Source organism: Zeugodacus cucurbitae, chromosome 2 (assembly GCF_028554725.1).
Source record: "Zeugodacus cucurbitae isolate PBARC_wt_2022May chromosome 2, idZeuCucr1.2, whole genome shotgun sequence".
NCBI lineage: Eukaryota > Metazoa > Arthropoda > Insecta > Diptera > Tephritidae > Zeugodacus > Zeugodacus cucurbitae.
In genome coordinates this window covers 52,592,134-52,736,312 of record NC_071667.1, presented here as the reverse complement: position 1 = coordinate 52,736,312, position 144,179 = coordinate 52,592,134, and the positions used below count along the sequence as shown (strand labels likewise).

The window sequence follows — 144,179 nt, the reverse complement described above, 5'->3', positions numbered from 1 at the left end:
AAGTACAAAAGTAGACCGATGGGGACAGTAAACGACGACATATTGTCCCACTTTTTTGACATTTTTCTTCAGTAAGGTTTGTTATTTCATCGTGGAAAGATATACGAACCAACAACGAGTAGACATTTTTAATTAAATTTACTACCAAAATTCGTAGTCATTGGCCTCAACTTTAAGAGCGCTACGTCCAATTTATGGTCGGCTCATTTCTGGATGAATGGCTAATATGCGTTATAATTCACCATTGTATCAAGAAAAAACTACGGTTTGATGCGATTTATGGGCCGGCGGCGTCATTGGGCCGTACTTCTTACGTGATGATCAAGACCGGCACGTTACTGTGAATGGGAATCGCTACCACTCAATAATAACCGAATATTATTGGCCCGAATTGGATGATAAGGACTTGGACAATATGTGGTTCTAACAGGAAGGTGTCACAAGCCACATAGCGAATGTCACAATCGATTTATTAAAACCAAGTTTGGTGAACGTGCCATTAATCACGAAATGTCCCAGTCAATTGGCCGCCACGATCGTGCGATTTGACGCCTTTAGACAATTTCCAGTGGGGCTACATCAAGTCTATGCCAACAAGCCAGCTATGATTGATGTACTTCGTCCGAATATCGGACATGAAATTGCAGTAGTATCGGCCTATTTATGCTTGAAAACCGTCGAAAATTGGGTTCAGCGTCTGGACTTCTGCAAGCGTGCCCGTGGTGGCCATGCAAAAGAACTCGAGTTCCATACATTACATAATGGCATCGAATGTACTTTCCCAGGAATAAAGAATTTCTATGATATCCCAAACCGTTTTTGCGTCAAAAAGTTAAAGCTACTGAAGAATATATTTTTACGCTATCTTAGAAATTTTAAGATTCACCCGAAAACCTCTCAGGGATTGAATATAGGTCAAACATTAATTTATCTTACATATATTGGGCCAGCTGTCCAGTAGTAGATATTATTTTCTTTGGTTTAACTTTTAATAGATAAAGAATTTCCAGAATTTTTCGTATTTTCGTATAGAACTATAATGTGTACTTTGTGATCAAAGCAGAATGCCATCGATTTTCATCGCCTCTCTCTTATGAAGAGTTTCAAAAGAATATTCTCGAATAATAAGATAACTTAAAGGGACTAAGAAATGAAATTAATGCTCGAAAATTCTACTAAAAGATCCGGCGACTAACAGAAGGTTTCAAGACCGGTGCACACTTCTGTAGGTCCCCCAGAGGTGATCTAGTGGTTGAAGCCCAGAGTACACTGAGTTTGTGGAAGGAACACTTCTCTGACCTGCTGAATTGCAGTGAAATTACACCAGGAGATAGCGAACCCGATTCCCCAATCGACGACGATGGAACAGATGTTCCATTGCCCGACCGTGAAGAAATTAGAATAGCAATTACCCGCTTGAAGAACAACAAAGCGGCGGTGACCTATGAATTGCCGGCCGAGCTATTATACGGCCACGAAGAACTGAAAATGTGCATGCATCAGCTTCTTTGCAGAATGTGGTTGGAAAAAGCATGCTCGTGTACTCTGACCAATCCACAAAAAGGGAGACCCCACAATCTGCGCCAACTACCGTGGGATAAGCATCGCATATAAGGTCCTATCAGCGTACTGTGTGAAAGACTAAAGCCCACCATCAACAAACTGATTGGACCTCAGTGTGGCTTGAGACCTGGAAAATCAACAACTAAACAGAAAAGAGGATCGAAAAAACCCATCTCTTTGTCGATGTTAAAGCTGCTGGTCATGTTGTTCGAATAGACGAGAATGATCCAGCTCTGAAAGTGTTCGATGCAGTACCCGCTGGTGGAAGCCGAGGAAGAGGAAGGCCTCCACTCCGTTGGAAGGACCAGGTGAAGAATGACCTGGCTTCACTTGGCATTAACTGCCAAAAGAAGAAACGAATGGCGCGCTGTTGTGGACTCGGCTATAACCGCGTAAGCGCTGTCTACGCTAGTCAAGAAGAAGAAGAAGAAGAATTCTTAAATACATACTTAGCGACATCTTACTTTATATAATATACCTTTAAGTCTTACTTCCTTGTATATTTTTGAGCTTTTATATTTATATTGAGTTATGAATCTAAAGCGGTTCAAACCAGTGCTCATTACCATTATTTACATTATTATCATTGCTCTTTATATTGCTTGCGATAATTATAATTGTACCTCCATATCCACGATATTTAAAAATGTTACCCCAAATTTCATCTTTATTGAAAGCACTGTTCAATATCCAAAACAAAACGGAATTTGCAAAACACTCAAATGTAAATAGCAGTCGATGTAAATGCAAAATCTCTGTTAAATACAATGGTTTACTGTTAAACAGCTTAACATTGAGTGGAATTTTAGCAGAGTTAACATTACCTGTTAGCGCTGCTAATAAACCACACTGTTATTTAACAAGGACAACAGGAAGAATGTAAATGGATATGTTACGCTCACAAAGCCTAGGCTAACTAACTGTTAAATTTGTATTTTTGTGTATACATACATACATACATACATACATGTGCAGGAATGTCCTTCACATAGGTGTATCAGTATGATTTACATGTACCCAATTGAAATGAACATTCACAAAACCTAAGGGGACTTGTAAACACACTTGAATAATTTTGTAAATATTAAAAATAAATTGTATACGAAATGAAAAAATGAAAATCGATAGTTGGAAATATGTTTAGGCTTTAGTACATACTTGTTCAATTAAATTGTATTTTTTTATAAACTTGAATTTATGTATATTTTTGTTGTGATATTTAGCGTCCTTGTTGTACAATTGATTTCTAACCTTGCATAGTGAATCACCACCGCTTACCCCACCTGGAACAGCGTCACAATTTTTCATGGCGCGATAATTACGTCTGTCAGCACATATCAATAAATTGAATCGAACATTTCCATTGAACACTTCCATACTATGTGTGGCACCAGCATCAGTTTCAACGAAATGCTGACTGACTAAGTTTGTCATCTGCTTTGTGCATTGTGGGCGTTATGTCCTCATATTTCAGTGGCATTCTTGTTGCACGCTGGCGGTTTTGGAATTTTTATTAACACTTACCAGTCCTTCTCGAAATGGTGGCTCACGATGATCGATGGCGAATGTTTTTTGTTGATTAAAAGTTGTTGCAACACAGACACACACACACATGCACGCGCAGCAACAGCGAAGGTGATGGTGTTGTATTGCTTGTATAAGTAGATAAGGATTGTGTGAAATACATACTTATACGAGTATTTCAATACTCCCACACAGCACACTGGCTGCAGTGTGATGTGGTGGTACACAATTGGAAATATTTTTTAGAAATTCAACACTTTTGCCAGTTTCGCTGGCAATAAAATGTGCTTAACTGGTTTACGGTGAATCCTCAAAAGTGAAATATGAATAATATTATAACGGTGAAATTAAAAATATTTGGTGAAAAGCTATATATTGCGTTGTACATTTATTTACTACAATAAAATGAAAGCGTAGAAGTAAGGTATGATTAAGTTCGGATATAACTGAAAATTTTTCACTCTCGAAATTTGTAAGGATCAAAGGCCTAGAAATATTTTTGGGTAATTTAAAAACGCGTTATTCGACGAAATATTTGATATCATATTAATTCTATTAGCAATGGGCACAGTGAATTTCATTATTACATTTCCCCCCAAATCCGTATTTCTTTCAAAATAAATCTAATTGTCTTAGTGCAGTTCCTCCGAATATTGCAAACGCCATTATTAATTATATTATATACATACATACATAAGTTATCAAAAAAGTAAAAATGTGGGCATTCAACAATTTCTTTTCGATCAACCTATATGACAGATGATATTAGGGGTTAAAGTTAGATCGTTTCTTTATATTTGATGTTTTTCATAAAGTCTATTTTCAAAATTTTCAAAATTGAAGGGCAAATATTTCTATATTGTAAGCTATCTTCGAATGACGGATAATATACTTTTTTGCACCAATACCCAGAGGAGTTATCTGCTGAAATATCTTAAATTTTGATTGACATATACCGTAAAAAGCCCACTGGAAGTTTGAAAATATTTTTGTAGGTATACGAGTATGGAGGAGGAGTGGAAATATTAAGCGATATTATTCATTTTTCGTGCTAGGTCACATACTAGCATTAAACCACTTTTAGGTGGCCTGACATACCTCCAATGCAGTATTTGTGCAAAGTTTTACTCAGATATATTAATTATTTTTGGATTGGATAACAGGAAAAGTTATGTACCAAATTTAGTTGAAATCGAAATTTCGACCACTCCCCTGGTACATTTCGTATACACTTTCTTCTATATAATCTTAACTGTTAAATTTAGTGCTTCTAACGGTTTTCGTTGGCGATTTAAAGGGTTACATGGGTTTTGTCAGGTTAAAAAGGCCTATTTTAAATATTTTTATTCTATGTAAAAAATTATTTATTTAATTTAAACTTTTTTCTACATATTTAAAGAATAATTTATGAAAGCAAAAAAAGAAAAATTAAAACGCCTCCATTGTGAGGTCATTTCCGGTGACCCCTTGGAAAAAAGATGGGTCCGCGTTGTCAGCATAACTCCTCACAGGATCATCTAAAATGAAAAACCACGACGGGAAGAAATTTTGAATTTTGAAATTTTGGCATACATATTTGCAAAAAAATAAAAATTTCGGTTAAATTCGCTTGACATTTTTTTTAGTTAAAATTGAAAAAAAATCCTTCGTCCAAACGCGAGTAAATTGTATCTCGAACACATGTGGAAAAATTCTTCAACATCGGTTGAGTAGTTTTCGAGAACATTTGACAACCGACTTTGAAAACACGGAAACACACGAAAACATTCATAAAATATTTTATAATATATTTTTTTATTTTATTTTTTTTTTAATGTTATTATCACTAGTTCATTGTATTTTCACTGTTTTACTAATAAAACTTCATTATTTCACTTGTTAAAACAAAAAAATTCAGTAATTAATGGGGTGCCTAATACTTTTGGCCCATTCTGTATGTAACCCCTTAAAGCACTTCTCTAGTGTTTTTTACCGTATAATGAGGTTCTAAAGGGAAATATCTCCAGTAAGAATAGCTAGTATTACCTTAGTAGTTAACAAAAACAAATTAGAGATTGGATTCACGTCCAATTTCTCAATTGTGATTCTCGGTACTAAAGTTTACTTGAATAGCTTTATTTGTAGCCTACTTATAACACTTTATAGCTTTCCCGGTAACGTTATTTTGTGATAATCATCCGATTTTGCACATCTGCAGTACAAAGCTTCTCATGGTACCAAGGAATACACATGCGTTCCAAGTTGCATTAGGATATCTCAAGTTTTACTCAATTTATCGCTTGCACGAACGAACGAACCGACAGACAGACGGATTTCCACTCTTCTCGTAATACTGATTAATATACTCTGTGCAACATCTTCTAAAAATTATGTAAAAAATTCACCTCAGAGCGGGCCATTATTGCAAACTGAGTATAAACTTATGATCAATTAAGATGATGGTAACAGCCCTGAGGCTAATCAGCCTCTTCAATACCTGTTCAATGTCTTTTGCATTTCCAATTATACAACTATTTTCGCAAACATTTTCTTATTCTATACTTAGTCTCAAATCCTATGTATTATATAATCGTTCAAATAACTCATTGTTACATACCCTCATACATCATCTTACCTACCTTGAAGGGTAATTTTTTTTTCTATATTATGTTAATTGGCTACCAAGTTTAATTACAAACATTTTTTTGGTTCACTTATAAAAAGCACTACCCATTTAATTAACCACCATTTAAAGCTTTTTCAGTATTAAAATAAAGTTACCCAGAAATACTACTATTTATACACCAGAAAATATGTAAATACTCATGAGAACTGCTTGGATTTAAAGGTCAACTTTCACTGATTTCACCAACGTTCTCTTATGTATGTGTGCACTTCGTTGATTCTAGCAGTACCTATACAAATATAAGTATTCAAATGAGTTTGCTATACGAGTCACTTTGGGTCACTTGAATGTGCCCCGCAGCTGCCACACCTCGCCATAAATTAGCACAAACACACAAATACATATTTAAGGCTGGTATGGACGAAGGGTTTATAAATTAACTCGCATATAACTCTCAGCTTTTAAAATAGTTTGCGGTCAACTTGTTACTATAACTACTAGGTAAATAGTTAAATTTTAATAGACTTGCGAGAAACTAAGTAAATTCCCTACTAATTTGTGTTGTTATGAATATATTAATAAAATATAAACTTTTACTATTAACTACAACAACACTAATAGTTACGGTAGATAACCTTGAAATTTTCACATTTAAATTATGAGAAGGGTTGCCTTGCTGCGAGGTGCTGCGCTGAGGTATTTAGTGGAAGTTAGTGATTATAGCTGCGTGAATATGGAAAAAGTTTAAATAATGGATATTTTATTTTAATAGTTTTATTTCAAAAATAGTGCTTACTTATATGGAATTGTGTGCATTGCGGCAAAGGTCGCTGTCAGGCTCAGAGGCGACATGAAGGGTTCCAAACAGGGGCACTCTGAAATTCTCCGTCAGTTCGATTGCATTCCTGATTACTTGGACCACTGCACCGTGGAACCGTCCCCTAGCGTTTTCTTCTTTGCGCACGTACCTACGAGGGCTATGTCGATGGAGGAGAGGAGCAGTTAGTTTTTTCACGTATAGATCAAAGCTATGGGGTAGTTTTCTAACGGAAGCTCTCAATCAACACCAGTTTTAGGCTACCAGACTTCTGTGTCTTTCAAGTAGACTCAGGCTCAGTATAGTGGCCTCCTTTAGAGAGGTGTGTATGCACTCCGACAGCAAAGCGTCAATACTAGCATTGAAATCGATAACAGTACGATCTAGGCTAGTTAAGGAGTGCCTTAGATCTTTATCCAGCAATTTTGCTATCCGAATCGTGTGGGTACCTGGCCACCGCGGAATCGTTGCTAACTGTAAAGCGGACAAGCTTACAAGAGAGGGTACCGTAGCAACATTGATGTCGGAATGGGAGCGGGTTGGCAGCCCATAGTCCACTTGCGCAAGAGCGCTTGAAATGCAGATATCGCATGAGCTCCCCAAGCGCTGATCAACAATCAGCACCTGTGTAGTTGCGAGGTCCCGCTATGAAGTGTGAAAGGTCCTTGGACATTGTTGAGGTGGAATCATCTAAGCATTTCCTACCCCAGTGTCCACCTTTTGCCAGACTGAGGTTAAAACACCTTGGAAGGATCACCTTCGCCGAACCTAGCGAATTGGCTAGAATTGACATTAACCGACTAAAGAAGTTCGCAACAGATTCCAAGCGTTTTACGCTCTAAACTGCCTAAGTGAGATCTTCCTGAATATGAATATATTTGCCTACTAACTTAACCCAACCTATATGGGATTATCGAAAATAGTTAATCAACGGTTCACAACTTAAAAAAATATAGGAAGTGGAATTTTGAATTCATTCTAGTAGAAATTTTAAATTATTCGAAATATCACTAAATACTTTTTCAACCCTTTCGGGACGGAGTTTTATTTGGAAAATGGGAATAGCCACAACCAAAATTTATGCTTATATCTATATATTGGGCTAAAAAATTATGTTCTGCATTCTCAAAATTCCCAAAATCGTCGTTTTATCCTGGGATATATAATCCCAATAAAGTCCCAATCATATTTTTATCCGGCTGTAAAATAAACATACAAAAAAACGAACAAAAATGATTTAATACAATGTAATTAATCACTTATTTATGAAAGGGTCCAAAACATTTGAAGCAGAGCGCGTTGTTACAGCCTGAGCATATCATTTCGAGTTTTGATTCCAAGTGATGTGCAACGACAACGCTTTTCTTGCTCGACTGGCAAGTGATCTCCAATATTAAGGCAATCAGTTCTTGAGCGTTTGTGTGGTCTACCTCCCTGTCGACGAGGCATACTCATAAACTTTCTGGTTCGTTCATTTTACGATATATAAATTAAGCAGCAGTGCATTTATAAATACTGTATGTGTAGTATATCATCGCCTGTCTAAAAGTCATCGAAACTTTCTAAGGCCCCAGTTATCGAACAAGAGGATATGAAAGTTTGTGGCTAATTTGTAACCAAAAAATATAAGCAAATCACTCAGATATTCTAAAGAAATTCAGAGAAGATATTTTCCTTATAACATTGTGTCTCTGGCCCAAATTGGATCAATACTTCCTCTATCTACCATATACCTCATATACGGATTTTCAAATTTACGGTGGAGTTATACCGTTTACATAAATCGGTTAATATGTGAGATATTTTAGCAAAATTAAGTGAACATACCATCTTGGATAGGATAGCTGCCTGGCAAAAATAGTTGAAATCCATCCAGGAATTACCGCAGCACCCCGTTACTAACTACAGTTGATCTCCTTTTTGCACGGTTAACTGGGACAGTAAATTACTCGTGTAAAAAAAAAACCGTGCAAAAAATCAAATTTTTATATAAAACTCACTATTGGGACCAATTTAAGAAAAAAATCGTGCAAAAAATAGAAAACGTGTAAAAAAGATCTAATTTTACATGAAATTCTATCTATTCGTACAGTGAGTATTTTCACTGTTGTTGTTGTTATAGACTTTTCTGGTATTATATGTATGTACATATTACTGTTCGAAGGAACAAACAACAACTATTCGGGGAATGGTAAAAAAATATTACATTTCAAAGTTCCGTTATTAATCGCTTTGTCTTCTTTTTTCTTACTTCTTCATACATTAAATTCTATTAAGAGCAATGGATTTGTGACGTATTGACGTATGGAATTTTGTTTTATTGAAAAAAAGTATACATATATAGTAGTAAAAAAAATAAAACCGTGTAAAAATAGTAACTGGGATGTGTTCAAAAACACCTTGTAAAAAAAACCGTGCAAAAAAACCGTGTAAAAAGGAGATTCACTGTAATGGGCTTTATGCCCAATATGTGGCTAAAATTGTGTATTATCTTAATTAACTTAATAAAGTGCAAGAGTATAACATGTTTGGTAACATCCGACTTAACTCTTCCTACCTTATTTTTTTTAATATATCTTCGACAATTTGTAGAAAGCTACGGAGTATAACGATTTTCATATCTACACAAAAAGCTTTAGAAGAATGACAATCAAATTTTTTGTCACATAAATATACATACACATAAATATAATATACATACATAACTTGTTGATCACGAGCAGCACAATTTACAGTGTACGTAAATATTAAAACAATTACCTTAAAAGTTTTAGAATTAAAAATAATAATAATTTTTGCAATGGTATTCTATTGGAAAATTTCAAACTATTTAAATTGAATATGTTAAATTAGTTAATAACATCGTTAGACCAATGTTTGTCTCTTCAAAATCACCAAGATCGCATTTGGAAGTTTCCAGTCAATATCTTAAAAAAAATATTATAGGGGTGGCAAGTACATTTCAACTATAGTACTACTTATTTATTGGCACTTAAAAGGATTTTTTTTGTATTTAAAATTTTAGGTTATATTCTTCTTTTTCTTGACTGGCGTAGACACCGCTTACGCGGTTATAGCCGAGTCCACACCAGCGCGCTACGCATCTCTCCTTTTGGCAGTTTGACGCCAATTGGTAATACCAAGTTAAGACAGGTCCTTCTCTACCTGGTCCTTCCATCGGAGTGGAGGTCTCCCTCTTCCTCGGCTTCCACCAGCGGGTACTGCATCGAAAACTTTCAGAGCTGGGGCACTTTCGTTCATTCGAACAACATGACCCAGCCAGCGTAGCCGCTGTCTTTTTATTCGCTGGACTACTCATCATTCCGCCGTTGCCAATGTTTAAGGGACCATAAATCTTCCGCCAAAACTTTCTCTCGAAAACTCCTAGTGCCGTCTCATCGGATGTTGACATCGTCCACGCTTCTGCACCATAAAGTAGGACGGGAATGATGAGGGACTTGTAGAGTTTGGTTTTTGTTCGTCGAGAGAGGACTTTACTTTTCAATTGCCTACTTAGTCCATAGTAGCACCTGTTGGCAAGAGTGATTCTGCGTTGGATTTCCAGGCTGGCATTGTTATTGCTGTTAATGCTGGTGCCCAGGTATACGAAATTATCTTCAACTTCAAAGTTATGACTGTCAACAGTGACGTGGGAGCCAAGACGCGAATGCGATGACTGTTTGTTTGATGATAGGAGAGGTTTTTAGAAACATGACTAATAATGAAATAGAACGAATCACTTGGGTCTATTAAGACTTCAACTACTGAAATTGTTAGTATCATAAAAGAGCTTAATCCAAAAAAATCGTCAGGCCACGATAATATTACTCCAAAAATGCTAATTGAGTTACCAAATATTGCTTCAACAGTGCTCTCCTTGCTCTTTAATGCAATTTTTAGTTTCGGATACTATCCTATTTCATGGAAAAAGTCGCAGATAATCATGATAGATAAACCGGGAAAAGACCTGACACAGCCGTCTTCATACAGACCAATCAGTCTTCTACCCTGTCTTTCTAAAATATTTGAAAAAGTGTTACTATCAAAGATGTCTCCTTTCCTTCATGAAAATAGGGTAATACCAACGCACCAATTCGGTTTTCGTGCACAACATGGCACTGTAGAGCAAGTAAATAGAATAACTAACGAAATTAGGAAGGCATTCGAACATAGAGAGTACTGTTCTGCTATATTTCTAGATGTGGCTCAGGCGTTTGATAAAGTGTGGCATGAAGGACTTTTGTATAAGATTAAAAAAATTTTACCTTTCCAATTGCATAAAACCTTGGAGTCCTATTTAAAAAATAGAAAATTTGCTGTAAAAGTAGGTGATTTTATATCTAATGAACGTTCAATAAGGGCTGGAGTACCACAGGGCAGTGTTTTAGGCCCAACTCTATACATCAAGGCCCATTATAGCATCAAGAATATTGGCGAACCACTTAAGTTCTGTCGAAGAATGGCTAGCAAACTGGCGTATAAATGTGAATGAACAAAAGTGCAAGCACGTTACATTTTCTCTAAGACCAAAAATGTGTCCGGCAGTAAAAATGAACAATATTTTGGTGCCCCAAGCGAATGAAGTTACCTATCTTGGTATTCACCTAGATAGAAGGCTTACGTGGAGAAAACATATATCTAGTAAAATAACGTGCATGAAGATAAGAGCTGCAAATTTAAATTGGCTTTTAAATAAAAACTCTAAACTTAGCTTAGACAACAAAGTGCTTTTATACAATGCGGTTATAAAGCCGATTTGGATGTATGGCATTCAACTGTGGGGTACGACCTGTGCAACTAATATTGATATAATACAAAGGTTCCAATCGAAAATGCTTAGATCAATCACGTGCTCACCATGGTACATGCGCAATGAAAATATCCATTAAGATCTTGGTATCCCTATGGTAAAGAAAGAAGTAGAGGACAGCAGATTGAAATATATATCTAAACTCCGAGATCACCCAAACCCATTGGCTAATGCTTTAGTACATTCCTGCGATCAAACACGCCTAAAAAGAAGGGATATGCCTGCGTACTAAAGAGCAACGTTTCACCAATACAGCTCAATCACTTGGTTGAGCTTGTCTAGCTTTTAAATAGATTTAAGATTTTATAACTTGTTGTTAGGCTTAAAAACAAGCAGATTCAATAAATAAGGAAATATTGAAAAAAAAGGAGATATTTCGTCTTGTCCTCGTTCACCACCAGACCCATTCGCTCCGTTCCTTATCCAGGCGGGAAAAAGCAGAACTAACGGCGCGGGTGTTGTTTGATAGCGGGTGTTTGCAATGATGTCAATATAATCGGCATACGCCAGTAGCTTCACACTTTTATAGAAGATTGTACCTTCTCTCTATTAATTTTTTTATATTTGGTGGCAATCTTTCCCACTCATTATTTTAATATTAATTATTATTTTATTATTAATTTGAAATTTTAAAAGGATGGTAATCTCTTAAAAACCACCTATTTATCAGTTTGTACAAATTTTCAAGTTATTTTTTTTTACAAGTGGGTTAGAACTAAATAACTTAGGTACAATTTAACACCTCAACCTGTAAACATACCACAACCCCATAACTGGAACTTTGCATTCATGTTAGATGTACTATCAACACCATATATACATATGTATTCTGCTGACAAAATTTTTGCTGGAAATGATGATGATTTATGAGCGCCATGTGGGAGCAAAGAAATTGAATTTCACTTTCACAATTTACAAACTCACATATTTTTTCATCTACCATTGGACATTTCAATGTTTTTACTTGCCATATTACCACACAAACGTTTATGTGTAGGTATGTGTAGCCCAGCATTTTATATGGAAGCATGCAACGATATATATGAAGTGTAAATCCTAATACGAAATCCCATACGTGCACAAACAGAGTTATGCGGATCAAGTTCAACGCCGGCTAATATGTATTTGTGTCAATGAAATGCATGCAAATGTTGCAAGTTAGCTGTGCGGATGAAACCATTTGGGAAGTGTTTTTTCTGCTGTGGCCGTAACTTATTGAAATTTCAATCAAATTTCAGTGTTTGTTCGGCTGCAATTTGTTTTTGGGTTCCACATTCAACTTTTTTATTATTTTTTCCATATTTATTTAGCATACACACAGGCGCTTCACAGGCATTTCTGTGCATTTGCAGTGACAACGTGAGTTATGTGACCGTAAGAGTGTACAACAGAGCTGAGCTGATATTCTAGTAGGCGTGTCTGCGTGTGTATGTATGTATAAATATACTCTTCTCGCCTTGTTGTATGCAAATAAATTTGTGATTTTCGCAACAAAAAGTGGGAAATATAATAAATTTTGCATTTGTGAAAGCACAGTAAATTGCTTTAGCCGAACAAAATGTTTTTGAAACAGAAAAACAAAACAAAAAATATAGAAAAAATGTGCATAAAGGAATCCTAAGGTACTCGTAAATATGTATGTAAATACAAAGCTTTCTGATTTCCATACGAATGGCATTATTCCTTTAGCCTTGCTTCGGTTTTTGTGAATTTTTCTTTTTTATTATTTTATTTCATTTTTTTTTTGTTCTTTCCATATACATAAATCTCTCTTTCTACCACATTTACTACAATATTTTTCTAGGTATTTGTTGTTATCTGCGTGTTAATGCATTCACGTTTTTATCGACAGCTCTAAATATTTAGTCGCACTGGTTTTCTTCTAATCCGATACACACACGAATGGCTTTGACTTCATCTGCAGTACAAAGTAGTTTCCGCTGTCTGGCAAAAAAATTCTGATATGTAAATATGTAATCATACTACATAAGCATATAATTCAACAAATAAGGTAGTGATAAATTCGGACGCATCCTAATTTTATGCACTCTTATAACTATAGACAGTGGTAGGATGGATGGAAATCCTTATACTGATATGGGCGTTAAAGATATGTGTGGTCCGTTTTCGAAAAATTTTCACCAAATCTACAGTATGTCCGAGTTAACATGTTCCATTAGTTTTCTTAGAAACATGCAAATTTATTCAATATCAAGCCAATATTCAATTTACTAATTTGTTTAAATATATTTTTAATAAAAAGAAACCGTTGATTTCCCACTCAACTGTTAGCAGAGCAAGGTTTCGATCCTCGGACCTCTGGGTTATGGGCCCAGCACGCTTCCACTGCGCCACTCTGCTGCTTATCAACTTACACACAAAAACCAACCATGTTACGTTGAGAAAGGGATGCATACACGTATTGCATGTGTGTGGGTGTGCTGGTTACAAAAATCATCTCTTCAAATAGAAACCTCTTATATGTATATTAGTCCTTCAAAGGATATGCATTTGTTTGCTTTTAATTCTAATTGTTGTGATTGAAAAATTAGCCAGTAGATGGCGCTGTTGTTGAAATGCATTTCTAAAAATCTTATTTGAAAAATATTTTGAAACTTGGATGCATAAGAGTTGCTATAAATTTACTCCACAGATGTCGCTTAGTTCGCAATATTTCTAAGTCTGCATTGTGAATTAGCATGTTAAGTGGAAGTTGTGATTTAGAAAATACTTTATGGAGTTGCGAAAAAATAAGATAAATGAAGTGAAATCGGTTGTCATTATATTTTATTGAAATCGGTCGTTTTGGTATTATGTCCAATGTCATTGTGGTTGAACACTGTATTAGAACCAAACATGCAGCAGATGATCCTGATCATTCGCTTTAGATAAAATTGCTTTGGTGATTTGCTCAATATCTGGCACCAATCCAAAGTATTCTCACTTACTTTTATTGAAATATTTTATGCTAATGCAGATATGAGCGATAATCTCAACTATTTTATTGGGTCTATTAGGCGAAAGTCAAGCAGAATAGACGAAGTTATTATATTAAAGTTAAGAGATCTACACAAAGGTATACAACGATTTCACTCTTAATTTAATATATTTTTTCCAAACTCTCTTCTGCCGTAAAGCGATTGCTTCCATTGTTAAATAGGGTTGTAGCCTAAAATCTGAAACTAAACCTAACGTAACATTCCAAGTTCTCAAACAGTCTTATTGTGAGGTATAACGAAATAAAATTCTGTCTATACCAAACAACCGTTACATGTACCGAGTTACAGTTCCTCACAAAATAAAAGCGCGGGTATAAAAATAATAAATGAAAACAAGTAAGGAAAGGCTAAGGTCGGGTGCAACCGAACATTTTATACTCTCGCAATTTATTGATATACTTTTATTAAGATATCACACAATTTGACCTATATATTCGGCTTAAAGTCCAATAGAATAACGAAAATCATCATATAGTATCTGAGGGCTGAGGTAATTCCTGTACCGATTTCACGCATTTCCACCACCAAGGTACACTATATCCAAGACTATACGCTCACTTAATTTTATATTACCTATAATTAGCTATATGACAGCTAGTGGAAGTTATGACCTGATTTTAACCATTTATGATATAGAGACTGACTATAAGAAGTAAAAGATTTCTTCTGAATTAAATGAAGATATCTGAGAGATTTACCGATATTTTCGGTGAAAAATTACCATAAGGCACTGAGTTCTTCATATTCGATATGAAGTCATTGAAAAGTTATAGTCCGATTTCGACAATTTTTTCACAAGTGATGATATACAGTATTTATCATATCATATACAGTATTTGTGTAAAGTTTAATTCGCTATCTTCATTGGTTCCTTATGTACATATATATTATAAAGTGAAGGAATCAGATGGAATTCAAAATTGAGTTACATGGGAAGTTGTCGTGGTTGTGAATCGATTTAATCCATTTTCCACACATGTCATCGAATTGGTCATTCGAATTGGTCATTCGAATCGGTCGAGTAGTTCCTAAGATATGGTTTTTGGGTGATGCCACTCCCATTTTCCATTTTGTAAAAAAATCTGAATGTAGCTTCTTTCTGCTAATTCTTCTGTAAAATTTAGTGTTTCTGACTTTTTTCGTTAGTGAGTTAACGCCGTTTTAGTCATTTTCAACATAACCATTGTATGGGAGGTGGGCGTGGTTACTATCCGATGTCTTTCATTTTTGGACTGTAAAAGAAACGACTGCAGAAAGTTTGGTTTATATAGCTTTATTAGTTTGCGAGTTATATACAAAAAATCTATTTGGGGGCGGGGTCACGCCCACTTTTCAAAAAAAATTACATCCAAATGTGCCCCTCCCTAATGCGATCCTATGTTCCAAACTTTATTTTCATAACTTTATTCATGGCTTAGTTATGACACTGTATAGGTTTTCATTTTTCGCCATTTTGTGGGCGTGGCAGTGGACCGATTTTGCCCATTTTCGAAAGCAACCTCCTCAGGGTGCCAAGGAATATGTGCTCCAAAGTTCATTAAGATATCTTAATTTTTACTCAAGTTATCGCTTGCACGGACGGACGGATGGACAGACATCCGGATTTCAACTCCACTCGTCATCATGATCATTTATATATATACCCCATATCTAACTCTTTTATTTCTTGGTGACACAAACAACCGTTATGTGAACAAAACTCTAATACTCTGTGCAACATGTTGCGAGAGTATAATAAAAAAGTTTTTGCAATATTTATTGCAACATTTGCATGTCAACTAAAGGACTCAAAGCACTACACACACATACAAAGTGATTCTCGACATACCACGGTTGCACCTACAAATAAAGGATATCTCAAAATGTTGTGCGCTTTTCTATTCAAGTCTCAATACAATTATTGTGTTTGTGCCAAAAGCTTTCCATGGCACAACGCCTCGAGTTTTTCATACACGTATACTTACAATGGATATGTTTAGATATATGGTTACATACATATATGTTTATATATCTATATCTTTATCTTTACACGCCGCCTAAGGCACCGCTCGTATTATTTACCCATATCACTCGCTATTTTTGTTGGCAAATATTTTCCTTTTCGTAATTTGTTTGCGATTCGCACGTAGAACGCATGAATATTTCGTGCCCATCTCGTTTTGTAATTTTTCCGCTTCCCTTTTCGTTAAACCTTTTATGGCTAGCAATAGCATTGAGCGATTTGGAGGTGTGAATATCAACACAATAACGTTTGAAGTAAACAAGAGTAACAATTGCTTTCACTAGTTCTGTCCATGTGCAGCCAAAAGTACGGGAAGGAATTTATGAATGGAGCTAGTGTAGTGGATTAATGCAGTGATTGCGGTGTGGTTTTGACTAGAAATTGCTCCCGCGGCGTAGTTGCACAAACAAATAAAATATTAAGTGGTGCAAATATTGAAGGATTTAATGTATTTACTCGTTCATTTTCACAATTAGTTTAGAAGTGGAGCAATTGGTCCTACAATGGGATTTTTTTACGAAAGCGATTGTATGACATTTTTTAGTTGATATGGTGTAGTAGTGAGAGGGCCGCAAAACCGGTCGCTCGTCGGCAAGTAAGTGGTGAACGCTAAAGTTTATTTAACGCATTAAAAGAGATTAATACAAATCCTTAATTAGTCGAAAGTGTTTTAAATCTTGTCCATTAACATCAAGGCAGATACCTCTTTTATACGTTTCTAGCCCTCGTATTGAAATAACCCAACGTTTCGCTGTTCTGTCCTTTCATTTAATAATACATATGTATAATTACACTCTAGGCGTCAGTTATTTTATCTCTTTTTTCTCCATACATTTCGATATCACCTATTTCATTCGCTCTGTTTTGGTCGGTTTAAGGGAAGGGAAAAGTAAATATTTATTTATTTATTAACAAATATTTCGACAGTATAAATATACATTTTAATCAACAAATATTGTGTAGAACATGAGTAAAGACGATCTGAACACCCATCGAAAACATCGCATTTCCTCCACGATTCCGGCTGATTGGACGGAAACACAACAAAGTTGCGGCGTTTTGATCGGTAAGCTTAAATGCATAGAATAGACCCCCTTGACCCCCTTAAAAGAAGGCTTTCCATGTTAAAAAATCTCACTTTTTTATAGATTTCAAATGGAAATAGCCTCTAGTCGACCGCAGCACTAATTACACTGGTCACAAAATGTAACTATTTGTGTGCCTTTCAATTGAATACTTTATTTTTACATTGCTTTGAGGTTACTGAATAGGAAAACAAGAATATGTTTGTTGAATTAGCTCTTATTTTGGAAATATACCTAAAATACAAAATTTGGCTTTTAGTAACACGTTAAAGTACAAAACATTTTATAAAAAAAAACTATAATAATTATTTACTATTATTTTTTGCTTTTTACTTATATAAAATTGGAAATATTACAATTAAAAAAATAACGTATTTGATTAAGATTTTCTCTTCTTTTTCGTTTGTCTTTTGTAATCATTGTTAGGGGTATCTCTTTTCAAATTCCAGCAGTAGTCCGCTAACATTGACGCATCCCATCGGCCCTGGTATCTCTTTTTCCATTGTCGAGATATCTTGGTGGAATCGTTCAACATGTTCGTCACTTACATCACCGCAGTTAGAAGGGAAAAAATCAAGATGAGAGTGAAGAAAATGAATTTTTAGGGACATATTGCAACCCAACTGTTGATACTTTTGAAGGAGATTGTTCACAAGTTCAACATCATTTTCATTTCTCTTATTGCCCAAAAAACCATGAACGACAGCTCTAAAAGATTCCCATGCTTCTTTTTCAAAGCCCTGTAAAACTGAATCAAAGTTTTGGTCCTTTAGAATCTCTCTGTAAACTGTAGATTTTTCACTAAAAATGACAAAAAAACGTTAATAATTTCACGTTTTAACTGTTGAACAAAACGCAGTCAACGTTAAACACACACACATCTATTATATTTATAAGGCATAAATGCACAATAAAAGCTGATTCATGAAGCGATGTCATGAATCAATTGGGCATATACTCCTTGTCCGTTAATAGATCGGATATTCCAGATAAAATCCCTTAGTACAAAGATGATGCACACTTTAGACTTCAGTGTGCTCTTAAGCCGAAGATGTCGGAATAGTTCCTTTAAAACTTCTTCTTTTGAAATGTGACCCAAACCTCTACAAGGATTTGATAGCGGTTCTTTTCCAAGAGCTCATCGACTTCATTACAAAGCAGTCCATTTTCCTCGATGGATTCATAATGTTTGTATTTGAATAATTATGCGTCTGTAAAACATACGCCGACGGCAGTAATAAAACTAAATATTTATAATCAAATTGATTCCTGGCCATTAAATACAATTTACTTAGCCACATTCCAGTATTTTTCTATAACTCAAGTTTCAAGTTTCCATCACTTAACACTTTCACATCGTTTAATCCACATATGTTATACGATATGCATACATATACTTTGTATATGTGTGTATATATATATGAATCTATATGTATGCGAGCTCATATTTGCATTTGTATTTTCCCAAGCCTCTAACGGTTTTTGCCCTTGTAGCTTTTATCTCGTTATTGTGAGTACTAAACTCACACAAGCTTCCCTGCCGTGCTTTTATAACTGAAATTGAATACCTCATCGTCTGTGTGTGTGTGTGTGCTGCTGTTCTATAAGTCAAGAGTGTGGAGTAAATTCCTAATGAAGAAAAACTAGTTTAACACTTTAGACGGCTATTAAGGTGGCAACACTGCTCGTTGCGGTATCGTTTACACGCGCATACCTCTTCATATACACAAACTTACAGTTATTTAATTTAACTGTGCTCTATGCACTTACAACATTTAGGTTCATAACTTTGTAGCTGGAGACACATATGTGTGAGTGTGTGTGTAAGCGAATGAAATTGCATTTATATGTGTACGTGTGTGCAAAATGGCGTAAAAGTGGCAGAAATTGTAACGACAGAAGTGCACGAGGAAATGGAGAAATGGAAAATCGAGAAACTCTGAGCATTTTTACTAATCTGCACATGAAGTGTATATCAATAACCAGAAAACGTGCCAAGCATAAAGCGACCAAGGAGCCACAGCAACACATACATTTGTATGTAGTGGTGCGACAAATGCAGGTTGCGGTGAAAAACAAGTAGAACTGTGCAAGTAACTGGATTAAACTAAGACGGCGAGTACGTAAATTATATAAAACAGTTATTGCAGATGTAATATGCTTTGGTTCATGTGTGCTGCTGTGTGGTATACTGTACACTTTAGATTTCTTTTTGTTTCGAAAAGGACAGGAAAGCTTGAGTTTAAACTTTGGAAAAATAAGACAAGAAAATAACGCCGAGGAGTTTCATTTTCTAAATAAGATCAAATCTGTAAGAGAAAAAATCAGGCCTGAGAGTTGCAATTTAATCAGACAGGGAACTGGTTACGACAGAAACTTCGATTTGTTTACATAATTTAAACATTCATTAAACAGATCGCTTCTTAAAAATATATGATCTTTGTTTATCATCCAATTGTCCAATTAATTTTAAATATTCCTAGAATATACTCTTGTGCGAATTTATTGTTAAAGTTCCGACGATGTTGAGTGTTAAATTATGACTAACTTTATTCAATAAGGATAAACATGTCTTTACAATGAGAATAGAAATGAAAGATAATACAAAAAGTAGTATACAGGGTTGCGTGAGGTACAAAGTTGTAATCTGAAGTACTTATTAATCTAATACTATTTATTACGAACTACTTCGCCTCCACGACACCTCCTCTCGAAGTAGAGAGTTTATTATTTGTGATTGCGTTCGATAAGGCCCAAATTCGATGAACAGATATTATGCTTCATATGTGTAAGACCCTTGGTAAATATGTCCGCTGGCATTTCCTGTGTTGACATATATTCTAATATAATCGCCTTATCTCGAACGCAGTCCCGAATGAAGTGATGTCGTATGTCGATGTGTTTCGTTCGAGGATGGAAATTTGAAGATACCGCTAACTTTTGTGCGCTTTGGTTATCGTTAAATAGTCTGACGCAGGTACAATTGATTCCCACCTCTTTCAAAGCACTCTTCAAATATAGAGCTTCTTTAGCTGCCTCAGTTATAGCGATGTATTCTGATTCAGTACTGGAAAGTGAAACTGTACGTTGTTTTCTTGCTTCCCAACTTATAGACGAACCAGCAAATACATATGCGTAGCCTGAATACGACCGTCTGTCTGATGGGTTGGCGCCCCAATCAGCATCGACTACACCATACAAATCTGCCCCTGTCTTTTTGTACAGCAAACCATGTTGTAATGTGCCCTTGATGTATCGTAATATTCTCTTCGCTGATTTCCAGTGCTCTTCAGTGTAGTTACTATTGAATTGGCTCTTGAAATTCACTGCATACGCTATGTCCGGCCTCGTAGACACCGCCAAGTACATCAAGGCACCGATTAAACTTTGATATGGGTATTTCCCCATAATCGCCTCATCTTTTGTCGTAGGCATTGTGAGTTTGCAATTCGCTTCTATTGGCGTCTTCGAAGGATTGCACTGTGACATACCGAATCGCTCCAATATTGATTCAGCATATGCCTTTTGCGATAAAAATATTTCGCCTTTTTCCAGATTTTGAGTAAAATCTATTCCCAAACAACGATTGACGTGACCGATATCCTTCATATCGAAACGTTGTGAGAGCGTTTTCTTCGTTGTTCTTAACCAATTTTTGTTGTTCGACGCCAACAATAAATCGTCTACGTAAATAATGGCCAACATAATGTTACCACCTTCTCGATGCACGTAGAAACATGGATCAAATTTTGTCGATTTTAATCCAATTTCGTTGAGAGTTAATGATAATTTCTGATACCACATTAACCCTGATTGACGCAGTCCGTATAATGCCTTCTTTACTAGACATACCGGGTTTGCTCGTTGTAATGCTGTTCTCCACTCTTTCGCAGTTTGCTGTATTTCGTTTCTATATTTCGTCAAACCTTTTAAACCAACTGGTTGACCTCGTTGAATTTTCTTCAACACGCTAATAAGTAAATCTGGAATATCCATGTAGATACTTTCGTTTAGATCCCCATTCAGGTACGCGGTAATCACATCCATCTGATGTATCTGGAGATCCAGCTCTGTACTCAGCGCCGTAAAGAGTCGTACTGAAGTTGACCGTGCAACTGGAGAGGACACTTCATGAAAGTCTTCCCCTGGGCGTTGAGCGTACCCCTTTGCAACTAGTCTAACTTTCTTTAGATTATTATCTTTCGTACGGAACACGAACTTGTTACCAATTACTTTGCTGCCCGTTGGCTTTTCTATTATTTGCCAAGTTCTGTTCCTCATGTGTGCCAAAAGTTCGTCTTCAAGCGCCTTTACCCCTGTAGATGCGCCCTCGGATTTTAATGCTTCCGTTAGAGTTTGCGGATCCTCAGTTACAAGGTTTGTTTCATTGCACTCATAAAACTCGTCTGGATTAGTGGCATCCTCCTCTGAATCGACGTCAGCTATTAACTGGTGATACACTTTTCGTGGTCGCCCTCGCTTTCCCGTACGCACATATCTTGGTCTTCCTCTACGATGTGGAGCACCTTCCGCGTTTGCTTCACAATTAGTTTCATCTATCGACTCTTCGTTATTATATTCAACCGCGCTGTCTTTATTGTTATTTTCAAAAATCACGTCTATTTTTCTTTCTGTTACAGAATCCTTTTCATTTTCGTACTCAAATTCTTCAAAAGTTTCGTTAAAACCCGATTTATCGATAAATTTTACATCGCGACTTATAATGATGCACCTTTTGGTCTCTGAATATAATCGATATGCTTTTGACTCACATGAGTAGCCAACAAATATACATGGCTCCGCGCGCGATTCAAATTTTCCTTTTGCAGCATTTTTCTTAAGGACGTATGCTTTCGTACCAAATATCTTCATATACGACACTGTCGGATTTCGTGTGGTCCATACCCGGTATGGAACTTTACCCGTTGTTCTCGTTACACAACGATTTCGAATATAACACGCCGTATTTACCGCTTCGGCCCAAAACGATGGAGGTGCACCCGCATGTTTCATCATGCACCTGGCCATCTCAACGAGAGTTCTATTTTTGCGTTCCGCCATACCGTTTTGTTGCGGAGTATACGGTGCCGTAAGACGACGTTTGATTCCGCACTCATTTAAAAATTTATTAAATTCATTATTACAATATTCACGCCCGTTGTCCGATTGCAACGCTTTAATTTTCTTTCCCGTGAATGTTTCAACTTTTGCTTTATATTCTTTAAAAACGTCAAGTACATTCGATTTTTGCTTTATGAAAAAGATTTCACACCACCTTGACTTTTCGTCAATGAATGTCACGAAATATTTCGCACCGCCATGGGACGCACTCCTCATTGGCCCACACACGTCGCTGTGTACAATCTCTAACAGATCGTCAACTCTATTTTCGTTTGATTTAGGAAAAGTCGCGCGTACTTGCTTTTCACTAGCACAGATTTCACATTCGGATAGTTTCTCAGTTTGCTTAAACTTTAACCCGTATACCGAACCGTTTGCCATAGATTTCAAATCGCGTTCGTTAACGTGACCCATTCTGTAATGCCACAAATCAATACTGTTTTTTGTATTTACCAAATTCGCGAAATTTTTCGATGTTTTTAAATAATACAAATTGCCAATTCTTTCGGCTTCCAATATAATTCTATTGTCACTGTTCATAATCACGGCTTCGTTCTTTTTGAACTTCACTGAACAGCCCTTGTCGGTAATTTTAGCAACCGATAACAAATTCGTACGTAAGTCAGCTACATGTAAAACGTTGTCTAAGTTCAATTCAATTTGTTTTCCGCGAACGTTAGCCGTAGTGCACACTTTACCAACACCACTTATCTTTGTTGAACAATTGTTTGCTAAGCTTAGTTCGTCATTCACTTTCTTGACATTTTCAAAAAAGTTTTGATTTGCAGTCATATGAGATGTACAACCACTGTCTAAACACCATCTCATATTTCCTATAGGGGCGGCAAATGCTTTTTCCATTGTGCTTAATGTCACTTTTGCCGTTTCGTTTGTTTCTTCATTAACACGCGTGTTTTGTTTTTGTTGTTTGTTGTTGCAATTCCTCGCGAAATGTCCCGGTTTACCGCACCGATAGCAATTTTTTGTTTGCTTTGAATTTCGATTAACGTACGATTTGCTTTGTCCTTTCTTTATGTAAAGCACATTATTATCTTCTACTTTGTCATCTTTTGATTTTCGCGATTCATGCTCTTCGAGAATTTTCACACGAAGAACCTCCGGCTTCGGCAGTTCGTCTCGCGTTTCGACTGCACATCTAAATGTCTCGTATGACGCCGGTAAACTGTACAACAACAAAATTGCTAGTAGCTCATCGCCAATAGCGACGCCTATTTCTTTTAGCTTTGCTACAGCATCGAAGAATCCGTTAAGATGTTCTCGAACTTTTTCGTCTTCTGACATACGCGACAACGCTACACGTTTAAGTAACGTTGCTTTTCTAGCTGGCCCCTTTGATTGGAATGTCGATTCCAACCTAGTCCAAATTTCACGTGCACTTTTGCACTCCGAAATCAACCCAAGTTCTGATGGCGTTATCGCCAACGTAATGTCCGCTGATGCCTTTTGATCAGCATTTTTCCATTCAGGGAGTTTCGCTTCATCTGTGGGACGCACCTTCGTGCCGTCTGCATATTCCCACAAGTCATTTTTTATCAAAATTGCCCGCATTTGTAATTTCCACGAGTCAAAATTTTCCGCGTTTAGTGGCTCGATTCTTACTACACCAGCCATTATGCTTAATCATTAATTTAACTTTTCTCACTATAAAATAATCGTTATCTTATTTTATAAGATCGTTCGCAATCACGTGGGACCTGGGCCCATAACCTAAAGTTCCGACGATGTTGAGTGTTAAATTATGACTAACTTTATTCAATAAGGATAAACATGTCTTTACAATGAGAATAGAAATGAAAGATAATACAAAAAGTAGTATACAGGGTTGCGTGAGGTACAAAGTTGTAATCTGAAGTACTTATTAATCTAATACTATTTATTACGAACTACTTCGCCTCCACAACAATTGTTATTTAAATATCTGAATTCTGCCTAGAACTCGCAGCCCCGCAATTTTAACAAATGAAGAATATACTAAAACGCTTGAATTGGATTTTATCTAAATATTCAGATTGGAATGTGATATGTTTCCTATGTCAGTGATCTGAAGTTGAATAGTTTGCTTTAACATTATCTGGTTATACCATTCATTTAGTCGTTTTTCTTGGTCCAGACCAGTGATTTGAAATCTCTGCCTCTACCTCTGCACCAACTCTTCTTTGTTGTATGAACACTATAGCAAGTTGAGAGACTTTTCAGCCACTCCTGAATATCATGGGATTATAGATAAATATAATGATATTATATTTATCTTCTTCTTCTTAACTGGCATAGACAGCGCTTACACGGTTATAGCCGAGCTTACAACAGTGCGCAACTCGTTCTTCCTTCTCGCTGTTTAACGCCAATTGGAAATCCTAAGTGAAATCAGGTCGTTCTCTGCATGATCTTCCTTTGCTTCTACCGGCTCTGCTACTGTTTCGAACACTTTCAAAGCTGGAGGTTTTTCCTCCATTCGGACAACATGATCTGTCAAGCGTAACCGCTATCTTTTTATTCACTGATCTATGTCTTCGAAGAGCTCATACCGCTCATCGCCGTTGCCAATGATGGTTGACTTGTGGAGTTTCGTTTTGACTCATCGGCAGAGGACTTTACTTTTCAATTGCCTACTCAGTCCAAAGTTGCACTTGCTAGCTAGAGTTATTCTGCGCTGGATGTTCAGGCTGGCATCGTTATTGGTGCTAATGCTGGTTTCCAGATGGAACTTTAAAGTTATGACTGTCAAGAGTGACGTGGGAGCCAAGTCGTGAATGCACTGACTGTTTGTTTGATGACAGGAGATATGTATTTATTTCGTCTTGTCCTTATTAATTTGCCTATTAAAAAATACAGTATTCGAATCATCTTTGGACCATTGCTCTAAAGACTATTATGAAAATTGGGTTAGAATCTTGATGCTTAGTAACAATAGTTCTTGAATATGAGCGTCCGTGGAATAATTTTCAATATTGATCTCATATAATAGTATAAGACCTTTACTTTAACATATTCCTTCGTCGCCTATTTACTTGTTTCGTTTATTTAATGGTATAGTTTATATTATATTTAATGATGTTTTCTTTTACGGTGTTGCCTTAGCTTTCTTCACCATTAGAGCATGTGTTAGATCAAGTAAAGTTAATAGCCGAAAAAATTTGGTATCAATGTCGTGTTAATATCTTAAACACTTCTGAACTTTGAATTTCTGAACTCTAAAAGCCTGCTTGAATAATTATAAGTAAAATAGTTCGATAGCTAATTATTTGTAGATGAGTTAATATTTAAAAAGAAAGACAGAACGTCTTGTATTACGGATATTTTGTGAGATTAAAACCAGATATTTATACGTGGTGTGTTGAAAAAACAAAATTTCCTTGTTCGTACATTCTTCACCAAAACCAATACTGTAACGATGCCCAGCCTCCATATTCGCCAAACATGACTCCGTGTGACTTTTTCTTTAGAGAACCTTACAAGCATATAAAACATTAAAGGCGCATCGCTAAAAGAGCTAAATGCTATCCTAAAAATTGAGTTTGAGAAGTACTTGGAAGATTGAAAGAAGCGCTGTCATAAGTTCATAATATCGAACATAGACTATTTTAGAGGCTGAATAATTTTTCCGTTATTTTTTGAACACACTTTGTATGAGTCAAATTTAGGTTGTTTACATTAACAATAACTGCTACTCGAACTTTAGTGCACTTATCACTATCTCCTTTACTACCTTAATATTAAACTTTCATGTAAGCTATACATATGTTACACGTTGACAATCTCATAATCATAAAGTCTTTTTAAGAAAATTGTATGGTATTTTTTACAAATACATAACTTCGATTTAACTTTATAGATCGTTTCGTGATTAATGAAGCCTTATGCCTCTCGTAGAACATCATGTCACCATAAATTACAGATATTACACACATCATTACATAGTAAATTTACACAGGTAAACACGAAGTGCATACTTATTTGCTTATGCAAATGGCTCGAAGAAACTGCAGATTTTTACTTGTAACGGCATACTTACACACACACACACACTTACGTGCCAACCGCAATTCAAGCACGCTTACATTGTACTTTGGAAGAATGGAATCAAGTAAAGCGTTGGAACGATGACATTTTTTATGCACCGAATGCAACGAAATTCCCCAATGTGACATTTACCTTGCACCCACACACACATAAGTATATATTTAAGTACATATGTATGTAGCTGCACCTAGGCGCACAATATTCAAAACCCACACACAATTGTGTAATTTATCAGGCACTAGCGCGCAATCATCAGGCAAAAATTGCAACAGCAACAACAACAAAATGAAAAGAAAACACCAAAGAAACGCTGACAATGCACATTAAATGAAAAAAGATAAATGAGAAGAATAATAAGAGGAATAAAGAGAAATATAAAATTTCGTAAAGTACGCTACCCCGCAACTCCCCCACATATCCCTCTGCTTGCAATCACTATGAAACTTGGCTGCATTTTTTTACTGCCGTGCACCGGTGACTCCTTGCGGCACTCTCCCATATACTCGTAACATTTTGTGCAATACAGATGATGCAGGCAATTTCGCGCAGATCGGAAGTAAAATTGTCTTAACCTACAATTGTTGTTGTTGTTGGTTTCGTTGTTGTTGTTGCAGTTGGGGCACAGAGCAATGGTAAAATCAAAAAGAAGAAATAAAGTATTCAACTACAACAACATTCGCTGAGCGATGACATTGCAGTATCTCTGGAGGAAATTTTTCATTACGCTGTGCTGTACGTGCTGCCGGAAGGCAACGAAAGAAAATCCATTTAAACGTGATGAAAGTGTGCGGGCGAGCAGACTTCGCGGCGAGTTTGCGGAGTAGCTGTTCTCAGGTGGCAAAGCACAAAAGTACATGCCGCGATTACACATATTTGTAGACATATTAGGGTGGAGCTTAAATTATAAAAATATGTATATATTTAAATGTAGTTAGAAGAAAGAAGTGTCTTGCTATACAATTATTCTATTCAAATTAGTTTATTCAAAATTGTGAATTGCGTATATAATATTAATATATTTTCAGGCATAGCCAGTCAGTCTTTTTAACAGACGGCAACACTCCTCAGAAACATTTTCAACATTTTGCTTTCTCAAACCTCTTTTTTTCGGATTGCAGAGCCTCAAAGGTTTAGATACGCCTTTAAGTCAGATTTATTTTATACCACCCAAAATGTAGAGTTTCATGATTTGGTTAGAGAAGATATTTGCTTATTTGAGCCTACTTTGCATCGCAAATATAACAATAAATATTTGGTTGGCAAATATCTCCATTCCGCTTTTTTGCTCTTTATTCAATGTTTAATAAAAAGGGTTACAGTGATCGATTTAGTTCAAATATACGCCGTTTCGTTCGATAATCCGTTACCATCTAGACGGTAACTTCATAATACCCCCTTCGTAAAAGCTCTCCTCCTTATTTGCGAAGAACTCGAACAGCCTCTTTTCACAAACCTCTTTTAAGTTCAACTTTACACCACCAAAGGCGTATGCCATGGACAGGAACAGGTGGAAATTACTTGGCGCTATGTTCGGGCTATATGGTGGATGCGATAAAACCTCCCATCCGAGCTCCCGTAGCTCTGACGAGTCATCAACGAAGTGTGTGGTCTGGCGTTGTCCTAGTGGAATACTACACCCTCCCTGTTGGCCAATTCTGGACGCTTCTGGTCGATCGCCTGCTTTAAGCGGTCCAGTTGTTCGCAGTAGATGGTATAACTAAGCGTCTGGGCATATGGGAGTAGCTCATAGTGGATGATTCCCTTACAACCCCACCAAACACACAGCAAAACTTTCCTGGCCGTCAATCCCGGCTTGACCACTGTTTGGGACGATTCACCGCCATTCGCCCACGACCGTTTTCGCTTGATATTGTTGTATGTGGTCTATTTTTATCGCCAGTCACCATCCGTTTCAAAAATGGGTCGAGTTCGTTCCGTTTCAGCAGCATATCGCAGCCGTTGATTCGGTCCAGAAGATTTTTTTGTGTCAAATCATGCGGCACCCAAACATCAAGCTTTTTTGGGTATCCAGCCTTCTACAAATGGTTTAAAATGGTTTGGTGACTAACCTGGGCGATGTCACAAGATACTGGTCTAACTCGATGTTTTCCATGATTTGATCGGTATTCGTCGTCACAGGTCTTCCGCCGGGTCGTTTATCAATTGTGTCTGAATCGTTGAAACCATTCCTCCGCAGTTCGAAGTGATAGAGTACCATAACGTCGTTTTGTAGATTATGTCAAGACTTTTCAAAGATGTATATGTATAATATAATAAAATTTATTGAAATCAGTATCAGTATATTATCAAAATGTTTCGGCGAGCTCAAGATTCCCAGTTGCGACCTCAAATAGGATTAAATTTTTCCGCAAATAACAACAAAATAATCTTGCCACATAAATTCAGGGAAACTGGTTAATATTTACTGCGATGTTATTTGTAGATTATTGTATGTATTCTTAGATTCTGAGTATCTTAGGTTAATACTTGATACTTCGAACATGGCTTGCTGTATAAAGCTGACTTCGTAATCTTTTTAATATAAGTATTTTCGAACGATACTTGAAAACATATGACACATTTCCTGGACGGAATATACCGTATCACAACAATTTTCATAATTTTAATTTCTTCTCTCGTTGTGTTTGAAAAATATGTTATACTTCTGCCTTACAGGCATCATCTCTTCAGTGGATAGAGATGATTTTTTATTCCCGGATCGTGGAATATGTGAAGAAAGTTCCTCTAGAAGGAAAGTCATTTCGTTCCACACTATATCACTATCCTCTTTTTTTATAATTTTACGTTGGAACTTAGGGCGCACCCTAATGTATGGGTACATGCAATTTGTAAGCATCTTTCGTCGAAGAAGAAATATTATGCGGATATGGAGAAAGTATTTTTCCTCGCTACTTTCTTCTTGATAACTTTTGATAAGCAAAAACTAAAACGTAAAATAATAATAGAAAATTAGTAGAAGCAACTTTTATTGTGCGCAACTTTGAACTGAGCTTTTCTTACACCTTATCTGCAAATGTAGAAATGTTTCCAAAACAAATATACAAAGAAATGGCGGTAAAAAGGAACAATCAGACCGAGACTTAAATTCGCGGAAATGCAATAAATTGCAAATTGCAGTTAAAATAATTGAATTTTTTTGTTGCGTACTCTTTTGCTTTCGGCACTAAATATTTATAACAGTAATTTTACCACTTATCATTTTATGTACAACAACAGTGGTGTAGATATACCTAAAGTGTAATCACCGTTAGGATAATTGAATTTATTTATTTAGTTGTCACTGTTGTTATGAACATCTTTACGACTGATGAGTATATCCATGAGGAAATAACTTAATAACATCCGAAGGATGGACTAACGATTATTATTCAGTTATCAGTTAAAAAGAAATACGATGAAATAGGTAGAGAAGAATATGAGAAAGCTTAGGACAATTACAAATGAAATGTTGCTTAGAGTCTTGGCACCTGGATGGCTGAACAGAATAAAGAGAATATAGAGAGAATAAAAACTCAACAACTGATTCAAACTGATTTCCAAATACTTGGAGAGAGGAACGAGTCGAGCAAATAACTCAGAAAAACATATGACTTCGCTATAAAAAATGTAAAAAAAAGTGTTCAAATACCGCTTTAAGACAAGGATAGCGAGCAGAAAAGTGTCGAATCGAAAACGAGTATGCATAGCTAAGTTGGCCAAATAATCAAAATCACCGAACTTGGTTAATGCTTCAAACTCCGCACGGTTGGTGATTCGATTCAATATCAGAAGAGAAATCGTGCAGGGAAAGCAAAGTCATCGACAAAACCAGAGGGTTACCGAAAAGGTAAGGCCACCGTTTTCTGTATGGGTCTGATTCGAATCTGAACTCCAGATAAAATGCTGAATTGGGCGAATAAAAAAGTTTTCCGCCTCACACCTCCTTCATTTCCATGGTTAATTTGGTCTATAAATTTGACCCGTTTCAGCTTATTTTTGTTCAATTACGAGAAAGTCGCACACAGAGTCGAATAACGAGGCCACGGTGCCTTACGTTACATATCTCCATAAAAAATATATTTCAGACGGATTGAAGACATTGGACTATGGTAAAATGTCTCTTAACTATAAATGGATCATCTCCTATTAAATTTAAGATTTTGAATTAAAATTACGCTCTATAAATATTTCAACATTCCCATCCTATTATACGGCACAGAAATATGGACGATGACAAACCGAGAATAGAAGGTACTTGCACCATTCGAGAATACTGATCTCCATACGCGTTAGCGCAGAATACCGAAGAAGATGGACCATGAACTGTATGAGATCTACGATGATATGGATATATGCAGTTAAGCCCATGAAATTTCAACGAATGCGCTGGTTGAGCCTTGTCGTACGTATGGAAGACGAAGCTCCAGTATAACGACTCTTCACTTGGAGACCCATGAGAGGACAATGGAAGTAAGAGCGCCACGCATCCAATAGAAGGACTATGTGCATAGGGATCTGTCTGCACTTGGTGTGTATAACTGGCGAACTTTTCTGTTCTCGACCCAGACCGACTCACAGTTGTAGTACCAAAGAAAAAGAAGATGTGAAGGATTTTAACCCAACTTTTAAAATAAACTTGCTAAAAACCTCAAATCCATCACAAATACACCATTAACTAAATGAGGTCAACTCAAAAAAAAAATGCACACTCTCATAGATATACCAAACTTCGTTTTAGGAATTCAATTTCACCGAATTTCAATTTATTTTTCAATAGTTTTAGCCTTTATCGAACTCCATGGATTTCACTTCATTTAATTCCTAAACGCGTGGTTGCAACACTGCAGCAAAGAACCGCTAATAAAAGCGGATTTGCGGTCAAAGTCGAGTGGATTGCACGCTGCCAACTCATCATGCATTTACTTATGGTATGTGCACATGTAGCTGCAGTCCATTTAATCACTCAACCGCTTCCGCTAAACGTTTGCACACTCTCGGCCGCATTTCGCGCAAATTTTCACTTTACAAACAAAAACGCTTTGCGTTCGCTTATCCCCACATAAAATGATATTTGCTGAAATCAAAATACAAATTGCATTTACCCCACCGCTCCCCTCCCTGCATTCAATGACGATTAGCGGGCAGTCGGCAGTTGGCAGTTGGAAGTGCTGGGCCAACAGCGAAATACAAACAAAGCATGAATTTACAATAACTACGGCGTCGAGGGGTTGGGGCGCGTAATAAACTTTTCGAGAGCGTTCTCACAATGGGCAATCGAACGCGCGCTTCGCACGTGACTTGCATGCAAAGGCTCAGCTTACCGCCGACCAATGCAACGCGACGCTTTTGCAATCATCATCAATATCGGCGCTGGGTTTTCCGTTTTCCCTCCTGCAAGGCCAACAGCTTAAGGCAGGGCAGGCAGTCGCAATACAAACAAGGGACAATCATCGAAATTCGTATTAAATTGAAAATTTCACTCGTGCGTTGTGTAATTAGAAAGCGATCGAATATTGAATGCCGTTATAGATACGTATGTGTTGTGCGGTAAAGGAATTAAGTCAAGAAAATATTTTAAATGGCTTTGTGCGCAGTTTACTCTCTTATGAAGTGAGTGATATGCTTCATAGTATACAGGGCGTATACGCAACCTTCCACAGAAGCGCTCTTCAGTTATTTGTTCAAAGCGATTGGTTTCTGTGTCAATCGTAAATGACAGCGCGATGCATTACTACTTTGAAACATATATATATTATCACAAACATAAAAAAATAAATAAGCGATTGGGTACGGTTCTCATTGGTATCGGATCACTTGCAGATCGTTTATTGCACACAATTATGGTCTGAAGCCGTCGATCACACTTTGTCGTGAACGGAAAACATATATTGAATATCTTCTGCTGATATTTTATTTTAACTGAAGTTGTTAAAGAAAATTTTATTATATCTTCTTCTTGACTGGCGTAGACACCGCTTACGCAGTTATAGCCGAGTCACAACAGCGCGCCACGCATTTCTTCTTTTGGCAATTTGGCAACAATTGGTAATACCAAGTTCCTTCCATCGGATTGGAGGCCTCCCCCTTCCTCGGCTTCCACCAGCGGGTACTGCATCGTACACTTTCAGATCTGGGGCACTTTCGTCTATTCGAACAACATGACCTCTTTCCACGGGTCTTTTCCGGGATTTGGCGCATGGTGAATATCTGGTCAGATGTAGAATTTCCAGGTTTAAAGCCACACTGATAAGATCCAATCAGTTTGTTGACGGTGGGCTTCAGTCTTTCACACAGTACGCTCGATAGAACCTTATAAGCGATGTTAAGGAGGCTTATCCCACGGTAGTTGGCGCATATTGTGTGGTCTCCGTTTTTGTGGATTGGACACTGAGATTCCAATCGTCGAGCATGCTTTCTTCCGACCATATTTCGCAAAGAAGCATGCATTAGCTTCCTATCAGCTCTTCGCCGCCGTATTTGAATAGCTGGGCCGGCCCCCGTCGCCTTGTTCTTCTTCAAGCGGAGCAGTGTTCCCTCCACAAACACAGTATACTCTGGTCTTCAACAACTAGATCATCTCTGGGGGTCCTACAGGAGTGTGCTCCGGTCTTGAAACCTTTAGTTAGTCGTTGGATCTTTTCGTTAAATTTTCGAGCATTACCCCTGTCGGCCAGCTTATCAAGCTCTTCATACTCACGCTTTTCGGCTTCTTTCTTTTTTGTCTGCAAATGTGTCTCGCTTCCCTCTGCAGTTCTCGGTATCTTTCCCATCCCACTCGTGTTGCGGTCGATCGTAACATTGCGAGGTCGGCTGTCTGTTTTCTCAGCAAGACGACAATCCTCATCATACCAGCTGTTTTTTTACTTTTCCGAAAGCCAATGGTTACGGTTGCGTCTGTACGTAAGAAGTTTAATATGCCGTCCCACACTTCCCTTATCCGTCCAACAGTTCCCTTATTATATTATATAATTCTAACAAAATACCTCGTTATAACTTCCACATTTTTATTTAATATCTCTGAAACAAAAAACTCTAAAGAATCATAAGTGTTATATTATTGGGTAAAGCTAAGTTTTCATACAATCCCAAAATTTAAAACACTAATTATAATCACTTTCAATATTTCAAATTACCAGCGAAGTTTTGAAATGTAAAACGAGATTAACTTATTTGAGTTTATTTCTTACAGCTCAGAACTCCTCTATAAAATACATAAATATTATACAAAGTATGTTGAGATCAGTGTATTAAACTGATTGGTTCTTATCAGTATGGCTTTAGGCTTGACACATTTTTACAATACATACGTCATTTCTTGGAAAATACCCTCGATATCAAAGGCGCTTTTGAGGACAGAAGCTACCTATTCGACGCTATACCTACATATGGTATCCTTGCTAAACTTATACGGTTATGTAGAATGTCGTTGAGCACAACTAACAGCTCCGACAAAATCGGGAAGTACTTCACCGAGCCGTACGAAACCCCACGAGGTTTATTCCTTCTCGTGCATCTTCCTCAATATAATACTGGAAAAAGACAATCGCGCCGCTAATCTGAACCGCAGTGTTCGATGACAAAACGAGATGAGAAAGTACTTAGAGCATTTGAAAGAGCTGTTCTCCGCATTAACGGAGTAAGGTAAGGTAGGAATACCGAAGAAGATGGAACCATGAACTGTATGAGCTCTACGGCGACATGGATGTCGTAAGCGCATACAAATCCAACGAATACGGTGATGGACCATGTAGTTCGAGCATATCTTCTTTGATTCGAGACCCTTAGGTGGACAACGGAAGCAAGACCGCTCACGCATCCAATAGAAGGTCTTATCTGCAATGAACTTCTTAAATTAGATCACAGATTTCAGAAGATAATGTTCAAACAAAAAATTTCTGAATTTATTGATGATGACTTCGGTTTCTATTTTCAAGTCTTTAAGGTCGCACACTGCAATCAGAGCCTTTAATACCTACGAAACTGACTAGGTTTTCGTAGTAAGGTTATGTTTTTGAAATGTCTAATAATCTTTAAAAATGTACTTTAATGAATAACTTGGCACAACTATAAAACTTAATCATATTTATACTTATTACAGCAACACATTCGAAAATCTTCAAAAATAATCAGTATATTTCAGTATATATATGTATATACACGAAGCATGTTCATCAAAAAGTATAAAAAATTATATGTATACTATACATATATGACATTTTCGAGTTGTATATTCATTTGGTGGTATGCAGCAATAGTTTTTCCTACCCCATCCGTGTCACCACAATCCACATGCATCAATGTCTACCACAAGCAGAGAATTCCAAAACTAAAGCGAATTTATTTTGCTTCCATACCTATAGACACAGGTGGTATGCTGGTGCTCGTATTCACGAAATTCCAATATGAGCTTTTCTACTTTGCCATGGTCGAATGACACAAATTTGACAGCATAAAAAATCGAAAGCAGTTTGATCTTCAACCACTTGTTCATTTCGAGCTGTGCTGGAATCCCACGTGACCATGCAGCCCGGAGCAGCATGAGCTTTTGAGCCGCTGTGGTTGTCCATACGCATCATTTTTTACGGTTTCATTTTAAGCTGCTTTGCCAGGTTTGCTCTTCTTTTCATTCAATTCCACTTTTGTGTTTGATAAAATCCGCTTTGTTTGGAGTGCCGCACAGTGCGCCTTTAACTGGCGACCTCTAAATGGCTACACAGCTGAGTTGCTCGTAAACAAAATGAAAGCGTTTAGTTGGATTTACAGTTTTTCTGTTGTTGTAGTAGTGAGACATTTGGAAAGTGATTGATAAATCGGAAGATGAATGTTGGTACTATATTATGTATATGTATGTATGGCTTAGTTGTGCTTTTAGACTCTTTTTGCGTAAAATACCGATAAATCATAATAACCCAAAAGGTTTTGGTGTAATCTTGAAGTACCTGCAGCCTTTTGAAATCACCTAGGTTGAGCTCATGTTAATTCAAATAGAACTTTATTGATTACTTAGACTTAGACTCTTTTAAGATAAGTCTATTCGTTTAGAATGTGAAAATGAAGAAGCAGATCCGAAAGTCCTTCTCTCTCCCTTATAAATCAAAAACATAGGAGTAGTGATTGTTCTTTCTTCTACAGCCAATTCAATCATTTATTCACGAAATGATATGAAGAGAACGGTAAAAACCGATTCCACAGATTATATATAAGCTTTGAACAATGGGCTTCTGAGACCCATGAGTATATTTTTGCGACAAGATAGTACGATATTCGGTTCTCGTATTATAGGGTCGACTATATCATTGTCAGTGAATGAGGATAAGACAAAATATCACCAGTCATCAACAGTCAGGGCATTCGCGCCAAACTCTACAAGTCCCTCATCAATCCCTTCTTGCTTTATGGTTCAGAAGCGTGGACGATGTTGACATCCGTTGAGACGGCACTAGGAGTTTTCGAGAGAACCGGCATTTGTCATCTCGTGACATCGCCCAGGAGATGAGAGTTAGTCACGAAACCATCTGTAGAAGACTGGATACAAAAAAGTCTGATGTTTGGTTGCCGCATGAAATGACGCAAAAAAACCTTCTGGACCGAATCAACGTCTGCGATATGCTGCTGAAACGGAACGAATTCGACCCATTTTTAAAGCGAATGGTGCATGGCGACAAATGAAAAATGGAAGGGTGTATTTTCAACCAATATAACGCCAGATCACACACTTCATTGATGTCTCGTCAGAAGCTACGGGACAGCTACCTGTACGCCCTTGGTGGTGTAAAGTTGAACTCAAAAGAGTTTTGTGAAAAGTGGCTGTCCGAGTTCTTCGCAAATAAGGAGGAGGGCTTCTAGCAACGGGATATTATGAAGTTGCCGTCCGAAACGGCGCATTTGAACTAAATCCGATCACTGTGACACTTTTCTTTAAGCATTGAATAAAGAGCATAAAAGTGAAATTGGATATTTGCCAACCTAATATAATAGCCTTTTTTGATAGATCATGTGTGAGTCGTGTCAAGCTGCCATGTTATTTTTGTTCAGTATTGTTTGGCATTTCATCATCGAAAGACTCACATCTGAAAACGTTTACAAATTGTTCTGCTCGCTTCACTCTATGGGCTCTTGAAAACTTCCCAGAGCCAAACTCTGTTCAGCGATGAGATCCATTTCTGATTCAATGGGTATGTAAACAAGCAAAATTGCCGCATTTGGGACGAAGAGCAACCTGAAGAGAATCAAGAGCTGTCATTTCATTCAGGAAAAATAACGGTTTGATGTGGATTGTGGGCCGGTGGAATCAATAATAATAGACTGATAATAAATAATAGGTTTCGGCGCCATTTGGTTTCAACCAGACGGCGCCACTTCCCACACATCGCATCAGTCAATGGATTTAGTGATAGAACACTTCGGTGAGCAGATAATTTCACGTTTTGCACCGGTCGATTGACCACCAAGATATGTGAAGCCTATGCGGACAATACCGCTTCGCTTCAAGCCTTGATCCAGAACTAACCATCGATGTGATGGATGTACCGTACAAAAGAATGCTATGCGGTAGTGACGTTTGACGTATATAACACGTAACACGAACACAAAAGAACGCCGTGCTATTTGCTACGAGTTGTCTCTAAATACTTGTCGAACAGATTGTTACTATAAGACACTGACGAGGGACCCAAAGAGTACAGGGTGACGGGTGGCGTACCGCAGGGCTCGTTTTTAGGTCCATTGTTGTGGAACGTACTTTATGACGGAGTGTTGCGACTTCCACTACCAACGGGAGTCCAAATTATAGGATACGCGGACGATATTGCAGTAACCGTCGTAGGAAAGGAGCTGAGTAAAAAACGAAGACTATGGTAAGACGCTGCTTTAAAGATAAAAAACTGGCTCACGGCAATAAGTTCCAATTAGCAGGACAGAAAACTGAAGCAGTTCTAATAACAAGTTTAAAAAAGTAGAAAATGTAATAATTAATATCGACGGGTATAACAGGGACGGGATGCAGATTATTACATATGCTAAGAAAGCAAGAACAGTGACTAGACTAAGTCCAATCAGGGTGAGAGGTCATTCCGCACGACATCGCACGAAGCATCCGGAGTCATAGCGGGCATCATACCGCCCTATATAACGGCAATGGAAATTAAAAGAGTTTACGACAAATCCAGAGACATTGGATCACTTATTAGTCGAAATGTTCGAAAGTGTCATCGAAAATTGGACTCAACGGATGAACCATCTGAGACGTAGATAAGAAATAAATGCCAAAGAATGTTCTTTCGCATGAAAATAACCAATCCCCATTAAATATAACTCCCATTTTTATAACTCTATATATATTGCTATTAGTTTAAGTTGTTACAAAAAACTGTTATGCTTTGCGCAATCTGCTACGAGATTAGAACAAATATTGACTTCCCAATTGTATTCGAAAGCTAATAAAATCATATGACGAATGTAATTATTGCAGCAGCAGACGTTAAATTTTAATACAAGACTGGAAATCACTGTAACCGAAAACGAAAATTTAATTAAACTTAAAATCACAACGAGCAAGCTGAAAAATGTGTTGCACCAAAGCCAAACGGTGCGTGCAAGCAACAAATAACTGAGAGAGTGCGCCTTCTCGCGCGCAATTAAAGTGGCGCGTGTAAACATACACGCATACATACTCAGATATGTAACACTTAATACATATACACACATACTTAGTGTAGTGTGTGGCACTGCACAGTTTTGCCTCCTTGAAACACTTTAGTTCAGCAAGTGCTATCAAGTGAGTGCATATAAATTTATTGCCATTCACCACTGACTTGCCACATCTTCACCCACCAACTTGGTATGTGCTTGTCCGCAATATGGCATGTCGAAAGTTAAAATTGATTGGAGTCTCGTTGCGTTGCCACAAAATCGATTTCCAGTTACCTAACAACTTCAGGCAATTTTCTAAAAAGGAAATCACAGAAAGAGTCAAGGAAGCGCATATCCACTCAAGGTAACTGTGTAGAGTTGATGACTTGCGAGGCACACATGTGGCCACCTGGCGCTCAAACATACATATGTACATATATTCATGAGCTTGTATGTTTTCGGTGTACTGCGTTAGCAAGCATTCATTGTTTTCATTCATTGTGTTCATACAACCGCAACAATAGTGTACGCCATCGTTGCCTATCGACCTATCAGCACCGGAAATTCATCGATTGTTTTTAGGAAAGAAACGCATTTCCGGCACAAATAAGCACAACACAGAACACTGACATTTGTTCAGGGACATACTGAAATGTACATATGTACATAAATATATATGTACACAAGTGAACCGATATATTTAGAGAGATGTATATCGAAATACTTTAATCAGAGCAATAAACCATTTGTTTACGTTTATACTTTACGCTTAAAATCAATAAAAAACAAGTAAGAAAGGACTAAATTCGGGTGTAACCGAAAATTTCATATGCTCGCAATTTATTTATTTAATGTTATTAAGATAACTCACAACTAGAATAACGATAATCGTTATATACATATAGTATTTGGGGGCTGGGATATTTCCTAGACCGATCAAGGTACATTATATCCAAGCCTATTTTTTGCCTAGATATCAGACATATTAACGGATATATACGAGGTCTGCTATATATATTTCTGGCCTAATAATGAAAATAGGAATATTTATCAACGAAAATGGTTTTATTGTTTTTCAAAATATTCTCCATCAAGATTTATACACTTTTGCATGCGCTTAAACCAATTTTCGAAGCACTTTTTTTGAGCCTTTTTTTGAGCGATTGTCAAATTGTGCGGAATCCAACGAGAACAAACCTTTTTTACGGCCAGGTGTTCATGCAATATCGAATGTATGCTGGTGGGAGAAATGCATAGGCATACCTCTATCTGAAGGTATGTTACATGACGGTCTTGCATTATCAGTTCACGTACGGCATCGATGCTTTCTGGCACAACGGCTGTTTTTGGACGACCTTCACGGAATTCGTCTTTGAGCGAGCATCGGCCACGATTGAATTCGTTGTACCAGTTTTTCACAGTGCTATAGGATGGTGCTTCATAGCCATACAAAGATTTTAGTTCATCGATGCACTCTTGTCACGATAATCCACGTCGAAAGTTGTGAAAAATGATCGCACGAAAATGTTCACGAGTTAATTCCATTTTTTGGCCGAGATGAATTTTTTAATTCCCTGTAAATAAAACAATTCACGATTAAATGGCAAAACGTTCTGAGTGATGTTATGCTAAAAAATGTCAAACTTTCCAATGGAAATATCAGACTGCACATGGCAACACTCAGTGTTGCCTAGGCCAGAAATATATATAGCAGCCCTCGTACGGCATAAAGTCCACCGGAAGATCACATCAGGTATATGGAAGCTAGTAGAAGATATCACCTGATTTTACCAATTTTTGGCATAGAAGCACATTGTTAAAAGGCGAATATTCACGCTGACTTTTTATAAATCACATGAGATATTTGCCGATATCTGTGTTCGATATCTGGACTCTTGGAAGGTTTTAGTCTGATTTAAATTAACGATCTCACACAGTATACGCAATTTTATTCAGATATCGTCACTGGTGCTTGATTTATATATTGTCAAGTGATGGAATTCAAAGGAGCGTTTAAGGTTGACACCCTGAAAATATTAAATGTAAACCGAATTTGGTTGAAATTGATCGAGAAGTTCCTGAGATAAGATTTTTGAACGACACGCCTATTTTCCCAAAAATGGTTCGTTCAAATATGGCAAAGAATGTTCTTACGCATGACAATAAACGTTCCTCATAAATTCTCAGAAAGTAAATAATAGCGGAAAAGTTAATCACCTTTAAGATTACACATGCACCTCGAAAAGTAAATTTTTTAATTTACTTTTCAGAGAGTGTTATAAAAAATTCGAAACGAAGCAAGCAGCGTTTTTTACGATGTTGCAAAAACACTTACTCTCTTGTTTATCGCATCTTTTTAGTAAATAAACTCTTCTACTTGATCCACTGGTTTAAAAATGAAAACGTCAGACTTTTTGAATTGTCGTACAAAAATGGTCAGAAAATATATTGCAAAAGAAAAAAAACAAAAGAATATTCAAGATTTTTTTCTCTTTATAGAAAATACATATGTATTAGGCATATAACAAATTTTGACGAAAAATTTGGCATACCACCACGTGGTGGCAAATATTGTACAAGTAATGAATATCACTTTTTTAGGTGATTTCGGTTCAAAAACGTTCCGCACAAAAATGGATTTCTAAAAAAAGTCATTGTCGCGCGCACAGCTGTGTTATTATTATATTGAATCAGAATTTTCTGAGGAAAAATTAGTTTGGGGTGGGTGGGGCACTTCCCTTAGGTCCATTAAAAGGCGTTTGGAATAATAGGAAGATTATTAGTTAAATAAATATCTATTATTATGAAGAAAAACGTGTACAGTGTACAAAACTTTTTTTGTTTTTTTCAGCAGTTCTGATAAAAAAGTAATTTCGTTTTGCGCGGAAACTTTTTTGCAATTTCCCAAAAAAAAAATAATGGGGTTCATATTTTTTTATTCTCTATTCGACTATGGTATGCCGTTTTTTGTATTTGCAAAAATTGTAAAAAGTTATATGCCTAATATGTATGTATGTAAATGTAAATATATTTTTCATGTAAATCCATATGTTTTATTGAAGCAAATAAATGAATGAATTTTTTAAGTTTACAAATGCATTTAATATTATAAAAACAGATAATTTATGTATATATTTGGAAAAGTAAATTATTCGAAAAGTAAATTTCCCAAAATACCAATCGATTTACTTTTCGAGAGTATACTGTACAACTCTTGTTGCCCAATTTTAACTTCAATTTACACCACGTACACAAACCACAGCAGAGTCTTCACTCAATTTCGCCTTTGTCTTAACTCATACACCCACCACTAACCACTGTTATTAAAACTGTTGAAAGCAATACCATTTCCCATGGCTCCGCAACTGTTTTCATACAATATTTATATTTTCGTTTATAATTAAAAATGTCAAATAAGAATTTAAATAAAGTTGAAAGTGATGGCATATTAGTTAATTAGATTTAATTTCACTTATATGTGCCCTCTCTCTCTGAATACGCATGAGCTACAAGTGGTCTAATAAAATGGCGCTTACTGTAATGCATTTGTTTATGCGAAAAAGTTCCAATTGGAATGCATTTTATCACACATACGGCAACGCAACGCAGTCAGCTGCTGTCATTTCATATTCCATTTTGTAGTGATATTCGTAGCTCCACCGTTTGCTCCGTTCTTTTCAAGTGTTTGGTTTTTCGCATTTTCAGTATTTCTGTTCGGCGCGTTCGTGAAGGTTGTTTCCATTGTTGACTCTAATTGTTTGCACTCACTTGTTCCATATGGTTGTGCTAGCTGTTGTTATTATCCATTCCGTCTCCACCGCGCACTGCTGCCTCTGCTGATTTTCCAACAAAACGCAAATGCAAAAACTACTACAGTAACAACAACATAGCGTATTTATTGCGGTAGCAGACACAAAAGGGAAGCTTATCGATTAGTTTTCCATCGACAGCCAAACGAGTGAGCTGAGTGGAAAACATTTTTATTTGACGGTCAATTGTGTATCAAAAAAAAAAAGAAGATGTAAATGAAAACAAGTGCAAAATGTTATTGTTGTTTGTGCGCGTGGACGTAATTGACGGCAATTGATGAATGTTTTGCAGACGGAACGTTAGTTGGTCCATTTCCCGTTCGGGACAACAGCGTAAAACGCCCAAAAGTGATTTCTACTTTAACGCTTTAACGGTATTGCAGTGCATGTGAATTGAGTCGAAATTTAAATAAAATTTTGATATAAAAAATATAAATAAATAAATTGTTAAATAAGAGGTGGTAAAAAGGTGTAAAACAAATGGCGGAAATTTTGCAAATAAAAAAATCGGCAAAAAGCAAAAATTAGCCAAGTGTCAACGATAAGAGGCAATACGTTAAACGGCGAACAGTGCAAAAAACAACGAATGCGGAGCAACAACATAAAGTGAAAATTCCAAGAAATAAGTGTAATAGCAGAAAAATCGACAAAAATAAGAATTTGTGGAAGTTAAAGAAAATGAATGATAAAAATTAGTGATAACCTGCGAAATTAGTGAAAATGTGTCATTTTTAGAAAATCACTTTTGAATTGAAAAGTCTAGTGCCAAATAAAGCAAAGGTTTTGCATCACATCTGCTATAAGCAGATTAAAGCAAACACAGACCAAGCGGTGAGGTGACGCCGCAGCCGCAGCCGCCGCCTGTCTCTACTGCAGCATAGCTAAAATGTGGATATCATCCAACAACAAATACGGCGTTGGTAAGTACAGCGAACGCGCCCAAAAGCCGACTACTACTCGCAAACGCTGGGTGGTCACTGTCAACCCCTAGTTGCAGGTGGTGCCGAATCTGTTGGTTGTCATTGGGAAAGCACCACCCACACAGACTACTCATCGTATGCGTATGCACCATATGTATGTGTGTATGTATGTACGTGTGACTTGTTTGTGTGTGTATGTGCGAGTTTGGGTGTGTTGAGGTGGTGTACATAGAATTCAACTGTTTTGGAATTGTCTATTGTGTAGCAACGTGCGAATTTTTTCGGTGAATCACGTTCGCTTTCCGCGAATCAGTGACGTTGAATACTGATGTGGCGCTTACGCGGTTGCAGACGCCAACCCGGAAAAGCGTTCAGTCATCAGTTTTTCATATTCCGCCCTGCGCTCTTACCTATGATGTCTGCCTCTCAACTCATATGTTGTTTTTTGTTTTGTTTGTATCTCATCTACAGCGTGTTTTACTACTTTGCTTGTGCACATTATTTGTTTGCTTAATTTATTTTTTTCTTCTGCTTGCCGTGAGCGGTAAACTATTGTGGAAAAGTAAACATCGGCGTGGTGTTCTCTCGCGGCCTCTGCAGTAGTAGCAATATGAACGTGCGAAAATACTCAATGGAGTATATGTCTTTCTTCTTTTTTATTAAATTATAATTTTTTTTATTTCATTCAGCGAATTCTTTGGCGCTGATTTCATCTTTTTCAGTTAGGTGCATTTATTATGATATATAGTTATAAGTATATAGTTATAATAATTTTAATGAAGTTGCTATTTCTTTAAAATAATTTAAACTGGCGCTTTGAAAATGTAAGCTGTGTTAACTTCAGTTCCCAAAATAGTCGGTTCGACGTAACCGGAATGAATCCGGATTTTTATCTGACCAAGGATTGTCAAATTGGCAGCATTTCTTAAAATTATTTCAAGAAAGTTTTCAGATTTCAGGTCAATTTCCACGTCTATCGGACATACTTAAGAACAATGTTGAGTGCATGCCATTAGAGGCTATTATTAATAAAAAAGAAACCCTTAAACGCGTAGGATAAAACAACTTTATTTCATAAACTGAAGATGTTTTCAGCATATAATACTCAATATTTGTTAGAAAAACGTAATTTTTTTTATTCACACCGAAAAGTTTACGATATGCTAAATTTAGTTGGGAAAAACACTTAAGAACGAAGCAAAATAAAAAAGCAAATTAAAATTAAATTACAAGTTGAAAGTCAGAATGAAGTATTAATATTTTGTCGCAAATCCTTTTTGCTCTATTACTGATACACAACTTCTATGCACTGCCATTAATATACTTATATAACATTCGACAGGAATGGATTCCATGGTATCGTAAATTTTGAAACAGTTACTCCATATTTGTGATATTTTTCGTACTAAGTGCATTTTTAAGGACTTTAGATTGGTTTTAAGTCTGCTTTGGGCGATTCCCGTTCCATAGCAGTGATAGATTTTCTTAAAAAAACTTGGTTGCAACCCGAGAAGTATGCTTCGTTATTTATTATTTTGTTGAAATCTTCAAATCACTGATCAATTCTCTTCCGAATTCGGTAGCATTAAATTTTGGAGCATAAAAACGAACTTTATTAAATCCATATTACTCTCAAATTAGCTCCACACCATTATTGAGCCCCCCACCGAACTCAACAATAGGTTATTGGTACGATGAGAAGAAGACTAGGAGGCGAATACTGCATATTTTGATCGCCGCACGTCCTTTTTTACATCTGGACTGACTCTTTTTATATTTGTTTCACTCCTGAATAAAATGTAACGCCACTGATCGTTGAGAAAATGCAATACGACGCTTTCGTTGCGATGGCGTTACCAAGATTTTTTTAATGAAAGCATCTTCGAATCGAAGTGCAATTGTTCCTTTTGTTATTGACTTTTCTAGGTGAAAGAAATTCCTCGGTGAATGCCTGTAGCACTCCTGCTTGACAACCTAATGATCATCGTATTTACCTGTTTAAAATTTTTCGAGCTTTTTTCTTTCTGGAAAAATTTTCTGCGGTTTCAAACTCCGAAAATATTTGAAAGTATTAAAAATCATCATTTTGGAGAAGTTTCATTGTGTTGTAATAGCTGTTAAGGATGACCCGGTGCTTTGCGACTCGATCATTACTTATCGAAGAAGTGTAATTTTTCACTTTTTACAGTAATTAGCGTTTTAAATAAAGTAAATTGCAGTCAGGAATATTAAATACACTTTTTTATATATTAACTTACCAGTTGGAGTAACAAAGAGTACAAAATTTACATGAATGTGAACAAAAACCCAATCGTTCTTATATATACATATTTCTCACTCAAAAATGAATGGTCCTTTTAGAATTCAAAAAAGCATAAATCCAAATGAATGCATTTCAATTACAGTTGCAAGCATAAAAACCGTTATGATGCCGTACTCGATAAAAGATATCCATCTTAGTAAATGAATTACTATATACTACTATAACTATTATCGGCTAACTTATAGTGGGTTCTTCTAGTCATTGTATTATATTCAGAAATCGAAAGTATTATTATATTTATTTTTACTGTCACATTCTGGTTCTGCTGCAACAAACGATTAAAACCAGTTCCACAACAATTGGGTTAATAACCGATATTGAATATTGCACATACTCATTGCATATATATGTATGTATGTATGTATATTATCATATAAATATATGTAAATACATATGTGGTATGTGTGAATATATCAACAAATTCCAAATTCACCCCAGTAAGAGTTCAAAGCAAAATAAGTGATATTAAAGCAATTACGTTTCCCGTTATAATGTAAATGTACATATTATACATACATATGTATGTGCTGCATTGTTTGCGGAAATCAATTTATAAATGCATCAGCCAGAATGTACTTGCTGGTAATTATGTAAATAAGTATATAATCAATAAAAATTATGTTTGCATTACGAATCATTATCGCTTAACTCACTAGTTGGGACAATCAATCAAGGAAAATACATATGTATGTTAAATGTAGACACTTATAAATATGTAAAAATGTATGTAAACGCACAAATGAATGAGTAAATAATCCGCAGTAGAGTAATCAAATCCGTTAATATTAAAACATTATATTTATATGTAATGGTTCTAATGGTTTAGGATGGTTCTAAAATATAGAATGGTACTAAAAAGTAGTAAGACATATTTTAAAAGAGATTCTACAAACCTCAACCGCAGTATTAATAGTGCTGTGGTCTATCATAATACATTTATTGCTTTAAAAAACTATAATTTAATATTTTTAAGTTCCACCCTAATACTCGCATACATATTTCCAATGTATATAACTATTTATTTTCACTTGTTTAATTGCTGACAAATTGTTATAGTCGAATAAATCAAATATGTACTGATAAGAGTACGCACTTGTATTCCTCAATGGTTTATATGAGTACTTGGAACAAAGAACTCGCACTATTACTGCTGGAAGTCCCCTTTTGTATTACTATATAGACACTTTGTGCTTATCTGCATTTTTATTTACATACATTTCGCTTGAGCCGGCATTCGATGGCCCACTGAGTAGTGTTGATAAAAAATTGCGGAAAAATATTTGTTTGCAGCTTGTTCTGATTTGAACACTTGTTCGCTTTATTTATAATAATTATCGGCTTTCTTGTGAAAAAGTAAATCAAAGAATGTGTGAGAATTCTCTTTAAGGTCTGAATATAGTAGCTTGTTCTTATATCAATATTTATACAAATCTATCGAATTTATACCAGTTGTTTGTTCAATTCACTACCCTTAAAGGTATTGCAAATCGAAATTTAACTAGTATTATAAATAGTAATATTGCATAGGACGAGTTTTGCAGTGATCAGTATGATACATTTTTTTTTTAAACCAAAAAGAATCATCAGACAGTTCGGATATTGGTTACATAGGCGTAACGAATGGATATAAACTCAAAAAACTACTGTTAGCGCTTCACTCCAACATCCATATTGATGGCCATAAGGTCGAAGTTGTCCACTAATCTCTTTGAAAAAATAATATAGAACCGGCAACATTCGGGTCTGCGTTACCGGTACGGACCTCGATTAAAATACAACAAAGCACTGTCAATTTGTCACCTGTCAACGAAATCTAAAATGACACTTCATATGTCTCTTACCATAGGTGTCCTTTTAAATGACACAGATAAATAATAATATTATTCGTGGAGAGGTTCTTATTATGTTTGAGAGAAAGGTTATGAGAAACGATCTTCTGACAATTTTTACAGTTAAAATTTATTTGGGCCTCAAAAAGCTTAGTTTTAAGAGAGAGATACGGGCCTGTGGAGTGGTGGCTTCAAAAAAACGGTGCGTCCTGGTTGTCATGATTTCAACCCTTATAGAGATATAAAACACAAAAAACAAGAAGATTCTTCATTAGTAAGGATGTCGTTAACCTGATAATCCATTTTTCATTTTCAAAAAAGAAATAACAAAATAACAAAATGGCGTCGACTTGAAAACAAATATTTTTTGGACCCGATTTTTTCGACTTTTTCGAATTTTTTAAAAATACTTCAAATCAAAATTTTTGGAAATCCAAGGCAGACACGAAGAGCATTGTATAAAGAAGATATATAGCAAATTTCATCGGAATCGGTTCAGTAGAACTTGAGATATCATGTCAATCACCTCAAAAAAAGTAGTTTCGAGAAAAACGTGCTTAAAGTTTTGGAGACCGCTCGGCCGGCTCGGACGCTGTCACAAAATCGGCTGTATCTCCGAAAAAAAGTCCAAGGTCATATTTTTTAAAATATAGAAAAAAATCGATTTTTTCAAAATCCTAGACCAGAATACCCCTCTAAAGATCCAAACCATAATCTTAAGATTATACAATTTTAAGGGTTCCATCGTTTTATTCAAAAGTTTACTGATAATAGTAAATATGCAATAGCAATATTAAAGTAGAAGAGGAGAGGAAGAAGAGCTAGAAAAAATGTTTTTCATGACCTTGACATAATTTTTATGACTGTGGCAGAAGACTTTAATCCTTGACAATATCAAGCACAAGCGCACAATTTATATGCTACCGTTAATTAATGAATGTGCACAGCATTTTCACTTTTCAATTGCGCTATTAACTCGCAAAAGCGTTATTCGAGAGCTATTAAACTAACTGCTTCAAAAGTGTTAAGCCATTTTAATAGCTGCCTGATCAGATCGAGAAGAAGAAGAACTATAAAAGTTAAGCCTTTCGCAACCACAAGTCAAGTAGCCAGCTAAAACGGCAAAGTGTGTGGCACATTCTACCACATCAGTCTATTTATACAACGGTGTATATGTGGGGGCCTGTTTGTGTATGTATGTGTGTGTATGTGTGTATGTGCCCACAATGTCTTTTATAATCTGTTGACACATGTGCTGGAAGTTTCTCTTTCTCTCATTCTTTGCATTTTGTTTTGATAAATGATTTCTATAACATTTTTGCATTCTTTGCTTTTTTAGTTTCGAGTTTTCTTTCAAGTTACTCCACTTGTTTGTTGTTTATGTCTATTCTTTTATTTTATAACTCTTTAAATTGACTATTTTCACTCCATTTAACAACAGAAGCTGAGCCGTCAAGTCAACTGAGGCATCTGCCTGTCTGCCAGTTATACACATAGAGACATACAGATGTACATATGTACTCGGCCAACAGATACCAAGTGCAAACAAGTATAGTACAAATATACAACAACCAGACAACAATAACAACATGGTCAACATTTGCTCCAATTTAATACTTCTGCAAATGACAAGAATGACCATAATAAAACAGCAGCAAACAATGGTGAAAACAACAATTACAACAAATATATATGTCTGTTTGTATGACTGTATAAGTATGGCAGTAATAAAAAGATATGTTGCTGCAGCAGCTTTAGTCATTGTTACAGACATCAGTTGGCAACAACAAAAAATTTAAATGAAACACCAACAACTACTAAAGCAATTTACTGCAAACATTTAGGGTGGTTCAAAACATCAAACACTGTTCGAAACTAAGTAACCTTCTGATATTTTATGAGCATTATCGCTTTTAGATATTGCTGTTGTTTTTGTTGTAGCCGCAGAAAACATTCCAGAACTTCTACAGTGCTTGACCGGTTATAAATACCGGTCTGTTCCAAATACATAGACCCAAGAGTCGTGGGAATGATTTTTAGTCTCTATAATCACCCTTGGTTATCTATTCTCCTACGAGTATAGCTCACAGCAATCTAAACTCTACTCAAAGACCACCAAAGAAAATTGTATATATGTATTTATATTAGCTTATAAAACTTACTGAATTGAAGAACTTTATCAAGTCCACAGGATGTTTTGCAGAGAGAACATGGTAGTATGAGGAGATTCTAATACCGGCTCCTCCTCAAGGCCTAAGTACGTCATCCACTTCACCTACCTAAATCAGCTTGCTCTGTGACGGACGTTTATTCATAGCTCGTTTTATAGGTTGCTCAAGTAACGTAGGCTTCTCGAAATTCGAATCTAAAAGCGAATTTAAGTACAGCATTCCGACAGATTTCTAAATTTTTAACTGTAATAACATTAAGACCGCTGTCTTGGTAACATCTTGACAAACTTTGCTTAGATCCCTTTTGCAAGATACTCTTAAGATGGGGGGGGGGGGGGGGGGTTAAGGTTTGTTTCGTCGAAAAAAGACCTTTTTTCATGAATTTTTTTAGAAAAAATTATTGCTGTAGGTATATTTTACTTATTATTATCTACATGAAAGTGCAACATTTGAAAGATACAGATACTTAGAAAAAAGTTTTATCGAAAAATAGCGAGGAATAACGGATTTATCGTCGATCTCTGCAGGCACCTCGAAAAAAAGTTGTTGTGCGGTGACCAGCCACAGCATCACTGGATCATCCGAAACCAAAAAATCAAAATGCTTTCTTTAGTTTATTAGTTTATCATTCAATTGACGTTGAGTTGTCCCCTTAAGAGAGTTTTTACGTTTTTAAACACTTATACGAAAAAACCGCTATCCGATAAAAATTATGAGATAAAATATCCATTAGATATAAAGCTGATGTTGTCTCCAGAGACTCCGGTAAAGTTGAGTACCGAATATGTTATTACCGAGCAATATCCACGATACAAGTTACCACACTATACTAAGCACAACAGGAAATACCTTTAAAACGATTCCAACAACAGCTGGTTATACGATTTCGGAATTGACCGGTATTTTATCCAAACAAGGGCCGTTATTTCGACGATTTTAACCTGTTTCGATCGGTAAGTCATTCCATTAAATGCATACACCTGCTGTAAAGCCTCCGATGCATCAATATGTCTGATTTAAGTAGAAGATTAATTGCTCACATTACAGCAAAATAGTACGTGTCCCTCAATTCTAGTTAAACTTCCTCTCTTATACTGGATTCAAATTATTTAGTCATCTTTTTTCCGTTGCAACCTAAAATAATTGCTTCATGTCAATATTAGTAGGTAGTATTCTTTAAATGTACACATAATGAAAACGAAAGACACCAAGTTTTCCATTTGCTCTCTCTTTAAAAATCCAACTCACAATTTTGTGTACTTTTTGCACCACCCCACCAGTTGGACAGTCACTATGTAAACTCCAACGAATCTCCAGCTTGTAGCTTCGGCTATTTGCAATTATGTCTATACACTCTACTGGCAACATTTGTGTTGACTCCGGTTAAGCTAGTTGATTTCTTACTTATTTGCATTTCCGCCTCCAGCTCATGCACAACTCCGCACCCCTTCCACCGACCGCACTCTCTTGCGGTGCTCTGCAGTAAAACTCGCCATTTCTACTGTCAGCTTTACTACCAAATACCAGCTGATGTTCTTTTACTGCTACACATACTGGATATAGTATTTATGTATGTATAAGTATATCTGCCAACATTTGTAGAAATTGGCGAATTTGTATTTGCATTGGCTTTGGCTTGGCGTTGGCCAACGTCAATTGCCTCTTTTGTATTTGGTTTTGGTTTTAATATGCCTCATTGTTGTTTTTGTTGTACTGCTTCAGCAGTTTCACAGCATTGTAAGTGAAGGGATATTTTTTAGGACAGCCACTCGTACGGCCCATGCGCTTTTGTCACATTAAGCTAACGCCCAACGGCTGTTGACTGCTGGTAGCCTTACAGCGCCACGCAGCTTGTCCCTTCACTGATTTTCGAGTCAGTTTATACTGCTTGTAGTAACAATTTACTTATTGTTCGTTTTTTATACCCAAGCTCAAAAACAGCTAAGTATTTACAATTATTTTTGTTTAATATTTCAAACAGGTGGCAACTCTTCGAAAAAATATTCCTTCAGACTACGTTGAAGGCATTTGGTTTGATTACTATGTAGTAAAATTTAATCTATTTAAGCAATTTATTTGAAAAAAAAAAATTAAATAGGTGGCAACTCTTTTCAAAAAAATATTGTAACTGCATTTTAAACATATTCTTTGGTTTGTTCAGTACAGTAGAAATTCAAATACTCTTGTGTTATTAATATTATGTTTACAATTTTCACCAGATGGTAACACTCTTTAAATATTTTCCAACTGGACGGATTTTAAAATTACTTAAGTTTGTTACTCGAAAATGTTATTGAGCAAACTTGTCTTATTGTAATATTCTAGTATTTTTGGTCTTATATATTTATTTTACACATACAATTTTGAACATGTGGCAACCCTTGTTTCGATAAAAATACAAAAATGAGGGCAACGCTATAATATTAGAGTCACGTTTCGTTTACTTGTTTGTTGAAATCTAATTTTTTTGATTGCACCCGAAATTCTCTCCACCTTATTTTCGATTTTTTCTTACATTCCTCTTTCCTCAACTACTTTTGTTGCAAATTGTGGCAAGTGAATAACGATTATTTGGTCTGGTTTCTTCACTTCGCATGCTTTGGACTCTTAATGGTTTTAGTTTTATTCCCTTTTACTCTCTTTTTTTTGTCGATTTTAGAGTAGCGGTGACATGAAATCCTACACTACTTGCATTACGAACTGTGGTTGGCTTTTGTTAGTTGGCTCAACCTCTTCACACTCTGTCTGTCATGCTGCTACAATCTGCCGCTCGTTCACCCTTCACCCAGGCGGCATTCATTCACGTGTCCAGTCGGAAGCAGCACGTTCTTCCATTCTCTACATTGTATGTATGTCGCTCGCCATGCAATTGTATTCAATTTAGAAATTACTTATGCTTTTATTTTCACTTAAATGCGTCAGACCGGCAACGTTGTTACTGTTGTTGTTGTTGTCGTTGCCGTCATCGTGCTCACTTCCTTCGCCGATCTATCGACTGTTGCTTCCTGCGCGAATTCATCGCATTGAATGGCGCAAGCATATCTATAATACTAAAGGTCGATACCAATAGATTCTCGGGCTTTTCTGTGAAGGGTGTCTTTTTATTTTATTCGAATGAATTCACCGCATAGCTTTTCCATTTGGTTTACTTTCAACCCTTACAAGGATTGCATAGCAGAGGATTTAAATATTTCTCGAATACTATTTAAGTAGATTATTGACAAAAACTAGCAGTTGTTTGCCGGAGAGGGGAGAAATATTGTACATTTTTTAATTTTATTTGGTTTTAATGACTTCACTTTTATTGTTCGACTTTTTGTAAGTTCTCAAATTTCATATAACTTCAACATAATTTAGCATATTAAATTTTTAAACTTAAGTTCAGAAATAATATACCTGTCAATTTTGTGCCCTTTGTGAATGTCTTCTTCAAAAAGAGCATCCAAGCAAGATTAATAACGAAGGCTTGGTTATAATGGTCCAAGTGGTAAAATTTTCATTAGCTATTGCATAAGAATCTAAACAAACAGGAGTACTGAATCTTGTAGGGCTCACCATGATCTTTAGAATCTGCATTAAACATGAATTTTCCAAATAATATTCCAAATAATAATTTTGACGATAACTTGAGTAAAAATTAAGATATCTTAATGAAACTTGGAAGACATATTTCGAAAAAAAAATATTTTTATTTCTGTTTCTCCATTATTTTGATAAAGTAGTGGAATTTGTTTACAATATCAAATGACAATTTAAAGCTGGCAAAATATGTCTTCCAATAATATCGACTAAACTAGAGCAGACATCGATTATAACGAGTGGAATGTAAGTTTCAAGAAGTGATATCGTTTGACAGATTTTGCATGGATGAAAAAACAAGTTTTCGAACGAAAACCCATTTTTTCAATTAAAAAATGTTTTCAATGTCGGTCCGAACGTAGTATTAGTTATTATTTGGAATTAAATGACGTGAACAATCCCAACTTATTTTATATCTTGTAAGTTTTAGATTTATCGTTTTATGATTATACTTCAAATTATCTGTGCATCGATTTATATATTTATAATATTAGCAACCCTGTACTATATCGATTTCAATAATTTTTGCCACCATGCTTCGGTATATCCCATATTATAAGTATAAAGTCCAGATGATTTTTAAAACAGCTAATATTAATTGTATGTTAGCTAGGGGAAGTAATACCCCAATTTTTTGGCACATAGTAACATTATTAAAAGAAAAATATTCACTCAAAATTCCTATAAAATATCTGAGAAATTTGCCGAAATTAAGTAAAAAATTATCCATAGACACTAAGGTTGAAATTCAAAATTGTGTTATATGGAAGGTGGGGTAGTTATGAACCGATTTCGAGATATTTCGGGATGTCTAAGAAATATTATGCACCGAATTTTGATCCAAAAGGAAGCGACGCCACGCCCCTTTTCCACTTTTTTGTGCCAATCTAAGTGCAGTTCTTCTCTTCAATATTCTGTTTATAAGGATTAGTGTTTTTGACGTTTATCGCTAGTGAGTTAACACACTTGTAGTATTTTTATACTCTCGCAACAAAGTTGCTAAGAGAGTATAATAGTTTGGTTCATCTAATGGTTGTTTATAACACCTAAAACTATTCGAGTTAGGTATGGAGTTATATATACCAAAGTGGTCAGAGTGAAGAGTGCAGTTCAAATCCGGATGTCTGTCTGTCCGTCCGTCTGTGCAAGCTGTAACTTGAGTAAAAATTAAGATATATTGATGAAACTTGGTACATTATTGGCACCATAAGAAGGTTGCTTCCGAAAATTTCATTATAAAGAAGGTACAGAAGGGTATACAAAATTTTAATTGGGTGTGGCTCCCCCACTTATTAGTCAAAACCCATATCTCCGAAACTGCTCGACCAATTTCAATGAAATTCGGTTTATAATATTTTCCTGACATTCCAATGATATGTTGGGAAAATACGTCAAATCGGTTCACAACCCTAATACATAAAATATCTAAACCTATAACACAATGAGGCGACTTCCACTTAAGGAGTTAGGTGGGTTTCAAAGGTTGAAAAATATGATATTTTAAATTATTTTTTTAATATACTTTGATGTTAATATTTTATATTCTAATATTTTATTAAACAATTCAACATATCATTTTTGCGAAATGTTTATTCACAAATTCTGAAAACTCCACCACATCTCCCATTACGTCTACAAAAATGCTCTTGCCGTAGACAGCATAACTCATTATTGGTTCTTCTAAAATCAATAAATTCGATAATACTTGAAGTCTCCTTATTGAAAAAATATGTCTAAATACAGTTTTTTAGCCTCAGTTCCACCATCAGTAGGCTTCTTTAAAAAAATATTTGTTCCTATGTTCCTATATAAATTAGTATATTCACATGCTTATTACACATCACTCCAACTGTGGCAAAATTTTTTCCCAACTACATACATATATAGTATGTGTGTATGCATATATAAATAGGTATCAATTCCGTTTTTCTCCGTTTTGTTGCTTTAATTTATGCATGTCATTAATTTAATGCCAAGTTGATTCATTATTTAATTTATGCCTGGCACAACTAATTTGGGTGCTTTCACCTCAACACGCATAAACACATACGCACATAAGTATATATGTACATACAGTACGTTGGCATTGGCATTTAACCGAAAATTCTGCATGTCCCACAACTCCACTAGCATTATTTTAAATATTCTTTTCTTTTTGGTTTTTCAATTAAATTCTTTTTTTCACTTAAATTTTTTTATTGTCAATGCGGACTGAGTTCCTGTTTTGTCAGCTAATTTAGTATTGCCGGATGAGCAAACGACACGCACAACATGCCAACAAACAAACAAATACAATTGTTTATACATATGTACATATGTATGTATGTGTGTCTGCCTGCTAAGGGCACACCGTTTCTTGTTTCTCATTTTTTATTTGCATAAAATGAATATGATAACTTCATTTTCGATTTTTGCTTAGTTGTAATAGCGGCAAAGACATTTTGAAAGACAAATCGCATGCAAATGCCAGTTGACAAGTGTCACAGAGGCCACCGCATTCGATTACACACGCACACATATGTACTTGTGTACTTCTATGTGCTTCTTTGATGTACATTTACTAATGTGATTATGATATATGATTATATAAATGTACATGTTGATAGGCACACACACACTTATATACGTTTACACAAAGAAAAGTATGCTTAGAATATTTATTTGATTTCCAGTATGGCACATGACATACAATCCATAAATACATACAGATGTACATACCGGATGAAGAATAGCTGCATAAAGCAAAATTCATGCGAGGCCGTGAACAATAATGTCCAAATCCGTATAGTAAGCGTAAGCGCAAGCCAACTGTTAGAGTTAGAGTTGCAATTTGTAGGTAGTGAACATCAACAACATAGTACATACATACAATAGTCACTGGAAGTGGAAGTGGGAATCGCAGACGTAGCGGTAGCACATCCACTTGCCCTCTACGGTTTTGAGTTTTTACTTTTACAATTCTTTTTCATTTTTTTTTATAAATTTTACACTGCATTTGCATGCAACGCACTCTCTCTCTCCTATATATACCCATACGTACATATGCATGTGACTTCCATGCGTTGCATGTTTGATTAGAACGTTAGGCGGCGCACAATAGTGCAAACAGTGCATTAAATAAGTGTCCATTAATGTGCACATATGTGAAGTACATACATACTATACACTACTTATTTACCGGGTGTACAAAGTCCAAGTCTTCGGAGAAAAGTAAAATGGAAAAATTCACTGGAAGTGGAAAATTTAATAGTATTTCCTAGTTGTTAGCTAATTTTTGAGTCCAGAAAGTGCACTTCTAGTTTTTCGGCATGCCGATTTTATGATCTAAGTTTAAAAATTTCTATACCAGCTATAAACAAGAAAAAACGTTAACTTCGGCTGTACCGAAGCTAATATACCCTTCACAGGTGCATTTCTTCTAGTAACTATGTGTTTAAGCAAATCTAAAGACGTAAAAAAAAGTAAGTAAGAAAAAAGAAAACATTTTACTAATTATTTTTAGCCGGGTTGTTTGCTAGAAACATTAAGGTTATATAGTTAACCGATCTGAAAATTTCTTCGGAGATTATATTTTTACCTTAAGCAGTAATCCATGTCAAATTTCGTGAAGATACCACGTCAAATGCGAAAATTTTCCATACAAGCCATTGATTCCGATCGTTCAGTTTGTATGGCATCTATATGCTATTGTGAACCGATCTGAACAATTTTTTCGGAGATTAAATTATTTCTATGAACAATAACTCACACCAACTTTCGTGAAGATATATAGTAAAATGCGGAAGTTTTCCATACAAGCTCTTGATTCCGATCGTTCAGTTTTTATGGCAGCTATATGATATAGTGGTCCGATATCGGCAGTTCCGACAAATGAAGAGAAAATAACATCTGCAAAATTTCAAAAATAAATCGACTCAGCTCAACATACTGATCATTTATATATATACTTTATAGGGTCTCCGACGCTTCCTTCTGTGTGTTACAAACATCGTGACAAACTTAATATACCCTGTCTGTTCAGGGTATAATTAGATAAAGGGGCACACGGATTGTTTTTGGTTTACACACCAAAATTATAATCTTCTTCGTTGTAAAAGTTGAAAATAAGTATAAATTTCTAAAGGTTTCAACAATAGTCGATCACTCCAAAGAGAAGGAAATCAGGTGTTGTCAAATCGTTAGTTCCCAATCGTCAGCCCCTGTTTTGATATCAGACAAAGGTGTTTTATGGATACCGAATTGATTATATGTTCCTCAAGGGATTTACTTATTAACCTTGAAATGATGTGAAAACGGCTTTGTCGGTCAGCATTAGTGTAATAAAACGGATAAATACTTCAATCCGTTGTTTCGGGGTTATATTGTCCTGAGATTTTCAAAATCTACCTTAATAACTCAGATGAGATTCATTCAATTTCATTCAATTCGAGTGTTTGGGAGTGACTCATTAGTTAGTCATTAGTGAAAGTATTCGAGGAAATTTGTGATATTAAGAATTATTTTTGAGTAAAAAGCTTTCGACTAGCCTAGAAATTTTGAAACAGACTTCTATTATCTCAGATCTCTTCAAAGTTTTTTTTAATTTATCTTGGCACCGTTCCTCAAATTACTTCTCCTACAGAGAAACTACAATGCACGTTTTGCTCATTAATACATGAATGGCCCATTAATACAATTATTTTTGTCTATGCCTTATCAAATTGTGATATGACAACTCAAGAATTTGTATATAACCAGCATTATTTACTGCACGGAGAAACATCGATTGCTGATAAATAAGAGCTGCTAAAAAGCGATTGAGAAATTAACTGCTCATGATATAAGTCATTTATCAGTCCAACGTGGCATTTTATTGGCCAATATTGAACAATTTCACGTACTTATTATTAAACTCGTTATATTATTAAATTTATAAATATAATGCTCCGTAGTGCCACCTTAAGAGGGAAAGTAAACTGTAAAGTAACTATTAAAAATAAGTCGCCCTGAGATTTTGAAAATTTCCTTCGAAAGAATTAAAAAAATATCGTCGTGACAATGAATTATCCATGGTAGCAAAAATGATCAATGTAATAACGCCGCTATCTGTATTCGGAAGTAGAAAAATACCGATTCGCTGACAAAAAAAAGGACACGTTACTCTGTTCAAAATGTATCACTTTTTAAGAAAAATGTAGTTAATTGTTTCAGACCAAAATTTAAATGCCAATCATGTACACCATCTAGCAGTGCTCCGGGAAAATGGATCCACGCAAATCTCTCTCAAATCTCTGCCATTTTAAATTAAAAACAATTTTATTTTTAATATTTATATGTTTATATAATGCTTTCACTATTCCAATGGAAGCATATAATTTGAAGAAAAATGATTATAATGCCTGATTTGTTTATAGTGCCGTCTTTATTTGCACACAATATTTGCGAATTATAGCCTTTCATAAATTTGTCTAAGTTGAACACATTATTTGTGTGCAACTCGTATTGAAGAACTAAAAATAAGAATTTTAACTCACCAAAAGCGTCTTAGAGTTTTTCATTTCTAAATATTTACTCTAAGCTACATACATAACACATTAAAAAGGTATTGCAGTGTACGACCACACCGTAGCCCGCTTAAATTTTCCCATTTTCGGAAGTTAGAAAAGCTCATTTTGGCGGTATTTCCGGATGAGCTTCCTGTTTACGTTATTTACTTTGGAGAAATTCTTAGATCCAAACAAGTAAATGCTTGCCTACAGGAGCGATTAAATTAATAGTAGTGAGCCAAGTACAAAAGAGAATATGAAAGTTACAGCCAAAGAAAATTATTAAAAAATTAAATTAGACCAAAAACTAAAATTACATTAGATTTAAAGGCAATGCTCGAATATTTATTCCGAAACACCAATTTCAGTACACAGAACTTCTAAGAGATTGAGGCCAGGAAACTTTTTCGTAGAGAATTGCCTATAAAAGCCGTTTCTATATCCATACAATTTCTTCCTAAATACAAAAATGAAATGTTTTCTTTTTTACAATTTACCATAATTTCGGTTATTTTTTTTAAGTTTTATCTTAATTTAATCATTTTGCTCACAAGTGTATTCACTTCATAGACAAATTGACGAAAGTGGGTGTGCTGCTTCATTTGCGAATATACAAATTTTACTTATACATAAACTAAATACTACAATGCACACCAAGATATATGTATGTACATATATCTATCCACCACAAAGCTAATATGCCGTTTGTAAATTCCTAAAGCATGATACCCACTTAATCCAAATATCAAATTACCATTTAATTAATTAATATCCTACGCAAAGGCTTCGCATTGATGGTCTAAAAGTGATATGAATAGTGTAAATTTACAAATACTATTACTCAAACCAATGCTTGTAAATATTCATATCATATCATATCAAAATACCAAGAAGGAAATTGAAAACTGCGAAAAAATTCATCGATTGCATACATATCTGTAAAATATTTGTAAAGCATTCATCTCGAAGATCTGTCGTTTAAGAAACAATTTTCTTAAAAACCTATTTAAAATTTTTATTCTGCCTATAAAAATCAAATTTATTGTGCGCAATAAGAGAGATTGCAAAATATATTTTTGAGTTTTCTTTAATATATTTGGAATAAAATGGATCAGATGTTAATAAGTAAAGCGTCATGGGAGACCGATCGTTCATCAATTATCAAAATAAGCGGTAGAATTTCGTTCTTTCGAATTGTTCATATTGATTTGTTTTATTTATCGGATCGTTCACTAGGTACTACCGGGCTACATCAGTGTGACATTTTCAGAAAATATTTATTTTTTATTTTTTGCTTATTCGATACTTTATACTTTCAAAAATATCCTGTGAAAGCGGTACTTTCGTATTTTGACAGCTGACAGCGTTCTAAAGGGCGACCGCTCGCAGGTATAAGCTGCTATAGTCGAAACTTTAACGCGTTTTTGTCATGGATATATTTATTGAAAATTGTAAATTTAGCATTCAAAAACGACTATTTTTTTTACCTAAAAAAAGGAATTTTTTCAGAGCTACGCCATTTTGTTAATTTTAGATCATTTTGAAAAATTGTAGGCCATTGTATAAAAAATGCCTTCAACTTGAATACCCTTTTTGAATTTTTAAGTTTCAGCTACTCATTCGGCCGGAATCATGTCAGCAGTTGGGGAACTTCTTTCAACTCCCAAGACAGCACATAACTCTGTTAATTTTCAATAATTTTGTAAAAAAAAAATCTTAAAGTATAGCTAAATATACCTTACTATATCCAAAAAACTTCGAAACATTCGATCGAGTACTTTCTTTAAAAAAAAATTGGCGAAAATCGCCTAATTATTCATGGATTACACCGGTATAGCCCCTTAATGGCGACGTAGCAAATTTCGTTCTAAAAGAACATAAGTGACCCATATGTCAAGCTTCAAAATTAGTCCTTAGACGTTTCATGTGCCTGTGAACGGTCGAGTTAAAAAAAAAAAATCTTTTAGCAATCTCTCAAGTTGTCATTCGACGATTTGCATCGCCAACGACTTATTTTATCCACATCCGCTTTAAGAGTCCTTCCAGTACTTGGTGGATCCTCAAAATCGAAATTGCCGGATCGAAATTTTGCAAACCAATTTTGGCATTGGTGTTCAGTCAACACATCTCGAACTTGCATTGCTGGAACTGCATTTCGGTAGTCTTAGCTTCAATCAGTATGAGGGACTATTTAAACAATGCCAGAATATTTCAAACCAAAGAAACTGTGGAGAGATCCCGTATTCTGTAATAATCTTGTTCGAATGACAGGATAAGTAAACTTCTATTCAGTTTCGGTAAAGTTATTACAGAAGTACCCCTTTATATGCTGACAACATCAATATCTAGACTATTTTACAAGGAATTTAGTCGTATTCACCCCTGAGGCAATAGTAAACATCTGAGCTGTTTTTTCGTAATCGAATAAGAAGAAAACTCATAAGACAAAGCATATAGTGGAACCTAAAGCTTTCTTTGAACGAACCATAATATCGCACATTTTCAAGGGCAATCAGTCGGAGCTTGGTTCTTTATGGTACTATATATGAACTAAATTGATTATAGTCTTAGTCTCAGACGGTATCTGCGATGTTTCCTGTGATGATGAGTAGTTCGCACCTTGTAAAAACTTATCGCCTAATCCTTTTGGCTTCCTAGAGGGTGTGTGTCGCATTTCCGTCTACCCACCTTCCACCCCCTTCCATTATTCCACAATATTTAGCGGTTAATGCAAATGCATATTACATTGGACCGTATATCATCGGTGGTGGTCGCGGCATACTTTATTCTAATTAACCTAATTAATTCTCTTGTTGCAGCGAAATGGGCTTACGATAAACTGAAGTGTGTGGAGTGTGCATGTTCGTGCCTATTTGTTGTAAATTAACGCATACAAATATACATGTGTATTTCTATGGGACGTATACAAATATGGGCATAAATTTGTGTCTTCGTACACACTTAGAAGATATAATAAGATCTCGCTCCCTCTCGTTGACATCCTCCCAAGTATTTGCGCACTCGAACTCAAGTGTGTGTGTATGGAAATGTGTTTATGCGCTTTACACAAATTTAATTTATGATTTGAACTCACAATGTTGACAGTGCCAACAAAACTGACTTACAACTAGAATGACAACAACAAGCATCTTGTTGCCGCCATCGACTCTAGGTCAAATATAGCACTGGAACACCGCTTAGCATCATCTCTCTCTACAAATGTGTTGGTTTTATTTTGCTCCGGTCAACGACTCCACATTGTACGTGCACAAATTGCCATATTAATGTAGGGATTTATAAAGTGAGATTTCTCCAGTTTTATTCGGTCCACTAGAGGCGACCGCAATTTCGCTTGATTTATTGTTTTGGGTCGGAAGAAAAAAAAAACAAGTAGAAAATCTTGCAACTTAGCTTTGTCACTTAAGCAAGCTTTTTGTTACCAATTCTTTACTAGAAATTTAACAAAAGTGTAAGCAAATAAATGCGTTAAATTGCAGCCATCGTCCTAAAAAGTCGCTTTGAATTATTTAATTTAAAACTCTGCACGACTCCTGATCTCAATGGGCCCAATTTAATTGTGCCACCCATCTACCAAGTTAGTGACAGTTCGGAATGTGTTTGAAATAGTTGAGAGACCCTAAGTAGACTCCATAAATATTTTTGGAGGTCGCAAACATGCCAGCAAATACTACTCTGGGGAGAGCAGATTCATCATTTATATAGCAGTCTTAGTGAGGTAACAACCGAATTTTGATGATGATGTTGCTCTGAGTCGTAACAGAAAATATTCAGCGGCCAGCGTGTTCATGTGTCGTTGCATCTCATTTCGTCGGTAATAATGTCTTCAGCAGACAGATGTGGATCACACCGATTCACTTCGAGGTTCCCTACTTTGTTAAAGAAATTTCCAATTTAATGGATAATGTTTATTATCATTCGAAAGAAAATTCGATGATTCGTTCGAGCATTTCGATTGGTAACTGGCAATTGAAGCGTGAAGCTTTGCGTTAAGGTCTGAATCGAAGCAATATTGCCCGCATAGACTTTAGACTTTATATATCTCCACAGGAAAAAGTTTAACGCTGTAATATCACACGATCTTGGTGGCCAATCGACCAGAAATTTTTTGCTCACCGAAGTGTTCTCTCAAGAAATGCGATATGTGGGAAGTGGCGCCGTCTTATTGAAATCAAATTTCGCCGAAATCGCGAGTTTCAATTTCAGGCATCAAATAGTCGGTTATCATGGCGTGATAACGGTCGCAATTGACGATTGCGTTCTCACTGGCATAATTTTTGAAGAAATATGGACCGATGATTCCACCGGCCCACAAACCACACCAAACCGTTATTTTTCTGGATGAAATGACAGCTCTTGAACTCCAGAGCTTCGTCCCAAATGCTCCAATTTTGCTTGTTTACATACCCATTGATCCAGGGCTTCATCGCTGAACAAAATTTGGCTCGAAAATGTCAAAACTAGTTCACCCTTTATAAGGTACCCCTCCGCCACTTCTTTGATGTAATTAATCAACTACGAAGTGGTCGATCTTAAGCATACCCGAAAACGTTCCAGATTATGCAGAAGCGTCCCTGGTCTAACGTCTTACTACTTGTAAGAGATTCACTGGATTTACCAACATGTTTTCACACCTTTAGACTTATGTTAATTTGTAAACAAGACTAACTTCCTTCTGGCGCGGCCTTATCAGAACCTTTTTGAGTTAGAATTTCAATGATTTCAGCCCACGCTCGTACTTTGAGCAAAATCTCTCAACATGTCAGCCCATCAACTCTTTACTTTTAGTTCTAAAAATTATGGGCCAAAATGGTAATTTATTGGAGATGATTCATCAATTTAGTCTCCGGTCATCATTGAAAGTATCACCTAATTTCAACCAGCTAGGAGAAACCCTACGCATTTGTCATGAAATATGACTTTAGAAATAGATTGTAACATACTTTTTTTTAAGGTTATGCTTCCATTAAAACTTCTAATACTAAAAACGAATTTTTTCCGCATGCGACATAATGCCAACCATTATTTATAATTTAAATTCTTGAGTTTTTGAACTTCATGAAAAAATTGTTTGCGCTCTGCTGGAGTTCCTTTGAGCATTCTGCACAGACGCCAAGCGCATAATGCGCATACATTTCATTATATTAAAAAATTTCTTCTATTTTCACGTATGTTAAAATCCAGCTTTTGCTTGCTTCTTTTAACTAAGCGCTCCATATGTTTTTTTCACTTGTTTGCTAAATGCTTATCAGCTTTAAAGGAGCGCTCGTGTGTGTGTGCAAGTGTAGAAATGAGTGCTTTCCACAGCTTTTCATAATTCAAATAACACAAGCATTTTCACATTACGCAAATGCCTAACCAAACACATTTGCACACATTACGTAAGCACACATTACTGTGTGTTCATATGATTTTTGTATATGTTTGTCTTATTTGTATATTGTAAGGATACAGCATTTTTGCATTCCTGGCAACAGCTCAACTGGCATTTCTGCACGCGTTACTTCATAGTGCTCTGCCACAAAACCAAATTTATTTATACGAATATGTCTACAAATATTTATATGTATTTCACTTCAAGAGAATTCTCATTTGTATAAAATTAAATTTACGCTGGAAAAAGAACTAGTTATTAACGAATACTCTATTACATACAGTAAAGCTTTTTGTTCCACTTACAGATGTCTTTCTCTAAGCTGACTATAACAACTATCTAGTACTTACCATATTCTTAGATTTATTTCAAACCTAGAAATGCTTAATAAGGCATTTCTCCGTAGACATCAACGATAGAGAAAATAGTTACAGAATACTAAATCGGGAAGATTTAATGAAAGCGTCATTGAACGGCGAAATCCTTTATATTCATAAACACAATTAGTTTGTCATCTTTAACGAGTTATCTTTCCAGCTTTAATAATTACTAAGTCCACTGCTTGAATTAACATTTTGTAGAAGAAGCAAGTCAGTAAGCTAGATTTTAACTATACATATCTCTTTTCAAAAGAGGTCAAAACTTAATAAATCTACGATTTTCAAAAATTTAATTCTTGACATCTTTACATCTTAGCTTGACCCTGAGGTCACTAACCGAAATGGAAGTTAGTTAAGGATATCCCCATTTTGAATTACATCGATCGTATTTGTGATAAAACGCATATGGGTTCCCGATCATATCGTATTGCATGGGAACTGCAAGGCTCATAATCTTACAAGTGAAGGGTTCTCGTCTCATTCCTTCAGATGAGGAATAGGGTTGAAATAGCTTTAAACTTTTGCAATTTTATATTATACAGTAAATGTTCGCTGTTACAGTTATTTGGAAGACGACGAGGTAGAGTCATGTCGACTATTCCGCTTTTCAAGATGCTTACCTTGTATAGAAAATAATCAAATTGAATGTTGTGTAATAGACGATCTCGGCGATATATGTTTACCCATAGATCCATAGCTGTAGTAATTTTCGGAACCAAAAAGATCAGAAGTATTTGGTATACTAATAACCGGATCGGGAGGCAAGCTAATTAATTTACAATTATTTCCGCGACATATAAAATATTTCCATTAAATGGATTTCACAGGGTTACCATACCGTTTTGAAATATAAAATATTCTCATATCATTCAAAGCCGGGTTAGGTTGTTTGACTGCACCCCTGAGGGAAACACACTTAGATTATGAGGAACAGTCATTGTGTAAAAAGTGACTCCTTCCCACCCAAACCTTCTTCAAAGGAATAAGAGTAGAGAAGTCGTTCCCAGGACTAGACTCAGAGAGATAGTGAACTCAGAGAGTGTTGGTCGAAGTGTGCGAAGATTCTTCGGTGCCCAGGACTAACTTCCCTGAGTCTGATAGCAGCTTTCTCGATCGTAGAGCTAGGCTTTCTTAGTGTTTTCAATAGTTTAAAAGATAAGTATGTTTTATGATGGATTCTACCATTCTTTTTCAGATTCAATGAAATTGATAGTATCCAAGAAATATTGAAATAGTTATGAAAACAAAGAAAGGACTTACGATTGAAGATATGTTGGTGAAGCGTTGCTACATATTTAAATTTTCATAACACAGCCACACACACATAAACTTACTCTATGTGCCCTATGTTTTTGATGTAGCTGAATTCTCCATGGATGAAATCTTAAAAAAAATCTCCTTAAACTAGATAATATTGTCTGTACAATGACCTACGATAAAAAAAAATCAAAAATTGACAATATGGCGGCTTTTTAAAAAAAAATACCCAAAATCATTTGTTTTGAGTAATCACTGCAGCAAATTCGGAAAATGATGTTGAGAAAAACGAGTTTAAAGATAAAATGATCGTATTCACTGTTACCGAGCGGCTGCTCTTTAAATTGCTATAACTCAAAAACTATTTGAGATATCGATTTGAAATTTTACTATGCTATTTTTAAAGGTGTAATCTGAATATGAACCAAAAAAATGAATTTTACACTAGGTGTGCCCCTTAAAACTGTACACGAGGAATAACAAAAATAGTATCCAGTGAAATTCAATACTATGAAGTATGAGGAATATAATCCTAGCTATTCCCCTCTCCATTTGATTTACACTAGTTGATTCTTCGATTCGTCACTCGTCAAGTTATTGTTGCAGGAGCAACACTAGCAAATACCCACGATATCCACGAGCACTTGTGGCGCAACAAAATGTGCGTCAAGTGAATAGTGGTACTCATCCGCCCACTACAAACCGAGTTATTCACTGTAGGGTTTAGGTACTTTTTTTACAATGTCGGTATGTTTGTGTACGCGCTCTTAGAAGTGGCACGTTATTTTCTATTGTGCATATTGTCACTAAATACCAAGCTGGAGAACGAATGTCCTTTCTCTTACACATTTGTTTATTATTTTTTCTATTTTCATTTTTATTATTTTTTTGTGAGAAAACTGCTCTGGAGTGCCATAACAGTTGGGCCCTATCCCTGTCCCCCTGCTGTCACTTCAATGCGATTTTACCACTAACTGCATATATATGTATATATACATATATGTATATGTATAAAAGGAGCAACAGCAACAACAAGGCGACAACAGCACTTACAACCATGCCCTTATCTTAATGTGACTGACCTATTTAGGAGCGTTTTAGTTGCGCCACTTGCGCTTTGCTTTACTTTACAGCACATTACTATTGTTGTTGTTGTTGTTGTTTATGTCATTTTCCAGTTGTTGGTAAGTGTGCGACAAGCTTGTTGTCGCCTTTTTGCCAGCCGCATATTTTGCAAATCACTACTCCCCCATCAAAATGCAGTCGGCCTCAAGCACTACATTCCTCTACGCCCTCTCTCCACACATATTTATGTATGTATGCATGCTTTTATGCAGAAAAAACCAACAACAACACGAAATAGTACAAAAAAGCCATACAATTGCCTGTTAGTGTGTGTGTGTGTGGCACAGCCGTTTGGTCGGTCGGCCGCTTGTTGCAATTAGTGCTAGTGGTACGTTTTAATTATGAAATACCGACTACCGACCGCATTTGGCGCCCTGTTCCCCTTCCCCTTGGCACACTGCCACTCACTTACGCGCTAAGTACGCGTATTACACACCCACTTTACTTAGGGAACGCACTTAATTATCTTAAATACTCACTTTCTGCTAGCTGGTGGCATTTATCCTCCTTTGCGTCGTTATTAGCTTTTCACATTTGCGGTGACGCTTACGCAAAAAGGCCTTGTTGAGTTGGCAGTGTGGAGCCGTTGTGGGAAATTATTTGTTTTTGTTGCATATATTTGCATATAACGCTTTTTTATTTTGCTAAACAAATTAATTATTGCTAGTAAGTTGGCCTAAACAGTGACCTAAAACTTTGAAGTACACGAGAATGACATTCATACAAACAGCGCTTGTGTGGTGACCTAACTAGCAGCGCAACAAAAAAGACATCGAAAGAGCGATTATTTAGAAAATGAAATTTCCGCTAGATAATAAAGAAAATATTACGACTTGGAGAGGTCTTAAAATTTACGGTATCTATTTGTGGGATAGCATCCAGCCAAACTCCAAAAAAATGTCAAAACTGAAGCAACCAACTGGCAGGACCGAATCAGTGAAACCAGTTTAATCGTACATATCATTGTCTCAAAGCTGCTCTTAAAGGCCTCAATATCGAAAATAAATTTCGAATATCGATTAATGCAGGTCAAACTGAAAATCGATTGAAAATAAAGGTGAAGCTAATCTTTTTCTTCGACTACAGTAATTTGTTTTAGCATAAATTTCTTCTGCATTATCAAATAGTCAATAAAGAGTATTACTTTGCCGTTCTGAGACGCTACGCTCTTCATCCCGAGAGCAAAGAGCAAGAGACCGAATAGGTCCAATAAGTACTTAGCCTCACTGTCCAATAGACTTCTCGTAGACGACAATTATGAATCAGGTTTAAAGTTTTTTTCAATTGCAAGAAATCGCGGAGTGAAATCAAAGAGCCCTTGGATACTGTATACGGAGACTCATCTTCTTCAATACCGACCATCAAAAATCATCGTTTTTAGTAAGACCGCGCGATTTGGTTACCAGGAAGTATAATATATAAAAGTGTACAATCACATAGATTGAAAATAAGCGATCTAGCTGAGATAGTAGGACAAAAACCGGTTTGTTCATATCATGCATAAAATATGGGGCATGAGAAAGATGTTTCCACGATGGACAACGCGCCTGCTTTCTTACTTGATGTGGATGTGATGTGGACCACCTCTGACGAATATGCTCCGAAAAAGGTGAAGATCGGCCGGAAAGGTGATGACCACTGCTTTTCTGCGATTTACAAGGTTTGATCTACATCAAATACTTGGGAAAGTGCAAAACATACATAGAGTTCTACTATGTCGATACGCATCCACTCACTCATCTGCCGTCGTTACAGCCAAATTGGTTGAATTATGGTATGTGCTGCTGTCACAGCATATGCATATTTTCCAGATTTGGCTCCGCACGACAATATCCTGCGAACTTTAGAATTAGAATAAATTGCATTTAGCATTTGTCTTTGTTCGTGTTACGGATCTAATTAAGCAAGGATAATACTTTAAGCAAGGATCATACCTTTAAAACCATATAACGAGATATATTATAAATTATTAATTAATGTAGAGCTGGTTTTTTAATAAATCTCAAGTTCAGACTTAGGTCAGAGGTTCACTCTTATACGATTGAGGACCAGCACCCTAAAATTACGAAATCGGGATATACCGTGGATTTTTCCTCATCAAAGTCCATAACATCAAGATTAAGAGAATAGTTGGCACTAATACACTTTACTTTGTTTTTATTATTTTAAATCGTTGTTAATCCGCACAAAGCCGCATTCAATTATCCCTTAAATCAGCTGTGCCATTGTTTAATTTTAAATCATTAAAGACTGCAACGCCATCAGTGGCACGCAACCGACAAGCGACTGGCTACCCGCCTTTACCTACCCTATGTGTGCGCTTGATGAGCCGTCAGTTGTTCGTACATATGTACACCAGATTGCAATCGAGTGCAATGTAGAATGCACAAGCGTCAATTGCATCAATTCAAGCTCAAAACAACACTAAATTATAAACACATTAAATAAATGACAACAGAAATGTCTCGTCTACAAATGCATGTAACTCGTAAAGCTCGTAACATGTTCGCTTTGTTTCGTCGTTGTTGGCGTTTCGTTGAGGCTCTTTGTGTTCTCGTGTTGTAAACAAATTAAATGATGAGAGCGGACTCAGAAAAATAACGTCCAACAGTTATTCGAGGAAAGTTTTTTCGTAGGAAATAAAATTACGTATAAATATTTTTGAGGTAAATAAACTGATTATTCGTTACTATACTTATACCTCCAAATTGCCCCGTCTTGGAAAAAATCGACAAAATTTGTATTTTCTACAAAAATATTTTAATATCTCGTAAAATTTCAATCAAGCTAACAAATAAATTATATGATGAGTGCAGGATCAGATATTTTTAACTTCATGTGATCCATACTTTTTATTCAAAGTATACTTCCATGATGAATATATAACTCGGATATTTTTATATTACCCAAATTTTCAATCGCGACCTTTTTAACTCTCAGATGTACAAATATCACTTATAGAGGGATAAATCAATTTTAAAGGCACCTATAGATAACTGCCTTCATAAATTTCACTGATTAACTCTAATTCGGCGTAACACACACTATATTCCTTAAAATTGAATTGTCATCTTTTGATTTTTAAGAAATGTTTAAATGTTTTTATTATATATTATTTTAAAATTGTAGCCTACATTTCGGCGCATTAAATTTATAACCTCTTAACATAGAAATATACCCATCATTCACTCTAACACTTGAGGCTCTATTAATAACCTATTAAAAATTGGGCGATTTTCGTAAATTTTTTTTTAAAGAAATTATGTTTCGAAGTTTTTTGAACATAGTAAGGTATATTTTTAACAATATATTAAAATTTTTTTACAAAAATGTTAAAAACTAACGGTGTTATATGCTGTCTTCGGAGGTGCAAAAAAAAAATTCCCAACTGCTGACATGATTCCGGCCGAATAAGTAGCTGAAATAAAAAATTTCAAAATGTTATTAAAGAAGAAAGTATATCTTATACCCGCGATTTTAAAAATATCAGAAATTGCGTAGCTCTCAAAAATAGTCGTTTTTAATGCCAAATTGACAATTTTCAACCAATCAAAAGATCGTAGGTCATTATATAGTAAATATATTCAAGAATACTCAGTTTCGATTTGAAATCTATCGATCAATTTCTCGTTGAGTTATGATCACAGCAATTTTGAAAATTGTCTGTTCGAGAAAAACGCATTCAAACCTTCAATTAGCGATTTATATGATCTATGAGCGGTCATTTTTCAGAACACTGCCACTCAAAAACTATTCAAGATATGACCTTGCCGATTTCACAGCATATTTTTGAAAGTATAGTAAACTATCCAATAAGCAAAAAACTGATTTTTGAAAAGTGTCAGACTGGTATAGCCCCTTAAATGAAGTTCGAAAAATATATTACAGCTCATGTTGGGAAACACGCGAAAACTCCTGAAAAATTATAAATAAATAATAATACATAAATTAATATATTTATTTAACAAAAATGTAGGCAAATTTTAATTTTAGAAATTTTTTAATTAATATATACGTATGTATGTATTAGTAAATATAGTCATATTTTGGAAGTAATATTAATTTTTATTTAATAAGCTAAACTATGTAAATGTATACCTGATGTCGTGAAGCTACTCAATTTGTTTCTTACATTTTAATAATTTTTACAGAAAATTTAAAATATTCAAATATTCAAATTTAATTTATTCTTCGTAATATCGCATTATTTTCCGTTTATTTAATTTCTCATGCTTAAAATTAACTCATGCCGCTATTAGTTTAACAATAAAAGAGCTATAAAACATTTTAATATCATTAAATATGTCTGTATGTCTGTCTGTGTGTCTGTCTGCCGGCTGTCTTCTTAGTAAACACCTCACTGTCCGTCAGCAGCAGCGCCAGCGTCAACGTCAAAGCGGCTACTGTGTGCCTCGTGTCTTTTGCCTGGAGAACACTCTACTGTGTAGCGACTGTGAAGCGGTGCCAAAGCTGCTTGCCAAGCCCATATCGCCAACCAGCTGGGAATGGCGATTCTCTTCGCCTGGTGCCAAAAGCTGGTGCGGCTCTGTCCGTCTGGCTCGCTGGCACGCTGACTGGCTGGCTGAGTGACGGCAAGTGCGCTCGTTCCAAAACAGGAAACCGCATATTTTTTCCACTTTTTTATTTTTATTTTATTTAATTTTATTTTGTTTTCCTTTGCGCTTTTTATTTCTTTCCATTTCTATCTCGCTTTCTGTCGTAAGCTTGTCGGCTTTGTTTTTGTTCACAGCACTAAATGTTGCTGCTTTGCCTCGACGATTGCCGGCTGCCTGACTGCCTGACGGCCGAGTTGCTTGGCAGCCTTTTATCTGCACTTCCCGCCGTTTTACAATATTTTTTTTATATATCTTCCTGGCTCTGCAAGCGCATGAAGCATGCAAGTGCAACTCTGTGTGTGGGTGTGTGCGTGTGTGTCTGCCTGAGTGTGCTTTATGGCACTCCACGGAGTTTTATTTGCTGCTTCTCGGCTGGCATATCATTTGCACGGCTGCTCCGTTGCTTTGCATTTCTTCTGTGCACTTTTTGTTGTTGTTGTTTTTGCCTTTTTTTGCATTTTGCGTTCCTTTGCATTTATTTTGCGCTGGATTTGCTGATTGCAGTTGCCAATGACGCGTATGCGCTTTGAATCCATAATTGGCAACGCTGCAAAGAAGTTTTAGCTCGACAAAGAATATGCTAAAAAATCACTTTCCGTCTGCACACACACACACCCATTTAGATATCTACACCTAATATATATATCTGTGGCTTTTAAGCCGCTACTGCCAAGCACCTATTATGCATGTAAATACCTGTCGGTTTGCGTAAATAAATATTAAATAGTAAATTCTGTCTTACTACACCCGCACATTGACATCCTGGCGCCCACTTTTCGCCAAGCTCATTTCAAATTTATGCACCACATCATTTATTACTTGTTAAATGTTCCATTGAATGCAATAAATTGCTTGCAGCAAACAGCTTTTCGCAATCGTTTACATAGCTATAATTATCGCTGGCTCAGCTTTCTATAAGGGTACTACTTCTATGAAAGTGACTATGACTTCCTTCTAATGGTAATTCCAATATTATATACGTACAAATACAAGTGTACTTAGTTGTTAGCTTGGGTCCATTGCTTTGTTTGAGGTTTATAAAAAATGAATTACATAAAACATTAAATATGTATTTAATTTTTCCAAGAAAAGCTTAAGGAAATAACGTCAACATTTTCCATAACGTTGACTAACATATTTTATCAGAAGATTACCAGTTTTGTAGTGAAGTGTGGAATAAATACTACTACTACTGTACTAAAATATGTTAAAAACATTCGCAGTATTAGTACTAAATAGCACTAGTAGCACTAAAGTCCCTAAGAACATTAAATTTCACCACCTTTTACAAGCTTAAATAATAACAATAATTATCTAAAGAATAGCGCCAAGCAATTCGGTTGTGAGGGTGTTATAAAAATAATCCATATGGGTTAGTTGATAAATGTGACCTTGATAATGGCACCGCTCCTTTTTAATTAGAAGTCTCTAAATATAATATACATAAAGATCTCAGTACATTGAGGCTTTTTCCTTTTATAAAAAAATTCTATATTTAGCTTGAACTGACACTGAAATTAGTAGAGTTATATATGCATGGATTCGAGCAGTTTATTCTAAAAAGAATATGATAATAAGAGATCAATATATAATTAGAAGCATTTATTTGTGGTCTTTTTATTATAAACGAAGTGGAAGGAAACACAAAAAAAGGAAAAATAAAATCAAATATTTTTCAAAACCAAACAACTTGAATATTATTCTAGTGCCCGACCGATACCAAATTTTTGGCCGATGCCGATGCCAATTCTTTCATCAACAACTTTATTTAGTAAATTAGTATAGTAACAAAAGAAAAACAAGTAAGGAAGGGCTAAGTTCGGGTGTAACCGAACATTTTATACTCTCGCAATTTATTTATTTAACTTTATTTACATTATATAATACACAATTTGACCCATATATTCGTCATATATATTGTATAAAGTCCATTGAAAGTTGGAAACCCTAATATTAGGTAAGAAGCACAGAGGTCCTAATGTTCGATATATGGGGCCTTGAAAACCTATGGTCCGATTTCGACGATTTTTAGAATGGGGCTGCCACACTATATACGTAGTATTTGTGCAAAGTTCTGCATCGATATCTTCACTAGTGCTTACTTTATATATTGTAAAGTAAACGTTTCAGATCGTCTTCAAAGTTCTGGTATATAGGAATTAGGCGTGGTTGTAAAGCGATTTGGCCTATTTTCGCAACATATCATTGGGATGTAAGGAAACTATTACAAACCAAGTTTCATTGAAATCGGTCGAGTAGTTCCTGAGATATGGTTTTTGACCCATAAGTGGGCGATGCCACGCCCATTTTTCATTTTGTAAAAAAATCTGAGTGCAGCTTCCATCTGCCATTTCTTATGTGAAATTTAGTGTTTCTGGCGTTTTTCGTTAGTGAGTTAACTCACTTTTAGTAGTTTTCAACATAACCTTTGTATGGGAGGTGGGCGTGGTTACAATCCGATTTCCTCCATTTTTGGACTGTGTCTGTCTGTCCATTTTTGACTGTGTGGCAGTGGTCCGATTACGCCCATTTTCGAACTTAACCTTCTTATGGTGCCAAGAAATACGTCTTTCAAGTTTCATCAAGATATCTCAATTTTTACTCAAGTTACAGCTTGCACGGACGGACGGACAGACAGACATCCGGATTGGAACTTTTCTTGTCACCCTGATCATTTTGATATATATAACCCTATATCTAACTTGTTTAGTTTTGGGTGTTACAAACAACTGTTATGTGGACAAATGTGGACTCTCGTAGCAACTTTGTTGCGAAAGTATAACAAAGACAAATGACATCACAAAATAAGTAGATATATGTTGATAGAAAAATGAGTTATTCGCGTTTTCTCAAAGCGAATCAGCAATATAATTACATATAATTAAATATACTTTAAGGACAAATATGAGCATTAAGGCCAATATTCGAAAATATTAGGTCTAGTAAAAAGAATCCGTTATTTTTAAAGATATGACTTTTGTCATTTATATCTCACATTGTGTAAGGCGTCACATAGTGACTCGATAGAAACTTCGGAAGCTTGTTTGGGAGGTTGTTTTGCATCCACTTTATAGTCCAGCCCAGCACCAAGTGATTATTACGTGATCCTGTCACTTTTAAAAATAGACTCTCCTAGTTATGAACGCTTCTAAAATAGTGGCTTTATAACATTATCTTCAAAATCTCAACAAGTTGTTAAACCAAACTGAATCGAATCTTATCTTTCTAGCAGTGCTAAATAAAACCTTCAATTATTGAATTTCTTTATACTAGACTTATATTATCATCGTGATGAATTATTAGTTTAGTCAAATGTGAATCACTGTGTTTTATATGGTAAATAGAAGAATGCCAATTTTATGCTTTAAAGAAATCAAAAAAGTACTAAACATGTATTTTAATATAAGCCGAAAGAAGTAGAAAGAATCGGCTAAGAATCGGCCGATACTGGCCGATGCCGATACCAAGGCCGATTAATCGGTCGGTCTCTCTATATTATTCACTTGGTGTGACGAATTAAGGTTATAGATCTCATATCTCAACCCATATAAAAATATTATAATACTAAATTGGCACATCAAGCTGTTTTTAGTGATTTTTTAGAATTTTTGTCTACGACCAGTAAATATATTGAGACTTAATTTTATTATCATTTATTAACATATATTTCGCCAATATAAATATTAATTTTCAGCTAAAAGTATTGTGTAGAAAATGAGTTACAGAGGTCTGAACACCTCCGACTCGAAAAAATGGGCTTCCTCCACAATTCCACCTGATAGCGTTTTTTATAGTTTTTTTGCTATAAAAAAGCAAAGTTTTTGGAATCCTTAAATAATAGTAGGGCGATCCGAATGTACCCTACAAATTTCATGTAATTCGGTAAAGTCGTATTTGAGATACGATGGAGGAAAGTTTGTAAAACATAATTTTTAGAAAACATTTTCAGCTGGGCGCTTTGAACAGCATCTTCTTCTAACTGCTGTATCTTTAAAACGACTTCAAATTTATAAAAATCACCGTATTCTAGACATGTTAAGGAAGCAATTTATGATTAAATTTTTTTATTGATATCATCACCCTTAAGTATGCTTCTGCATATAACTATTGTAGCCAAAAATTGCAAAGTTGTCGTCTGATTATAGATTGTATCGACTCGTTAACTTTTTGTATACTCGAAAGAGTGGAATGTCTTTAAAATCTCACAGAAACGATATCGAAAAATTGTCTCCTTAAATTTCATTTCATTTCCGGCTAATACTGAAATCGTGTCGATAAATAACAAAAGTCCTACTGATTTTTATAATATTCCATTGCTCTGTGTTAGTTTCGAGACGAAAAAATTTGGCGCCACATTTCAATTCTTATCGCCCAACATATGTACTATTTCAATATCAGCAAGTAGCAAAAAGTGTCTTATCCAGACGAAAACAACCATGTGTCATACTTTAAGATTCGACTATAAATATCGACAATATGACGAGAATAATGCAAAAAAAAAGTATAATCCCTAAAGTTGCCAGATATTTTTATAGAAAATATTAAATAAAAACCATTAAATTATTGTATAAAAGCGCTATGCCTGACTGCATCCATTCAGCTTATTCACTAATCGATTGTTGAGGTTTTCCGGAATAGTGTCATTGCCAAAGCTCACTCACACGTTTAGTTCAGATAACGGCTCAGCCATACACACCCACTATTTTGTATGTACGAGCAAACGCATGAATATTCATATACCACATCACCATATTGACACTTCCACATTTCGCTGCATCTGTTTTGTAATTTGTGCACTTTGAGCCGCGTTGCAATGACTAAGCTGTCAGTAGGCGCCATGCGGCGTATACGCTTTGTAATCGCAGCTTCATTCAGGCAGAATGTAAATGATATAAATATGTATATATGTTTGTATGTAAGTTTGTAGTTAATGTGCGTTTATTTTATCGGAGCGTTGAACCAAAATTATAATAAAGCTGACTATTTACAAAACGCAGTGCAGTATGTACATACACATGTATATCTACTTAAGTGGACTGTAGATTTGTATAAGTGAGTGAAATATTTATAAAAAAGTTATAATAACAAAGGAAGGAAGTGTGCAAGGGCACTGAAATAATTACGTATTTATACAAGTTTATGAATGAATATCCTATTAAATAGATTGAAAAAGTTATGTTAGCATTGAGTGCATTTCTCGCATTAGATTTAAAACCCTTTACCCCAACTTTATTTTATAGCTACTATGAGGAACTGAACTAATCTAGTATACTTAGTTTGACTTCTATGTTACTAAAAAAAATTATTCAAATAATTCCATGGCCAGATAACATGCTATCCTATGTTCATTCTAGACAATGTGTACTACCATATTTCATCTTCAATATATTCTACTGTTTCTGTTGAATGAGTTTCAAAACGCTAACGCTAAGTTTTACAATAATAGCAGATCCAGACATATTAACGTTCTCATTAGTAGTTCAATTTGTCTCTCTTGGATATCACTCTTCGCGTAGCTCTACTTCCGACCCAGTTCGTTAATGGAGAACTTTAAAAACTATATAACACTAAATATAACCTTATTTCCAATACAGTAGTTTTCCGAAATAACGAACACATTAATTGTCAGGCATGTTCGCTATATCGAATTTTTCGTTAATTCGAGTACTCACTTAGAGATATTTTTATCAATAAAAATGAGTTAAATATCCGTAAATTGCAGTTTAATAAATTGTTTTATTAATTATTTGTTAAAAAATGAAAAACCATAACAAAACAATTTAAATCCAATAAATTCTTTCACTTATTCTGACACTTATACTTCTATTTCATGCTGATCAATAATTTTAAGTTTTTTTTATAAATTTCAACATTTTTTCAATTTGCACATTTCTTTTTAATTTTTTCTGAAAACTGACCAAAAATGACATTTTGATTTTTTCACATTATATTACTAAAAACTCTATTTCTAGATCATTGGTATCATCAAAAGTCAAAAATGATGTTTTTTTGATGAGAAAAAGGACCTACGAGTTATCTCGTAGTTGGCGTCTGGGAAAGAACGCTACGAATTATCTCGTAGTAGGTAGGTCCTTTTTTCCTAAAAAAACATCATTTTTGCTTTCTATAGTATTTTGTTTTATAGTTATTATTATTTATTAAAATTATCATAATTTTATTATTATTTTCTTTCTTTTTAGATTTATAAACATTCTCTAAAATTACTGTTATAATTATCAAGAACCCAATACCTTTGTGTGGAAAATTGTTTTAAAAACTACCACAAATAATAATATATTGCTTTATTTACTGTATTTGAGTTAATTAAACTCTCGCAACAAATGTTGCTAAAGAGAGTATTATAGTTTTGTTCACATAACGGTTGTTTGTAACACCTAAAACTAAACGAGTTAGATATAGAGTCATATATACCAAAGTGATCAGGGTGACGAGTGGAGTTCAAATCCGAATGTCTGTCTGTCCGTCCGTCCGTCCGTCTGTGCAAGCTGTAACTTGAGTAAAAATTGAGATATCTTGATGAAATTTGGAACACGCGTTCCTTGGCACCAAAGGCTATTTCGAAAATGAGCAAAATCGGACCACTGCCACGCCCACAAAATGGTGAAAACCGAAAACACATAAAGTGCCATAACTAAGCCATAAATAAAGCTATGGAAATAAAATTTGGTATGAAGGATCGTACTACGAAGGGGCATATTTGGATGTAATTTTTTTGAGGAAGTGGGCGTGGCCCCGCCCCCTACTAAGTTTTTTGTACATATCTCGGAAACCAATAGAGCTATATAAATCAAACTTTCTGCAGTCGTTTTTTTCAGCCACTTCCTAATACAGTCCAAAAATAAAAGAAATCGGATCATAACCACGCCTACCTCCCATACAAAAGTTAGGTTGAAAATTATTAAAAGTGGGTTAACTCATTAACGAAAAACGTCAGAAACACTAAATTTCACATAAGAAATGGCAGATGAAAGCAGCACTCAGATTATTTTACAAAATGGAAAATGGGCGTGGCGTCGCCCACTTATGGGTCAAAAACCATATCTCAGGAACTACTCGACCGATTTCAATGAAACTTGGTTTGTAACAGTTTTCTTACATCCCAATGATATGTTGTGAAAATAGGTCAAATCGCTTTACAACCACGCCTAATTCCTATATACCAGAACTTTGAAGACAATCTGAATCGTTTACTTTACAATATATAAAGTAAGTACTAGTGAAGATATCGGTGCAGAACTTTGCATAAATACTATGTTAATAGTGTGGCAGCCCCATTCTAAAAATCGCCGATATCGGACCATAGGTTTTTAAGGCCCCATATATCGAACACGAGGACCTCGGTGCTTCTAACCTAATATTAGGGTTTCCAACTTTCAATGGACTTTAAACCATATATCGGACGAATATGTGGGTAAAATTGTGCATTATATAATATAAATAAAGTTAAATAAATAAATTGCGAGAGTATAAAATGTTCGGTTACACCCGAACTTAGCCCTTCCTTACTTGTTTTTCCATTATATTGAATGAATTTTTGCATAATTTTTTTTTAATAAAAAAAGCTCACCGAAGCCAAACCCAATTTTTTTTTATTTTCCTAGAAGCCATTTATCGATACTAACACCACTAACACTATTATAATACGGTTTTACTCGTAGCTACACAAAAAGTGGTAGTTTTAGGTAGTACGAGATAACTCGTAGTTGGCTTCCTGGAAGGGAAATCATACTACGAGTTATCTCGTAGTTGGCAGTCAACGTGTTAAGGTACTCAATGTAACAAATTTGCTTGTTCGTTATAAGCGGTTTTCGTGAAAACGAATATTCGTTATTTCGGAAAACTGCTGTATTTGCAATACTTTTTTTCAATTTTTCCCAAAAGTATTTAAGACAACACACTCGGTACATCATCTGTATCTGCTTTGTCGTTCTTCCTCACAGAACATCAATTCCATCCAGTTCCAGCTTGGTATGGGTTTCCAAATCAATGTCTTTTTCATATAGGTATTTCAGTGATATTTCAGTTGGCGGTTCTATAACACTGTACAACACTCAGCTAGGAATGGACCAAACTTTTCTTTTCCGGGGATTGAGTCATAGTAGTTATGTCCTGTAATGAATAATATTTTGTTCAAAAGTCCTTTTTTCGGACTTCCAATAATTTCGATTTGGGAAGCTAACTTCGAAAAACGGAGTATGCAATTTTTTTACGTATGACTCAATTTCCTAGAAAATATTAGTTTGGTCCAATACCCAGAAAGTGGATTTTGTCCATAATAAAAACTTCTATGAAGCATTTTGCGACTCTCTTAATATATTACAAACCAATATTATTAGATGATTTTGTACAAAGTTTCAAGTTAAAGTAAAATAAATTTCCAACATTTTAATATAAATCAACCTCTTTCTCTTCTTACAGCCATACACAATTGGCATGGTGATGTCCGTTATGGTCTGCCGCTCGACGTGGGCGATTCCGTTGAAATTCTGGAAGAATGCAAAAACTGGTTTCGTGGCACGTGTGCGCGCAAGTCACGCGCTGTCGGCATCTTTCCCAAAACCTATATACACATTAAGGATCTTTCGAAAATCGATCCAGTTGTCGCCGAATGTACACAAGTGCTGCGCGAATGGTCGGAAATATGGAAGAAACTCTATGTGGTTTGTACAATGAAATGCATAAAACAAAAAACTAAAATTATGTAATAATGTTGTTTTGTTTATGTATTTGATCTAAAGGATCGAGAAACTTACAAATTCCACACATTACGCAAGGTAATGTTATCCATCTTGGAGTGCCGACGCGAGCTGTTAGGTGCCACACTGACGCAGGATCAAACATTGGAATTGCAAACATTGGTGGTTTCGCGCATCGATTGGGGTAATCGGTAAGTAATTGCAAAATGTTAAATACATGAGTACTGTATAATTTCTATGAAGGATGTATCGTCGCTTAGATCGGAAATAAATTTCTGTTATTATCTTTCAATAACGTGGCAATGAAAATGCCCCTAAATGTAGGCAATTTAATTGGTAATTCACACAATATCATCATTAATATACAAAGATCTTTCTGCTTTAAAAATTTCTTGAGCAATAGAAGCGAATTCTAATGACAACATTGCATATCAAAACTGTATGCAGCAATGAAGGAGATAAAATCCACTTCTTATATAATTATTCCAAATTAATATGATTAATTGTAACTAAATTTGGCATATGGCTTTCATATTATATCTAAGCATAATTAGAAGAAATACTAGTAACGTTACTTTGACTTGAGATTGAGTTTATCGAAGTCATTTAAGGTTAGGCACAGGAACTGTTTACATGTAGAACATGTATTCGGTCTGTCAGAGTCTCTAGATAGCTAAAAATTTAATCGTCTATAATATTCGGAAAATAATTTCGCAAAAATCTCCCTGGTTTCACGAGACAAAGCCAGCTCCAGAACTACGAGAGATATTTGTGTAACTCCAAGTCGCCATACAACGGAAGGGAGTCAAGATAGTTAAGATACCTTCTCCATTAAGAGCCCCTAATGCCCGTCGACATTAATTCGTGTCTAAAGTCTGGCCACTCAAATATTGTGTAGCGTCGGTTCTTTGACGTTAGCATGCAGGTCAGTACGGAGGTGCTTCTCAAAAGATTTCAATAGGTATCCTGTAAAGATCAGGAGTACAGTGTTTTGAACTTTTTCATCAACAGTCTACAAGATCCAGGTTACCATATTGGGCAGCATAGAACCGTATAACATATAACGTTGTATATAAACATCAACGTTTCTTGGCCCCTTACCACAGTGCTGCCAGTTGGCGTTTTGAAAAATTTTACATCATCGGCATAGGTATTAAGTTCGGTTCTGAATGGAGTTCAAAATGAGTTCTTGGTAATTTAAGGAAACAATACTAATTAGTAGTAACTTTATATGATTATCAGTGTCAGAAACTTTTGGCAGGTCCAACGGTACTACTTGACAGAGGTTGTTTTTGGGTATTTTTTAAAATTCTGTGGAAAATTTAACAATCCTTATGATCAGTTTTTTTTTGAGTTAAATGGTATTTATATACCATGAATTGTAGAGAGTTTTCAAAAAAAGCGCTACAAAAGCGGTTTGGTATATCAATTATGTATGGAACTCGATTACTTTTGCATGGCCACCACGGGCACGCTTCCAGAACGCTGAACCCAATTTTCGACGGTTTTCAAGCATACATCGGCCGAAACTGCTGCATTTCCACGTTCGATATTCGGACGAAGTTCATCAGTCGTCGCTGGCTTTTTAGCATAGGCTATAGACTTGACGTAGCCCCACAGGAAATAGTCCAACGGCGTCAAATAACACGATTGTGGCCAAGTGAGTGGGCCATTTGTGAGACAACAAATTTCATTAAACTTTGTTTTCACTAAATCGATCGAAATTGTGATATTCGTTGTGTGGCTTCTGGCGCCGTCTTGTTGGAACCAAATATTGTCCAAGCCTATATCATCCAATACGGACCAAAAATATTCGGTTATCCTTGAGCGGTAGCGATTCTCATTCACACTAACAAGCCGGTCTTGCTCATCATGGAAAAGACGCCGCCGCCCCATAAACCGCACCAAACCGTAATTTTTTAGGGATGCAATGGTGACTCATGGAATACATGTGGATTGCCGCCTGATTAATAATGCATATTTTGCTTATTGACAAAGCCATTCAGCCAGAAATGAGCCTCATAGCTGAAGATGATTTTTCGATGAAAATCCACTCTTAAAGTTGAGGCCACTGACTTCGAATTTCGGCAGTTAATTTTAATAATTTCGACTCTTTCATCTTTCCATGATGAAATGACAAAACTTACTGAAGAGAAATGTCAAAAAAGCGGAAAAAAATATAGCGTCCTTAACTGTACCTATCCGTCTACTTTTGTAACGTTCCTTTTGAAAAACCCTTTAGTATATATTCTTTTTGCATTTTTGAATTATCATTCACAATATTCTTTGACATCTCTTTACTGAGAAAGTTTTACAACGGCTTAACTCCAAAGCTGTAAAGTGAGGTTATGTCAGCAATACTGGTGCATAAGATCGCATTAATAAATACTCCATTGCTATTGATTATCGCTTCATAAAATAGAAAAAATTTATTTAAAGAAGTCTCCCTAACAATCATCACAATATTCGCATTTTCGTACATGAATTTCTAAACTTTAGCTTATCTAAACACTTTATCAAATGTATTCTAATTGTAATTATTTTTTGTTTTTGTTTTTGTTTTTGTTTTAGTTTGTTGTTTTTTACGATTTAACTTAAACAAATTTGCAGCTTTTAATATTTTTCGTTCATCGTATTTATGTATGTAAAAGATCATTCAAGTAATATCTAAATGCTTACAATATTTAATTTAAAGTACTAAAAAGTCATATATATAAGTATATATGTATAAGAAATGCGCATATAAAAAGTTGAAAATTATGAAAATGGAAGTAAATTGTGGCTTAAACACAATTAACAGCATATTTAATATTATTACATATATATTGTAGCAAGTAGTATGAGTACTGCTCATATTGGCTTTGTGCAATAACTATTGGACAACGTAAGGTATGCTGTTGTTATATAATAAATTCTATAATGGTTTTGTGCTTAGCTTATTTTGTGTGTGTGTTCTGTGTGCGTGTATGTGTTTACCGCACGTTGTTGCAATAGGTTTGCAAATGGTAGAAATTGCACTGCTGCGCTGACGTTGTGTGTTGGCAGTTAATTTTTTATCATTTATTTTTGTTTTTGTTTTACTTGTTATTTTGCTTGGCACAATTTTATGCTTTCTTCTGCTTTGAAATCGAAATTCCGCTAATTTTGAGATTTTCATTTTTCCGAAAAAATACAGCTTGAGATTTAAGTATTTGCCGTTGTTGTTGTGGCGATCTGTTTTTCGATTTTCTTTATAATTTAGTGGAGCGAAGGTGTCTTGATTTATGTTTTCTAGCGAAACGTCAATTTGACAGTAATCAGCACAACTTTGAGTACCGTATGCTGTTAGCATTTCCGCTATTTTTTATATTCTGTTATTTTTGCTTTCCTCTGCGTTTTTGTAGTTTTCGTTACTGTTTTTGTAATGGCGTTGTTACTTTTTTATTGAATGAATGGTTTTTTAGTTTTTTTTTATTATTTTGTTTGCACGATTTATGTCTCGGTCTCCTTGCCGAATCGATCTACTTGTGGATACATGGGATGCATCTCCAGGGTGGATGGCGCAGATGGTGTACGCGAAGCACCGAGTACGAGACAAAGTTCTTGCACCAAATCACAGTAGTACTTTGTATTGATGTTCTGTCCCAAAAAGTGCAAAATCAGGAAATCGCCAATCTGTTGAAACACAAAATTAAATAAATGAATTAAAAATTACAAAAAATGATGAAAAAAGTCTACTCACATCCAAATGGCGCACCAAAGATTGGATTTCCTTGCTCTGTCCCGAGCGATATGAACGTTTGATGATAGTTTCGCGTGTGGTCGGCATCATTATAACGGTAAGTGAGTAAATTAATGCAACGCCAGAGATCACGGATAAGATGATGAACCAGAACCTGCAAACACACACAATATTTTTTACAAATTTGCAATCAGAAACCACAACCGCAACAACTTACCACAAGAAAATGTAAATTTTCTCATTCAAAATATTCAAAGCCAACACACACAACGTATCGTGGGTCTGTGGTGAACCGCCCGGGCCGAATTTGCGGAAAGTACATTTGGTTAAACGTGGAAATATCTCAATCATCGGATCGAAACGACTCTCCTGATCCATATTTGAGAATTTGATCATATCGGTGCCGTAGGTCATGAAAGCGCCACCCAAAAATTTATCCACCAAAAAGATATTCAACACAACATTGGCGAAATTCAACGCCTCACAGAAGTAGTAGGCAAACGAGTAGCTGCTGTGCGAATTCAAGCTGTCCTTCAAGTATTTTATGATGCGTGCCTGCCGCTCCTTGCGATAATCGTCGGGCATGGTGATGAAACCGCGCAGACCTTCGGTGATGTTGCGCATTTTACCATCTTCCAGATTCTTCCAAATCCAATGCGGTACATAGAACATGAGTCCCTAAAATATCAAGTGTAATAAATGCAAAATTAAATTAATTTCCACTTGAGCATTTGTGTGAGAGCTCTCACGTACCTGGAAGAACAGCACGAATGGCACCCACTGATAATAGCTGTGATAACGCTTCTCTTGACCATATTCATTGCCTAAGCCGTGCGCAGCGACTTCGGTACCAATTTGGCGGTGCTGCTGACCGGGTATGGTGAATGTGTATGTAATCCAACAGAATGTATTGATGACATGCATTGGTATGGAGCCATCATTGATGCATGCAATGGGATCGCCTGTAAGCAGGAAATTAATTTATTAGTTTTTGTACATTTTTTTTTTTTATAAAATTCTTTCTTAAAATTGAGTTAAAGCATCTTTTATTTATTTAAATGTATAAAAGGTCAAAAGTCACTTTACGACGCTTTCTTAAGGAGACTTAAATCAAACCACGAACCAGTAATTTCAAAATATTAATTCGCCATATGCCTGTCGTATTATTTTGATTTAGTAATTAATAATTATTTTGATAACATTGTTCATAAATCAATATTTGGGACTAGAGCAGCGGTTTGAATTTGAATTGAGCCATGTCTTTTCTTGAGTTTATTTACTCAAAGTGCTTTAAAGTGTATCTCAACTTATGCTGTTTTACGATCACAAAATATTTTTAGAATTTTTTCGTTAAGCGTTAGTCTGTAATTCTCAATAGGTTTATTAAACAGCGGTTGTTTAGGTTTTATCACCACAAAGAACTAAAAAAAATTGTCTTTAAATTGCGTTAGATATGAATGTTAGGAGTATATTAAATAAAAAATAAATACTTTTGTGAACATTTTTTTTAATATACTTTACTTCTTTATATTTTTTCTTTTATTTTATTTTATTAACTTTTTTTTATGTCTTTATGATTTTTTTTTTGTGGATTTGTGGTATTTCATTACCTTTCTTTTAATTTTTTGTTCAAAGCTACTCAGTTTCTTTTCACTTATTTGAGATTATTTTTTCCCCGCTTTTTTATCTCATACTTGACCTAAAAGTATTTACATATATTTGAGCGACCGCTCCATTCACTAAGTTTTATGCTTATATATGTTTGTATGAAAAATTCCACTCACTACACTCGCCCGCTGTGTCGGCTAATATCAACTGATATTTAAATTTTACGCAGCCGCTGTGATTTAATCCGCCCACGCGGCGTCATTAGGAAGCGTGTGATTAGGCTGAGCTGAGCTTAAAACCATCTACTCATAAGGCTTCAGCTTATTTAAATTAACAAGATCAATTACAAATGCGTATGTATGTATGTATGTATGACGTAAATGCAAGATATGATGAATGTGTGTGTGTAAATATCAGACTCAAAGATCATACATGCATTTATATAAATTTTATATTAAAAAAAAATTCTTAAACAAAGCCTCTCGGATGTAGTTCAAAGTCCCCTATATAGTTGGATAAGATTTCATATTTCTATATACATAATATGTATGTACTTATAAATTCTCATTCACATGTATGTACATTTACAATTATTTCCAAGTATAGTTTAAGTTTATTTATTTCTATTTCTACTTGCATCTACAAGTCAGTCACGAGCTTGAATACAATTTTCGAAATTTTTTTATAAATATTTTGTTTATTTTTTATTTCTTTAATTTTACGTTTTAAGTCTATAGGATTTGTAAACTTCTAAAATTGTATTTTTCGAGTTTTTATACTGACGAAATAAAATGTAAGCACACATGAGCCGATACATACATGCATACATGCTTATCTCTGAATTAATATGCATTCTTTGAAATCCAGTTTTGATTTTTTGAGTTGCCGAGTGACTCGCGGGTGGCTTACCAGACAACTACAGAGCCAAAGCACACGCAGAGATATGCAATGGAAAATAATAAATAAACATTGTGTGTCAAGCAGATACAAACGCATGTATAGTGACGAATATGCGTATGTATATATATATATTTTTTTTGTTAGTGCCGCTATGAAAGCTAAAGTGCAACGCAGGCCAGGCTTAGCACTTGTCCCTTATTATTATGACTTTTGCTGTATGCTAAGCCAAATTGGAATTAAGGCAGGCGAGTTGAATTTTAGGGAGTGCCTCTCCATTGGGAATGCATGCTTAGTTGTTGCACTCGATGATGCAAATGACCACACACACTACATTTCTTCTGTTATAAAATTGTGAGCTTTTGTTGTGTGCAGAGTTGCAATTGTACACTAATTTTTTTCGAAATCTATTGCCAATGAGTTTCTTTATTTCTATTACTCAACTTTTCAAAAGTTGTCTGATTTTAACAGAATCGCTTATTTAAATAAAATTATTCTCTCAATTAAAAGTTGAACGCTAGTAAACAGTTTAATTGCCATATTGACAAAATATTAATAGTAATAATTTAAAAATTTCTTTTTGATAATGTATGATATTCTGAACTCTTTTTATAACAGCTCTTTATTTAAATTATTTAATTAAAAAAAAAAAAACTCAAAAATCATTTTCGTTATATTAAAATAAACTAAATAATTAATATTAAAAATTTAACATTAATTGAATCAAAGGGTCTATAAAAATTTATTTTTGAAGTGTACGAAAATAAGCAAGTAATATGCCAGTTATAAACCAATATAACATTCCTTTTTTTACTACTAGGTCTACAACTTTGCTTCCGCCTTTTTTTTTTGTAAATTGAAGTTTTTTTTGTATAAAAACGCTTACAAATGTCGATGAGCCTCAGCCGCACTTTTCTTGGAATTAAAAAAGAAAAGCAAAATGTCCCGCAAATGTCGAGAATTCGGCACAAAAAGTGGCATTTTCAGTTGAGAATAAGTTTGGGATGCAAACAGATTTCTATAAATATTTTGTTGGGTTAATGTTGACACAAATGTCCAAAAAAATCGATTTAATCGACCAGTGCTTGACCCTAGAGACATCTATTGGAAAACCGCGGAAGCAAAGTTTTAGACCAAATATTAATATATATTTTTTTTTTTTTTTCAAAAGAACGGCCTACTTCCTCAAGTAGGTACCACATAAAAATTTCTTCCCCTAAATTCCCACATGTAAAATGATTCATGCTTCAATTCACGGTTTAGCACCGTTAAAAAGTCAGATAAATCACTAAAGTGTGCGGTTTGAGCCACTTACGTGACATTCAACTCGTTAATTCGTCAACAGCAACCAAAAAACCACACTTTTAAATATACTTTTACATATGTACATACAAATGTACAATATACATATGTATCTATGCATGTACAAAGAAAATAAAAATAAACAAATTCGTAACAAATCACAAAACAAAACTAAACTCACTTATCATATTACGCACAGCTGAAATCGAGGTTGTGCTCAAGCGCGGCTTTTACAAGACTACAAACATAAGAAATATACTCATATGCATAGAAATGTGTTTGTATATACATATATATATTTATATAAGCTTTTAGGACTTTTATATCTCAAGTATAAACAGCTGAGATAACTATTTTTCTTTTTTATCTGTCATTTTGCACAATTTTAAAACAAATATCGATTTCACAAACAACAACAATAACAACAGTTTAGCAAATAAAAATAATTGAACAAAAGTGTCGCTTAACAACAATTGTTGCGTAAAAACAAATTTGAAAATTACACTTTAATATTGCAATAAATCAATAACCTCGCGGACAACACTCCACAGCACGCCTTTTGCACACTTTTACACCAAATATTCGCAACATTCTGCTAATTGTGCAGTTTTACGCAAACTCGTTAGCATAACAGAAAAAAATTAATAAAAAAATAAAGAAAATACTTAAAAAAAAATTTATAAAAAAATTAAAAATTTTTTTTTTGTGTTTGAAAAACGTGCGCTACTCAATTTACACTCGGCTACTAAACGCTTGCGCTAAATGCATTGTGAATACACCTTAAAAGGGTATAAAAAGCTAAAATGCATTGCAGGCGTTTGCGAGTGTACAGCTACTTTGTCAGCGTTATGTGTGGCTTGGGCGTTGCAAATGCAACTGTATATTTGTTTGTTTGTATATGGTGAAAGTTGATTGTCTGGCATAAATTGTGTGCAACAGCGCAACAATTCCATACATATTTACTACCGTGTGCGTGCGTTTGCGCATTGACTCTTTTGGGCCGGCTTGTTGGCTTATTAGCGGCTTTTTATCGCCGCCAATTCATAAAAAGTCACGCTTTTCACTCAAGACCTTTTGTAATCCCATCTATTTTCATGCACTTATCAATTTCGAATTACTGTTTTGTGTGTGAACTTGCTAATTTATTGATTATTGTAGTTGAATATAAATATTTGATTTGTGAGTTTGCATTATATTAGCGTGTCTCTTTAGTTATTAATGCAAATATTTATGTATTAACAGGTGTTAAACCATTTTTTATTAATGAAGTGCTATTCATATGAGTAGAATCTATTTTTTCCTTTACTTTTTTATATATTTTTTGAGTTCTGTTTTAAAAAGTTCTTTCTTAATTTTTGCTATTTATTTTTGTTTTATTTTTAATGAAATTTTATTCATATTTTTTTTTTCATTTATTAAGGAATTATTTTTTTAAATTTCATTCTTCCTATTTAAAATAATTATTTATTGGATTAATTTTTTTCCTTGTATTAAAAAAAAAATCATTAAAAGTGTAATATAAAATTTGGCTATTATAGTTTCTTGTTTAAATGACTTCACTTTCACTTTGGATTTATGTATAGTAGTTGAATTTATATAAAATGTATATTTTGTTTTTGAGAACTGTTAATATTTTTTTTTAGTTAATTTTAATTTAAATTAGTTGTAATTTTTGTCCAATTAATTAATTATTTTTTATTTATGCCTTCTTATTTATAACGAATTATTTTTTATATAAGTATCTTTTAATTTTCGTTATTTATTTATTGATATTTTAATATAATAATTTTAATTTTTTATTATTTTTTTAATATTTAAATTTATATGTATTTTATGTTTTTTTTTTAATAATTATTATTTTTATTTATTTTTATTTTATTTTATTTTATTTTACTTATTTATTTTATTTTATTTTATTTTATTTTATTTATTTTATTTTACTTATTTATTTTATTTTATTTTATTTTATTTTATTTATTTTATTTATTTTATTTTATTTATTTTTATTTTATTTATTTTATTTTATTTTATTTTATTTTTATCACATTTTTCCATACGTTTTTATTCCCATTTTGTCCTCTGTCTTGTATATCAAACAACTAACCAGCAAAAATTAAGTTTCGTTTGATTGTTTAGAGATTCTACCACTTTTATGTGGTCTGCATTCTCACTATCTCTCTATCTCTCTCTAATATTAAATTCTACTCATTAATTTTGTTGTGCCTTCTCATATACATTTTTTGTATCGTTATTTCATTTGTAATTTACTTTTAACAAATACTCACCAATTAAATTATTTGCCGTTACAATAATGCAGCAAACAAACAATATCGCTGTGGTAATTCTATAATGGCAACGAAACACCATATTATCGATAACCGCACGATCCAAGAGATTTCGTATTTTTATAAAGCCTGAAACGGCTGACACCATCCCATAAAGGGCCATTTTGACTTTGACTTGACTTAATAATTACTCTGCAGCAGCAAAAATTTCTCGCTTTTCCAAGTTCAATGTATTTATATAACGCACAGCTAACGTTATAAAAATTTTCGCATGCGTATTAACTGTAAAAAGAGAGTAATAAAACAATAATAAATAAATAAGTGTTCTAGAAATAAAAAGGCTAAAATTAATTATTGCATAAATGCTTGAAATCAAACAATTATTGCTTTTATTTATGTACATATATGCATATATGTATATTCTATTCATTTGTTTATTAATGTCTTCACTTGACAGCTTCGCATAAATAAAGCCGGCTTTTGTAGCTAAACGATTTGAAGTGGTGCGCGTGTGTGTGTGTGTGCCTGTAAACATACTTTTCGCATACACTGTCAACTGATACCGTTCAATAGTTAAACGCTTCGTTAGATTGCATAATAATTGTTGTGATTTTATAATTAGACATTATTTTCCCACAGCACAGCGGACGAGCGGACTATTAAGTAGTGGGAGCTGTTTGTAACCTAGAGATTTGTTTAGGTACATAGATATATATTTTCACACAGTAATTGCAAAGAATGTGCATATATATTTTTAGATTTGTTTTCTAAAAAAATTAATTTATCTTATTGAAGGGTATTCACTTCACCCTTTCATAATAATATTTGCAGCACAAGTTGCTCAACTGCTTATTCTTGTAGTAACATATCATTGCACTTCTTTACACGGAATTAAGTGACTCGAACTTATCTATTAAGCAGAAGTGCACCACAAACTTAACGAGGCACAGCAGTTGATGCGTTTTAATGCAATTGCCGATGAGGCCACAGCTAAAGCATAATCCGCATTACGCACACTTACTGCAATTTATGCTGCGTATGCACTTAATGACTCACAGTTTATTCCGAATTAAATATAGTTTGACTTCCGTGTAATGAAATCGGTTACACGAAGAATTGTCGCAGTCATAATCGATCAAAAATTCCAAGAGATATGTATTTTATACTGAATTTACTATAAATATTGCTTGTTCTTTGAAACGATAGCATATTGTTGGTAAAGAGAATTGATTATCGCACTGATTTTTGCATAGTATTTAATTTTCATAATTTTTTAAGAACAAAAGTTTCGAAAATTTTGTGAAAAAGTTATAGTTTACAGTAAGCTAAAGATTTGTATCAAAAAAAAAAAAAATTTTTTAAATAAGTCTCTTTGTAAATAAGCTATAGGGGTTTGTTCTTGAAGTTGAAGATTTCCCGTTAGTTTATTTCGCAGATATTACTGAGAAATATTGGTTGAAAATTGTATACAAACATCAAAAAAGTGGATATTTCGTCCATTATTTATTCAGTTCAAGCAATTTTGGTAGCGTGGCTTTCTGCGGGAATTTCTTGAAGCATGTTTCTATATAAAATTCATTATTTTCGAATGCAGAAAGAAAAGGTGCTATAACAAGTGGTAATGAAAGTAGTACAAGTACAAAAGAATTACAGAATGGATATCGAAAATATTTAGTTTTCGAGTTCCATAGAATGCATCGTCAAGAATCTATGCAGAACTGTTTTGAGTAAGTTTTTTGTGCTTCGATGGAAATTGTAAGATCTACCAACATATTTCATAATTTACATATGAATGCTACCAATTTGTACAAAAGTTGTATTTTATTAGCTGACCTTTATTTTCTCTATTTTCCCTCACGGGTTGGTTTATTTCGGAGTTAGTGTGAAACTGAAGCCGGGCCATAAATCGTATATCTTTCAATTGTATATAAATAATTAGAATATTTTGTCGATTTTTAACTTTAATTATTACGCATAAAATGTTCCAGATCATACTGAAATCGAGTAAGGTATCAGAATAACTTTATTTGCCTAGCTTAAGAATATTTATAAATATTTTTGGCAAGATCTTTAAAGACCCAAACTGTGTACGAATTTATTAAATTAACTATAGAAAACACGCTTGACTCCGCTAAATATATCAGAAAATATCACTAAACACACTCAGTAGCAAGTATTTTTAATATATTTTTTACTAAATTACATAAAAAAAAACTGAAATAAGTTCAAAAGTACAGATTCATTTCAGAAGCTCAAAAGGTACAGTTGTAATGCTGTAAATATACTCGCTACAACATGATAACCTCAAGCAGCAGTTTTTGAACTCTCCAAAATTTAATATTTATAAAAAAATATTACATACTTAAAGTGTTTGTATGGCTTATATGCCTGTAAAATTAATTCGTCAACCAAATTAATTTTCAAAGCATAGAAGTTTTTTTCAATTAAGTAAACCATTCATATGCAAATTTATTGTAAATTTAAGTAGCGGCGTCTAGCGATATTTTAACGTCATTACATGTACATATAATATATGTATTGATGTTTGTATGTCTGTATGTTTGAGCCATAAAATGATATGCTTTTATAGGCTTGTAGACATTTTGTTGTAGATTTGCCTGTTAAAGGTAACTCTTCAGCACTTTCTACGACACAATAGAATGCTTTCACACACATACACTCGCACACATAAATATGCATATACATAAGTATGTTCTATGGGTGCTTGAACCTGACACTTTTCAAAAGTTTTTTTTGTATATTTCTTGAGTTCTTTTTGCTACATTTCTTCGATGTTACTGCTATTCAAGATCAGAAATTTGCATTTTCACCACGCACACACTCAGCCACACATAATTTATTCAGCAGATACCTGCACACAACGGCAGCTATAGCTTTGTATGTATGTATGTATATACAGCTTGAACCTACACAAACCCACAGCCAGCAAGCAAGTCTTTGGTACATTTCGAAGGTGTCAAAGCGTACGTTTCATTTCCAGTTCTATTAATATTTACGACTTTTGCTCTCCTTTTGTATACATTTGAAATGTTGCTAACTGCGCGCTACGAGGTACGACCATTTAGTCGCATATATTCATATATTTAAGGCCGGTCAGTTCTCTCGCGCTCTATTCTATGCTAAACATATTTGTTTTATATACTTATATATACATACATATCTACATATGTATATGCATTTGAGGCAACTTTTTGTATGCTACATGTTGCAGTTGCACGCATGCACATGTGTAGCCTTTTTCACCACACAATGTGGTGTATATTTCCAAAGTCGTAGGTAGCTGCTGCAAATGCATTTGTATGTATGTATATATGTATGTTTGTATACAAGTACAAGTTTTGAGCGTAATTCTCATGTGCTGCACTGCTTTTTGACTGCTTCAGTTGTTTCCTTTTTTTTGTTTTTGTGTTTTTTTGTGCTTCACTATAGAATTTTGAAACTGGTTTTGAGTTTTGACTCTCCGGTGGTGCTATGCACGTCTGTGTTGCCGCTGCCACAGCTTCTGCTGCTGCTGCGCATTGTCATTGTGTTTGTACATAGAAAGCCGCGCTGTGCTATTGCTTTGGTGTTGGTGTAATCGCTTATACTTGAGTATGTCTCAGTGTATGTGTTTGTTCTTCTGCTGTTAGAGTGGTTTATGACCCAAACTCCAAACGAGATGTTCTTGGTTATTTTGCATGATTTCCAGCGTTTGCTTTTAACACAAATCTTTTTATTGTTTCTTTCTCGATTTTTGATTCCTTTTCTTGATTATTGAATATTAATATTCGCGTTTTTGTTGTTTTATTTTGTACTACTATTTCGTTTATGCAAATTTTCGTCTTTTTTTAATTTTTGCGAATTTTTTATACACTCTAACACATTTCAACCATAAAATAATTTATTTAGCCACATATTATTTTGCGGCTAGTTTTAACCTTACCTTTTTTCGATTTGTAGCGCTTCAGCTGTATAGACTTGACATTTACATATACAGCTATTAGATAATCCTTACTAGTCTAGTTGTTAAATTTTTTTTTAATTTCTTTAGAAAATAGAATTTTCCAACTTTTTTGCACTTTTTTGAGTTAACTTGTCAACACTTTTCAAAACATGCCGTGCACTTAATTAATATAATTATTATTTATATAAATATTTTTACAAATCTCACAGCAGCTTCTGTTCAGTCTATGTTTTTTACTTATTTTTTACTAAAAAAAAGCAAACTCCGTCGCTTGCGTATGTATTGCAATTACATATGGAACAAAATTACAAATGGTAGTTTTTGCTACTGTCAGCCTGGCTTGTGGCTGACTCGCACTCGGACTGGCTTGCCTAGTTGTTGGTCGTTTAGTTCGTTCGTTTGTTGGCTGACTGACTCTGCCTTGGCTCTCTACTGCTGAGTAATGAAGCTATTGATAGTGTAAAGTTGGTAAACTTTTTTTCGATTATTATTGTTGTTGTTATTGCTGTTGGTGACACTACGGACACACAGTGTATGCTGTGTCACTTTGATCGTGTTTTACGAATATTTGTCGTCCGACTAGTTCTACCAATCTTTTCGCCTTCTCAAATCAAACTGGTGAATGTACTTTCAATGAGCGGCTCATAAAACCCACGCTGAGTGAAAAACCCCGACGACAACGCTGACTGAGGCAGCAACATCAGCGGCAACAGCGCTGCTTTGTCAAACTCAATGGCTGTATGGTTGCTGCGTGCATGGTTGCCAAGTGATTTGAGTTGTATAGAAACAAGAGTTAACGAGATTTCGTGTTATGGAAGGTAATTTGTATGAACTTTGAATACTATTGCCAGAGTTCGAGTTATGGAGAACTTCGAGTTATGGAGTTCAGTTCAACTATAGAAGTTCAACAGTATTTCAAAATATAGCCATTATTATTATCTTTATTTTATTTCAAATATTCTTCTCAATATTTAATAATTCGTCCTCTCCTAATACTATACGAGAACTTATCTTAGAATTTCCATAGAACCTCGAAGGTTTATAATATACCGAGATGTATATTCTTGTGATTTTCAATCCATATTGCACATTTTAAAAATTATTCTAGCGGTTCGAAATTTAAGATATACCACTGCCTACTATTGTAAGTATTATTGACAATTTTATACACTCTAAAATTATATTTTACTATTTTTTATAAATTTTCTTTATTTTTATATATTTTAAAAATTGAAATTAATTAATTAATTAATAATTTTTTTTCTTTCATATATTTTAAGTATAGCAATTTAGTCTCACTTTTCCTGAAAATGTTTCAAAAATTATTTTAAAAACTCCTTTTAGACTCGTTACAAAAAATAAACATGAGTTTTATACGTTGACAACTCTGTTTTGTATCTTTTACATATACCAACAGAACTCGATTACCAACGCAGCGCAATTTCACTCTCCCGCTCTCCGTGCGTATCACAGTAGATACATTTACTTGTATATATTTGTATGAGCGATTGTGATAAAAAGGTTCGCTGACTCAATGCACTGAGCTCGCTTTTCTCCATATTCAGCGCTTTAACTGCATACAGCAGCTGCTCACAAATCGAGATCAGAGTTGGGGGAAATGTAAGAGAAATGTGCATTGTTGCATTTCCTCTATTTCACTCACACCACAAACTAACACATACAGCCATACTTAGCATTTTCCACTCCATTTTTACTGGACTTTACTCAAAGCGCACATGATTAAAGTCATGTTCAACTGCGTGAGTTCGTGCAAGTGCAACTTTAATCTTTACAAGTGTGTATGTGTGTGTTAAACGTCGATCCTGGCAGTGCATTGCTTTGAGCATCTGCATCTTTCTATTTAGTTTCTTTATTTTTCTCAACTCATTTTGTTCTTGTAGTGAGTAGCATGTAAATATATTACCTGTTGCTACCTTAAATTTCGTTGCTTATTACTGATAGAGATTCAAACTCTACTCAACCGAGCGAGATTTTATGTTCCTCTAAATTGCATTAAGCCGGGATCACTTCTACACTTCTACACTTTTATACATATATACATATACCATATAAATATGTATATTCACCCATCCAATTGCTAAAATAGAAAAAAAAAATGAAGACAATGACTCATGACTGATATAAAAAAAACCTTCGGCAAGTAAGTGGGTACCACATATTGGACATACATACGTACAAAATTTGGTTTATTTTTTCTTTTTTAAAATTTTTTTCTTTTTTTCTTTGATAAATTCGCATCTATATGGTCGATAGTCTTAATTACTTTCCGATCACATCCCTTCAATAAATTTAATTCGTAATATTCAGACTAAGGAACTAAAGAGCAGAGATGTCTAAAATTTTTCTCGAAGATATTTAAAGGAGGGTTAAAATATGCTTTGTATGGCCTGATTCTTAAGAAAATCATTAATCCAACTTTCGTGGAGTTATTCTCAAAATCGTGCTTACATAATTGAGCCTTGATCTAGAGTAGACAAGTAGTTCACCTTATTAAAACTTCTTTTGTACTGAGAATGCTAAGAACAAATAGGCAATGATTGCGAAATGAAAAACTGTAAACATATGATCTATGGATAGTATGTGAAATGTGTTTCCACATGAAAGTCATCTTCACATATCTCCAATATAACTCGTTTGGCATATTATCTCGGCGAAAATCTCTCAACATACGTCTCCTCATATCATCAAATAAAATATACCATATATACAATTCAGAAACACACTACCATATATACCAAAAGTCAGGAAAAAAGTCCGTCTCTTCATATCTCATGTCGTCTAGTTCAACTCTCTACTGTAATCGAGAAACATTTTAAACACTTTAACACTGAGTAAGAAATATAGTATGGTTTCTGGATTCTGGTTATAGTTTTCTCAGACTCCCTGCAAATATGTTTAAGGAAGCACTTGGATTTCCAAGATAATAAAAATATGCTAGATCCCATTGATTTATGATTTAATAATTTTTCTTTAACATTTTTACTTATTACAAAATTCAAATTCTTGCCATTAAATATTATTCAATGTACTTACATACATATACATATGTATCTAAGGTATCCGGTCTTACCCACTAATAAAAATATTAATCCAACTAACCTCACATGTTCCCAACAACCTAGAATTAAAGCACATTTATAGCCATAGTGTAATGCTTGTGTGGCGGCCCTTTGGTCACTTGGTCGTTTAAAAGTAAAGTCATAAAACTCAAAAACGAAAAAAAGCACATTTCGATTTCACGCATTTTAATGGTAAACTTGGTGGAGTGCAACATAATCTTCACGATTTTGCATATGCTATAGTCCAGCAGACACCTACTGCACCTACTTACATACCTAAGTATGTATTTAATATGAAAGGAGACCGAACCAGGTCATAAAATGGGTTTGTAGACAATTCCATTTGCGTTGAACTCATTGCCACGATCGCCGCGCTTATACCGGTATTGTTGACTGTGTGTGTGTATGTTTGTGCTTGTACTTTAGCAACGCTATATTGTGGCAACTATTAGTAATATTATTTGGTTATACGGTTGTTGTTGTTGTAGGTTTTGTTGCTATTGTCAATCTTGTCTTCTTGTCACTTTACTGTATGTCTGTTATTTCTTTTTGGTTTTTGTTTTTGTCGCACCCTTTCTACTACTTCAGACAGGGTAACTATATATACATAGATTTATGGTAACCCAGCTGGAAGTCTATAAGGACATTTATATTGATATATTAGAATAAAGAAAGGTGTAGCTTAGGTCATACTGTGATTTGGTCTCAATCGATAGGGTTATTTGTTGAAAAAAATATTTTTTTTGCTTACATATGAAAAAACAAGTTTTTAGTTAAATTCATGACAAGAGATTTTAAGATATAACCTATAAGATAAGTATAATCGTTAGATCAGTTAGTATTAGTTTCACCACTTCGCTTGGAGATTTAGCGAATCGAAAGCACATATATTTTCATATTTTGCAATAATTTTCAAAAAGTTCACCAGTATTTTTCGAAATATAAAGCTTTTTTTCGAGTATTAAGCTTTAACCTCTAATAACATCTGTCATATAAGCTTGACCGAAAATTTTTGAACACCATTGAATTAAGAAGAAAATTTAGATTATATCCATATTTTGTATTTTTAATATAATATTAATATCGAAGGCAAGGAAGGCGAGTTTGGAGGCTAACTTCGAAAACCGAAAAACTCACGTTTTCTACTTATGACTTAACATCCCGGAAAAAGTTAGTTTGATTCAATACCCAGTCGAGTGTTGTTAATGAGAGGATATTAAAACAGTCATAACCATCTTCCTTTCGACGTCTTTGAACCAAAAAGTTACTTTTCGATACAATATAGTACTTGTATATCTCATGTAACCATTTTTACAAGTTCTTCCAAGTTTCGTCGTACAGCTTTTAGACCAGACTGATTTTAAAAACTTAAGACTTTGAAGAAAATATAATTGTTTATAGAAACTCAAGTCAGAGGTACATCGCATACGTCAGATGACATGTTAATCTCTCTCTGCAACTTGAGACTTGTTCGATTTGACACTCTCAAAAGCTCGGTGAATCGAAAACACTTTACATAAATTCAATAATTTTTATTTATACCAGCTTTCTGTTCGATTCGCCATTTCGCCAAGAAAATAGCTAACTAATATAGAATTTTCCCACATATACTGGGTATATTATAAGTGTATGCAGATGCGGATAACGACAAACTGCGGTTCGCGACACAGTCAAGTTAAACAGATATCAACGCTAAGAACTTGTCGCCAGAGCATCACTGCAGGCATAGACAGAACCATTAGTAAACTCTGCAAGCTACGACACAATAAAAACAAGTAAGGAAGGGCTAAGTTCGGGTGTAACCGAACATTTTATACTCTCGCAATTTATTTATTTAACTTTATTTATATATATTGTATAAAGTCCATTCAAAGTTGGAAACCCTAATATTAGGTTAGAAGCACCGAGGTCCTCATGCTCGATATATGGGGCCTTGAAAACCTATGGTCCGATTTCGGCGATTTTTAGAATGGGGCTGCCACACTATAAACGTAGTATTTGTGCAAAGTTCTGCACCGATATCTTCACTAGTACTTACTTTATATATTGTAAAGTAAACGATTCAGATCGTCTTCAAAGTTCTGGTATATAGTAAGTAGGCGTGGTTGTGAAGCGATTTGGCCTATTTTCACAACATATCATTGGGATGTAAGGAAACTATAACAAACCAAGTTTCATTGAAATCGGTCGAGTAGTTCCTGAGATATGGTTTTTGACCCATAAGTGGGCGATGCCACGCCCATTTTCCATTTTGTAAAAAAATCTTAGTGCAACTTCCATCTGCCATTTCTTATGTGAAATTTAGTGTTTCTGGCGTTTTTCGTTACTGAGTTAGTTAACTCACTTTTAGTAATTTTCAATCTAACCTTTGTATGGGAGGTGGGCGTGGTTATTATCCGATTTCAACTAATTTCATGGTGTGTTATGGGGTACGTAAGAGAACCGACTGCAGAAAGTTTGGTTTATATAGCTTTATTGGTTTGCGAGATATATACAAATAACCGATTTGAGGGAGGGGCCACGTCCACTTTCCCAAAAAAATTACAGAAATAGATGCCCCTTCCTCGTACGATCCTCTGTTCCAAATTTTACTTGTATAACTTTATTTATGGCTTAGTTATCCGTTGCACGGACGGACGGACAGACAGACATTCGGATTTTGTCTCGTCTCGTCACCCTGATCATTTTGATATATATAACCCTATATCTAACTCGTTTAGTTTTATGACTTACAAACAACCGTTATGTGAACAAAACTATAATACTCTCTTAGCAACTTTTGTTGCGAGAGTATAAAAAAATGCTTTCGGAGATGCACATACATACAAATTTATCGAAATACATGCAAACACATGCACTTAGTATCTTCAGTTAGAACACAGGTCTCACTGCGTTGTGCCGATAAGCAAATCACACATGGACAGACAAACGCATGTTTTACGCATTTTGGTTTTGGTATTTCTAATTTGTTTAATTGTCACATTTTATCTCTGTTTATTTGCACTTTCTTCCATTCGTTTACTTTACTAATCCAAGAAGAATACTCTTCAAAGAGCTAGAGACCCAGTGTTGATCCACGAAATTCGGCGCCATTGAAGTCGCTGACATGTTGCGTGTAGCGGGTGTATACTATACATACCATATCATCGCTCTCTATTTATCTGTGTCTATGCATATTGCAAGCGATTGACAAAAACCGAGAAGTCAAACACACACTGATGACCCGTCTTCTTTTTCTTATCAATGTGTAAATAATTGTAGTTTTCTTATCGAAATTGTTTGCTCAAATTTCAACACGGTTAGTTTTAGGTATGTACATAAGTACATAAGTATATATGTATATATGTATGTACTAAACATATGAATATAGAACATTTTTGATTTACACTTTTCATTTTACTCAACTGAAATGCTTAGAGACAGAACATTCACTTCATTACTAATGCTTTCCACTTGAATATGTCATCTGCTTTTCCTAAAAAATGCTTATTTTAATGCGAATATACCTTAAATTTATAATACGAAAATAATACACCGTTACTGCGCTCAATTAAAAGCGACTTAAAGAGTTCATTACTCAAAGTGCTACTGTTCAGATGCCGTTGCCAGAGCCATGGCGCAAGCAATAAGCATGAATATATACATAAATACATATACATGTGTACATACATACATATATATATAAATATGTATGTGCGCATCTCAGCAAAGATCGCTGCTTGAACTTCCAGTTCGAATCCTCGTTCGGCCTGTTGCCTTGGCCAAGTCTAATAAATTATCTTATGCCACTTTATGAACCAATATTATTTCATTTGTGTGTATTTGTGTGTGTAAGTGTTGCTCTTAGCCTTTTTGTGCTCTCTACTTCTCTCTATAGGCACTTTGTCAGGCCCAAGCGTAGGTGATAAATATGAGCAAATGTACTTAATTATTGAGCCATTTTTCAAAATCGAAAACTAGTTTTTATCAAAAAGTCAACTATTTACTTATGAGTATGAAAATGCGCTTGAATATCTATTTATCTTTTAAGAGTAGGGTTGCCATGTTTTCATAAGTTAGAAAAATACATTTCTTCATAAAATAGCAAAAATACAGAAAGAAAAATAAGACATATTCAAAATTTGAAAAAAAAAAACACAAAATCATTAGCATATTTTAAGGCGCTTAGACTATATCAGTTTAGTGTGATATTCAATACTTAATATTTGTACCTAATATACAATGATGAAATACTAACAACAATTCATTTCTAATAACTTAAAAATAATAATTAAAAGCTAAATGTTAGAGAAATTCATTTGCTGCTACAGTTGCATTGCTAAGTCTGAAGGCCTCTTACGTTGCAGTCAGTTTTCTGTTTCTTTTCAGCAGTACAGATAATTCTGGATGACTCTTCATTTACATGCTATATAAGCCTCATTTCGTGAGTCTTTGCAAGTTTGGTTATTTCGTTTAGTACTGAATTCACACCAGGATCACGGCTAAGGTCAGCAGATCTAACATACCAAGGAGCATTAAATATACTTCTTATTACCTTTTTTTTTTTTGAAGCGCTGAATGCAGGCAATACAGTTTTGACTTGAGCTCCATAGGCCCAAATTGGCTTTAGTACATGATTATATATAAACAGCTTGTTTTCGATTGAAAGCGTGGATCTCCTACCGACCAGATGATAAAACTTAACAAATTTTAAATCAAGCTCACACATTTTTTTCTTGACATGCTCTTTCAAGCGAAGCTTAATATCTAGGTTGATTTCTAGGTACTTAGCACTATAGTGATGTGGTATAGGAGTACCATTTATATAAATGGGATGGTATGATGTTTTTTTTAAATAAAGTCTACGAGCATTGATTTTGAATCAATATGAGGGTTAGGTAGAGACTAATACTACGGGGTGCTAGCTATGTACAATTTTCGCTCGATTTTAGGTGTATTTCTAACATATTGACCGATATATCCGATCCCAAGCATACCGATTTAGTTTATGAGGAATTTTGGTACCAACAATATAGAAAATATTCACAAACTGTCTTTTATATACACATAAGAGGTGTGTTAAAAACTAACGGTTATTTTCGTTTTTAGGAAAAAATATTTATGCATTAATGTTGTTGCCTTTAAAATAGTCTCCATTCGATATAATGTATGTCAGCCCTTCTTTCAATCATCGAAAAACTTCTCAAATCAAAATTTGGGATAGGCATTGGCTCTTTAATTCTTTTTATTTTTGAGAATATGACATTTGTCCAATTACTTGATAAAGTCCGTAAAATTTAAAATTTTTCCCGTTATATTTTGAAGACACCACGCCTATCTCTCATATTCACCCCTATATACTGAATAAAATTAAACCGAAGCACAGAAGAAACACGGTATAAAGAGGTAACCGAAATGACAGAGAGTCTCATATTTGACGGATTTCACGCATTTCTGTAGTAGATGTTTGAATTACATAATAATCTGTTTGCAATGAAAAAGGTATTCTACAGAAAGTAGGATGTTTAAATTGCTGTTTTATTAAATAAAACTTATGAGGAAAGGTACTTCTGGAAATATATTCTTCCACATTTAGTTAAATAATTGTTTATTTTAAGAGAAATCACATTTAACCCATAATTAGATTTTGCAATTATGTTACTACCTATGTGAACCTGACCAATAATCACCAATTTCAAATGTTTTCAAAAAGTTATAGCATTCCTACTAATTTAATGTGGACCCACAGTATGAGAAACTGGAAGAGGTATCGATAGTGAAGCCACATAACCTTTCAAAATCAATCTTATACGGTGGCATCAGAAAGAATGACTAATCATCATAGAATATGTAACGGAACTCCAACTATTAACGCAAAGCACTAAAACTGGTACGTGGCTTTGCGGCCTGTCAGACTAACCTAACCTCATCTGTTGCTAGAAACATTTTGTGAACAAAAAATAACGCTGTTGGGTCGTGAGAGTACTAAAATAAATCCGAATCACGTTTGTTAAGAAAACAATTTAAATTACATAAATAAATAGTTCTATAATTCCGATCATGTTCGCTGACTTTTTAAACCAGCATTGATTTACTATACAATTTGGCAACCCTTTTTTAAAGGCATGACTTAAAATGTACCTAACTAACCTATGCGAGGGTATGTTTACTACACCGTATCATATATAGTACGCATACATATTCATATGGATTTTGTCTGCTGGTAAAAACTGCTAACTGATCTTGTAGCAAGCAATACAATGTCGCTTCACGAACACACCAGTATATGTATGTATGTATGTATGTATACACGAGCATACACATTGTCACCGATCTCGGAGAAATGAAGTTATAACCTGTTGCCACAAAAGCTTCTGAATACCTAGACGCTAAGTTGCTCACATAAAAATAATGAGTTATACAAAACATGCTCGTGTGCTAAACGACATGCATGCATATACATATATACACCTTCGTATACGTGTATGTCAGCGTCGAGTGGAACCGAGGAGCAGCACCTTTTAAGCGAGTACTTGCTGAATTGAATAGCTCTTGCCACTCTGTGGCGCTCTTACTCTCAAAACTTCTCCTATGTGCTACCGCGGATTGAAGAAGTTAGCCGAAGAAGCATAAATAAATAAATAAGTAAAAGCGACATAAATGCATTCCACGCCTTTGAAAAATGTTCGAAGTCTCTAAACGGGAACGTGATGAATTGCTTGAGAAAGGCAGCAGGAACAGCAGCGTTCATACAAATGTGCATCCATGTATATATATATGTATGTATATATATGCAATGTATTTATGTGTGTTGTATGTACTTGCCACTCCTCATCCTCATGCCATTGCACATTCCTACCTCGTTAGAGCCATCAGCAAGCAGCGGCAGTGAGAGCTTCACGCACGCGCAACTCCTCAGCAACAGTTGTTACGTTTCATTTTATATTATTGTAGTTGTTGCTATACTCGTGGTCATCACCGCGCTCCAACTTATACCCAGCGTGTTTGTATGTATGTATGTATGTGAGCACTCGCTTAGCGTTCGCTACCCTCATTGCCGTCGTCATCGTCTTGATCATTAGGCCGGTTGTTGGCCATCTCTTTCTCTGCGTAAGCCAGGTAGACGACGTAAGCGTAGAACGGCAGCTCGCTGTGTAGCACAACAGCGACAGCGCGCCTGCTTCTGCTGCTGCTGTATGTAGTAAGCGTTTAAGCGGCCACCGCCGATCGCGTTTTCGTTCCGCTTGAACATTAACGACCGCGTTCGTTGCTTGTGGTAGTGTTGGCCAACAACTCCACACCGACCATCAGCAATCGGGCCATATGATCGCACCGAAATTTATCTTCAACGAATTCTTGTACACTGTTGCTGTGGAATGTCGTCGTCGAACGTCGTCGTGTGCTCGCTTATGGAGCATTGTTGACTCAGTATTTCAATATTTGATTTGGTAGTTGTGATTTACTTCGAAATAAATATATGTGACGTAGTATCCAACGAATGTTGGTTACATTTCGCTGAACTTGAGTCAGTTAAGGCCATTTCTTATTTTCAGTTTCTGTGCTGTATATGTATGTACATACATATGGCATTGTCTATTGTAGCCTTTTTTGTGAAATTCTCAAGGGTATTAGACCTTATTCTACATAATTAGAATTGAAGGTTTGATTGAATAGCTCTTATACTTCATTGATTGCCTTCTACTTTGGTAATTAAGGTTTCTCCATGCATATTTATGTAATTCTATAAGTGTTTCAATAACTACACCCTGGCTATACTTCAAATTGAAAAAAATGCTGTTTCAGCAACTGTTTTCGATTATCAAATTTCGAAATACCTATATAATATGTCTTCCTAAACCTTGAAACCTTATTGTTTCTTCATATAAAGTCATAAATTGATTACAAGCTAATAGCAGACAATGTCATTAGTGTTACAATCGATGACAGAATACACGCAGCAAATAGATCGTTCGCATCTTTATAAAACTGTTTAAATCCAAACTAATCAACAGATTGTGCACTGTATAGGACCGTAGTACGACCAGTCTTGTGTTATGGAGCTGAAACATGGAAAATAAGCGAATAAGACCAAACAACTTGGATGATCTTCGAAAGAAAAATGCTCAGAAAAATTTTCGGTGTCGTCAGAATTGGACCTGATGAATGGAGCATAAATCAAAATAGCGAACTTGGCCAGCTAATTCAAGGGGAAAACGTGGTGTGATTTATTAAAACGCAATGAATCAGATGGTTAGGACATATTACCAGAATGGATGATTCAAGAGACCAAAAGAAGGTAATCGACGCGAAAGCATTCATCGGCAAAGTAAGAGGAAAACCAAAATAAAGATGGTAGCACGAATTAAACGAAGATCTGAAGAAGCTCCGACTGAAAAAATGGAGAGAGACCGCAAAAGAGAGAGTAGCATGGAGGCGTATGGTTCAGCAGGCCAAGGCTCACAAAAATACTGTAGAGCCAAATGATGATGATGATAAAGTCATAAATATTATAATCTTTCGACGACCAAAACTAAAAAATAAGCTTGATAAATTTTCACAGAAAGCCCCTTTAAATTTCTTAGGACTCATCCCCAAAGACTTATATGTTGGAGAACATTTCTCCTACAAAACTCATTTGCTATATGTTTGATCTATTTACTTTTCCAAATTACTTAATGAAAGAAACCAAAAATTCAATTTGAAAAATTCTAATACCGTACCGCTTAAGCGGTGGGTGGGTTTCAGAGGTTGAAAACAATGATATCTTTAAATATTTTTAAAGATATACAATCATATATTTCACTTAAACTATTCAGCATACCAAAGGTACATATTTATATAGTGATTTGCAAATTTGTATCTCATTGCCCTTGATCAAATTATTATTTTTTTACATATTTGTACAATTATTAAATATGGCAAAAATAATGATATTTTTCTTTCTTTCTATTTTAACCCCTTAATATGCCGTATGTAAAGTATGCTCTCGTCACATATTTATCTGATTCCCTGATTATGGTAAACCATATATGTATAATTGTAGCTTAACCTTAGCAGAAATAGTGCTTCTGTATATGGGCATTTCCGCCATGTCGAACGTGACAATCGTACACCTTTCCACTAAAAAAAATATGAACTAAAATGTTTTTTTTAATTTTGACAGTAGGATTTGTTAATAGCCCTTCATTAGCTCTACATTTAGTGTTAAGGTTGATTTTGGAACGGTTTTCATTTTCAAGATAATTGCAAAAAACCAAGGCATTCGCACGGGACAAAAAATGGAAGTCGTTTTTGGGAACAACGATTCAAACGGCGATTTCAGCGAATTGTGAGGCAATATTCAAATGTTTTTGATTGTAGAGCGTTGTGAATGGATGCCTTTAAGATTGGTATGAATTTCACCCAAAAATAATTTATAGTTTTTTTTTAATTAAATATTTACCACATTCGCACAGGACATGTCGCACGGGACATTTTATTCCATCATAATATTTATGTTGATTTTGTTGTTATAATACGGAATTATTTAACAACAAGTCCAATAAAATGGCTTAAAAAAGTAGTAAATGTATTTATTTATTTATTTTAACTAATATCCAACGAGAAACATAACAAAAATTCTATAGTATGAAATGAAAATAGTATTATGAATGTGAAATACAGTTTTTTCAGAAAATGCTGACCCGGGTATACAAATTTTTGGATTTCGTTATCTTCCAGACTTTCCTTTTGATAACTGCTGCCACTCCATCGACGGCTCCTTGGAAAAAATTCTATTCTAATGAAGAGTATTTTAATTATTTCATAAAATCAACCAGGCGTGATAATATAAATTTGATTTTAAACTGAGAGCATATTTTAGAAAATCAACTAAAGGATTTTTTTATTTTAGTGAAGAGATTTATCAAGAAAATAATAAGTTATGCGTTAGCTTGCCACTTTTAAAAGCAAACGATTTTCTCCTGACAACCTTGTTAAAATGAGCACTCTTATTTTGTTTTGTAAGCCTATAATTTTCGCCAAAATCTATTTGATTAGCTATTTCAGTAGAATTTGAAGAGCGGTTTTTGCTCATTTGTAATTGTCCGGGACGACAGTTCAAAAATAGTCGACATCACCTTCCACAAACTTCCTGTATTGAATAGGAAGAATTCGGTATTTGGAAATCTTTACATTGACTCGATGTCAATATTGAATATATCTGAAGGAATACTTGTGTGTCTAAAAAGACAAGCCCTCATGGGAGATATCTGCACAATATTAAAAGTCATTAAAAGTCAATATTTCAATTCATGTTTCACTTAGATATTCTAGGATACTATTTTAGTTCAGTTCTCTCCCCCAAAGTATTAAACAGATCGGCTTTAAAACTTTCGAATTCTAATCAAACTACATAGACAAATTATATTATTTGATTCTTACATAATATGTGCTTTATTATTCTTGTTGAATTTGACCGATTTCTAGTCTCCGGATATCCAAATATTTTATTCTGGTATCCCAAAATCTGTATTTGCGTCTCCGGCTATTTAAATATGTGGTATTTCTCCGTTGGTTGAAATTTTTACGATAGACGTCAGCCCATTCAAATTCTGTTGGTTTGATTTCGGTGATATAAACCAAAATTATGCGGAGGACATCAATCAGCTGAGCAGAGTCTGTTTTTTTACTCAAGCTTCGTGCTTACCGAATTCAGCTTCTAATGTACCTCCCTAAAAGGGTTGCCTTCGGAAATGGCGTCGTGTTCCCCTAAATTTATAGTCGTCTTTGAATTACATGTTACCAAATTTTTAATTTTAACTATGAATGTATGTATGTGATTGGGGTTGGAACCGATAAGACGGTTATAGCCGAATCGATGAGAGCACGACACTCCTCTCCTTCCTTCGCAGCTCGGCGCCAGTTGGAGATTCCAAGTGTAACCATGTCGCTCTCCACCTGGTCCCTCCAACAGTGGGAGCCCTTCCCCTTCCTTGGCTTCCTCCGGCGACTGCATCGAACACTTTCAAAGCCGGAGTGTTTTCGTCCATTCGAACAACATGACCTAGCCAGCTGTATCCGCTGTCTTTTTATTCGCTGAACTATGTCAATGTCGTCGTATAACTCGTACAGCTCATCGTTTCATCGTCTGCGATATTCGCCATTGCCAATGTTCCGAGGACCATAAATGTTGCGCAAAATTTTCCTCTCGAAAACTCCTAGTTAACCATATTGTTTAAAATATATGCAGAGTAGTATAAAATTTTAAACAACAACTCTTCTACATTGCAGAAAACTCGGTTTGGATCAAGTGCCACGTATCGGTCCACTAGCAGTAGATCCGCACAATATCGGCATTGTGGGACTGTACAATGTGCATGTGTCTAGCGCAGACAATGCCAAAGCATCATCGGTAAGACAAACTTAATTAATAAATAAAAACATCAGTTATTAACCACAACATATTGAATTATAATTCTCTGTTTACAACTACTCCCACAGAGCCGAGGTACGTTGCGGCGCAAAGTTCAACGCAAAATACTCACACACCATTTATACTTTTGCATGCGTGATTTTGGCCATCGTATCGGTGGCGATGATGCCGAGGTATATTTCTACCTCTACGATGCCAATCCGATGCGCATGCGTGCGCTGTCTGAGCGATTTTTGGTAAAAATCTCGAAAGACGGTTTCTCAAATTACATAGAAAAATTGCATAGCAATTGTACGGTGTTCACAGATTTGGGTGAGTTCGAAATAAAACCAATTTGGAAATTAAAAAACTGCTAGAGTTGAGTATTAAATTTATACAATCATTTTTCCGCGTCTTTCTTCCAGGTGCTGTCGATCTAAATGAAGATCTACATTTAGTGGCTGTGGTAATGCGTGTGGGCAAAATTATTCCTTCGGAAACTGGCAAAAAAGTCGAAAAGAATAATAGCCTCTGTTGCGCGGGTCCAACCTATCGCAGACCGTTTGGCGTGGGCGTATTGCCGCTAAACGATATAACACACTATGACAGCTCTATTGAGTCGGAGGAGAAAGAGTATAACTTTAAGGTGGGTTATTGGAATTAAATTTAGAAAAAGCACAAAATGTTTAGAAAGTCTTTTAAATGTTTTCTTATTATTCCACACTCCCCTGCCAAACCAACATTTCTCCATAGATTTACCAATGCGAAGAGAAAGACTTCCATCAACTGCACGAATTAATCATTAAGAAATCAACTGGCAAATTCTCGCCAATAACCTCAGGGAATCAAAATACACAGGGTATCGTAGTTTCGCTGAAGCTCTTGCACGGCGGACTTGGGCAGGCGCGTCAAGAGCAACCGCTACTCTTTCAAGGCACGACTATCACACGCAAAATGGGCTTTCCCGATGTCATCATGCCCGGCGACGTACGCAACGATCTCTTTATCACGCTGGAACGCGCCGAGTTCGAGCGTGGCGGCAAGAATACCGCAAAAAATATACTAACTACTGTGGTTGTGCTCGATACAGCTGGCAATATTTTAACGGAATGTTTGTGGGGCGCATCGGGCATGGACTCGCAGAGCTACTACAAATCCATGATTTTATATCACCAAAACTCACCCTGTTGGAATGAAATGCTACGTCTAAGTGTGCCCATCGATAAGTTCTCCACCGCGCACGTGCGTTTCGAATTCCGTCATTGTTCGACGCGCGACAAATCGGATCCGAAACTCTTCGGTTTCAGCTTTGCGCGTCTTATGGATCCCAGTGGTGCGACACTCACCGATGGTCAGCACGAGTTATACGTCTACAAATGTGAGGATTTAGCTAAATTGCATGCTGGTAATTATCTGAAATTGCCAAGCAAACCGAAGGATCCACACGCCAAAGTGGATTGCAGCTCCATCTTCCATCGTAGTTCGAAGGAAGTGTTTGTCGTTAAGTCACTGTTATGTTCAACGAAACTTACGCAGAACGCCGATCTGCTGTCCCTACTCCAATGGCGCACCAATCCCGAAACAATTCAAGATTCACTAACAGGTGTGTTGCGTTTGAACGACGAGGAGCTGGTTAAATTCCTACAAGATGTGCTCGATGCACTATTCGCCATGTTCTCCAATGAGGAGGGTAACAGCACTGAGCATTCGGGTCTGGTCTTTCATGTGCTCGTCAGCATTTTTAGCGTGTTGCAAAGCAACAAATTCCAACATTTTCGCCCCGTTATGAACGCTTACATCGAGAATCATTTCGCTGCCGCGCTCGTTTATAAGGGACTGATTACATCGGTTGAGCATATGGCTGTGTTCATGACCAAGGCCGAACATCCCGATCCATTTCAGAAATGCTTTAGTTCGTTGGAATATATCTTCAAATTGCTTATACAGTCACGCAAGTTATTTGCACGAGCTACCGGTGGTCAATACGAGGACTCATTCCGCAGAGATTTGCATTCACTCTTTACAGCGCTTAACGGTATGTTGGCAGTGCCGTCCTACGATGTGATCATACCAACACAAGAGGCGCTGCTAAACTCCACCGGTGTGGTGTTGGAACAGTTGAAAGACACATTGCCGGCGCCGGAGTTGGGTATGTTGGCGCGCAATATGCTGGACGCCATACCCAGGGATGCACCCGTGCGTCTGATACAGGCGAAACTGAATGCCGTTAAGGATCTGGTATCTGGCGAGCTATTTCACGAAGATGGTGAGTCGGCGAGCTCCGTCTATAAAAGCTTCAATATTATTTCTACTACAACTATTTTTTCACTGTCATTCTTGCACTTATTCTAGATTCACGCACTGTAGTCCTCTCGGTTGCCTGCAAACACCTGCGCATGCATCTGGGTCGGCGTGATGAGCTACGCCTGTGCGCCGAAATCATATCTGAAATTCTCAATCACCTCTATGACTTGCAACGTCAGCAACGCGAAAAGGTCACCAACACTTTGCAACATGATCTGGATTCGTTGTGTAAAAACATTCTTGGCATACTCATAAAGACCATAAGCATAATGATGGAAGGTGCCAACACTGTGCTGCCACAATTGGTCGCTTGCCTGCTGGGTTTACTGCAGCTACTGGATGAGACACATTACAAACACTACTGGGACGAATTGAGTCCCAACAAGGATCCACGTGATTTGAAAGATTTCCTCAGCAAGTCTCTACTAGTATTCGAGGAGTTGCTCTCGCAGGATTGGCAAGTCTTCCCGATGGATTGGTTGATCATGAAATTGGCTTGCAATGATGTGTTGCGCAAAGCCTTGGAGGAGTTCGCCAAACCATTAGTCTATCGTTTTCTCGGTCCGCAATCGTTTGACTCGCCACTTTGGTGGTCCTACTTTAGTCTGGCTGTAACATTTCTGACACAGCCCTCACTGCAATTGGAAAAATATCGCGAACCAAAACGCCGAAAGATTTTGAATACTCATGGTGATATGCGTGTTCTAATGGGTTTCCAGATACTAAGCATGTGGTCACAGTTGGGCGAACAGAAATTACATTTTATACCGTCTATGGTTGGGCCGTTCTTAGAGGTGACGCTCGTGCCAGAGCAGGCGCTGAGAAAGGCGACCCTCACGGTGTTCTACGACATGATGCAGTGCGAACAAGTAAGCACATGTTGTTTTTTTAGCAAGCATCAACATAAATATTTTATTTCCAGAGCGCACGCGGCTCCTTCCGCTTAGTGGAGAGTGAACTTATCGATAAGTTGGATTTGCTAATCAGTGAAAATAAGGGCGATGATGAGTATCGTGAACTGTTCAGCACAATGTAAGCTCTCTACAAAAAAAATAGCTATTAAATGTTTGCTTCAATTAGCATGCGCAGTAAGCTGGAGTGAAATTGTATATTGTTTATCCCCCGCAACAGAAAATATTCCCTAATTATTTTTAAGAAATACTGCCGACTTGGCAGATCCCTATTTTTATACTCTCGCAACATGTTGCCCATGTTGTGTGTTAACACTTGGCTTTTCCTCTTTTATTTTTGATGTCCTCTGCCTATCTTTTTGGCATACTGGCAGTTAAGTTTTTCAATGTTTCATTTATTGTTGCATCCTTTAACAGAAAATTTTAATGTTAACCTGCGCCTCAAATAGAATTTTTTGGCCCAAAATAAATTGAATGTTTGAGTGGGTCACTCCAATTAATAAGTCACTATTTCAATAAAAGTATCTATGGTATCCTGCTCGTAGACTTGGCATCAGTATGCTTTTCGAAGATATAATCACTCAAGCACATATCTTCAGCTTTTTCGAAAAGTTTTTCCTATGGAGCCATAATGGAGCTTTTTCAGTCAAATGGAACCAGTTTTTCAACTCCTGATGATGAAATGCAGGCCTGCCTCCAGACTTGTCTGTGTGTGAAACCTCTTTTGGCTGCAGTCTCTTAGATAACTCATAGCACATCCGGTTTCCTCTTTGATTGCACTTTATTTTGTCCGATGTATATACCAAAGTAATAGATTCCAAATCCAGATGTCTGTCTGACCCTCTGTGCACGCGATAACTGTAGTGAAAATTTAGACATGTTGATAAAACTTGGTGCAAAAATTCCCTGAAACCATGAAAGGCATACGTAAAACAGTTTAGGGAAAGTAGGTGTGGCTCCGCCTCTTATAGGATACCTCGAAAACTACTATCATGTCCCTTAGGTACCTTATTAAACAGCATGAAAATGGGTGACATCAGATTATAACTACACCTATCGTGGTTATCATACAAAGGACTGCTTAAAAATAGTTAACTCACTGACGGAAAAACCAGAAACTCCTAATTTTATATTAAATTTATAATATTCAATGGGTGCGGCACCACCCACTTATTGGTTAAAAACTATATCTCAGGAACTACTCGACCAATTTCAACGAAATTCAGTTCGTAATATTTCCTTGATATTTTAATGTTACCGATTAGAAATGGTCGAAATCGGTTCACAACCATGCCTTCTGTCCACATAACACAATTTTGAATTCAGTGACAATATCGGAACAAAACTTCTTTGGTCTTAAAAGCGCCGAAATCGGACTGTATTTTTCATCATTGCTTGTGGCTAATCTTGAGCCGAACATATATATCTGAAAATTTTCAGATATTCTAAATAAATTCAGAGAACCTATTACCTTATAATAGTTCCGCTCTGTCTCAAAATTTGCCAAAATCGAGTCAATACCTCCTCTAGCGCCCGACCTTATAATCGGATTTTCAAACTGCCTGTGGGCTGTATGCCTTAGTTATCGGTAAATATTATATATAAGATATCTTAGCAAAATTATAGCTTTCACAGTTGATTGCTGAAGGTACATCGAATTCACATAAACAGAATACAAAAGACGTATTATAAGAGTCGAAATAATGTTGAATAAGAAGTCACCTCATTTAAACCCGTAACACTTGCTCACAAACTAATTCTTTACCAAACCGCCTGACAAAGCTTTCGTCAAAAACTTGAATTCAGATTATAAAATTTACTCTAGTTCGGGATACCAAATTGACCAACTCGTCCTTAAAAAATGTATAGAGAGAATGCTTCTTACGAGTTTAACTTTATTAATGTAAATTGCTAAACAGTTCATATTCAAATCTCGGACTTTATGAAAAATCGAATATTCGTTATATAACATAACAATCTTATACGCATTTGAACTTTGCTCCAGCCTATTCCGCGCAGCTAAACTTATTTATATTGCTGTTGTGTATGTGTTTGTGTTTGTTTTTTGTTTTTAACTATTAATTTGTCTCTTTAAACAAATATATTGTATATATGTACGTAAACATATGCATATTTTATACTAATCATTATCATGTTAAATGTCTGTCCATCGCCTACAAATCGCCTATTAAACAAAAAAAAACATGTTAACTATGCATACAATTAATAAATTCAAAATGCAATCAACCAAACGAAGGGAGCATCTAAGCTTGGTGTAAGTGAAAAATATCAACTCATTCGCTGTCATCACTTTTTGTGTTTGATTATTGTAGTATATCTATCTATTATTTATGATTTGCTAACATTTCATTGTAAAATTCTGTCATAACATTTTGTAAAGTAGTAATGCTCAAAAAAACTAGAAGAGTTAAAGCAAAAAGTAATAAATTAATTAATATAAAAATTTGTCTACTAACGGTAAAATATATATGTATGTGTCTTGCTGATTAACTATACAATTTTAATAAAATTGTTATATTTTAATAAAAATAATAGCTTTAATCTCGTCGACTAACATTTTTGAAAATTTTACAAGTCTTTAAGTCATATTTACTATAAATTTTTTTATTGTTAAACATTTGTATTTAACTGTAAAAAAATAATGACATTACACTCTATTTAGCTTACTTGAGAAAGTACAATCGGAGAATCCCAATTGGAAAGATTCGGGTATTGCATTCATAGCGTCTGTGACTCGTTTATTGGAACGCCTGTTGGATTATCGCAGCGTTATGCAGGGCGAGGAGAATCGTGACAAGCGTATGTCCTGTACGGTGAACTTATTGAATTTCTATAAAAATGAGATCAATCGCAAGGAGATGTATTTAAGGTAAGTAAAAGTAAACGATATTTCGAAATATACCCTTTTTAAGACGCCAGATACCGTAGGTCTGAAACTTCGATTAAAGGTTAATTATATATAAAACAAGTAAGGAAAGGACAAGTTCGGGTGCAACCGAACATTTTATACTCTCCCAATTAACTGATGCTATTTTATTAACATAACACACAATTTCACTCATATATTCGGCATAAGGTCCAATAGAATAAAATCATCATATATAGTATAAATGAGCTGAGGTAATTCCTGAACCGATTTCACTAATTTTCACCACCAAAGTACACTATATCTATACCTAATTTTTCTAAGATATCTCACATATTAACCGATATATGCGGTATAAAGCCCACAGGAAGTTTGATAATTCGAATATAAGGTATATGGGAGCATGGGCGTCCGCAGAAAATGACTAAAAGGGGGCAAATCTATTTTTATTTTTTTAATTTAATAAAAGCCTTCTATTTTCTTCCGCGGATTTCGTGAGAACCTTATCAATAAATTGCTTGTCGTCATTTACGGCTCTTCTGTGTATGCTCAACAAAGAGTAATTAAAAAATAAAAAAAATCATACAGAACAAACCAATGACAGATGAACCAGGCAATATTTGAAGGTCGATCTCTGCTTTAGTTTTTGTTTTAAATACAGCTGGGTGAAGGTATGACAAAGCAAAAGCAGGATTATTTTGATCGGAAAAGCGATTTTCAAAAGCCATTATTAACGAGTCCAAATACGGAATGTAAATTGAAATCTTCAAAAATTCCACTACAGTCGTTGCTGGTTGATTGGCACGATAAACTTGACGGGCAACAATCCTTGGCAAGCTAATTTCAAAACCAAGTTGCAGGGCAATATTTGTAGCTTCGTCAAAATTGGATTTAAAAGTGCTGTCTGCTGTTTCTCTATCAGACTTGATTAATTGCACGATCCGTTTTATATGGTTAGCAATGGTAAGTATATCCAACTGCTTACTCTGGAACAAATTTGCTGTTGGCTCCAAGATTGCTGAATAGTGTGAAATGATGCACAGACAGACAACGAATGTACTTTTAGCTGCACAACTTATCAGCTCGAAAGCACTTTTCCTTGTTGCTGGTTTCCTTCAAGTGAAAATTTTTCTAAACCTTCTGTCATGGCCACAAAGTTATTTTTGAAAACACCTATGCTTTTATACTTTTGCGACCAACGAGTTTCACATAAAAGTGGCAAATTTGGGACATGTTTTCTCCTAAGTGGCGATTCCCGAAAAAATATAATTACCTCCTTAATAGTAGTTGTCGTGTTCCGAATTTCTGCAACGCTGTTCAAATCATTGATCACTAAATTTAGCTTATGAGAAGCACAATGGAAAAACAAAGCTTTTTTATAAAAATATTTCACAATTTTTTGCACTCCACCATCTTTGCCAGCCATTGTTGCACAACCATCATAACCCTGTCCGATGCATTTATTAGGATCCAAACCACAGCTTTTTAATGTTGATATTCGTAATCAGCGACCCCAAATTAACTAGAAAATGTATGTCGCACCCCAGTGTAATTTTACGTGTTGTGTAGTGTTATTATTAGAGTGATTGGCCGTCCAAAGCCGATGCCTTTTAGTTATTTTACGCAAGGAAATTTTCTTTATTCGCATTGTATACATTGTAATTATAATAATATTGAACAAAAAATTATTAAAAAATATGTATGTACTTTTGTATTTAAATTTGAAATAATTGTTTTCTCTCCCCCCCTGTGGTCGCCCATGTATGGGAGCTAGGGGTAGTTATGACCAGAATTTAACCAAGATTTAACGATTTTGGATACAGAGAGACACTATTATAAGAAAGAGATTCCCTTTGAATTAATTAAAAATCTGAGAGATTTACCGATATTTTCGATGAAAAAAAACGTTCGATATCCGGGGTCTTAAAAAGTTATAGCCCGATCTCGACAATTTTTCCACAAGTGAGGCCACAGCTCAAATGCAGTATTGGGAAGTAAGCGTGGTTGTGAACCGATTTCTGGGTGCCAAGAAAATATTATATACCAAATTTCATTCGAATCGGTCGAGTAGTTCCTGAGATATGATTTTTGACCCAGATATAGATTTAAGGGTTTGCGAGATATATACGAAAAACCTATTTGGGCGCGGGACAGTGGTCCGATTTCGCCCATTTTCAATAGCAACCCTCTCGTGGTCCCAAGGAACGTGTATACCAAGTTTCGTCAAGATATCTTAATTTGTACTCAAATTATCCGTTGCCCGGACGGACGGACAGACAGACATCCGGTCCTGATCATTTTGATATTAGGTTGGCAATATTCCGATTTTTTGGTCTTGCGCCGTTTCGTTCAATAATCTGTTTCCATCTAGACGATAACTTTTTGCGAATAATTCGGACAGCCACTTTTCACAAGCCTCTTTTGAGTTCAACTTTGCACCACCAAGGGCGTTCGCCATAGACAGGAACAGGTGGTAATGACTTGGAGCTATGTCTGGGCTATATGGTGAATGCGAAAAAACCTCCCATCGGAGCTCCCGTAGCTTCTGACGAGTCATCAACGAAGTGTGTGGTCTGGCGCTTTTTATAAAGCATTGAATAAAGAGCCAAAAAGCGGAAGGAAGATATTTGCCGAACTAATATATAACCCTATATCTAACTCCTTTAATTTTATGACTCACAAACACCCATTAAGTGAACAAAACTATAATACTCTCTTAGCAAATTTGTTGCGAGCGTATAAAATATTTTGAAATAAAATAATAATATTATGAATGAAAATAGGCGCTAAATACCGTAGGTCTGAACCTTTAATTAAAGGTTAATTATATTTGAAAATAAAATTTTAACTTTTAAGCTCAATATCATAAAATAAATCATATTTATCTAATATTTATTTCTTTACAGATATATCTACAAACTGCACGATTTGCACTTGCAAGCCGAAAACTATACCGAGGCCGGCTACACGCTCAAACTCTATGCTAACATGCTTAGTTGGGATCGTGAATCACTGTGCTTTGCGCCATGCGATAACACTGGCCAGCCAGAGTGGCAGCGCAAAGAGCGACTTTATCATGAGGTGAAATACCCAATATACCAATATACAATACCATTAGTTTCATATGGATTGTAACCCCCCCCCCCCCCTTTTTTTGCAGATTTTAAAATATTTCGACAAGGGCAAATGTTGGGAGAAGGGTATACCGTTATGCAAAGAATTGGCTGTGCTCTACGAAACACGTCGCTTCGACTATAATAAGCTCAGTGAGATACTTATATTGGAGGCGAAATTCTTTCAAAATATTTTGACACAATTGCGGCCGGAGCCGGAGTATTTCCGCGTTGGTTTCTATGGTCTGGGTTTTCCGCTATTTGTGCGGGTAAGTGTTTACTCTTCATGTCATCTTAGTAATTATATAGTAAACTAATATAATAATGTATTAAAATTGCAGAACAAACAGTTTGTCTATCGCGGTTTGGAGTACGAACGAATTGGCGCTTTCACACAACGCCTGCAAACCGAATTTCCTACAGCACAGATTTTGACCAACAACAGTCCACCGGACAACTCGATACTCACTGCACCGGAACAATATATACAGATTAGTAATGTACGACCAGTTGGTGATGCGCAGGCGTTGAAGACGGCAATGGTGCCGGTGCCTGAGAAAATTGCTAGATTCTATGAGGTGAGCATATTTTTAGCTTGATATACGAAATTGTTTTAAATTGCATATATAACTGTTATATTTCTTATTTTACACCAGGTCAACGACGTAACGCGCTTCATCTATGATCGCCCCATCTACAAGGGTCCAATTGATAAGGATAACGAATTCAAATCACTATGGATTGAACGCACAAAACTCGAAATATCGAATCCACTGCCGGGCATATTACGTTGGTTCGAGGTGAAACACAAGACAGTACATGAGATCACACCCGTGGAATTCGCCTGCGAGACCATGAATAATGTCGGCAAAGAATTGTGGGATCTGATTGTACAGTATCGCAGCGAACCGAAACGCAATATCAATCCATTCTCCATGCGTTTGCAGGGCATAATAGATGCCAATGTAATGGGCGGTATAAGTAAATATCAAGAGGCATTCTTCGCCGAGCAATTCCTGAAATCGCCACAAGGCCATGGGCAACAAGCAAATGTTCAGAAATTGAAAGCGCTTATATTGGAGCAAATACAAGTGCTGGAGCAAGCTTTGGAATTGCACGGCACACTGGCACCACAAGGCGTACAACCGCTGCACAATCGTCTGCTCGAACGCTTCTCACAGCTCAAGCAAAGTCTATCGGGACTAGGTCGTTTGAAGCGTCAACATTCGGAGAGCATAGTGAATACACCACTGCCACCACTACCTACGGAAAATCGCACTATGAGCCTGGGTAATCCCAACACAAATGCTGGATCCTCGAATTATTATGGTGTGTACGAGCATGATGACATTTATACCCGACCCGGTGACACGCTGCGTCCAGTTGAAACGGCAAATGCAATGCTTATAAATAATTCATATCAAATGCTGAGCAATGAGAGCATGAACACAGCGGAGATTACGCGTGACAAAGTGCCACCTGTGCCGAATCGTCCGCGTTCGCAGAACTTTATGGGTAGCACGGACGGGCCAGAGGTGCCGCCCAAACGTAATCCCAATCAGTTGGGTTCACCAAGCGCGCCACCACTACCACCGCGTGGCATAACACCCGACAAACGCGCCTCCAATCCGATTGCAATAAATGATTTCACGAGCAGCCAATACCCATCGCCTGGCACCATGCCACGACGTCCATTATCCGCACACCATCAACAGCAGCAGCAACAACAACAGCATGAGCACGGTCAAAAATATGCTGTGGTAGATATAAGTTTCGACGATCCCGAGGCGGATCAACCACCACATTCGCTAACGAGCGTCGGTGAGACGCAACAGTTGAATGTGGTCGGCTATGGTCCAAATGATTTTCGCGATTCCGGCATCTCAACGACAAGTTCACACGAGTTGAATAACTTGAATAACCTAAGCGAAGAGTCATCCAGCAATTCGTTGAGCACCGTGCATCACCGCGACCACTGTCGCATGGCATCGAATGGCAGTCTCGATAGCGCCTACACCATCAACACACCACTCAATATAAATCAACGTGAACACTCCGCGAATTCCTTCGATATCGAAGATTTACCAATGCCGCTGCCACCACCCATACCACCTAAATCATTGAATATTGTCGCCAACACAACGGATTCCTCGTCGCTCGAAGATCAGCACTCGCCAATACCCAAAGCAAGTCAAAATCAAAATCAAAATCAAAATCATACCACAATCAACAATCATGCACACTCACATCTACCAACGCATCCACATCATTTGCAACAACAAAATTGCAATCATAATCATAGCAATACGAATCGCCAAACGAACGGCATCAATACGCACAACGATAGTTATACGACACCTAAAACGCACGACGGCGGTGCCGAGAATGCTAACGCCGCCAAAGAAACCCATAATGATGGCGGCACTTTTTGAGTTGCAATATGTCGCTGCCATCAGCCGGTACTAAGACCTATTGCGCCGCTACCGCTGCCTTCGAGCACAACGACTGAGACCGAAACTGAGACTTCATCCACAACAACAACAACACAAACGCCTTCACCAACACCCACACCACCACCACCGCCGCCACCGCTGCCATTACTCCGCACACACACCCACACACAACACATTGCGCACGCAGCTGGCCAGACTTTACGCCGACGGCTATGCAAAATACAAATACCAAGTGTCAGTGCCAGCACAAACACAAGCGTGGCCGCCACCTCATTATCACTACCCACCAGCACAAATCCATTGCATGCATCAACGTCAACATATATGCATCAGCGCTACAATCATTATAACAGCATTCATTATTGTCACGACTGTCGCTCCTCACCGACGCCACCAACACCACCCCCACCACTACAGCAGTATCCAGCAATAACATCAACCTCTTCAGTAGTTGCGACTACCATAACTGAGCAGGCAGTGGTGCATGCATCTTCGTCCATGTCTTCACTGGTCACACCGCCACCGTTGCCACCATTATTACCGCTTCCCAAGCAGTTCACACCAATGGACAACACGTCTGCGCCTTTACTGGAACACTGTTCCTGCGGCTTGACATTCACCGTGGAACCGGAGCCGATCTACGAGTTGTCACCGCGTGCGGTACACTTTGAGTCACCCATACAGTCCACGCTCTACGGCAGCCAAAGCGTATATAGCAGCAGCAGTAATGTGTATGAGTACGAACAGTCGACAACGAACGATTCGAGCGAGGATTACGTGAGCAAAGCGCCAACCCAAACAACACACATTCATGCGCACTGCTGCCAACATGCGCGCAACAATGCGCATGCGCAAACTGAATTCGCCTACGAGCAGCGATGATGTTGTTGTTGATATTGGGGAGTAGCGCACATTATTCTGTTGTTGCAAATACAAATGTAACTCAGTTATATGCTATTTATTAAGCGATACCAAATTAAATTACGCCAAACGGCATTTAGATAATATACATACATACATACAAACATACCTACATATATGCAAATGAATTGGAATGTATTGAACATATGTTGTTGTAAGTCACTAAAGTTTAGCGCGTAACGTTTGTAGTTACTAGTTGCATAAGCGCGAAAAACTTTTACTAATATTGTATTTCAGCAGTAACGTATGAATAAAACATAACTGTAATTGCAATTGCAATTGTGTTCGAAAGTCGAAAATTTGTAAAATATCTATGTAACGTAATCCAAAGTCCTCTAAGTAAAAACACACACTTATACACATTAGCATTGGAATTTCGAAATGTTAAAGTAGTTAAGGATTATCTGATATTATTTTTTTGCCGTCTCAATTCACAAATAATATCACTTAGTTAGCTTAGTTAGGCACACTCTTGACACTATACGGCAAAATCGAGCTTTTTTCTGGGTATTGGACGAAACTATTTTTTTTTTCGGAATAAGTAAAGAAAAGTGCATTCTCCGATTTTCGTAGTTAACCTCCAAAATCGAAATATTTGCATTCGAAGTTCGAAACAAGACTTTTTAATACAATTTCAGTTGAACTTCCTTAACTCGAATCACCATAATCCACAAAAAAACTTCTAGTTAGAGAGACTTCGATTTATGGATTTTAGTATGAAATTTGACTTCTAATGCCAATTCAAGAATTCTAATTGTAGAGAACTTCGCGTTATAGAAGTTCGAGTTATAGAAGTTCAACTGTATTATTAACTACAAGATATAGCTGCTAAAAAATCCAAAAAAATAGATTACGTCAAGCTTATATGACAGATGTTATAAGGTGTTCAGTATTTTTCAATATATAAATTATTTAGTTTTTTCGAAGATTTTTTTAGTCAAAAATTTTATATACTATTAAATTAAAAGTTTTGTAGATTATATATATGTGACCTGGTCTACGGAAAGGGGGCTTAGGTGTCAAAAAATCAATTTTCACTTTTTTGTTTATTTTTATTTATACCAGGTCACATATGTATAACTTAAAAAAAAAAATAAAGTTTTTTCGAACTTCAAATTGAAATATTTCGATTTTTGGGGCTAACTTCGAAAATCGGAGAATTAAATTTTTGTCTATGACTCAATCTCCCGAATAAAAATTATTAAAAACAAAGGGTTGTCAACTTAGTGACAGCAGCATTTTTTTGCTGTTGCGAAGCTGTGTGTGAACTCATTAGCAGTTTTTATTTTTTTAAGTGGTTTTGCTTCAAAATAGTTTTAGAACACACTTCCCAGTCCTTTGTCCCTTATAAACACGAGTTCATTCCGTTACATCAGGCCAGTGCCTAAAAGACTGCTTTAGTCACTTACTTGTGTCGAACGCAATAAAATGTTTAAAAACAACGCCGAAGGTCCCACTCAAATAGTCGTATAACTTATAAAATCTTATTAAATAAAATTGTATAGTATTCCTTTTAAATGATTTCTGCGTTTATTTTATACTTTTTATAGGCCTTATTATTTTACGATTAACTTTAAATTAAATTTAAATTAACAAATAAGCTTATTTTACTAATTGTATACAGAAATGAATGTGAGATTAGTTTAATGTTAGTACTGCAATAACGATTTTATTTACAAAGCTTCAATAGTTTTGTCCGTAATAAAATTATGTTTTATATTCTAGTACAGTTTATCATAAAGATTAACAATTTTTTTAAGAATAGTTTATACATTTTAGTGCATGCAGCCAATTATGTGTTTTTATTACTATTTCAATTAATCATTCTTTATTTTGTATGGCTAAAAGGCAATTATATATATAACGGCTTAACATAATATTTCACAGAAAATGCTAGAACTTCTAATTATATAAATATTTCAATTATTTAGTATTTCCCACGTGTTGAAGCTACAACAGCCATATTTTTAAGGGCAAAGTGCAAAATAGAAATTGTTATACATTAAATTTTCGAAAAAAAAACTGTTTTTTAACACAATCAAACATATGTAAATATGGAAATGATATCAGTCTAAAAAAAATCAACTAAAAACTTGTTCTAACAACGGCCACTCTTGAGAGATTAGTGTCAAATCACTAAAAGCTAATATTATTATTATTTCATGTATTTAGCAGCAGTGATCTGAAAAATATTCACCAAAAGTTTAAAATAAATACAAAACCTCAGTTTTTTTAAATAGTTTATTTTTTTATTATTTGCAATAAATTTTAATAAAGCTTCCTATAAAAAGTAATTAAATTTGCAAAAGGTAATTGTATATGAAAATTGTAATGTTCAATTTATCTAATATGTATAATTAGCTGGAGTCAAAAATAATTATCGGTTTAAACTAAAAATAAATATTTTTTGTATGTTAAATCTATAACAAAATTTCGAGCCGATCAAAAATAATATACAAAATTGTTGAGCTTTTAATACACTTTCAGTAAATATATATAGCATTATTTTACTTTTATAATTTAATTCAGAGTGATTTAGAGCATAATTGTGAATAATTATTATCCAGTAAAATTTGAACTCTTTTCGGGTTTAGAATAACATTTTGTTAAAGGGAGCGTGATCAACGCACCTCAAACCGTGTAAAATTCTAAGAGATAGATTCAATTTAAAAATTGAAATGCTGGTTTCTCAAAACTCAATTTTTTATGTCGGTGTACACGATATCTCTAATGAATCGTTTGAAACAATGTTGTTCATATTTTGCACAAATCTTTAGAATAACATTATCTAGTTAATGAAAGTAGGATTTTTGATCTTGTTATTGCAACTTTTTTTCGAACCAATATATGACGAAAATTTTTCAAAAAAATGTTTTTATTTTTTAATACAAATGTTATTTTTTAAATACAAATATTTTTGGTTTATTGGTTGTAGACCAACCTATAATGAGTTATGATGTCCACGGCAAATGATGAGGATGACGAGACAAGTTAAAATCCGGATGTCTGTCTGTAGGTCTGTCTGTCCGTGCAACAGATAACTTGAGTACAAATTAAGATATCTTAACGAAACTTGGTACGCATGTTCCTTGGGACCGTGAGGAGGTTGGTATTGAAAATGGGCGAAATCAGTCCACTGCTCGCTCACAAAATTGCTAAAACCGAAATTAGGTACAAAAGATCGCACTAGGAAGGGGCATATCTGGATGTAATTTGTTTTGAAAAGTGGGCGTGGCCCGCCCCTAAGTAAGTTTTATGTGAATATGTCGCAAACCAATAAAGCTATATCAACCAAACTTTCTGCAGTCTTTTCTCTTACGTACTCCATTACACAATATAAAATCTTTTGTAAAGGGATAATAGCCACGCCCACCTCCCATACAAAGGTTAGTTTGAAAATTATTAAAAGTGCGTTAACTCACTAACGAAAAACGTCAGAAACACTAAATTTTACAGAAGAAATGACAGAAGGAAGCTGCACTCAGATTTTTTATTACCTCAACCCTCATACACTATATATGATGATTTTCGTTATTATATTGGACTTTATGCCGAATTTATGGGTAAAATTGTGTGTTATCTAAATAAAACTATATCAGTAAATTGCGAGAGTATAAAATGTAGCCTTTCCTTACTTGTTTTTTTTAAACACATCATGGGAGATAAGGTGCCAACGTTGAGTTTTCGGAATTCTTTAATAAAAATTTCACAAAATACATACTATTTAAATATGTAGTATGTATATTTGATTTGTTGAATTGTATATACAGTTGAACTTCCATAACTCGGACTTCTCTAACTCGAAGTTCTTCATAATTCAAACTATTGAATTGGCAATAGAAGTCAAAATTCATACAAATTTGCTTCCATAACTCGGGAGTCTCTCTAACTCGAAGTTTTTTTGATTTGATGATTCGAGTTAGAGAAGTTCCACCGTATTTAGAAAAAAATTGTAAAAACACCCTTGCTTAAACGTCTAAAACCCACCTAACCACTTGAATCTATTTGGAAATACTACATATGTACTCTTAGTCTTTCTTTGTGATGGTGGTTGTTGTTGTAGGCGAGATCAGTCCTCTGTAAATAAATCAGACTCTGACCACGTTACTTAGAATCAACTATCGAGGAACACGAACATTTTTACAAATATTTTTAAGCAAAAATATTATGTTAATTTAAACAAAATAAGCATATTTTTGAACAAACTTTCATAAAAAAAGCAAAAACATTACTTTTTGAAAATTACAAAAATTACTTCAGTTTCAATATTGTACTAAAACAAGTGAGTTACTAACGGCACATAACGGTGGTCAATAAACATGTTAAATGTATAAAAGTAATACACAACAACAAAAACACAAACACAAATCGGCGCTGTTTAAGAAAATTTAAACAAGAAAAAATATAATTATATACAGCTATGTACTAAAATTACCAAAAAATAAACACTCAACGAATATGGAAATATATAAAAAAACGAAATATTTTACTTATGACATTACATTTGACAAAGCAACACATATGCCGACATACTGACATGCATTAGACGCAAGAAATAACTAATCGAAGCAAAATATATACAAACTGCCATAGAATTGTGGAAAGCGAATTGAATTTTATATACATACTAAATACTAAATGCATACATATGTACATACATACATACTTCCAATTGATCTACATGGTTACATACAATTATACAACTAGCCTGTTGATATCGATGTGAATTGTGACATTTAGCTTAGAAACAGCAACAACAACCCAAAAAATAAAAGAAAATTACATGCATTTTACCTACATAAAATATGTGAAAATTAAAAGTTGTGAGCAAAGCAAATTATTGTGGTAACGAAATCAAAGTTCTTCTAACAATTAAGCCAAAAAAAAACAAAAATTAATTAATAATAATAAAAATAACATCAAAAAATGCTAAAAAAGCAGGTTGAAACGTAATCAAAACACCAATCAACACATTTTATATAATCAAACATAAAGTAAATACATATACATATATATATATATATTATACTACATACATATAATTATAAACAATTGAAAAATGACGAGAAAAAATCTTGTGAAGTCTGTATATAATATAATTGAATTGTGCATGCAAGTATATTTGTGTTCAATATACATATACATATGCAATTATATATATAATTGATTCGTCATGCCCTAATATTATAATATTATTGTAAATGCCACAAATTCCAATTTTCTCAAAATGTATGCGCACTTGACAATTTGTAATCTCAATATGTTTACCAAAAATGTTCTAAGCGAAATTTTTTAATATTTTTTATATCAATAAGTTTGCGAAACACGTTTTGAGATTCTTCTCACTGTTGTATTTTGTAAATTATTTACTTTCATTTGTTTGAGATTTCTATGTTTGCCAACTAGTCAGGAGCCTTCGTTATAAATAAAAAATGGTAATTATCTAGTTCTTTAAAATATTTTAAAGTTTATTTAGCTTAACTTTGTATGTAGTTATATCCACAAATTTAAATATAGTATAATCGAACGAAAAATTTGATTTTTTTTGGTACGGATGTGTTGAAGGGGTTAAGTGAATTTCCATTGTTATCTATACTTCTATAGTAATATTCGGCTCTATTCCCGTCAGAGAACGTATGATATAGAGAGGGTTCAGAGAACGTATGATATAGAAAAGGTTCATGGTGCGCCGATTGTCAACTGGTCCGCCCCTTTGATATTAAAGGGCATGTGCACATATGTAATAAATTCATATATGTAAATAATTCCACAAAAACCTTTGAAATATATAATTAACTAAAAATATTATATACGTAAATGTAACATAATAATATATTTATATATATTTATATATTTACTTTCTTCTTCTTGACTGGCGTAGAAACCGCTTACGCGGTTATAGCCGAGTCCACAACAGCGCGCCACGCATCTCTCCTTTTGGCAGTTTGGCGGCAATTGGTAATACGAAGTGAAGACAGGTCCTTCTCCACCTGGTCCTTCCATCGGAGTGGAGGTCTCCCTCTTCCTCGGCTTCCACCAGCGGGTACTGCATCGAAAACTTTCAGAGCTGGGGCACTTTCATCCATTCGAACAACATGACCTAGCCAGCGTAGCCGCTGTCTTTTTATTCGTTGGACTATGTCTATGTCGTCGAACAACACATACAGCTCATCGTTCCATCGTCTGCGGTATTCGCCGTTGCCAATGTTTAGAGGACCATAAATCTTGCGCAAAACCTTTCTCTCGAAAACTCCTAGTGCCGTGTCATCGGCTGATGACACCGTCCACGCTTCTGTACCGTAAAGTAGGACGGGAATGATGAGAGACTTGTAGAGTTTGGTTTTTGTTCGTCGAGAGAGGACTTAGTAGCACCTGTTGGCAAGATTGATTCTGCGTTGGATTTCAAGGCTGACATTATTATCGGTGTTAAGACGCGACTGCGCCGACTGTTTGTTTGATGACAGGAGATATTTCGTCTTGTCCTCGTTCACCACCAGACCCATTCGCTTCGCTTTCTTATCCAGGCGGGAAAAAGCAGAACTAACGGCGAATGGCCGTAGCTTATGATTTTTATACTCTCGCAACAAAAGTTGCCACAAAATGGCGAAAACCGAAAACACATAAAATGCCATAACTAAGCCATAAATAAAGCTATGGAAATAAAATTTGGTGCAAAGGATCGCCCTATGATGGGGCATATTTGGATGTGGAGAAGTGGACGTGGCCCTCTATAGCTATATAAACCAAACTATCTGCAGTCGGTTCCCTTAGGTTTCAAAGGTTAGATTGAAAATTACTAAAAGTGCGTTAACTCACTAATGAAAAATGCCAGAAACACTAAATTTTAATAGCAGAAAGAAGTTGCACTCAGATTTTTTAACAAAATGGAAAATGGGCGTGGCATCGCCCACTTATCGCACATATCTCAGGAACTACTCTATAGATTTCAATGAAATTCGGTATATAATATTTTCTTGACACGTGTGGAAAATGTATAAAATCGGTTCACAACGACGACAACTTCCCATATAACTCAATTTTGAATTCCATCTGGTTCGTTCACTTTATAATATATACATAAGGAACGAATGAAGATAGCGAAATAAAAATGTACACAAATACTGTATAAGATCCGTGGTATCGCTAATGAAAAAATTGTCTAAATCGGACTATAACTTTTCAATACCCTGGCTATCGGATATGCAGAACTCAGTGTCTTATGGTAATTCTTCACCGAAAATTTCGGTAAATCTATCAGATATCTTAATTTAATTCAGAGAAAATCATTTTCTTCTAATAATGTGTCTCTGTAACAGAAATGGTTCGGCATATAATCTTAGATATAATGTATGAATGTTGGTGATGAAAATGAGTTTAATCGGCTCAGGAATTACCTCAGCTATATACCGTATATGATGATTTTCGTATTTCTACTGGACTTTATACCGAATATATGGGTAAAATTGTGTGTGATCTTAATATAATCTTAATAGCATAAATTGCGGGAGTATAAAATGTTCGGTTGCACCTGAACTTAGCCTTTCCTTACTTGTTTTGTTTTCATTTGAAAGCTTTGTAATGAATGCAGAGCGTTCGCAGGTAAAGAGGTCCAAATACCCACCATAAAATTTCGTTAATTTTTGTGCCTTGTTTCTTACAAAGATCAATAGTAATTATTTAAAATATGACTTAATGTGTTGAGAGACATTAAAATGCATTTAATTATATAGATAACCAATTAATACAGTAGTTTTCCGAAATCACGAATATTCGTTTTAGTATTCAATTGGACCTTCCAGAGAACGTATAATATAGAGAAGGTCCTATTCAGCACAGCCACAGAAAGAGAAATATTAACAGTGCCTCTTAACAGAGCTGAGTATTAATTGAAAAATATGCTAATTTCTATTATAGACGTATATATGTTAGATATGAAAACATGTTTTATTTATATGCAATATAATATACGTTCTCTGTTATGTGTAATACGAACAGATAGAAATAAACAAATAATATTCACGTAACCAATTTCAAGTTGATTCAATTTTTGTTAATGCCTGTTAACTCTTTAAGGTTGTTTATCAAATATTTATTGTACTCCTTGTAATCCAGGGGCGCAACAGATTGTACTGTCAGCTTGTTACGTTGCTCACCCTGAAGAAATCCAAATAAATTATATTAATTTAACAAATTTCAGTGAGAATAACTAAGGGCAGCGCTGTGCTTACATTAAACTCTTCCATTTTGCTGCGCAATTTAAATATGTACGAATTGAAATTGATTGAGGAGAGCACTTCTTCACCTTCCGGTGGATTGTTTTCGAGTAGATCACCAATTTCTTGTGCCGAACGCTTCATTAACTGTTCACCCACTTCGCTGAAGCAAGTGACCCAACGATTTGATGTCCAATCGCCAATACTCATCTGATAGGAGGAATATTGAACATGACATACATACGCACATACAGAAAAGAAATATGCATCCCTAGTAGAACTAATTTATCTTACATTAATTAATAGCCTGTATTTGAAGTTGGGGAAAACTGCATTGCAACGCTCGCAACGATAATGACCATTGTTCTCGTCGATAGCCTTTTTATTGCAATTCGGTTGAGGACAACCCTTGTAGAAGGCATTCTGACATTTAACTATATGGACAACGGCTTTGCATTGGAAATAGTCGGGCTTGTCGCCAGCGCCCAGGTTTCTGCTGCGGGCCTCGTGTAATGTTAACCACTCGGTGCTAAAACCACCACCAGCACAACCGGTTCTAAATAAAATGGATTATATGTTAGTAAATAATCAAAAAGTAGTCCACAGCAACAACAAACCTGTTGGAAATCATATTGGAAATATGTTCACCACCGCCATTATCGAACCAGCCACGCAGTTTATGCCCTTCCGGGATATCTGGGTTTATTTTCATAACAGAACCCTTGTTTATTTCCTTACCACCATTAAATTCCGTTACACGTGCACCTTTAACTAAAATCACTTGTTGTTGTACATGCCCATCGAAATTGACAGCATCTTCATTCCATAGTTTTAAAATCACCTAAAAATTACGAAGGTTACTTTCGTAACATTATTTTACTCGATTTTAGCTTACAGCAGCATTGCTGGAGTCAACCAGTGTCAGTTCGCGTATTTTGAATTCCCTATTGGTAGTACGGGAAGTGACTGTTTGCAGTTCGCCAACTTCTTTGCAAATACCAATTGTATCTAGAAATGAACAGCTTTGAAGTTTCTTGAATCATTAATTTCGTATAGTATAACACACCGACACTTGTGCGTGCTTCTAGGTTCGCCAAGTGCGATATGGGGATCAAATCCTATTTAATTTCTGGTATATCATTATCGTCTTCCTCGCATGGTTTGATTTCTGTTAAGCCCATCAGTGTCATTTCATAATCATGTTTCAGGGTGTTAAACTGTTTATTCGCTGATTTCAGCTGACATTTCGATATATGGTAAACACGATCAACTTCAATGATATCATAAAATTTCTCCGCTTGTTCGCGAAATGCGGTCGCACGTATCTCTCCAGATTCATCCAATAAATCCATACTAAAAAATTTACCTTCACCCTTTGCATTGCTCCATGTGCGCATTGGACCCTTTGCTGTAACACGGGCTTTGATTACCCATTTATTTTGGTAGGGACTTAAGCTGGAGATAGGACAAGTAAGCCCCGAGGTTAGTGATTGATTCAAGGCATTACTTGTAGCCGTAGGTTTGGTAGCAGTACTACTGTTGGACGAACTTGCTTTATTGCTTTGTGCAGCGTCTTCTTCGGTATATGAAACTGGAGTACCGATCTTTTTACCAACTTCAGTACCCGGATTTAAAACACTCAATTCGTCTATTATGAGTATACGCCTTTAAAGAATTTAATTGTTGAAATATTGTTTAAAATATACGTTCCTACACCTACTTTCCACCATCCTTGCCATTGACCACAGATGTTCTGTAATTGTCCAATCGCACTATTGTGTATTCGGAGAGCTTACCTTCTTCATGCAAATGATTGAGTTGAGTTGCTAACATGCAATAACTATTGAGAAATTTTCCATCGTAAATAAGTAGTCGCAAACGATCTGTTTCGCCGCCTGTAATTTTCTTGATAACCAAAATTTGCAAAACAGGCTCGTCGACTTCCTCGCCTCGCATGATCCGCTAAAAAGATAAAGGTAAAGTCACTAGCTTACCCACAAACGTTGTTTTGCCATAAATATACATTATTTCTAGGAAATATTTATAAGAAACAACTAACACTGTAAATGGGTGGGTATATTCAAGAGAGGAAGGAAACAATGCAGGGATGATAGCGATGATTTAAAGCAAGCGTTCATCAGTGTTCGTTGAACTTGAAATGGCGGGAGTATCTGCCAGAAGTTACCTGAAAGAAGTAACGGAGTATCTCCAAATAGTTGGTCGTTGTTTTTTATATCTTTTAATATCCTTTCCAATGTCTCAATCAGATGTTTGTGTACTACAGTACATACATCCCAAATAATATATTCATATTGTTTCAGCTCTGTGGCCATGGAGATTGATTTTTAGGTTGCGTAGTGCATATGGGTTATTTTGAATGTGTATTTAATAAAGCTGCTACAATGCTAGAGGACTTCGTTTTTTGTATTATATCCCAGCGAAATTATTAGGAGCGAAATAAGGATTGTTTTCCAGATAAACCTGGTATATCCAAAAAAACACGAGTCCCACTTCCATTACCGAAACTGTCAGTTCCTGACGAGGAACATATTCTGAATGGCTCATTTTTAAATGTATGTTCACGACAATGTGCGCTTTCCTTGACCCAAGTTCCAATGGCCACTTTGAAATGAGCATATTACTCTCAACATCTGACAACACTTCTCTTCGCTATAATCGTCTTTGTTGGCATAAAAGTAAATCAATTGGTAATGCTCATTGTTGAAAAACAAAATAACTTAATATTGAATTCGTTTATCTTATAATTATAAAGATTTTAATTTAAAACTCTTTCCACAAAATGTTGATAATGAAATGTACCGGTAAAGTAACGACCGTTGTTGTCGGGAGCTCACAACACGAGTTGATGTACATATTTATAACACATTTAAAAGTAAAAACAGTCAACCAATCTTAACATGTATGTGTATATGAAAGTAGCTTATAGCCGATCCTCAGACCTATCCGATATGTACACAAAATTTCAAAAAAATCGGTTCAGCCGTTGCGGAGGAATTTGGCAACAGGTGACGTGAGAATTTTATATGTGCCGTATATTAGGTATGTATGTTAGTACATACATATATGTTAATGGATTTTCTTCTACTTCACAATGCTGGAACGGAATTATTACCTCTATAACGCCAGTGGATAAAGGAGCTATGTCCGTCATACTTTAATATTTATTTTATTAACTTAAAAAACAAAAAGATTTCAAAACAGACGAGAATACGCAATTTGTATATATTCGCAACTAGTATCTAGAATGCACTAAATGTCATGAAATGTGCAATTTGTTTCAACACTAATAAAATTGAATTTGAACAAAGAAAGTTTATTAATATCATTATCTGTAATTGTCGCGCTCAGATAGTGTTTTGTAAATTTTTTTACGAGATTGTGTGTGTGTCTTGAGAGCTGCCTAACTATCTCAGTAGCGCATTCAACTAATCACGAACTTTCTCAATTGAATTTAGAACCATTATGATTGATTGTTTATGAATTAGTATACGCTCGCAACATGTTGCACAGGGTAAATAGTTTTATGCACCTCACCCTCGTTTGTGTCACCTAATACTAAACGAGTCAGATATAGGGTTGCCTGTTCACGTAGAATAGTAGTACAAGCGATAACTTGAGTAAAAATTAAGATATCTTAATCAAACTTGGTATACCTACTTATTCCTTGGAACCCTGAGAAGGTTCATATTGTATATGGACATAATCCTCTAATTGCCACGCCCACAAAATAGCGATAACCGAGCGTGTCATAACTAAGCCATAAATAAAGTGATGAAAGTTGTATTTGGTACAGAGATCACCTTTTTTAAGTGGGCGTGGCCGCGCCTTAAAATAGGTTTTTGGTAGTTACACTAACGAAAAATACTAGAAACCATAAATTTTGCAAAACAAATGGAAAATATAAGTGCCGTCGCCCACTTATGAGTTAAAAACCATATCTTAGAGACCACTCAACACATTTCTATGAAATGCGAAATATAATATTCTTAACACCCTGATGACGCAGATGGAAAATGTTCAGTTCCATCCGAACATATCCCTCCCTTACTCGTTCTTGTATTATATAAAAATAATGCGCAAAAAATATTGAAAGGCCTTATATAGAATTAAGAACATAATCATTTATAACAAGCTTTCAGAAAAAAAAATGAAATGTAATAAATTTAATAATAAACAAGTAAGGATGGGCTAAGTTCGGTTGTGACAGAACATTTTATACTCTCGCAATTTATATATTTAAATTTATTAATATTATATAATATACCCACATATTCATCATATATATGGTATAAAGTCCATGGAAAGTTGGAAACCCTAATGTTAGGTATATGGGAGTTAGGTGAAGTTATGACCCGATTTCACTAATTTTTTACAGTGAGACATATTATTAGGTTAAAAATATTCCCTACAAATTTCTGAAAAATATCTGAGAGACTTACCTATATTTTCGGTAAAAAAAATTGTTAGAAGCACCGAGGTCCTCATGTTCGATATATGGGGCCTTGAAAGCCTATGGTCCGATTTCGTTGATTTTTAGAAAGGGGCTGCCACACTATAAATGCAGTATTTATGCAAAGTTCTGTTCCGATATCTTCACTAGTGCTTACTTTACATATTGTAAAGTAAACTATTCAGGTCGACTTCAAAGTTCTGGTATAAAGGAAGTAGGCGTCGTTGTGAACCGATTTGTCCTATTTTCACAATATATTATTGGGATGGAAGGAAAATATTACAAACCAAGTTTCATTGATATTGGTCGAGTAGTTTCGGAAATATGTTTTTGAACCATAAGTGGGCGGAGCCACAACCAATTAAAATTGTGTAGACCAATTTGGGTGGAGCCCTTATGCACCTTATTTATAATGAAATTAAAGGTTTCTGGTGATTTCCCTTATTCAATTAAAGCATTTTTAGTAGTTCTCAACAAAACCTTTGTATGGAAGGTGGGCGTTGTTATAATCCGATTTCATCCATTTTTGGGCTTTATAAGGTAGTACCTAAAAGAAACGATTGTAGAAAGTTTGTTTGATAAAGCTTAAGTAATTTACGATATGAACAAAAAACTTAGTAGGGGCGGGGCCACGCCCACTTCCCTACATCCAAATATGCCCCATCATAGTGCGATCCTTTATACCAAATTTGATTTTAATAGTTTTATTTATGACTTGGTTATGGCACTTTATGTGGTGGTGTTCGCCATTTTATGGGAGTGGCAGTGGTCCGATTTTTGAACTTCACTCTTCACCCTGATCACTTTGGTATATATAACCCTATATCTAACTCGTTTAGTTTTGACTGTTACAAACAACAGTTATGTGAACAAAACTATAATACTCTCTTAGCAACTTTGTTGCGAGAGTATAAAAACCTAAATCATGAAAACGTAATAAACCGATTTTTCCCATAATACAATACATACACAAATGTATATGTGCATTCTGCCAGAGCACATCTTACTCACTGTACACTATTGTAGAAATCTGTTCTATAATGCTGATTAGTCAAAAAGCAACTTGTCGCAATTTTTACGTTGTTATAACGATTTGAAAAACATGAGATAACACATGCACTCAGTATGTGCTCAGAGCGCTCTCGGCTTAGAGAAGATCGTAAGCAAGCTCGTATCCGTCAATATAAAAATTTTAATAAAACTAATTGATTAGTAAAATACTTTTATATTTTTTATGAGTTCAACATTTGAAAGAATTGGCCTCAGTTAGCTTACACCGAGCATTGTCAGCGAAAATTGCATAATTAGAGATATACAATCCAGAGAATGTGTAATATCGAGAAGGTTCATGATGTGCCAATCGTCAAACTGGTTCTCTTTTCACAAGGGCACTGAAATCTATTCAGAGAACTTCGAGAACTCAGAAAAACTTATAAGTTCTCTGCTAATACAACAGATACATCGTCGATTAAGCAAGTTAAAATTTACAACATTTTCCCATCATTTGCAACAACAAAATGGTTATCATAATCATAATCTGTATAAAATGTTGTTGCGAGCATTTTGTAAAATTATGTACTCCGACTTATTTATTTATTATTTTATATCTTAATTAATATTAAAATTAATTTTCTGCTTTAGTTCAGTTTATCATTAAGATGATAAATTTGTTCTTAAAAGAGCGGCAGTCCTTTGTGAAGCCAGGATCAGTGTACTTGATTAGATTTTAACAATCGAAAAAGCGTCCGGAACCTACTACAAATCTACAGAAATATTTCACATCTATATCCGCTAGTTGAGCTTGTTGTCCAAAAAATGGAGATCCACGAAATCTTTTTGTTGATCTCGCAAAGACGGAAATCTACAGATTAAAGAAATGAGATGATTGCACCTCGCCCTCCAACAGACAGATGCTAGTTAAAACCCCTACGACTAAGGAGAGATAAACATTACTAACCTCGACCCATGAAGGAACTCACCGCCTCTCTTCTCTAGCGACTTCTTTCCACCCAAACCTACCTTGAAGGCATAAGTAAGTAATTACTAAGACTAGTCTGTGCGACATGGTGATGGTCCAATAATATCGGGGTGAAGTCGAAGTCTGTAAGGATTCTTGCGTGCCTAACCTCGTAAATACTCCTCTAGAAACCTATGATATATGCGACATGCGAGCAATTTCCCGCCATTCTATCTTGCGTCCAAGACCCCGGAATATGAACTAATTTACGCACAACCGCAGAAACGAGCTTCGTCCTCCCACTTAAGCTCGCCTCAAAACGGATATTAGCTACTCAGAGGATATTTGGTCTAAAATCGGAAATCTTGAGCCATATTGGAAAAGAATCGTTCTTGGACACTCTCAATTGAATGACAGTCAGAAACTTTCCTCACTTAGGTGAACTTCTACACATGACCACATCACTGTCATCAAACAACAGTTAGCACATTCGCGTCTTGGCTCCCACGTCATCGTTGACACTCTGGTCTGAGTAGTCAATTGAAAAGTAAAGTCTTCTCCCGACGAAGCAAATCCAAACTCGACAAGTCGCTTATTATTCCCATCCTGCTGTGTCGTCCAGAAGCGTGGACGATGTCGATATCCGATGTGACGACACTATGAGTTTTCTAGAGAAAGGTGTTGCAAGAGATTACGGTCCTTTGAACATTGGCAACGGCGAATACCGCAGACCATAGCACGATAAGCGGTACGATCTTATACGCCGTCATAAACATAGTTCAGTGAATACAAGGACAACGGCTGAGAGGGCAAAGTCATGTTGTTCGAATGTACGAAAACACTGCAGCTTTGAAAGTTTTCGATGCACTACCCGTTGGTCGAAGCAGAGGAAAATAAAGACTAAGTGGAAAACGACATGGTTTCTCTTGAAATTTCCAATTGGCGTCAAAAAGCAGGAAGGAGATATGAATGGCGCGCTCTGGTAAATTCGGCTATAATCATATACCGCTCGTTTAGCACTTTCAATAAGGCTGTATGGAGCACTCCAAGGTGCTCTTCCGAGAGAGCAACTTGAAGGCAATGTTTCTGCGCTGATCTTAGTCCAATTTTTATTTAGCTTGTTGAGGTACCCCAATTAAATTCAGATATGTTACGTGTTTAATTGGTTTAATTTTAATAATCATTCAAAGTAATTTGAAATATTTTCATGCCTATTGAGGAAACACTTAAATTTTACTTTGAAGTTTTAAAATAGCAAGAACAAAAATTGGAAATTTAAAAATGTATGCAAATCAATTTGAAAATATGTTCGCGGACCCGTTATCGAAACAGTCGCGTAATTTACGTCCTTCAAGGATATCCGGGTAAAATACCAATTATATCTAAAAAAGAAAAGATACATTATCATCTTCCTCGCATGCTTGGATTTGTGTTTCGCCCGTTAGTGTCATTTCATAATCATTGTTCAGCGTGGTAAACCGTTTATTCGCTGGTTTCAGCTGGCATTTCGATAAATAGTAAACACGATATCTACTCAACTGATTCACTAGCACTTTCAACCACTTCAGATCTTTCTCAATTTAAGTTCAGGTCACAGCTGGTTTCTTATCAATTATTTTTGTATAAACATAGTACACAAAATATATTATAAACAAACCATTTAGTATTAACGAGATAATCATTTATAATTTTGCAAGAACTTTAAACAAATTAACATAACTGAAAAATAAATAATTGGTCTTTTTAATACGAACTAGCTTGCAGAAAAAACTTAAAGATAATAAATCTCTAATAAAGAATGAATCGCTGATTGTGTTGCTAAGCGCAGATCTCAAACAGCTGAATCGATTTCGCTAATTCTAATTCGTTGAGAAAATTTGCTAGAAAAATCTAAACACAACATTTTTCAATACCCGATACAAAAAATGTGTAATCTATACATATACATATTTATGTATATAAGAGAAAGTCGTGGTAGTTACACTAATTATAACCCAAGAACGGTTGAATCGATTTGCCTGAAATTTGGTGGGAGGTAGCTTAGGTCTCGGAAAAGGATATAGGATACATTATATATAGGATTTGTTGTTAGATAAGGCCCCAAGCCGCAAGCCTGCTCATGAGTTAGTAAAATAAACCGAAAACAGAAGAATTTGACTAATGGATTTTCCGCCAAATGTCACTCCAACTCATAGATCCGAATGCAATTCAACCTTTAAAGCTGCATTACCACAGCACTTTATTGTCAATGGTTGTGACCACGGCGGGAAGTCTTGAGACGTGCCTCAAGCAAACCGATTTGTTTAATGCTGTCTCTTTAACTACATTGTCATGGAAGAAAATATCCCAAGAATCATTAAAAAAATGCTTTAACGTAATTTTTAATGAAGAAGAATTCGACGAAGAGGTCGATGTTCCCCTCACTATACTATACATCGTGATCACAAATACCTTACATTTACTAAAGAACGCGATTCCATATGAAGAATTTAATGTCAACTATTTGACCGCTTGGAATAATGAGAATCGTATCGTTGAAGATATACTGACCGAATCTCCTGTTGATAATAATATTGACAGTTCTAAATCGCGTTTACTATGAAGTATGCAACAGAGTTTGCAGATGAAAAAACGTCAGCAATGACATTTAATGATTATTATTTTTTGCATACATTTTCTTGATTTTAGTTCAATATAAAAGAAAAATATTTCGTGACGATTACGAATAGGTCTGACATTAAATAACTCGTATTAGTGGACATCGACTGTATTTTTTTCCGAACATTCAAAATAATAATTTGGAACATAACTGGTTCATTAAACGGACTATTTTGGCAACAAAAAATGTTGATATTGACGAAATTAATTTCAAGATATACAGTTGTTGCCAGAAGGACTAATCAGGGTTGTTGTGACATCTGATAGTTGTCGGAATCAGAATTCAAACCGACAAAAAATTCTGATTTGCCGTTAAAACGCTTTGGTAAAAAGTAATTACTAATAAATTAAAGAAGTTCACAAAGTAGATGTTTCAGAATAGATCATCGAAATATAGAAGTTAAACAATATATGTATGTACATATATGTACACTTAGGCTCAACCCACACCGGATTAGTAAAGACGTCTTTTCCTGTCTGATACGACAACAGCCCATAGCTTCATATGTCAACTAGTGATGAGCGATATTTTACTACCGTTGATTTTTTCACTGTGATTGAAAAATCGCATATAGCAACTGCGATCAATTAAATGTACATAGCAGTGAATTACAATCACAATGGCAGTTCAATAGTTTGAGTTCGATCAGAGTACCTATAGGAGTTCAGTAAGTCTAATTCGATCACTGTAGTAATAGCAGTTCAGTGATCGCAGTAACAATTTGCAGTTAAATGTACGCAAAATTTATTAATTAGTTAATTGTGATTACAAAATCAGGTAAATTTTGGATATTGTTGAAATCAATAATTATGAATATACAAAAAATTAAAAAAATAAAATGTGGAGTACAAATTCACATAAATTCCTTTTTTTTTGTTGCGATCGCAATAGCAATATGAAATCACAGATATGAAAGGCGAAACAAAAACGCATGTTTGTAATTAAAATTCCAAAAAAATGTATTGGTAATTTTGTCACATGAATAAATAGTGTCACAGCTGATTCGAATATTGGTCTTGCTTATATTCGAAAATATGAAAATCGAATCGATTTAAGAATATTAAATAAAAGTATATATGTATTATGTGTAACACGAACAGATAGAAATAAACATAAATAATATTCACGTAAACAATTTCAAGTTGATTTAATTTTTGTTAATGCCTGTTAACTCTTTAAGGTTGTTTATGAAATATTTATTGTACTCCTTGTAATCCATGGGCGCGACTGATTGTACTGTCAGCTTGTTACGTTGCTCACCCTGAAGAAATCCAAATAAATTATATTAATTTAACAAATATCAGTGAGAATAACTAAGGGCAGCGCTGTGCTTACATTAAACTCTTCCATTTTGCTGCGCAATTTAAATATGTACGAATTGAAATTGATTGAGGAGAGCACTTCTTCACCTTCCGGTGGATTGTTTTCGAGTAGATCACCAATTTCTTGTGCCGAACGATTCAGTAACTGTTCACCCACTTCGCTGAAGCAAGTGATCTTGCTTGTTGATGTACAATCGCTTATACTCATCTGATAGGAGGAATATTGAAAATTACATGCATACAAAGAAATATGCAGCACTGGTAGAACTAATTTATTTTACTTTAATTAATAGCCTGTATTTGAAGTTGGGGAAAAGTGCATTGCAACGCTCGCAACGATAATGACCATTGTTCTCGTCGATAACCTTTTTATTGCAATTCGGTTGAGGACAACCCTTGTAGAAAGCATTCTGACATTGAACTACATGGACAACGACTTTGCATTGGAAATAGTCGGGCTTGTCGCCAGCGCCCAGGTTTCTGCTGCGGGCCTCGTGTAATGTTAACCACTCAGTGCTAAAGCCACCACCGGTTCTAAATAAAATGGATTATATGTAAGTAAATAATCAAAAATTAGTCCACAGCAACATCAAACCTGGTGGAAATCATATTGGAAATATGTGCACCACCGCCATTATCGAACCAGCCACGCAGTTTATGCCCTTCCGGGATATCCGGGTTTATTTTCATAACAGAGCCATTGCCCTTGTTTATTTCCTTATCACCATTAAATTCCGTTACACGTGCACCTTTAACTAAAATCACTTGTTGTTGTACATGCCCATCGAAATTGACAGCATCTTCATTCCATAGGTTTAAAATCACCTAAAAATTACGAAGGTTACTTTCATAACATTATTTTACTCGATTTTAGCTTACAGCAGCATTGCTGGAGTCAACCAGTGTCAATTCACGCCTTTTTTTGCCGGAAGGGAATGTTTGCAGTTCGCCAACTTCTTTGCAAATACCAATTGTATCTAGAAAAGAAAAACTTTGAAGTTTCTTGAATCATTAGTTTCGTATAGTATAACACACCGACAGTTGTATATGGTTCTAGGTTCGCCAATTGCGATATGGGAACCAAATCGTATTTCATTTCTGGTATATCATTATCGTCTTCCTCGCATGGTTTGATTTCTGTTTGGCGCGTTAGTGTCATTTCATAATCATTTTTCAGCGATGTATTCTCTTTATTATTGTTGTTGTAGGGTGATGGATGGGGTTCTGCTTCCTTTGCATTACTTGTAGCCGTAGGTTTGGGAACAGTACCATTGTTGGACGAACTCGCTGTATTACTTTGTGCTGCGTCTTCCTCGGTGTATGAAACTGGAGTACCGATCTTTTTACCAACTTCATTGCCCGGTTTTAAAACACTCAATTCGACGATTATGAGAACACGCCTTCAAAGAATGTAATAGTTTAAACACGATTTAAAACCTACTTTTATAGACATACTTTCTAGCAACATTGTCATTGACCGCAGATGTTATGTATTTGTCCACTCGCACTATTGTGTATTCTGAGAGCTTTCCTTCCACATGCAATTGATTGAGTTGAGTTGCTAACATGCAATAACTACTGATACATTTTCCATCTGACACAAATAGACGCAAACGATCTTTTTCGCCGTCCTTAATAATCTTTGTTCCCACAATTTACAAAACAGGCTTGTCGGCCTCCTCGCCTCGCATGATCCGCTAAAAAGATAAAGGTAAAGTCACTAGCTTACCCACAAACGTTGTTTTGCCATAAATATACATTATTTCTAGGAAATATTTATAAGAAACAACTAACACTGTAAATGGGTGGGTATATTCAAGAGAGGAAGGAAACAATGCAGGGATGATAGCGATGATTTAAAGCAAGCGTTCATCAGTGTTCGTTGAACTTGAAATGGCGGGAGTATCTGCCAGAAGTTACCTGAAAGAAGTAACGGAGTATCTCCAAATAGTTGGTCGTTGTTTTTTATATCTTTTAATATCCTTTCCAATGTCTCAATCAGATGTTTGTGTACTACAGTACATACATCCCAAATAATATATTCATATTGTTTCAGCTCTGTGGCCATGGAGATTGATTTTTAGGTTGCGTAGTGCATATGGGTTATTTTGAATGTGTATTTAATAAAGCTGCTACAATGCTAGAGGACTTCGTTTTTTGTATTATATCCCAGCGAAATTATTAGGAGCGAAATAAGGATTGTTTTCCAGATAAACCTGGTATATCCAAAAAAACACGAGTCCCACTTCCATTACCGAAACTGTCAGCACAATTCTTACGCACTTCCATTTTCAGGACGTAATTATTCCTGACGGGGAACATATTCTGACTGGCTCATTTTTAAATGTATGTTCACGACAATGTGAGCTTTCCTTGACCCAAGTTCCAATGGCCACTTTGAAATGAGCATATTACTCGTAATCAACATCTGACAACACTTCTCTTCGTTATATTCTTTGTTGGCATAAAGTAAATCAATTTGAAATGCTCATTGTTGAAAAACAAAATAACTTAATATTGAATTCGTTTATCTTATAATTATAAAGATTTTAATTTAAAACTATTTCCACAAAATGTTGATAATGAAATGTACCGGTAAAGTAACGACCGTTGTTGTCGGGAGCTCACAACACGAGTTGATTTACATATGTATAACACATTTAAAAGTGAAAACTGTCAACCACTCTTAACATTTATGTGTGTATGAAAGTAGCTTATAGCCGATCCTCAGACCTATCCGATATGTACACAAAATTTCAAAAAAATCGGTTCAGCCGTTTCGGAGGAATTTGGCAACAGGTGACGTGAGAATTTTATATCTGCCGTATATTAGATATGTATGTAAATACATACATATATGTTAATGGATTTTCTTCTACTTCACAATGCTGGAACGGAATTATTACCTCTATAACGCCAGTGGATAAAGGAGCTATGTCCGTCATACTTTAATTTTTATTTTATTAACTTAAAAAACAAAAAGATTTCAAAACAGACGAGAATACGCAATTGGTATATATTCGCAACTAGTATCTAGAATGCACTAAATACAACACTAATAAAAATGAATTGGAACAAAGAAAGTTCAGAGAGCTCAGAGTGTTTTGTAAAACTTTTTTGATATTGTATGTGTGTCTTGCACTCAGTCTTGCTCTTGCCTTGCTCAGAGCGTTCTCGGCTTCGGACAAAAACTGTTTTGTTGAAAATATGTAAATATATTAGTGAATATCGTAAGCATGCTGGTATCCGTCAATACAAAAATTTTAATAAAACTAATTGATTAGTAAAATACTTTTATATTTTTTATGAGTAAATCATTTGAAAAGAATTGACCTCAGTTAGCTTACACCGAGCATTGTCAGCGGTCTGATATCGAGAAGGTTCATGGTGAGACAATAGTTAAACTGGTTCTTTTTTCGCAGGGGTACTGACATCTATTCAGAGAACTTCTAGAACTCAGAAAAATTCCTATGTTAACTGCTAATACAACAGATACCTCGTCGCCCGAGGGAATGAATTCGGCAATATATAACAGTTATGCACACTCAGATTTACCATCTTTTCACATCATTTGCAACAACAAAATGGTTATCATAATCATAATCTGTATAAAATATTGTTGCGAGCATTTTGTAAAATTATGTACTTCGACTTATTTACTAATTATTTTATAGCTTCATTAATCTTGACAATAATTAAATTATTTTTCTGTTTTAGTACAGTTTATTATTAAGATGATCAATTTGTTCTTAAAAGACTAAACATTCAGTAATACTTTGAACAAAATTTTAATGTGTTTTTCAGTGTCGAGTACACCAGTGTACCAATTTGAGTAAAATGGGCACCCGTACAACGATTGAGCAGCGAGAATTGGTCACAAACCATTTCGAAAATGGAAAATCACAGCGAAAAATTGCTGAGATTGTAAGTTTAAGTAGTGCTACAGTTGAAAATATAATGGAGCGTTTCGTGCATGAAGGTCGCATTCAAAATAAAGGCCGAAACGCACCAAATAAAATTTTCAATGAACGTGACGAGCGTTTAATTGTGCGTAAAATTAAAAAAAAAAACCCGAGATTATGAGTTCCAAAGTTAACTGCAGAGATTCGGGAGGAGCTAGGGAAATCATTTTGTGCTGAAACTGTGCGTCGGGTACTACGTGTGCATGACTTCAATGGTCGAGTAGCCCGAAAGAAGGCATTCATTAGCAAAAAAACAAACTAAGCCGAGTAACAATTGCAAGGGAGCCGAAAACCAAGGATTTTAACTTCTGGAATACTGTAATTTTTGCTGACGAGTCGAAATTCAACCTTTTCGGTTCAGATGGAATGGCTTACGTGTGGAGGAAACCCAATACTGAGCTTCAGAGATGTAACATTAGGCCAACTGTTAAACATGGTGGGGGCAGTGTTATGGTATGGGCGTGTATGTCTGCAGCTGGCGTTGGAAATTTGGTATTTATTGAGAGTATAATGGACAAAACATTGTACCTTAATATATTGAAAGAAAATTTAATCCAAAGTGCCGAGAAACTTGGGATCCGTCAAAATTTCCAGTATTATTAGGACAACGATCGTAAACACAAAGCGTCAATAGTACAGACCTGGCTAATTTGGAATTGTCCACATTTAATGAATCCACCGGCCCAGGTACCTGACATGAACCCGATCGAGAATTTATGGTCTTTGTTAGAAAATAACATCCGTAAACACCGCATCAGTAATAACGAACAGCTAAAAAGTGCTATTTAGGAAGAATGGAACAAAATTGGGACAGAAATTACAAAAGAACTAGTTGAGTCTATGCCGGCTAGACTAAAAGCTGTATTAAAAGCTAACAGATATCATACTAAGTATTAAGCTAGTTTAAACAAATTATTTATCTTATTTTTAATTAAAA

General features: G+C 35.3%; 4 protein-coding genes and 1 non-coding gene across 8 annotated transcripts; 1 reads left to right on the top strand and 4 right to left on the bottom strand.

The window, feature by feature from the left end:
• Positions 1-13,608: 13,608 nt before the first annotated feature.
• On the bottom strand, positions 13,609-13,680 carry Trnam-cau (transfer RNA methionine (anticodon CAU)). Its single transcript has one exon. It is a non-coding gene; the product is annotated as a tRNA-Met (tRNA).
• Positions 13,681-41,842: 28,162 nt separating this feature from the next.
• On the top strand, positions 41,843-119,716 carry LOC105213561 (dedicator of cytokinesis protein 3). 2 transcript variants are annotated; one of them, XM_011186474.3, is made up of 15 exons: positions 41,843-42,927; positions 79,564-79,805; positions 79,884-80,032; positions 107,949-108,069; positions 108,159-108,402; positions 108,495-108,715; positions 108,823-110,335; positions 110,422-111,242; positions 111,296-111,405; positions 113,542-113,559; positions 113,968-114,174; positions 117,078-117,252; positions 117,332-117,553; positions 117,626-117,862; positions 117,941-119,716. In XM_011186474.3, the coding sequence occupies exons 1-15, from the start codon at positions 42,894-42,896 to the stop codon at positions 119,714-119,716; spliced, it is 6,090 nt and encodes a 2,029-aa protein (XP_011184776.2). In that variant the 5' UTR covers positions 41,843-42,893. The 2 variants fall into 2 exon arrangements, with proteins under 2 accessions (XP_011184776.2, XP_011184777.2); XM_011186475.3 differs by lacking the exon at positions 113,542-113,559 and having other exon boundaries at positions 41,844-42,927.
• LOC105213560 (innexin inx3) lies at positions 82,241-100,224 on the bottom strand. Of its 2 annotated transcripts, none has more exons than XM_011186473.3 (6): positions 100,205-100,224; positions 89,655-89,936; positions 84,316-84,524; positions 83,780-84,240; positions 83,563-83,716; positions 82,241-83,495 (listed from the first exon to the last, which is right to left on the bottom strand). In XM_011186473.3, exons 2-6 carry the CDS (start codon positions 89,815-89,817, stop codon positions 83,313-83,315), a joined length of 1,170 nt encoding a protein of 389 aa, XP_011184775.1. In that variant the 5' UTR covers positions 89,818-89,936; positions 100,205-100,224; the 3' UTR covers positions 82,241-83,312. The 2 variants fall into 2 exon arrangements, with proteins under 2 accessions (XP_011184775.1, XP_054081184.1); XM_054225209.1 differs by lacking the exon at positions 100,205-100,224 and adding an exon at positions 93,599-94,246 and having other exon boundaries at positions 89,655-89,938.
• An 8,863-nt stretch (positions 119,717-128,579) lies between the features above and the next one.
• Positions 128,580-132,177, bottom strand: LOC105213563 (replication protein A 70 kDa DNA-binding subunit-like). The gene is given in 8 exon segments (XM_011186476.3): positions 128,580-128,812; positions 128,887-129,081; positions 129,166-129,427; positions 129,489-129,712; positions 129,767-129,879; positions 129,938-130,536; positions 130,592-130,833; positions 132,005-132,177. Coding segments are annotated over 8 exon segments (1,788 nt in total). The 5' UTR covers positions 132,044-132,177; the 3' UTR covers positions 128,580-128,698.
• Positions 132,178-139,008: 6,831 nt separating this feature from the next.
• On the bottom strand, positions 139,009-142,329 carry LOC128919822 (replication protein A 70 kDa DNA-binding subunit-like). 2 transcript variants are annotated; one of them, XM_054225207.1, is made up of 8 exons: positions 142,187-142,329; positions 140,736-140,977; positions 140,316-140,680; positions 140,160-140,257; positions 139,876-140,105; positions 139,562-139,814; positions 139,294-139,488; positions 139,009-139,219 (listed from the first exon to the last, which is right to left on the bottom strand). In XM_054225207.1, the coding sequence occupies exons 2-8, from the start codon at positions 140,846-140,848 to the stop codon at positions 139,106-139,108; spliced, it is 1,368 nt and encodes a 455-aa protein (XP_054081182.1). In that variant the 5' UTR covers positions 140,849-140,977; positions 142,187-142,329; the 3' UTR covers positions 139,009-139,105. The 2 variants fall into 2 exon arrangements, with proteins under 2 accessions (XP_054081182.1, XP_054081183.1); XM_054225208.1 differs by lacking the exon at positions 142,187-142,329 and adding an exon at positions 141,201-142,169.
• Positions 142,330-144,179: the final 1,850 nt, after the last annotated feature.

Coding starts and splice junctions, on each gene's coding strand:
- LOC128919822 (XM_054225207.1), bottom strand. CDS start 140,848: ATGTTAGCAACTCAACTCAATCAATTGCATGTGGAAGGAAAGCTCTCA. Junction 140,681..140,735: donor AATGACAATGTTGCTAGAAA/GTATGTCTATAA, acceptor CATTCTTTGAAG/GCGTGTTCTCATAATCGTCG. Junction 139,220..139,293: donor GCAAAATGGAAGAGTTTAAT/GTAAGCACAGCG, acceptor GGATTTCTTCAG/GGTGAGCAACGTAACAAGCT.
- LOC105213560 (XM_011186473.3), bottom strand. CDS start 89,817: ATGGCCCTTTATGGGATGGTGTCAGCCGTTTCAGGCTTTATAAAAATA. Junction 84,525..89,654: donor AACGGCAAATAATTTAATTG/GTGAGTATTTGT, acceptor TCCTGCTTACAG/GCGATCCCATTGCATGCATC. Junction 83,496..83,562: donor CTTTGGTGCGCCATTTGGAT/GTGAGTAGACTT, acceptor GTGTTTCAACAG/ATTGGCGATTTCCTGATTTT.
- LOC105213561 (XM_011186474.3), top strand. CDS start 42,894: ATGTGGATATCATCCAACAACAAATACGGCGTTG. Junction 79,806..79,883: donor TATGGAAGAAACTCTATGTG/GTTTGTACAATG, acceptor TTTGATCTAAAG/GATCGAGAAACTTACAAATT. Junction 111,243..111,295: donor ACATGATGCAGTGCGAACAA/GTAAGCACATGT, acceptor TTTTATTTCCAG/AGCGCACGCGGCTCCTTCCG.